General features: G+C 41.7%; 4 protein-coding genes across 7 annotated transcripts in view; 2 read left to right on the plus strand and 2 right to left on the minus strand.

Moving 5' to 3' along the window:
• Positions 1-24,450: 24,450 nt before the first annotated feature.
• SPAG1 (sperm associated antigen 1) lies at positions 24,451-84,612 on the minus strand. The gene is made up of 19 exons (XM_077809931.1): positions 84,450-84,612; positions 82,006-82,147; positions 81,230-81,389; positions 79,937-80,062; positions 77,838-77,899; positions 73,073-73,191; positions 71,039-71,144; positions 66,657-66,787; positions 65,799-65,905; positions 61,877-62,039; positions 52,751-53,170; positions 52,243-52,342; positions 49,267-49,419; positions 45,292-45,467; positions 35,130-35,271; positions 32,197-32,323; positions 27,634-27,798; positions 25,607-25,981; positions 24,451-25,445 (listed from the first exon to the last, which is right to left on the minus strand). Exons 2-19 carry the CDS (start codon positions 82,143-82,145, stop codon positions 25,314-25,316), a joined length of 2,904 nt encoding a protein of 967 aa, XP_077666057.1. The 5' UTR covers positions 82,146-82,147; positions 84,450-84,612; the 3' UTR covers positions 24,451-25,313.
• A 6,095-nt stretch (positions 84,613-90,707) lies between these two features.
• On the minus strand, positions 90,708-98,490 carry POLR2K (RNA polymerase II, I and III subunit K). Of its 4 annotated transcripts, none has more exons than XM_077808912.1 (4): positions 98,419-98,490; positions 94,767-94,830; positions 91,316-91,408; positions 90,708-90,885 (listed from the first exon to the last, which is right to left on the minus strand). In XM_077808912.1, exons 1-4 carry the CDS (start codon positions 98,488-98,490, stop codon positions 90,863-90,865), a joined length of 252 nt encoding a protein of 83 aa, XP_077665038.1. In that variant the 3' UTR covers positions 90,708-90,862. The 4 variants fall into 4 exon arrangements, with proteins under 4 accessions (XP_077665038.1, XP_077665039.1, XP_077665041.1 ...); XM_077808913.1 differs by lacking the exon at positions 98,419-98,490 and adding an exon at positions 97,061-97,192; XM_077808915.1 differs by lacking the exon at positions 98,419-98,490 and adding an exon at positions 96,635-96,822.
• A 10,065-nt stretch (positions 98,491-108,555) lies between these two features.
• FBXO43 (F-box protein 43) lies at positions 108,556-112,720 on the plus strand. The gene is made up of 4 exons (XM_077808916.1): positions 108,556-110,081; positions 111,197-111,299; positions 112,159-112,347; positions 112,472-112,720. The coding sequence occupies exons 1-4, from the start codon at positions 108,556-108,558 to the stop codon at positions 112,718-112,720; spliced, it is 2,067 nt and encodes a 688-aa protein (XP_077665042.1).
• A 19,569-nt stretch (positions 112,721-132,289) lies between these two features.
• The window catches only part of RGS22 (regulator of G protein signaling 22), a 115,516-nt gene continuing 103,626 nt past the window's right edge, over positions 132,290-144,179 (plus strand). Inside the window, exon 1 of the mRNA XM_077808670.1 lies at positions 132,290-132,433. Within this exon, the coding sequence (XP_077664796.1) occupies positions 132,290-132,433 (144 nt within the window). The remainder of the gene's footprint in view (positions 132,434-144,179) is intronic.

A 144,179-nucleotide genomic window follows, 5' to 3' on the forward strand; every position in this document is an offset into this window, starting at 1 on the left:
GCCACTTCAGTAGGCAGGAAAGTAAATTGTTGACTCAGAGGACAGAAATGTCATAATTGTTTGACAGAAACATATGCTATTTTTCCAACATATAGCAAGTGGGCTGACAGCTAGCCACTCAGTTTGCTGATCACTTACCATTTTTCCCTTAGAAAATTAAACAAAAACACATGCCCTTTCTTCCTTCACCTGAAACAAAATCCTATGAGCCACTCAGAAAGCAGTTTATCATAAGTACAGCAAACTTGAACAATGTTTATGGATAACCAGGTTTCTGATTGGCTGAAGAGCACATTCATTAGGTCTTTTCCCTTAGTCTGTCGCAGTATGTTCAATGGTGGTCAATGATATAGTGAGAAACTGTCATCCAACAAAAGGAATAAATGTGTCCATCCCATTCCCAAACTGTATGTGAGCAGTAAATTTTCTTCAAGGGATTCTGGTAATAATAACAAATCACAAGAGTTAGCGTTATAGTGATGATGTTCTCACCAGAGTAATTGGAAGTAAATTGTCTTTTATATTTGTAGATTATACTAAATAAAATGCTTAACTTTATTTTTCTATATCTGTTCTATGTTATTGTCATCGTCCCTCTTCTGTTTCTTTCATTACCGCTTCTATTTGCCTCATTTTGAGTTTGAGTTTTAAAACTAAGTACATTGGTACTGAATAATATTAACTTCTTATTTTGGTGAACATCAGGATTTACTAATTGACTGAAGTGAAGCTGTCGATGTTCATCTAAACGTGAAGTTAATATGCATATCTTGGATGTTATTTTCAGAACTATTATGAAATCTCTCCATCAAGGTCATGAATTCAGGTGCAAGAACCACATGGCTGTCTTTTTAGTCAATCTTTTTGAGGCAGGAGTTCCTTGTTGCATTTAACAAAGAATGTAAATCTGTTATTGGCTTTCATTTATTCTAAGATTAACTTTGCATCCATCATTTCCTATAGTAGCAACAAAGTAACTGCAATCTAAGATTGCTGCTGAAACTCAACCACTGCTGTTAAATTCCATATTTTTAAATTCAGGTATGTTCTCTGAGCTATTTTACAATTGGAGTTTAGCTGTGTATTGGAAGTAAACTGAATTCCTAGTAGCGTCCACTATATAGAATCATAGAATATCAGGGTTGGAAGGGACCCCAGAAGGTCATCTAGTCCAACCCCCTGCTCGAAGCAGGACCAATTCCCAGTTAAATCATCCCAGCCAGGGCTTTGTCAAGCCTGACCTTAAAAACCTCTAAGGAAGGAGATTCTACCACCTCCCTAGGTAACGCATTCCAGTGTTTCACCACCCTCTTAGTGAAAAAGTTTTTCCTAATATCCAATCTAAACCTCCCCCACTGCAACTTGAGACCATTACTCCTCGTTCTGTCATCTGCTACCATTGAGAACAGTCTAGAGCCATCCTCTTTGGAACCCCCTTTCAGAGGGGTTCCAAAAAGGATGGGATATATATATCAATACATTAATATATCTGATATATCAGAGAATTGTTGATAATTGTATCGCAAGGACATATCGGATCAATCAGCATTTTATTATTTGATGCTTAAAGTAAAAAATAATTCAGTATGGTACCTTTAGGAAACTTTAGACATGACTTGAACTCTTGTTCCAGTGACTCTCACTGAAATTTTTCCATTTTTGGAAATTGTTTCAGTGTCTCCTACAAGTAGATAAAAGTTAAGCCATTAAAATACCTGTTCTATGCACGTTTGGATATGTTTCTGAATTGGAACATTTGAAATGTTGCACAAACATTAACACCACCTCTACTTAGATCAGCTGCAAAATTTATGCTCACCTGAGAAGACTAGTTTTTTGTGACGGGTAAACATTTTTTCATTATAATCATTGATTTTGTTCCACCCTGCAGTAGCAAATTTTTCCTACATTTATGCAAAGCTGAAGTAGTTAGCTGTTTCAAGCATATAACCTTTCTTGTGAGTACTAAATAAATTAAACTAGAGTATGGATTCACTCAATGAGAGGGGGAAATATTTGGAGGCAGAAAGACGCTACTATGTACCAGCTAAGGGTTCAGAGTTCTTATTCTCTCACCCAATGCCCAACTTCTTGGTGGTTCAGGCTGCTTCAGAAAGGTCCAGACAACATCATCACGGGTCAACCCCTGTGGACAAGGAGGGTAAACGCTTAGACTTGCTGCGGGAAATGGATTTCTCATCCTCCAGTCTTTAGGAGAGCTAATTATCAAGTGGTACTGGCTAAAAATGATTTCCTGAACTATGCTAAGTTTGAGGAATTTACCAACAGTCTCCCACAGCAGGATCATTCTCGTTTCCAAGTTCTGATAGAGGAAGGAAAACTAATAACCAGGACCACTCCACTCTGCATTCGATGTGGTTGATACTTCCTCTTGAGCCATGGCTACTCCCATTGTTATGCAAAAGGACTCCTGGCTCCATGCCTCAAGGTTTTCCAAGGAAGTTCAGAATACTATCAAGAACATCCCCTTCGATGAATCTCATCTCTTCAATCAGAAGACGGATGAGTCCTACACACCCTGAAAGACTCTAGGGTTACCCTTCGATCCTTGGGTATATACACACCTGCCCCTAAGAGGAAGGTCCACAGACAATCAACCTCTTCGTGGTAGAAGGCCCCAATACATCTACCATCAGAGACCCTATGAACTGCATAAAAAGCAAAGGATTCAAAAATCCCACTTCCCTGTGCCCTCCACATCAACAATGACAGCTCAATCCCAGCCTCCAGCCTGATGGTATTTTTGTTGCAGGTTTGAATCTCATTCTTTTGGTTTTGACATGCCCCCACTTTGAACACTTAGCAACTTGCTCCATGTCCCTCGTCTCCATGAAGATTGCCTTTCTGACAGCCATCGTGCTGGCACAGTGATGGCAGACCCTCCATACGCTGTATTTCACAAAGCTAAAGTTTCTTTACATCTACACCCCAAATTTATCCCTAAAGGGATTTTGGAATTTCACCTTCACTAATCCATTCATTTGCTTGTATTCTTCCTGAAACTGCACATGTCTACAGAAGTGCATAGGCTCCACTCCCTAGATGTTCAAGCTTTGGTCTTTTACCTGCAGAAAACCATTCAGAAAGGCTCCGAGGCTGTTTGTTGCTACAGCAGAGTTGGTCAGATGGCACACCATCTCCACCCAGAGAAGTTCCGAATGGATATTGGGCTGTATTCTACTCTATCAGATCTTGAACCTCCTCCCCCTCGGTGGTACAAGTACACAGCACAAGAGTCTAAGCCATGACTGTAGCATCCCTTCAGGACATACCCCTCCTAGACAACTGTAAAGCAGCCACATGGAGCTCTAGCCACACATTTGCAAGACAACTATACTCTGGTACAAGACTAGGTGGCTGCTGCTGCGTCATTTGAGATGGTAGTTCTCTACTCAACCCTACCATTCCCATCCTCGCACCATCCTCCTACTTAGATACTGCTTGTCAATCACCCACCAAGGAATACAATAGGGACCATCTTTCAAAGAAGAGGAGGTTACTTACCTGTAACTGGAGGTTCTTTCAGATGTGTGGTCCCTATCAGTATTCCACTAACTACCCTTCTTCCCCTCTACTTTGGATCTTATCTGATTCACAATGGAGAAGGAACTGAAGAGGTGTTCAGTCCACACTGCCCTTTATCACCTCGGTCGGGAGCACAAGGCAAACTAGAGCACATGTGGGGAGTAACATGCTAGTTTCAAATTCTCCGACTCTGGGCACATGGCGCACATGCGTAACCCACAGTGGAATACATATAGGGACCCCACATCTCTAAGAACCTCCAGTTACAGGTAAGTAACCTCCTCTTCTAGATTTCCTCCTAAAGCCTATTCTGCCTCTTGTGCTAGTTTTGTTTTGTAACTGTCAGTGTAACAAATTATAAATAAACTTCTTAAAATTGTACCATGTTTAATTACCAAAGTTGTAATTAGCTTCTGCTGCCACGAGAAGTCAGTTTGCAAAGTATTTTTATTATACAATGGAGACTTTCTACAGAAACGCAAAGAACAGCAGAATCTATGAAGCTTGAGATCTATGACATAACTGAGGAAGTGATGAAATGCAACATTCAAAATGTCTCAATTCTGGCTGTGCCAACCATCCTGTGTGACCTTGTTCAGTTTCATGTATAATACACAAGATTTATTTCAGTCTTCATGAAGCACTCAATTCCAGTAGTGGCTTGTGGCCAGTGAAGGAATCATAGAAATGTAGGGCTGGAAGGGACTTTGAGATTATCTAGTCCAGGCCCCTGCAGTGAGGCAGGACCAAGTAAACCTAGACCATCCCTGACAGTTTTCTCTAAAGTTATTCTTAAAAACTTCCAATTATGGGAAGTCCTTAACTTCTCTTGGAAGCCTGTTCCAGTACTTAACTATCCTAATATCTAACTTAAATCTCCCTTGCTGCAGATAAAGCCCATGACTTCTTGTCCTATCTTCCATGGTTATCAGAATGTCATGTGAACTGTGTCAAAAGCTTTGCTAAAATCAAGATCTATCATGTCCACTGCTTCCCTGCAGCCAATAGGCTAGTAACCCAATGAAATAAAGAAATTAATTTGGTTTTGCATGATTTGCTCTTGACAAATCCTTGCTGGCTATTACTTACTACCCTATTAGCTGTTAGATGCTTACAAATTGATTAATAAGTTGTTTCAGTAGCTTTCCACATATCGAAGTTAGGCTGACTCGTCTGTATTTCCCCAGTCCTCTTTAAAGATAGGTACTATGTTTGCCCTTCTCCAGTCAGGCCCTTATCCATGAGTTCTAAAGTTCCAACATTGCTTCAGCTAGTTCCTTAAGTACCCTAGATTGAAATTTTTCACATCTTACCAACTTGAACACAACTGATGTATCTAAATATGCTTTAACCTGGTCTTCCTCTATTCTGGCTTGTGTTCCTTCCCCTTCGTTAATATTAATTGGGTTAAGCATCTGGTCACAATTAACTTTTTTAGTGAAGACCAGCAAAATAGGTGTTAGAGAGCTTATTCCTTCACTCTCCCATTTCCCTGGTCCTTCTCGCATGAACAGAGAGCAACAATACCCGAAGTCCGAAGGTGCAAACAATTCGATGTTTATTGGGGTGAACTTCCAGCAAGCTTAAATACAAGTTCCTTTTTCCTTATTTTCGAATCCCAACTTACTTCCTGTTTGCCCCTAATTTATATAGTAATATTCTTAGCTATACCTTAACCAATCATTCTACTGAAATTTAACTAACCAATCCTAACATATTGTAACATGATTAGCTAACCAATTATATCCCACCACCTTAATTAGTTTACACCCAGCAAAATTAATTATACAGCAGACAGAAACAATCACAGAACCAGACAGAGATTATACAGACAAACAATAGCAAAGTGGGAACTATAATGACAAAACAATACAGAAGTGAGGATTTCACATCCCAGCTATTGCTAAGTGAGTTCTTGCCAGACAGGATGCTATCAAACTAAGTTTCCTTTTACATTTTCTAGGCACTTCCCTTTCTCTGGAGGTGACAGGAATACAATCCTGTCCTGATAGTGCCTAACAGCCCAATAGCACCTTATTTCAATGTGACTAGTTTGGAATGTGAGGATGTGACCGGTCGCTTCCCAGCTTATGGCTGCCTCTGCTGCTTAGCCAAAGGCCTTAGCCTAAGCACAGGGCCACAAACTGTCACAGTAAGAGAAGGCCCTTACACTGGCAGACAGTGATTTTGATTCTTTTATACCTCTAGAACTAGCCAAGTGATAAGAATACCCCTAAATTCTTAAAGTACAGGCCTTTGCAGACAGGCCTGAATATCTATATCCTAACAATAGGTATTAAATATCTCAACCTCCTTGCTCGCATCTGTTGTTAGCTCTGCTTTCCTGCTAAGTGGTGAACCTACACATTCCTCAGTCTTTCTCTCACTCCTAATGTATTTCTGGAACCTCTTTTTATTGCTGTTTTATGTCCCTTCCCAAGTGTAACTCATTTTATGCCTTTCCCTTTCTGATTTTGTCCCCACATGCTTGTGCTATTCTTTTGTACTCCTCCTTAGCAATTTATCCAGGATCCTACTTTTAGTAGGATTCCTTTTTGATTTTTCAGGTCATTAAACAGTTGAATCAACAAAGCACTCTTACCTTGGTAATCGTGGCGTCTATTTAGGGTAGCTATTTTGGCATTTCCAGGGTGCTCCTCACTGTGGTATTCCGGTACCAGCACTGTAGATGTGGTTCTGATGTTCAGTGTCAGTGTAGTAGTTTTCTTTCTGCTCAGTATGTTGTGATGCACTTCTGCTATGCCATGGTCTAGGGCAGTGGTTTTCAATGCCATAGTATAACAACATGCTAAAGCAGAAGCTAGTTTTGGTTCCTCCCCCCTCAAGCAGTCATAAAGAAGTGGAGAGTGATCATGCCTTTCTTGGATCTGCTTCTGATCTGGGGTACTTGGAACAATTCATGGGTGATGTTGGGTGATCACTTAGGCCACATCTGGTGTAAGTAAGGGTATTTTAACATGCATCATTGCCAGGAGCTAGCACTTCAGCCATGTCCATCTACCATGCTTGCACTTCCTATGAGACACTGCCTAGACCTAATGTCTACCCCTATTTTAAATACAGGGAATGTCACTCAGATAGTAGAATCCACTAATGTAGAATGAACTGAGTGTATTCATCAAGTATTTCTGGAGCAAAGGATTGGGTGCATTGAGGAGAGAAGGGGAGGTTTGCAAACTAAACAACCTTCCAAATAGAGCAGTATCACATCCAGCTGATGAGTCAGGCTCTTGGGCATTAATGACTGACTTGAGTCCTGGGATGGTTCCTGTGCCAAACTGTAATGAACCACCTGTGCAAAAGCTGTAGCAGTGCTCCCAGCTGACCATACACTAGTATTACTGTAAAATGCTGTATCAACGATTAATAATTTGTATTTCTCTGTGACTGTAGGGAATAAAATCAAGCTAGGGAAGGGGAAGAAGCACCAGCTAAAGCAGAAGCCTAAATGCAGAACCAGCAGTAATGCCACTTGCGACTTCTTATCCTTGCCTGTCGAATCAGACCCCGTGAAACGTCAGTGAATGTGGAATTGCCTTGGGAGCTGCACAAGTACTGAATGGCACCATTCCTGGCTCATGTTCTCTTTCAGTCCTATTGTATGATAGGCCAGCCCCTAGCCTTATTTAATCCTGCCACAAGCCTGTGCTTGCAACATAAAATTGCTATTAATGCTGAAGTTTTCCTTCTTTGAAGTGCTATGAGTTTAAGGGGAGCAGAGCGATCACCCATTTAGCTGGGAGCCAGTGCCCTATATGAACACAGCAAGAGAAGCCACGCCACACACATAAAGCAAGGGCCCCATAGACCTTTAATCTCCCCTCCTTTATGACTACTGGACTGGAGGAAGTCTCCAGTTACCCCCTCCTGCAACTAGATTTTTATTTTGGGGGCAGGGGAGGAGTTCACTTCGGTCCTAAATTAAAGTCCTGAGTCTGAGGCTGCTGTTGTCCAAAGCCTGAAAGTGAAATGATGGCTTCGGTATTCCACATCACAGTAATGACACTGTCCAGTCTTGTTAAACTCACGCTGCTGCTTTATACACCAGAGCAATAGTGATACTAGGGATGTGCAGACCCAGCAGGAAAGCATAGCAGCATGTACACCTGGAAGGTTGTCTCTAAAGGTTTGCAAACTTTGATTATGAAAACATGGCTTGCAGTCTACACTCACTAATACATTAGGCTTCCACACACACACACTGGAGAACACTTCCCCTCCAACCTGAGGAAAAGATTTTTTTAAAGTGTGTTACTGCTTATTTTAAGAAAACAGGAAAGGCCACATAGCCATTTGTCTAGATTAGAACCAGGTTAACTTTTGGCACTATTTACATACTAAGGTTGTGGCTGTAGTGATGAAACATTGTGACCTTGTCTAGACTAGCAAGCTTACAGTGACACAGCTGTAAGATCACTGGTTTAGCCACTCCATGCGGACAGGCAAGAGTTCTCTTGTTGGCATAAATAAAACCCCTCCACAAGCGGTGGTAGCTATGGTAGTGGGAGAAGTGCTGCCACCAACATAGTGCCGTCCACACTGGCACGTCTGGTGATGTAACTATGTCACTCAGGGGTGTGGTTTTTTTCATACCCCTAAGTTATACCTACAAAAGTGATATGTAGACAAGCCCCAAGTCTTAGCAGCCAGATGTTTATTTAAAGGGTTTTTAAATATGTTTCTACATGCGCCATTTGATTGTCCAGAATCACTCCTCATTAGCAAAACACATCAAATGCTGCTTTAGTTACTTCTGAGGGAATTCTGCACTACTGCGCACCTGCATAATGAATGAGCCCTGCATTTTTAATTTTTTGTGCAGAAAAAAGCTGCTGCTGAAATGTTGCTGCAGTTCTGCTTTTAGCCCACCAGAGAATAACTTCTGCAGTTCCACCTTTTGTCCACAAGCGGTGATATAACAAAGCAGCAGCTCCCGGTCAGTGAGGGAAGAGAAAGAGCCTGCCTTCTTCGCAGCACCTGGCAGGCGAGGTCAGGAGACAGACAACATGGGGTGCTGGGGAAGGTGGTCAGACAAGGGCTCATTAGGGTTAGTGGGTGAGGACAGACGGGGGCAGGGGCTGAATGGGAGTGGAGGCGCAGGGCCACATGGTGATAAGGGCAGGGGTACAGAGCTACATAGGGATGGGGTGGCAGGGTGGGGACATGGGGAGGGTGTACAGAGCCACATGGTGGTGGGTGTCTGGGTGGGGGGGTGGAGGAACAAATGGCCAGGGGGTGCAGGGACACATGGGGACAGGGGCCAATGTGCCTGACTGAATGGGAGCGGCCAGGGGTCAGCCAGGGTCTGCATGGGGGAAGCTCCCTAACAATCCCTCCCTGCCCCCTCACCAAAAAAAACCCCATCTGTTCCATACTTTTCCCATCCATATCCAACAACCCTCCAAGTTCACACCCAGATTCCTTCCCAGCAATTTACTTCCCTCTCCCTCAGTTTCACCATTACTTCAGCTTCTAAGGAGTGTGGGAAATATGGTTCTATGTTGTAGTTTAATTACGCAGAGTGCTGTATTAATATGCCTAGTAAGGAATCTATTTGTCAAAAAAGATTTCCTGAATCTTTTTTGTTGTCTGTATTGTTACAGGCATACTTGTTGACAGGTATTCTGAAATAAATTACCAAAAGTAATTGAAACTGGTGTGGTTGTGTTGTTTTGCCAAATAATATGTGCAGAAGTTTTAATTTTTTGGCACAAAATTCCTCCAAGAGTATTAAGTGATTTAAAGGGAGGAGTAACTGCTTGGCACACAGCAGGTCAGATGCCACTGATGAACAATGATGTCAGTAAATTTTGTATTAATGCAGTGAAGTGCTGCTACAATGTGACCTTTGCAGTTGGGTCATGTTCCTGACAACAAACTTTATCTGAATGATCACTTAGCATACAGGCATCAAGTCTGGTACAGTGACTCAGATTTCAAACTTTGTAAGTTATTCACCATAGACTCATGCATCCTGCCATTTGGGTTTGGGATAAAGGAATGGAGTAGAATTTTTTTTAACAAATAATGACATAATTTCTATTATATAACTTAAAGGAACTCACACGCTTTGGGTATGTCTACACTGGAGCAATAATACCCAACTCAGACATTAGCGTACTAGCTGAGCGATCTAGTGTACTAAAGCTAGACGTGTAGCCACCACAACTGGAAATCCCATCTTAAACCCTGGACCCCTAAAACCTCAACTCCTCAATGAAGGCTTTTGTTTGGGAATCTAGTCAAGTGATCATTTTAAAACAAGCTCTTAGTAAACGAGGCTGAGGCTAGAAGGTCAGGCAAGATTCCCTTGCCTTCATTAGTGGGGAATGGCTGCAGCATCTTTAACTATGTCACATATAGTACTGCTGGAATCATTTTATACATGCTGGTCTTTTTGTCCACTGTCCTTTATTTTAATGTGTCCTCTGGAGCATGTGCAAGAATTTATATTTGACCTAATTTGAAGGGGCACGTACTGCACCCCCACAGAGGCCTGGGGCCAGGAGGTGTTCATGCCCCCTGTCCTCCACCATGGGGCTGGAGGAGTTCTGTGCCCTCGACAATTGGGGAGGGGGGGCCTGTGCCCCTACTTGTCCCACCTTGTGCACGACCCTGCTTTTCCTCCAGGCAGACTGGCAGGGGGTCTCTGTTCTGTCCCTACATGACCACCGCCTTCCCTCCACCTTGTGCCTGCAAGAATCTAGTGTCCCTGGCCCAGCAACTATGCAGGGAGCTCTCTGCAGCTCCACTATCATGGCCCCACTTGCCCTCTATCTAACACCCAATCACTGCAGTCACAAACTGGGGGCCGAGAAGAAAGAGATTATATTCACAACCACATTTAGCAATGGATTTTTCTCATCAATTTCAGTTTGTCAGTTGAAAGCCATGTTTACCGCCATCAATTCAAATTGAATCCTGACAAACCTAAGAATTATGGTACTGCCCTAAAAACTGAGGTGGGTTACCATGCATACCACCATTCTCATTTGCCCATCATTGTACTGGGCTTGTGGTACTCAGCATTATGTGGAGTGGAGGGGGAAACAATGAACACCTAGTACCTCTTTTTTTCCCTCCCTGGACATGGAACTGTTCCCCACAGAGCCACTTTAGCACCCTCTGCAAACAACAACCATGTATGATAATAGCAGGGGAGGAGAACGGAAAGAGATCATTTTGGGTGAGGGTAGAAAAATTGATAACGTGGCCCTGGGAGGAAAGAGACCACAAAGGCTTAAGAGAAACACAACAAGAATTCAGAATAGGAACAAAGAATAAGAATAAAGCCAACAGGGACATTAGGAAAGTTGGGACTCAGTTCTCCACGGGTGATACAATGATGGAAGCTGCAGTGAAGATAGGGCTCAGGCGTTTTTAACTTTGTCATGGTGTTAAAAACTTAACCTTATCTACACAACAACTTCCATTGTTACTACAGCCAATGGAGCTGACTGTTGATGAATACACAGCCAAGAGAAACTATTTCTGATGGATAGATTACAGTCAGTAACAGACAAGAATGCTGAATCAGGATGGGGCTGGAGCAAAAGGAAATCTTGACTTGGGTAACATCATCTGGTTATCACATTATGCTACATCAAAAGTTACAGTGATGTCTTAACTTTTTCTTTTAAACAAATCACATGGGTATTGCAAGATGATTAAAACAACGCCTGTCATACAAAACAAGGAAAAGGAAAAGAAAAGAGAGAAAGGAAAAAAAAGGATAGTTCCCTCTAAAAATCAGGTGTAATAAAGGCTACAATTCCTGCTCTATTAAGATTTTCTCCTCTACTGAAGGGTTTTCAAATTTATCCTTGGAAATAAGCACCTCAATCTACAGTAACATATAAAATGCTTGGCTTTCAGTAACAGCCTAATAAAGAAGAAATTACTATTCCTTGTACAGGTTGTCATTTAAAAACAGCTTAAAGCATAAAAACCTTGCTCGCTGCCTTTGGCATATTTCTTTAATGTCTGAAGAAGCTTAATATGCTATTGCAAATAGTGTTACTTTCATTTACACCAGGTAACATCAACACTTTCAATGCCAATGTCAACTCTGACTTGAACAGAATAGGGGCCAAAACACCAACATATAATTTTTTTTGCTGAAAAAGAGTTTTGCTCACCATGAAATGGATTCTTTGCTGCTGCCATTAGGATCCACACAGACCTCCCCCACAGCCAGTCCCAGCCCCCTCACCCAGCCCCCCACTGCTAAGCCCCAACCACCTTAACCTGGACCCCTGGAGTCACATTCCCCCTGCACCCAGAACCACCCCCCCCCATGAGCCCCTGTGCATCCAAATCGAGGCATCCAAACCCAGATTACCACACACAGAACCCACTCCCCACACCTGAATCCCCCCACATTAAGCCCCTCCACACTTGGATCCTGCTGGGCTGAGCCTGCCTGCCCCAAATCTAGATTAGGGGCCAGTGCTGGGAGCGTGTGCAAGAATGTCCCTCTCACTTCCTATCTTGGTGCACTTGGCATGGAGGGGCAGGGCCCTGTGGTGTTTCTGGGGCAGGCCCAGCCCTTGCGCTGTGTCAGGGGTAGGTGCATCTTCTTTGCCAAGTAGGTGTCCCGGAGGGGAGAAGTTCCCGGATGATCTCCCACCTCCATGCAGCCAGTGGCCTGTGCTCCTCATTGCCATGCTGGAGGCTCCACATTTATTTATTGACAAAATATGCAGAATTTTAAAATATTGTGCACAGAATTTTTTAGTTTTTTGGCACATGTTCTCCCGTTGTGGGGGAGCCGAAGTGCACAGAGCCAGCCATGGAGAAGTTGGTCCATGCTACTAGCAGCAGCATCCAGGGGCTGGCTGTGTTGAAATTGTGGCAGCTATAAAAAGTTGCAGTGTCTGCTAAAAACTGCGGTTCAAGCAACAAAATCATGGTCCTTGATTTTCTTACAGCCTTTGTCATTTACCAGACTACCAGAGTGGGCTGAACGAGGAGAGAAGCTTCTAACAGAAAGAAAATGATCAGGTAAGTAATTTCTCATTCTGTTGCACAGCTTCTCTCTTCATTCATTACTCACAGGAAATAGCGAGCAGCAAGTCACAGCACTGGGGACGGGGGGCCGTGGGCAGAATGAGCCGAGTTTAATACTTATTGTAGAATAACAGGCAGGAATGGAAGTTCATCCCATTTAAAGCAAGAGCTTTATAAACAAAGACGTTATGTGGGAATCAACCTAGTACCACCTTGCTACCAAAGGATACCTCTGTAAAGGAATGGAATCTTACTTGGCAAATCTTCCTCTGATGAGGCTCATACGTTCTCCCTCCACTGCCTCTAGGGCAGGGGTCGGCAACCTGCGGCACGCGCAGGGCCGTCCTTAGGATTTATGGTGCTCTAGGCGGGATTATTAAACTGGTGCCCCTATGCCTGACTTGCTCTTAGCAGCACAAACAAACTTACAGTACTGGAAAACTTGCCCTCTGCACTTTATTAAAAACAGTTTAACTTCATTGAGCACCCTGTAATGGCTGATGGACTAGCACTAAAGAAGTAGCGCTATAGAAAAAAATTTATTTATTGACAGAATGATGCAAATAATATAATTTTTTAAATTTGTCAACATTTTATTGGAAATTTCTATGAAGCGGTATTGAAACAAGGATTTGTTTTTAATTAAAAGTGATCTTTCTGGCTTTTTTGGCTGCAAAATCAGTAATAATGACATCGTATGACAAAGTGATGTCTTGTTCGACCGGAAGAATAGCAAGACCAGTCAAGCATTCCTGACTCATTGTAGAATGGAGATAGTTTTTAATGAGCTTTAGTTTTGAGAAACTCCGTTCTCTGATGCTACTGTTACAGGAATTGTCAGCAGAATACGAGTGGCAATGTACACATTAGGATATATGTCAACAAGTTTGCTGATATGAATAAACTGTACAATGTCTGTTAGGATAAAGATATTCAGGCCTGTCTGCAAAGGCCTGTACTTTAAGAATTTAGGGGTATTCTTATCACTTGGCTAGTTCTAGAGGTATAAAAGAAAGAATCAAAATCACTGTCTGCTGGTGTAAGGGCCTTCTCTTACTGTGACAGTCTGAGGCCCTGTGCTTAGGCTAAGGCCTTTGGCTAAGCAGCAGAGGCAGCCATAAGCTGGGAAGCGAACGGTCACATCCTCACATTCCAACCTAGTCACATTGAAATAAGGTGCTATTGGGCTGTTAGGCACTATCAGGACAGGATTGTATTCCTATCACCTCCAGAGAAAGGGAAGTGCCTAGAAAATGTAAAAGGAAACTTAGTTTGATAGCATCCTGTCTGGCAAGAACTCACTTATCAATAGCTGGGATGTGAAATCCTCACTTCTGTATTGTTTTGTCATTATAGTTCCCACTTTGCTATTGTTTGTCTGTATAATCTCTGTCTGGTTCTGTGATTGTTCCTGTCTGCTGTATAATTAATTTTGCTGGGTGTAAACTAATTATTGTGGTGGGATATAATTGGTTACATAATCATGTTACAATATGTTAGGATTGGTTAGTTATATTTCAGGAAAATGATTGGTTAAGATATAGCTAAGCAGAACTCAAGTTTTACTATATAATCTGTAGTCAATGAGGAAGTGGGTGGGTGTGGGTGGGAGGGGGTGGGAGGGTGAGGGTGTGGGAAATGGGAACAGGGGTAAGAAAATTGGAATCATGTTTTGCTAAAGGGGGAAATGGGAACAGGGAATGGGAGTAAGGAAGTTGGAATCATGTTTGGCTAAGGGTAGGAATGGGAACAGGGACACAGGTGTAAGGCTCTGTGGTGTCAGAGCTGGGAAGGAGGATACTAAGGAAGGAAACTGGAATCATGCTTGCTGGAAGTTCACCCCAATAAACATCAAATTGTTTGCACCTTTGGACTTTGGGTATTGTTGCTCTCTGTTCATGTGAGAAGGACCAGGGAAGTAAGTGGGTGAAGGAATAAGCCCCCTAACAATGTCCATCATCGATTTTGCATGTGGCAACACTGATGACAATGTACTCAATTCTTCGTACAGTTCAAGTCCATTTAAATCAAAACTATCACCCTGCTTCAGGAAGCTCTCTAGGTTCTTTCACTGTCATTTGCTGCTCGTGTTTTCCTATTTTGTTGAATTTAGTTATGTTATACAAAAATACAAACTGTTCATGGTGTGACCTTTCATCAATGGTAGATATTGCTTTATCCATCACAACATTAAAAAATTCAACCTCAAATTTATTTTCTGGATCGTCTATGGGCTTATCTGTGCCTTCATATTCCGCTTGCTGTTTTTTCCTTGAAACTCGTGTCACGTTTGGACATGGAAATTTTGGTTCTATACCAAGTGCCTGTCCAAGCTCCCTTGCTGTAACCTGTGCTTCTTTGAATCAATTTTCTCTGTATTTCACTCAAAAGTCTTGTGTGTTGTTTAGTAAGGTAAGTGTTGAATCAAGCTGCATCATTGGACTCTGCATTATTTTGCTTACACTTGAGATTTTAGCAAGAATGTCATACCAGATTACGACAGATGTTAGAAACTTGAAGCTGGATATTTCAGAGGCCAATGACTGTGTTTCACTTTTAACTTTTGAATCTCTGGCTTCTTCCAAAATAGCAACCAGTGCTTCGTAAACTTCCTCAGATTGATGTCTCAACGTTTTTGCACTTTCTACTCTGCTTTCCCAGCGTGTCTCAGATAGAGGCCTAACGGTAATACCATTGACATGTGCTTTGATTATCTGCCATCGTTGAGTAGAAGCTGAAAAGAGCATGTAAATGCGTTGCAGCAAACCAAAAAAAGAAACAGCTTCTACGGAAAACTTGGCCATATCACACAAAATCAAATTAAGGCTGTGGCATGCACATGGAACAAAAAAGGCTCGTGGATTTTCTGCCAGCAATCTAGCTTGCACGCCAGAAATGCATCCTCTCATGTTGGAACCATTATCATACCCTTGTCCTCTAATGTTCATTACGGACAATCCTATTCGTTTTAGATCATCAAGGAGAGCTTGAAGAAGTCCAAAACCTGTAGTGTCCTCTACTTTTAAAAATGTGATAAATGATTCCTTAACTGTAATCTGTGCTGAATCACTAATGTCGACAAATCTCACTACTAACGACGTCTGTTCTCGATGATTTACGTCCGGAGTGCAATCTAGAATTACGGCAAAATATTTTGCCAAAGTAACCAATGAAACTTTTTGTCTCTCACTTTATCACTCATTAGCATGATCAGTTCATTTTGAATTCTTGGTTCCAAACAGTGGTCATGTATTTCATTTTCAGTTACTCTTCGGAGATGTTCACTCATCACTGTGTCAAATTTTCCCAGCAGTTGTATAAGGCCCAAAAAAATTGCCATTTTTGGGCTGGAATAATTTCTCAACACTTCCTCTAACAGTAAGATTGTTTGTTGATAGATATTCAACAATAGATAACAGACGTTCAAGAACACGACGCCAATGCTGCTTCTCTAACTCCAGCAATCTTTGGTTTTGGGCATCAAGAGTTGTCTGATTTTTTAACCTTACACTCAGCTCACACCATTGGTGCATACTTTCATTGTGGTGTTGTGCCTTTTCATGTTGCGGTAATATGTGACTAAGATTTTTCCAATTATTAATACCCATGGTTGCTATCTTAAAATTGCAACTATTGAAAAGCTTGCATGGGAAACAAAATACAGCATCTTTGCATTTAGAGTACACAAGCCACCATCTGTTGACAATTTCACCATTAGAAAGTCTTTTGCAGTAATTGTTTTCTGTGAATTTCCTACCTCTAATGTCTTTAGGATATTCAAGACCTTTTATTCTCCCAGGGCCTCTCTCAAGTATAATGGCACGGAATTTGTTGTTTAAAGACCGCAGCCATGCGCCAATGTCATCTATATCCCATGCTAGTACAATTTCAACTGTTGTAATTTGTTGTTTTGTGTCTGCATCTGTTTCAAATGATTGTTCTGTGTGTTGTTGCATTTCTTGAGCTTCCTCTGCATAAAAATTTTCTTGGGCAGTTACTTGATGATCTTGATCAACTTCGTTGTTTTCATGACGTACAAACTTAAGTAGAGAACCCTTCTGTGCTTGTACAGCTAATCCTTTTTCATCTTTCCATTTGCTTTTCTGTGACCCGGAAAGTTGTTTTCAATACGACATAACTTATAAGGATGTTTTTTAAAAAAATAACTGTTTAAATTATCAGATCAGAAATATTATTTAAAATAACTAATATAGGATACCCGTGAGTCTGTGACCTTGAGCTAGTGTGAAGACACCTTACAAGGCACTCCGCCCTGACTGAGACCCAGTAGAGTTGGACACCCATGTCATTTTTACAAAGCCACTTTTTAGTTTTAAATGTATAATGGGCATCAGTCTTAATGTTAGTTACAACTCTCTATCAACCTTATACTGTAACTAGATCAATGGCATTATCCAGTTTAATAAGCTGGGTTTCCAAGCAGTGGGAAAATATAACCCTAGTTTTACTCCTAGGTAAAGCACAAAGTGACCAAAATGAAGTCAGCCCAGAATCATCTCCTCTCGATTAAGGCAGCACAGAAATGTGACAGGAGTCCTATTGTGCCTTATTATTGTTTGGAAAGACATTAGCAATAGCAGCACATTTTGGGCACGGCCAGAAATACATGACAAATCACTGCTTCTAAAGTTCCATCAAAACCTGACATTCTCACAGCTCCAGCATGATCTGCTGCACAAATTGTTCACAAGGAAGCGTCCCTGGCCTTTTTAACTCATATTAACCATGTATTTACTTTATGAAAGTTGGACAAAATATTGTGAAAACGTAAGACATTGGCTGCCCAACCTCTGGGCTGGGAAAAGCTACACTGACTCACTAGGAAAAAAAGCAAGAGACTCTGCGTACACCATATGGTCACTCTATACACTAGTAAGGAGCTGAGCATATTGCAGTTGTTAGAGGGCTCTATTTAGCAGTAACAGGGCTATAAGAAAGCCAGTCAACATTTTTTGTTTCTCTGATGAAAACTGGCCCACTCCCTGCCCCAAACCACACTTGTCACAAATAATTGTCAACAACTTAATTTTCTGGTTTTGGCTAAGATATTGATTTTTTAAAAAAAATATTGAAATTGGATTCAGGATTGTTAGCAAGCATTTTTAGCAAACAAAGTTGTTAAATTACAAGCTAAATAGCAACACAGTACAGCTTTCATGCTTGGCTCACCCCCCAGCCTGCTGGTCCAACAGCTGCAGTAGAGGAGGAGATAGGCGGAAAACTGCAGGACTCCAAAATCCACCTCTTAGGGTGCAGAGTGGCAACAGCAGCAGCAAACCCTCAGGTCCGAATACATGCTCCGTGGGGGGCGGAGAGGAAGACGAGGAAAGGGGGGTGCTCCGTGGGAGGAGAGAAGAATGTATGTTATGGGGGCAACAAAGGATACTGCCAGAGCTGCCAGCCTGCCTCACCTCAAGCGGGGGTAGAGAGTCACAATCACAGGTGAGTTCCTTCCTCCTCCCCTACCCCGCCTTTTCCCAGAGACCCCGGCAGCCAATCCCCTCCCTCACTCAAACTGCATTGCATCCGGCTCTCTCTAGGACCCAGCAGCCCTGCTCTTACATGCTCCACTGCTTCCCATCTGTCCAGGCTCCCGACAGAGTGGGGCCCTCAGCAGAGTGGTGCCCTAGGTGGCTGCCTACTCTGCCTATGGCTAAGGACGGCCCTGCACGTGGCAAAGGCGACACGCGAGCCAATTTTTACTGGCACGCTGCTGCCAGCCTGGAATACCAGCCACCGGCTCTGCTCAGCCTGCTGCCAGCCTGGGATACCAGCCACCGGCCCCGCTCACCTCGCTGCCGGTCTGGGGTTCCAGTTGCCAGGCCCCCTGCCAGCTGGGGTCCAGGCCTCCAGCCCTGCTCAGCCCTCCTGCTGGCTTGGGGTACCGGCAGCCAGCCCAGGGCTCTGCTCCTGGCCTGGGCCCAGGGCTCTGCGACCCTTATCAAAAATTACACTGCAATTAGCTTAAAAACTTGAAAACTTAAAATATTACTGTAATCGTTAAAAATGTATAATGTTAATAAATACATAGGTTTGATGAAACAAAGTAGCTGTACTTATTTGCCTGTGCTTAATTTGTGTTTTCAATGATTTACCTTCTAAAAAAATCTTGCATGTCTCGCACCCCCACGGTGTGCGTGCACCCCAGGTTAAGAACCACCGCACTGAACTGATAAGATCTGCATTTTAATTTAATTTTAAATGAAGCTTAAACATTTTTAAAACCTTACTTTACACACAATAGTTTAGTTATATCATATAGACTTAGAGAGACCTTCTAAAAACATTAAAATGTAGTACCAACATGCGAAACCTTAAATTAGAGTGAATAAATGAAGATTCAGCAAACCACTTCTGAAAGGTTGCCGACCCTTGCTCTAGGGACTTCTATGAATAGTTTCCAAGGTGCCTAGCATGTCAGCTGGTGCAGGATTTTTATATCTTGTCTGCAGCATCTTTGAGGCCCTAAGGCATTAGCATTTTGGATAGAATGAAAAGAACAGGGTACAATAAACATATCTCAAGCATATAGAGTGTATATCTTTAGAGATCTAGGAATACCCATTTATGCCACACACTTCCAAGAGTTAGAATAAAATAACGGGGGAGCTGTTTTCCAGGATTTGTGGAAAGACGACGAAGTTACTCATCTTGTGCAGTAACATTGGTTCTTTGAGATGTGTGTCCCTATGGCTGCTCCACTATAGTGTGTCTGCATCCCTGCACTGCTGATCAGAGAACTTTGGTAGCAGCGTCCATTCAGCCAGCATATGCACTGCTCCTCACCTGCCATGAAGCTAGCCAGCGTGTGTAGGTGAACCCTTGTTGGATCATATTAAAGAGGTTCTGTATTAAAATCACAAATGAGTTTCATTCCCCATAGTTTAAATTCCAGGGTATTACTAATTAAGAGGTCTCTTGGTTTTTGGTACTGTTTCTTTCCCTCTATGTGTGAAACTTGCAAACTGCTAATTGTGTTAGTACATTCTAAGACAGAGTCTGTTCTCAAAGCAATTCTTTGTAACAACCACCACTCAAACAGAGAGAGAGACTCAAAGCAATATGCTGTAACAACAGAAACAGCACCCAGAGATTCCCCGCCCTTTTGTTGTATTCATCTCACTTTGTTAACAATTGTGATTAAAATAGAGATAGAGGATGTATGTGGATGGATGCTTGGTGTGGATAATAACTGAATGATCAGGGAGGTGCCAGCCTAAGAATCCAGTGTCCATTGGCTGAAGAAGGTGTCAAGTGGAAATAACGAGAGGACCCCTGGAGGGCAGACTGGAATCCACCCAACAGCCTCAAGAATGGGAGAATCAAAGAACAAGATAACATCTGGCAGCACGGAGCCATCAGGAATGTGGCATCTGCTGATTGATTCAGCAACAGCATGATGAAGCAATTCCCATAGACTGGCATAGGAAGAAATTCCTAATAAAATGGACTCTAGAAAGTGAGAACTTTGGGGTCTGATTCTGCAAACCAACTTCCAGGAGCATCAGATGAACATCTGACAAGGCCCTGCTCCCTCCTCATGTCCAGGCCACCTGGCCAGTGGCTTGGCATGAGCAACTCTAAGGCTGGTAACTATGATAAAAACCTTGCAGAACCTATGTGTGTGTGTATGAATGAATGTGTGAATAAATATGAGATTGAATGGAACGTTATAGCTATAACTAACTGCTTACTATGATTCTTTCTGTATTCACAATAAATGTGGTATTTTGCCTTTTCCCCTTTAATAAGATCCTGCTGGTTTTTATTTTATTGGTATAACACCCTCCTCAGTTCCTTTTCTACTGTAGTCAATAACAAGAACTCTGGAGGGTGGGGAGGGTGTGTCATGGAGCACCCACAGGGGGACACATCTCAAAGAACCATTGTTACTGCACAAGGTAATTTCATCGTCTTCTTCTTTGAGTAGTGTCTCTGTGGGTGCTCCATGGTAGGTGGCTCCTGAGCAGTGCCCAGCACTGTGTCTGCAGCCGAGTGTACATACTGAGGACCTGGCATACAACTGAGGACAAACTAACAGGCTTGTAGTTTCCTGGATCACTTCCCCCGCCCCCCACCTTTCTTAAAAATAGGAACTATATTAGCAATTTTCTAGTCAGAGGGTATGACCCCCCAGATTTACAGATTCATTAAAAATCCTTGCTATTGGGCTTGCAATTTCATGTGCCAGTTCCTTTAATATTCTTAGATGGAGATTATCCAGACCCCCAAATTTAGTCCCATTAAACTGTTTGAATTTGACTTCCACCTTGGGTGTGGTAATTTCTATTTCCATATCCTCATTCCCATTAGCCACCCTGCCACTACCCCTAAGCTCTCTATTAGCCTTATTAAAAACTGAGGCAAAATATTTGTTTATGTGTTGAGCCATGCCTAGATTATCTTTAATCTCCACCCCATCCTCATTGTTTAGCAGTCCCACTTCTTTCATTGTTTTCTTTATATGGCTAAAAACCTTTTACTATTGCTTTTAATTTCCTTTGCAAGGTCCAACCCTGCTTGGCTTCTAGCAGTTCTCACTTTATCCCTACACTTTGACCTCCAAGAGGAATCTTTTCTTGCTGATCCATCCCATCTTCTTTTTCTTATAGGCTTTCCGCTTTCTCTTAAATGACTTGTTTGAGATGCTCTCTCATCCAGCTTGGTCTGCAACCCTTCCCTATAAATTTTTTCCCCTTGGTTGGGATGAAGGCTTCAGATACTTTTTGTGACTTTGACATAAAAGTAATTCCAAACCTCCTCCACATTCAGATCCTTAAGTTCTTCAATCCAGTCCACTTCCCTAAATAATTCCCTTAATTTTTTAAAGTTTGCCTTTTGAAATCAAGAACCCTGCTTGCAAATCTACAATATTTTTGTTTATCCTTTCATTTAGTTTAAACTGAATTAACTCATGATCACTCGAACAAAGGTTATCCCCTACAACCAGTTCTTCTATGAGGTCCTCACCACTCACCAATAGAAAATCTAAAATGGCATCATCTCTTATTGGTTCAGCAACTATTTGGTGAAGAAATCTGTCAGATACCACACCTAGGAAAATCTGGGCCCTACTGTTATTAGTAGCACTTGTCTTCCAATCTATATCTGGGAAGTTAAAGTCTCCCATAATCACACAAGTCCCAGAAGTATTTATTTCATTAAAAACATTAGAGGTCTCTATCCATATGCAAATCGGATTGGGTGGTCTATAAACACACCCCAAGCAATATATTAGGGGAACCTCTAGTAGCTTTCTTCCCCAAAGTGATTTTGGCCCTAACAGACGCTGTCTTATCCACTTCTAATTTCTTTACAGCCTCTCTCATCATTAATATACAATGCTACTCTACCTTTACTTTTGTCTTTCCTGAACAGCACAGACCTTCAATACCTGTACTCCACTCATGACTACTATTCCGCCATGTTTCTATTATCCCTATAATATCGGGTTTCACTTCCCGCACCAGTAATACTAGCTCATCCATTTTGTTACCCCAGCTCCTTGCACTGGTGTACAAACATCTTAGTTGTTTCTGTTTGGCTTCAACCACATTCCTCACCAAACTGGGTAAAGGAATTCTACTGCCAGTTTCACCTACTGGACTGTTAGCTTCATTGGTATCGGCACTATTTTTCCTCTGAACATCCATTCTCCTACCCACTGCTGTTCCTTTCTCCATTGCTGTATCCTTTCTTGATTTTCCCCCTGCTCAGTGTTAGAATCAGGAGTGGAGATTACACGAGCATCTCCCAACCATTTCCCCTGAATTCCTAGTTTAAAGCTTTTTTAATCAGTTGTGCCAACCTCCAACCCGGAAGTCTATTTCCCTACCTACTCGGGTGGAGCCCATCCCATAAGAAGAGTCCTCTGTTCATGGATGCCTCCCAGTGGTCAAACATCCCAAAGTGCTTCTTATAGAACTACTGCCTGAGCCATCTGTTGATCATCATAATCTTGTCTCACCTTCATTCTCCTCCTCTAGGGACAGGTAGAATCCCACTGAAGATCACCTGAACCTCAATTTCCTTAAGTGTCTTCTGCAGCCTGAAATAGTGTTCCTCGACACATTCTGGCGAGAATCTAGCTGTGCCATTTGTTCCCATGTGAAGGATAATCACTGCTGCCATTAGGATCTTCATCATCATCAGGTCCACATCACATATCTTAGCTCCTGGCAGAAAGTGCACCATTCTGTTCTCTGGATCAGCTCTGATGCCAGGCCTGTCTGTTCTTCCTAGTAGGAAGTCAACAGTCATGTAGTCCTGCCTTTTCCTAGCGATAATGTGATTCTCCAGCCTTCCTCCTGTTCTTTCTGGCTACAAGTCCTCTTTTATTCTCCCTTGCAATCTTCTGTAAGTCGTCCTGTATCCTTCTGGAGCCCTGAACTCCAGGTATCTCCCCTTGCTCTTTTCCTCTTCTTACAGGACTAGCCGCTCTTCTTCCTTGTCATCCCTCCTTCAGTTACAGCCTGCTGTACCCCTTCTTCATTTTCCAACTCAACAAACCTGTTTCCTGAGCTCTATTTCTCTTTCACTAGCCGGTCTTTTCCTATGCCCGGTTCTCAGTCACATGCTTCCACTGGCCACATTCCTCACCCACCAGTCTCCCCCTCAAAGCTCTTCAGTCCAGCTTGCATCTGTTAGTCTTGACTTTTTCCTTTAAGCCTCCTACGCCTTCCCTCCATCATCTGCTCAAATTCCCTTCAAAACTCAACCATAGTTTCTACCTGCATCTCTAAACCTTAGATCTTCTCTTCCATCATCTCTATCAGGCAGCAGTTCATACAAACGAGTCTCTTTTCAGGTACCTGTTCCAGGATCATGTACATCCCACAGCTTCCACATCTGCTCATCTTCATTGTCTCTTCCATTCCTTGGGTCACTGCCACTGCTGCCTCTGTACCTGTCATAGAATCATAGAATATCAGGGTTGGAAGGGACCTCAGAAGGTCATCTAGTCCAACCCCCTGCTCAAAGCAGGACCAAATCCCCAATTTTGCCCCACATCCCGAAATGGCCCCCTCAAGGATTGAACTCACAACCCTGGGTTTAGCAGGCCAATGCTCAAACCACTGAGCTATCCCCCCATCAGAGCCTTCCTGCCTACATACCTGTCAAGGAAGAAGAAAAAACCAAAACACCACGCCCACACGAAAACACAATTGTACCACAACACACCCCTTCTCCTAACCTCCCCTGTTTATAGCTCTGTCTGCTGGCTCCTGTGCTGCTGGCTGGCTGACTATTTGGCTGCCTTCATAGGACCCCTAATCAGGGAAGCCCCTTCCCCTAAGCAGGGTTTAGCTTCTCTTACAGCACACTGTCCCCTGCTAGCCTCTGCAAACTGAACAGGAAAAAAGAAAACACACAAACACACACACTGCCCCTAAAGGAACAGGGGCTTGCTTCCTCCCTTTTCCTCCAACAGAGCTCCCACTTGAATTCCCCTGTTTACAATTCTGTTTGCTGGCTCTGGTGCTGCTGCTTCTCTATACCTTTAGAGAAATAAATTTATTTTGTACTAATATATGCCTGAGACAAATTTACATGAAAATAACATTCCCAATCTCTCTCGATTTCATAAAGCACCTACAGATTTAATGTACACTAGGGATAGAGTGTGATCAAGTTAAAAAAAGAAACAGTTAAAGGGGAAAAACACTTTTTTTTTTTTTTTTTTAAAAAGAGAGCTTCCTCTGCTTTCAAATATGAAAATGTTGGAATAGCACAACTAAAAATAAAGCAGAACTGTTAACTTAAATTGAGCTTGTGAAACTACTATTTTTGTTTCTGTCTTCTCAAGCATGACTGACCAGCAGAGTAGCTGGTGTTTTAAACAGTTGTTATATATAAGTTTCAAAAGAGTCAGATATCTTTATTTCTAACTGCAGCCACTTTTTCTTAGGATAAATTAAGCAAAAATTTATTACAACAGAATAAAACATAAAGATAGCACATAGTATTTCAATAATAGCATATAATGGGGGGGAGGGAGGCTCTATAAATGAAAATTTGTCACTACCAATAAGTACCGCTTTCAGAAACAGTACAAAAGCATAAGCAATTCTGCCACAAAAAATTTCTACATATATAACAATAAAGTACTCTTTTTTTTCCATTTCAAAAACGTCACAATTTAACAAATTATATTGCTTCAAAGAGTTCCATCACAAACTAGTCTAGTTTGATTCATCTTTGTTGTTAACCTGTATTGCACAAACAGTATAAAAATATGGTTTTTGTACATTCCAAGAAAGATGACATTAAGCAGTTATTTAACATCAGAAAAAAATTAACAAAATCTTTTTTGTAAACACAGGGCTTGTCTATATGATATGTTAATCCGCACTAGAGGAGTGTGAATTCTAGTGCACACTAGCATGTTGCACATTAACTAGCCCACATTGACCCTGCTGGAGTGCACTCTATTATATATATAAATCAATATATTCTAATTTGATCAATATATTATCAAATAATATGACCTATGTTATTAAATACAAAGATGTGCATTATGCTATAGGTTAAAAAGGTATACAGTTACAAGATAAAGGAGCAGATTTTAAATGTGCACATACTGTTAAAAAAAATATATATATACAGCATCTTGAACAATCCAGGTAAAAGACTGACTTTATCCCATGCAAGTCTGCATAGTTCATACACCCAGCCTACCAACATCAACTATATACATGCAAAAGTTAAAATTCTGTTTAAAGTTCATAAACCCTTTTAAGACTCTCCAGGTCTTCTAAAGAAAATTGGTGATTTTGCTTTTTTGAAAGAGAATCAAACAACTTCTGAACCTGCTCTTTTTCATTCTTGCTAAGAAGCGTCAGCACTACCTGAAAAAATATATTTTGTATAATTAGTGCACATAGATATAAGTTTTCTGTTTTTCTGTTAAGTGCTAAATTTAATAAGCTTTATACTGCATTGAGATTTTTACATTTTGAGTTTCTTGACATTTTCATAGAGAAAAATTGCACTGAATATATGCTCTTACCTTAAACCTTTCAACTTTACTCAGATAAAGAAGGTGCTGATACACAAGGCCAGGATCTTTTCCAAGTAGATGATATTCCAATGCCTGCATAAAGATCAGAATGGTATCCCCCTCTAGTTTGTTACTTAGCAGCATTGGCAATTTTTTGGGATCAATAATGGTTAAAAGATCTGCACAGGCAGCTTCATCCTTCTTGGCATTCACTGCATTTATAATCTGACCAAACTCATAGGCATTAGATGGTTCTGAAATGAGCAGTTTTTCAGAGATTTTCAATGGCAGACTGTTTTCAGCTCCTCCTTTGGCAATTTGGTAATTAAGCACAGCATCCTTTGAGGTACTGGTCTGTCTCTCCTCTTCATTACCCTCATTTACCTTCACAGGAAAACAACAAATCATTTTAATTTTGACATATATAATATCTCGAGTTTCATAAACCAGATGACAGCATGTCCTGCACTGATACCACTAAATTAGAGTTTACCACTTTCCTCATCTTGTGGGAAGACTTTTTGGAACATGATGGCTATTCTCCTTTCTATGTCCCACTTTTCCCTTTACAGAAATGGTATCCTAATATTCATGCAGGTTAAAAGTTTGTTTTTCTTAGTTAGCAATGCATTATTTTACACTTGTCTTCAGTATTTTGCACCCTCTTCTTAAGGAGAGAGCTGAAAGTTTTTGGCAGAAAACTAAATATAGGACCAATCACATCATAGTTTCAAATATACATACTATCTATATGAATTATAGAGCAACAGCAGTCATACTGTATTTTAGTCATAGTGAATAACTACTAAAAATAGGCTGTCTTTCAAAACATGAAGAGTCATGAAATTGGGTTAACAGAATGAAAATTCAGGGGTCAGTATCTCTTGAAATTTATATAAAATTTTTCTAGAAAGTTTTAGGGTATAACGTCTTTGCGCCTAGTCCGCTATTCTTTTCTCTCTTCAATAATCTGATTGTGTTCTCTACTTCTTTCTATTAGGGGAGGTTTCTTGATCTTATATGTAGTACATTTTGGTTAAAATGAAAAAGCCAACTTCTAGATTATGCCAGTTACATGAAGTTCCCCAAATCCCTTTGACTTTGATGGGATTCCTGCATGGGACCACTTGCACAAATGGGTCCTGCCCTAATGGTTTATATTACCATCTGCAGTTCCAGTTTTAATAAAAGTTATACAACAGTTTTCAAAATGAGAGACCCAAATTCTAATCTCACACTCTATAGATCAGTAGCGATATTTCTTGTAATAAAACAAAGAAGAAAGACACCCATTCTTACAGGACCACAAACATTTAGTCACAGAGAAATACCACCATCAAATGATTCCATATTTAACAGTGACTCAGTATTATCTGGGCACCAGCAACTCAGCGCAGTTGTTTTAACCTAGAATATTACATCACTTGATTCTTTTACTACAATATCAAAACTAAGGGGAAAAATAGCATTCTCTGATGATTTTGTAGATTTTTCACCCACACTCTACTTCTCCAATGCATATTCAGTATTCCATTCCTCCACCAAACTGCCAAACTTAACTGAAGGTATAGCCTCTGACAGCACACACAGCCACAGGGGACTCCTGGACAGCATGGCCTCTTGCTGGTTCCCCAAAACAACATTTGAAAGAGACCTGAAATGTTGCATCATCAGATATGACAGCTATTTTGAACAGTGTTTTCTTCTGGTTTTTTTAAAAGAACATGTCCTCAACTTTAACATCTGAAAGTTTCTTGTTTAGGCATTACAGTCAGTTTATTTCTGCTGGAATTCTGGACGTACCCTGAAGCATCACAGATTTAATTATAAGAGTCTGATTGGCATCAAACACACACAACGTTTAAGATGTGAGTAAATTGGCATGTTTTTAAAACTAGCAAGTACATGAATAAACACACTATATGTACGAAGTATTAGCTCAAAATATCTGTCAACATTACAGAACAAAAGCCCTATTTTAATCTTCTTAAGTGTGTGACTTCAATATTGCCTGCTTTGCAAAAGAAGGAAAATACCTCTTGTATTTTGATTTTCTTCCTTTGCTTTTGTTGGCTACCTGCTCCAATACCATTTTTAAGGTTAAGCAACTGGGTGATCTCTTGTAGTTCCCTCTTTGCTTCAGCCACATTTGGATCTATCATAAGTACTTTGCTGAGATCATCAACACTGGCTTGGTAATTCTGAAAGGCAAAGAGGAAAAGTAAGTTGTTTTCATAAAACAATTCCAGATGCCACAGTAGGAGAATTAGCTAACTGCCACACTACTGTTCACAATTATTCGGAAAACTGCTGGGATACTGACAACAAATGAGCAGAAAGCAGCTAGATTTAGATTTAAACATGTATACTACAGAAAACAAAGCTAAGAATGGGTTCTCTGTTCTGATGTTAACACTAATGTTATGCAGCTAAATATTTACAGATGATCTCTGTAAATATCCAATTTGTAAATAAATTTGCTCTCAGAAAATCCACCCCCATTAGCAAATACATTATTAAATAAGGCTGCTTTTATGTGTATTTCCAATTTGCTGACATGATGTAACTTAATGTCATACCATCATCAAGATTGATATAATATGGTCCAGATATACTTAACATAAATTCTGCCAAGACACACAGCTTTAAACCGATATTAATTTAAAAAAACCAAAACACATGTTATCATATGCACCAGAAGATCCAAATAGGCTACAGCTCCATAATCCAGAAACAGCTAGACAGAAAGGACTAGATTCACACAGAAACTTTGGCATGGTGATGCTGAGCATTGCCATGCCTAACTTTTTGGTGTCTAGAAAAACACAAGGATTCACAAAGCTTGAGTTTGGTGCCTTGACTCCCTACACAATGAATGGGGGAGAGATATACGCCTTAGGCAACATGCGAGGCAGCTCCTTGTATAAGCTAGCCAATAGGAGATACCAAGGGGGGGGGGGAGGAGGGGCGTGCGCTAAACCGCATCCCTCTCTCAGAGATAGGCACTAAGTCCAGGCTCGAGGGAAGCACCTATGTCTTCCTAGGTTTCCCTCTGCTTAGGATTCTCAGCTGCAAACCCTCTCTTGGAGTTAGGCACCTATACTGTTTTGGTGAACGGGGGGAGGAGGACCTCCCTCATAACTTTTAGCCCAGTGGTTAGGGTACTCACCTGGGATGCAGGAGATGTCCATTTCAAGCCCCCTCTCCAGATGAAGGGGAGAAGGAATTTGAATAGGGATCTTCACCTCTCAGGGGAGTGCCTGAAGCACTGGACTATGGGCTATTCTGATCTGGGGCTCCCACACACTCTCCTATTGAAGCTATTCCACTGTGCATAAATAATACAAAAATCATTAGGGGAGGGGAGGGAAGAGAGCATGAGAATGACTCCGTCCTCCTGCTTCACTGACTTTTTTCAGTTATTTTATCCACATTGGAACAGCTTCAACAGGAGAGACAGGCAGGGGCAGGAATAGTAGCAAGGGGCTCCATCAGTTTTTCCTGGTGAAGCTATTCCACTGTGGATAAATAACTGAAAAAAAAGTCAGTGAAACAGAGGGACTGGATCCTGGCTATCCTACCTCCCAGGTGAGTGCTCTAACCACCAAGCTAGTGTAATTCAACAGGAGAAACTGAGGGAGCTTCCCTGCTACCACTGCTCAGAAATGAGTGGTGATAGGACCCGCACCAGCACAGCAGACAGGCCCCTGACACTTCCACTCCAAGTGGGGGTGGGGCTATGATGCAGGGGCAGGCCACTGTGGGCCCTGTTTTGTGGTGTTCTCAGGGCCCTGGATTACCTTGATATGGTCTTGCTTATGAGTGGGGGATATGACTTTGAGCAGAATGGCCATTGTAAGGGCTTTATACAGTCCTCAAATACGCAGCCACAAACAGCCAAGCAGCTTATATTATGTGATAAAAAACAAGTTACCGTGTGTGTTCCAGTTCGCGCGGCTATCAAAGTCACAAGATACGTAGTGGTAAATGTTCATGCACCTAAGAGACTGTTCATGCCCTAGCTGTGAATTTCCAGTATAGAATTGTTTTTCTTCCAGTCTCTATTCTCCTTCTTTACCCTTTCAGTCTAGACAACGTTCACATTTAAGAAGTTTTAAGTGTCCCATGCAAACTTTTTAGATTTAAATTGAGTTTCTTCTCTCCCTCCTCTGGAGACTTTCATTTTCACTAGCAGAAACTTTTCCTGCTACTCACGCTAACTTTTCCCTCTCAAATACATCTCAATAATTTTACTGACATCCACATGTACCACATTAAATTTCACTCCATCTTTGATATTTACTCTTCAAATATTTATTACATGATTTATATTTATCATTTGTTTTCCTTCCTCTCTTTTACATCTTTAGATATTTAATTCTTCGCTTTTAAATCAATCAAAATCTGAGATCAATTTTGTTGTTTTCTTCTGTTTTTGTTTTGTTATTTATAATTCTTGGAGATGGCAACACTGCAATGTCTTATCCAAAGAGAAGTCAGTCATATGATGTGGTGCTGACAGCTAGCCAGCTCAGGTCACAACCTCAAGAAAGTGTTAAGTGTACCAATTCACTTGTTAGAACAGAACAAAAGAGGATGTTATCACATTACATGTACATGGCATGTGCCTAGTAATTACATTTGCTTTAGATGCATGAAAGCTAGTGAAATAATAATGTTATTGTCTTGACCTATCTGTTTCCTGTGACTGCTATCTTTGTACTTAATTAATCTTAGATCAAAGATGTATTAGGATAAGAATTTACTTGATGTGCAAACTTCATAAAAACCAGTGACTGGCACCTGTACTGGTTTTCACTTATCCATCCCTATTATAAGGAATAGCAGGCAATTGCATTATGCATATCACTGTAATTGAATCACATGTGTATGCATAGGAAGTAGAATGTTAATTTCAAAGCAAGGGGTCGTCGATGTGGTGACCCAAGGTCAAAGATCAAAATGCATTCTTCATCACAGGAAGAGCCCATGCTGTGAGTGCAAGCATTTGCCTGACTGCTTTCTCAGGAAGACAGCTATAAAAGTATGCCCTGAGAACGATCCTTATCTCTGGACTGATGAATTCTGAGCAATTGGACGAAGATCCCTAGAGCCATTCTAGGAAACCCTGACAGACTATTGGAAACCAACAAATTACTACAATTTTGCTATCATACTAGACTTACAAACTTTTATTCACCTGTAATGTATTTTACCTGCTTTAACCTCTCAATAACGCATTTCTTTTTCTTAGCTAATAAATCTTTTGTTTAGTTTACTGAAGAAACTGGCTTCAGCGTTGTCTTCGGTGGGATATGAAGTATACCTTGACATGGGGTAAGTGACTAACTCTTTGTGGCTGGGAGTAACAGAATGTGTGGTGATCTTTGGTTTTAATAATCTTTCATTGTTAAGTCCAGTTTGTCTGGGTGGTCACAGAAGCTGGAGTGCCTAAGGGGACTGTCGGTGGCTCCATGGTAAGATAGTATAGTGATCCTGTAGCACATATTTGTTGCTGGTTTGGTTAAATCTAATTATAGAGTATACCACCAATCTGGATGTGTCTGCCCTGTTTTCTGACCGTCTGAGCCAACAGCTGTGACCCATTCTGGACACTGTGACAGATGACCTTGGGAAATGTATATGTGCTAGGTCCACCTGTGTTCTGTGTGTGCATATGGCAGGTCTCACACTACAAGTATACCATTTAAAGTGTATTTCTGTTTACGTCTTCAATAAAATTACAAACATTTTTCTAGAGTACACAAAAATGGGGAAGTTTCTTAGATTCTTGAATTTCTTCCTATATTATTTTAGGAAGAACAAATGCCTCACTGATCTCTGACTACCTGTTTGGCTGGTTAAATCACTCTCAAACTTCACTGTCACCTATATTAATTTCTACAGACTACAATGACACAGAGGTCATTGTCAATTGCAGCTGATCAATTACAGGTTACTTAACAGAGCTAAGGAAAACATTTAACACAAAGCAATACTTTGTCTTCTCACTGGTTTTGAAGAGAGGTGAAATTTTCCTTTTTTTTTTAAAGATGCTGTAGTTTTGCAGATTTTTTTTTTTAATAAGAAAAGGAATCTGATTTTGTATCATGCTTACTAAAGCCTACATTTGGAACTCATAGTAGAGTATGAAGGCAACTGAAGGAAAAAAAGTGTACGTTCAGTCTGCTGCATTACTTGATTTCAAGCCATTCCTTAACTGCATGCTCAGCAGTGCTCATCATTACATTGGGGAGACCTCAGCAGGGGAAGGAGATTGTATGAGTATCAGAAAAAAATTAAAAACAGTAGAATCTTGTTTAACTCAATTCCAGTTAACCAAAACTCTGAGTTACTCCCTGACATTACTGCATGCATGAATCAATTACATGAAATCGTTATTCAAATAATTCTTTTGGCCCCAAAATATTTACACAGTGCTTTACTTTTGCCAAGTACTTTACCAACATTAAAAAACAGCCAACATTCCACACCTCTCTTGTATTTACAAATCCACTGTAACTATGTAAGTGTCTTTGAACAAGATAGCTGCAAATTTAAAAATATTTAGGAATACCTGCCTTGTTCTTTTTTCTTACCTGTAGTCCTTTGTATGCTAGAGCTCTTCTATAAAAAGCTTTGACATTAGCATCTTCTATCTGAAGAACACGATCACAATCCTGTTTAGCCTCTTCATATTGATTCAATTTTAAGTAACAGAGAGCCCTAACAGAATACAATAAAACACAGTTCGGTTTAAGGGAATTGTAACATATTGCAGTGCCAACAATTTCTGACTCTCAAAGGTTAACTATGTTGCTTGTTAGAATTCAGCATCAATACATTTTTTTAAACTTTGGAGTTCTTCAAAAATATTTATAGTACAGATTATTACAGCATTAGATTTATAATATTTCCACATGGCCAATTCCTGCAAAACTCTTAGACAAAACTCAATGAGACTTTCGCAGTTACATTAAACACATGGGTAACTGTTTGCAGTATCAAGGCCTATGCCAGCATAATACACCCTAATACTGTAACGGGGCATTAGTTCAATAGTGGCTATGGAAAAAAAAGAAAGTGTCACCTAGTTCATCACTACCACTACTTTTGGCAGCACTTTGCAGCTAGGTATTACTTGGAGGTCTCACATCCAAGTACTGACCCAGTCAAATCGTTCTTAATTTGTGCGAGTTGATGGGATTACAGCAGGTTTAAGCAATTCTATAAAAATTAATGCTGCTTCATTGCCGTTTCTAACCATCCAAAATGGGTAGGGATCTCCTACTCTTCAAAGGGGACCGAGCATATTAAATACTGTGTGAAAAGTCTCTTCCACAGGCACTGCAGGAAGATTTAAAAAGGACACTACACGATCCACTAAATTGTGGAACTGCATAGCATCCTCAGAAGGCAAGTAGGTCGAAGCCACTCCCACATGTTCATCTGGGATAAAGATAATCCATTTCCAAATGCTCCTGCTCAAAGGGAAAGCTACCTCCTCATCTTCCTCTCCTCAGAAAGCATTTCTGGCATGACCATCTGTAATGTTGGCCGACCTGGAGAAGCCAGATCCGAGGATCTCAGGACTGCCGTATCCTTTGCAGAAGAAACCTTTCTTCTCCTCCATGTGGAGGGTAAATGAAAAATTCCTGAAGTGACCCCCAGGACTGCCAATCTCCCCCACAACTGGTTTTGGGGATGCAGAACATAGGGTGATACAAATCGAGCCACAGGTGTCTGCATTCTTCCACTAATTTCCTCCTGGTAAAGATCCAGGTCTGGATCAGAGGTAGAATGCAACGGGGATAACAGTGGCTCCACAGGAAAATATGAAGATCCATCTCTTTGTGGGGATCCTGTAGGGCCATAGTAGGAAGAACCAGAAGCACCTTCTGACCAAGTCTTCCTAACAGGAGACGAGGACGATGATCTTGGAATCAGGGAAACATGCCTCCTTTTGGAAACCACATATTTCATATTTGGAACCAATGAACATACCATAGCCAGAAGGTGAACGTGGGCTGCCAAGGTGACAGAGCTCCCTGGGACCAAGGATGTAGCTGGAACTGACTTAGGGACAACAATGTATCCGAAGAAGTGGACAACATCAGATCCAACATTATACACAAATCCATCTCCCTTGCTATTGAAGCTGGGGATGGAATGGGTCTTTGCTTCGTAACTGTAGAGGTCTTGTCAGAATCAGACAGATCCAAAAGTTCTGAGGAATGGGAACTGGCACTGGTAACAAACAGTTATGTCCCTATGCTGCTTTTTTCTTCAATGTCAGGACAGAGGGAACTGAAGGAGCTGTTGGCCTTGATTCTGTCACCAATTCATTCCATCTTCCTGGATCTGGAAGTGGAAGTCGGAACTGATGCTGGTCCTGCAGCCTCAGGAGTTCAGCCAGGGTCAGGTAATTGCAAGCATGAGGGGCACTAGTGTGGTCAAACTGTCTCTCAACTTCTCTTCCAGAACAGAGTTATTCAGATCTGACCGCATGGCCCTCAGTTTGGACTTGCATAGCTTTGAGGGCTTGACTGGGGGAGCTGAAGGAACATGATCTGGCCCTGACAGGGGTTGCAGCCTGTTAGAACCATTCAGTCACGGGGAACCACTGGAAGCCCCAGCAGCTGAGACTGGTCTCTTAGACCCAAGATGTGAGGACTGATTGGATCCAAAGGATCTAGCCAAGAGAGCTATCTTGAGACGTAGGAACTGCAAATGAGGTCACCCTGTCCTTGCAAGCTCTGGGAGTGAACGTTTGAGAAACTGAACATCCAGAAGGTGAATGTCCTCCTCTCAGACACTTGAGACCCCACTCCTCTCATAAAATGCCAGGAAGGCAGTTAGGCAAGAAGTGTACCTCTTGAATCTCAGGTTTCAGAGTAGCAGCCGTGTTAGTTTGTATTCGCAAAAAGAAAAGGAGTACTAGTGGCACCTTAGAGACTAACAAATTTATTTGAGCATAAGCTTTCGTGAGCTACAGCTCACTTCATCGGATGCATCTCAGCTTTTTCTGTTTCAATTCCACCATAGTTCAGAACCAGGGAAAACACTAACTATACTAACAAAGCTAACACTAACTATCTAAGAAGAGAAAGGCTCTGGCATCAAAGAGACCATAGAGGTTCACATCTGTCGAGGTATACTGTTGGAAGGAACTGAGGCGGTGAGGGGGCTCTCTGACCCCTTTATAACCTTGCCCTCAGAATATCAGTGACACTGAGGAGAAAAGCAGGGGGCATGAGAGTGCTTTAGCTGACACTGCTAGAAGAAGGTTCTACCACAAGACAGCGCAGCACCCATAAGTGGGAATATGCAGAACCACTTGAAGAAGGATAGATAAGGTTTAAAATAAAAACAATAGTTATTTGAACCACAACTCAAACATGTGGAAAATCTAATTCTCTGTTTATATAAAAAGGTGACTCAGGTGGCATAAAATTAATATCTGCAGACAAAAGAAAATCATCATAATATATTCTTATTTATTACACTTACAAAGTGTGGCAGAGCTCTTTACCTGTTAGTGTAGATAGCACATTCCTTGGAATTTAACTTTATGCACTCGTCGTATTTCATTAGAGCTTCTTTATATTTACCCTTCTTTACCAATTCATTTCCTTCATTCTTAAGGGTCCTGAAATTCTCTTCAGTTTTTTCACCTTGGTAACAAAAGGACTAAAATGTTATTTAAAAAAACACCAATTTGTTAAAAGTAGATTAATAATCCACCCAGATTAAGCAACAACACATTGCCCCTGGAGTATCTTGAGGGTCACAATTTTGATTCCTTGAGTCACAATCTCTCTCCTCGTCTCCCCACTGCTCCAAGGAGGAAACAAATTGTACCATGCATAAACCTGGCACAGTGTATGCTCTCCAAAAGTGCTGCTATACATTGGGAGAGAGGGCAGAGCCAAAGTGCCAAGTTTTAAGAAAGTCAAACCACAGAACGGGTGGAACTCAGTGGCTCAGCACCTGGAACCTGAGTTTGTTGAAGTGCTAAACTATCTTTTCACAGCAGAAGTAATCACAAATAAAAAATTAATCATATAGTAAATAGAAAATGTTGAATGATGCATTTCTTAACGTAATAAAAAAATCCAAAAATTAAGAATCTGAATAAATGTAAATTAAACTATATAATGGCTTAAATAAATGTATATAGGTGTAGTGTATCTCCCTGGTTAGCAAAAAAGCACCAAATTTAGCATAAAGGCTAGATTTAGTTGAAAATCAACATGTTTTAATGGTTACCAACCAAAGAGAATCAACTTTTCTTTAGGAAAATAACTACAAAGTACAAATGCAAAAGGCAATTAAAATTGATTTAAATCATGATTAAAATCAATGATTTAAATGACACTGATTTTAATCAATCCACCCTGGTTACACTTGTCCGCCCTCCCACATTCCCTCCTTTCTGTTTCATCCTCTTGTTGCGTCTTTTCCTGAACTAGACTGCAAGCTTTTCTGGGCAAGAACTCTTTCTTACTATGTGCTTGTAAAATGCACAACACAGTGGGGCACCAGTCCCCACAAATAACAAACAACAACAACATCATAGCCCTTCATGTGCAGTAATGAAAATCTAAATCTACTGCTGTTAAAAATCCTGCTAGGCTTAAACTTGTATAATTTCTTAGATTCAGTAAACCAAATATAAAGAGACCCACATGCTTAACAGACTGTATACACAAGGATCATTTTAGCCAATAATGAAACTGAATAAGGTCTTGGGGTAAAACATGGCAGCCATTCTGCACTAGAAACACTACAAAATAATGTACTTAGGGGAAAATAAAAAATAACCTATCCAGTTGAAATCAGAGGGGAATTAGACAGGCAGCATGTAAATAGCCTGAGTCAGAATGTGGCCAGGACACCAGGACTAATTATTCCAACTGTTGCTAACAGTGCCAGGTGACCACAGATTTTTATATCTGAAAGAAGTACTGTCCAGTAGCCCTGTGTTCAGGGGTTAGCCTACCTGTGCCAGCTAGTGTGTGTAACAATAGCAATGAAGACAGCACAGCATGGGCTTCAGAATAGGCTAGTGAGTCAAGTACATATCCAGAGTCTATGCCAGGCTTGTACTACCCTGCATTGAAGCCTACGTTGCACTGTGTTCACTGCTATTACCCGCACTAGCTGCATTCAAGCTATCTCAGACAGATTAGCCCATGCAGCTTTTCCTGTGTAGACATATCCTAAGAGAAGACTATCACCTTCTCAGTTACCCTTCACCAGGGGAAGTAATTATGCAGACTTCATTTAATCCCTTTGTAAGTAAGTAAATAAATAAGTAAATGTATGTATGTATGTTACTAACCTAAAGTGTGTTCCCACCCAGTGCACAGTTGTTGGAGATTTTCCCTCAGCGATACTCTTTGGGGTGGCATGTGCACCTCACCTGCCTCGCATCACCATACAAAAAAAGGGGGTCAGAGTTGCCCCCAACTCCCCCCCCCATTGCTTTTTACCAAAAGACTACAATAGGGAGTGGAAGGAGGGTAGGTTGTGGAATGGATACATGTAACATCTCAAAGGAAAACAGTTATTGCTAACAACAGGTTAGTAATCATTTTTCCTCTTCATATGATTGCACATATCCTTTCAACTTCAGGTGACTTTCAAGCAGTTTGATCTGGAGCAGGGGGATTGGAGTCTCCCTGAATAATGATTGGAGGACCACACATCCAAATCTGGCATCATCTCTTGATTGCTGACAGATGACATAATGTGAAGTAAAGGCATGCACTGATGAACAACCAGCCACTTTGCAGATGTTACTCCTGGGTGAAATCTGCGCCACGTGTGCAATGCAGAATTTGTGCAGAATTAATGTTCTATGAAGAAATTCTTTTCCCTGCAGAACTGGCAATGCAGAGCTGCTGGCCAACCTCTAGGGGCCACTGGACCCATGAGAGCCCAGCTCCCCAGCTTGCAAATAGACACTGCCAGGGAGAGGAGCTGGAGGGTTCCAGGCAGCTGCATTTCCCAGCACACCCTGAAAGAAGAAGGCAATGTGCAGAAAACTCCATACAAGCCTTGGACCCAGCATCAGGCTGTTTCTCACGCTGGATCTCTGGGCTATGTGGAGAAGGGGATGTGAGTGTCTGGGCCAGGGGGCCCTGTGACTGTACTCTTGGGGAAGGGGGTGCAGGTGTCTGCCCCCCTAACTGGGCTCTGAGGGGGAGATGGGAAGAGAAACAGGAACTGGGGTGTCATAGGGGTTTCTTTAATTCTCTACTCCTGGGGGAATTTTTTTGTTGTCTGTATTGTTACATACATAGCTGCTGACAGGTATTTTGAAATAAATTACCAAAATAATTGAAACTGGTGTGATTATATAGTGTTATTCTGACAAATTAAATTTGCAGAATTTTGCAATATTGTTCCAGAACATTAATTCTGCACAAATCCTGCAATCGGAGAATTTTTAATTTTTTCTGTCATAGGACTGGAGAAAAATGAGTGATTATCAATTGGCGGGTGGACAGCCAAGGTAGCTGCTAGATGCCATTAGTTCCATCAAGGTCCAAGACCTTGTTGTTACAGATATAACAAAAATAGTCCAGCACATGACGGATCGGAGTCTGGACCAGGGAAATGCCTTTTTGGTGTGACCAAATGGAGAATCTTTTCCACTTTTCCAGGTAAGTAAACCCAGTAGAAGGCTTTCTACTATTTAAAAGTACATCCTGAAGCACCTTTGAACAAACCTTCTCCTGAGGAGTTAGCTCAGAGCATCCAGGCAGTCAGGTGGAGGGGGCAACCAGGGTCCTGAGAGTTCAGGTCTGCATCCAGTGGTAGTGGCAATGCAGCTCTGGGAGACACGGTCAGTAATGTGGAAAACCAATGTTGCCAAGGCCACACTGGAACTAGGAGTATGACTTGAGCGTGGTCCTGCCTGATTTTCATCAACTCTAGACAGAACTGGAACTGGAGAAAAGGAGTGCAGGAGCTTGTCCGTCCAGCGCTACAGGGAAGCATCCATCTGAGACCTTAGACTGTGTGCCCTGCTTAAGGGCAAAAGTGATGACACTTTCTGTTGACTGTTGTAAACACGTCTGTATGGGGAGTCTCCCCCAATTTGAAAATGAATCTGGCCTTGTCTGCGCAGAGACACCATTCGTGGTGACTGGTGAAAGATCTGTTAATCAGCCTGCACGATGGTTTTGAACACCCAGAAGGTGAGAGGCCTTGAGATGGAATGGAGTTGACAATACAGGAGTCCCATAGCCACACTGCCTCCTGGCATAGCACAGTCAAATTGGCCCCTCCTTGCCTGTTCACACAGAACATGGCCACCGTATTGTCTGTGAGTATGATTTCTTCCCTTGATGTGGGGAAGGCAGGCTTGACAAGCTAGCCGGACAGCCCTCAATTCTGACATTTATATGTACAGTTAAATCCTGAGCAGACCATAAATCTTGAGTCTGCAGGGACCACAGCTGAGCCCCCAGGGTCAAAGCTGGTTGAGAAGGAGCAAACAGAACCCCACACACTCATTTGAAGGGTCTGTCCACCAATACAGAGAGGCTAAGATCTGAATGGGCACCTGAACCACCACGTCTAGAGGATAACGAATCAGAGAGTACACAGATACCAGACACCCTTGCAACTTCCAGTGACAGAGCCTGACAAGCCAAACTTTGTAAATCCATGAAGCCCTATGCCCCAGATATCTGAGACAATTCTGTACTGTCATTGTAGGATGGGCCTTCAGGTCTAACACAATGGTCAGCATCATCTGGAATCTTACCTGGGGAAGGAAGGCCTCGGCAGAGTCCAAGACCACGCCTATAAATTCTATCTTTTGTACAGGTGACAGGATTGACTTCTTGTATAGATGAGCAACTCTAGTGGAGTTAGAGTGGATGACTGACATGCCAGACAGTACCTATGCCTTGGACTGGCCTGCCACCAACTAGTCGCCTAGGGAGGGAAATATGTGAACTTCTGACTTCCTCAGGAATGCTACCACCACTGCCATGCACTTTGTGAACACCCATGAAGTTGAAGACAGGCCCAACGGCAGTACTGTAAACTGGCAGTGGCACTGATTTACCAAAAACCTGGAGGATTTCCTGTGGCTTTGATGTGTTGCCACATGGAAATATGTATCTTTTAATTCGAGAAAAGCATACTAGTCTCCAGGATGGGAAAAATGAAAGCCTGTGTAACCATGCAAAACTATTTTCTTCAGGTTTGTTGAGCTGTCACAGGTCCAGAATGGGTCAGAGACCTCCCTTTCGGGATCAAGAAATAATGGATCAGAGGAATAAAACCCCTTTGTTCTGTATAACTGAAGAACTTCCTTTATGGCTCCCAACTGGAGAAGAGGTTGCTTCTTCTCTCCTCATGAGAGTGGTCTCTGAAAAGGGATGGAAAAGGAAGGGAGAAGCACGGATAGAAAGAAACTGAAGAGTGTATCCCAATTCCACTGTGCATAAGACCCACTGGTCTGTAGAGATGTTGCACCAAGCACTTAGGTAGTGAGATAACCAGATGGCAAACTGTGAAGTAGGAGAGGTTGGCAATCCAGAAACTAGTAGGCTGACCTTGACAAAACACATCAAAATATTTGCTTAGAACTCCCAGGCAGTCTAGATGAACAAGTATCTATTGCAGAAGGAGAGAACGGTCTTCTATAACATCTGCTCTCTTTCCTGGCCAGATCTTTCTGATGAGATGTGAAAGAAGGATAACAGTGAACCTACTGAGGACAGAACAGCTTCCTCCTTAGTGCAGATGTATAAATGCCCAAAGACTGAGTGTCGCCCTGAAGTCTTTTAGGCTATGCAGTTTGTCATTTGCCTGCTTAGAGAAGAACGATGACCATTCAAAGGGCAGATCCTGTATCATCTGTGAAGACCTCTTAAGGAATATCCAATGACTGGAGCCATGGGCATCTGCATATATTGTAATGGACAATGCCATGGCTCTAGCCACAGAACCAGCAGGATCCAAACTGACCAGAAAGGAGATTCTGGCCACTAATTTACCCTTATCAACCATGGTGAGAAATTTCTGCCTCACATCCTCTGGCAATTTGTCTTTAAATTTTAATAGATTGTCCCAGAGGCTAATGTCATAGTGTCCCAGCAAAGATTGCTGGTTACCAATCCTGGGCTGCAGACCTGCTGTTGAATAAAGTTTTCTGCCAAAGAGATTCACTTTGTTTGCATCCTTTCCTTTCAGGACTGATGCCTGTTGACCCTGGCATTCTCTCTCATTGGCAGCTGAGAAGAACCACCACCCTGGAAGGGGGTGGGTGAAAAAATGTTCATTTCCCTGTGAGGGGATATATCTGCACTCAGCCCTTTTTTGCTGGGGGGGAGGGAGGGAAAGTTCGAGTCTGCCACAGCATGTTAGTGGGCTCCAAGATAGCTTCATTATTTGGGAGTGTCATTCTAGATGGTTCCACAGAAGCTAAGATGTCAACCAGCCACTGTAAATGTAGAGTTAACAGGTCCTGATGAACTCTGTAATCCTCAGGGGATGATGAGGCACATTCCAACACCACTGCCTCATCATGCGATGAAGGGGAGGAGGACAAAACCAACTGTGGTGGAGCCTCCACCAACTCCTCTAAAGGGAGATCCAACAGACCAATTTTCTCCCGCTCAGTACCAAGCCTGGAATCAGGAATGGTCTTCCATGGGACCTGGCGGGGTAAATCTTGGTGCCTACTCAAAGAAGCAGAGCAGGGAGGGTGTGGCGACAACCTGGAGGCATGCAGAAACCCCCAAAGGGTTCATAATGGCCATTGATAAGGCCACGGAGCCCAATTTCTGCCTAGGCATGGGTCTCTACTTGATAGCCAAGACAGAGCCTCCAGGGTATACCAACAATGGTAGGCAGTAGAAGGGGAACACTGATGTTTGTGGTCCAGGGGTGACATGTAGGAACCGACCTCAGAATCCGCAGATGAAGCCACCTCCTCCAACAAAGAAAGAGCTGTTCCTATGAGTGCAGAGGTTCGATGTCAGGTGCCTGGAGATGGCGGTTCTTGTGAGACAATGGCTGGCTTCCCTGTGGACGGTATCACATGAAGAGGCATGCAGGGAAATGGAGGCACTCACGGTATCATATGCTGGGATGACGACAATAAAGGTATCGTAGGTGCCAGTACTGGGCAAGAAGACTCTTGGACTGCCAGCAAAGCCTGCACAGAGAAACTCAGCAGAGTCTGCCTCCTGAGTACACAGTACCAAGACAGTCTTCTGTATGGTTCAATTAGATGCAGCCACTTCAGAGTTGGTCTCAACAGCACTGGTGCTGGCATCAGAGTTGACAGGATTAAAATCCCAGCAAATTTGACACCAATCCCTAACATGAGTCTCCTCAAGACACTTCAGGCAACTGGAGTGTGGGTCACTCACTGGCATCAAGTTTTTTTCAGGAATGTCAGGGCTTGATGCCGGTGACTGAGGTATGCCCTGGCAATGGGAACTGAAGTGTTTAAAAACACTTCAAAAGAAAACCTATTTCTATTACTAACAAACACTAAAACGAATACCAACTGTACACAAATATGAGGGAAAGATAATTGGAATACCATATTCCAACAACCATTACAGCCAGTAAAACGGAACAAGGAGGGTTCGGGGTGGGTCTGTCCTTTATACCTTTGTGTGGTGGTGTGAGGCAGCAGAGAGCTCATGTGCCACCCCAATGGGTACTGCTAAGAGAAAAATCTCTGACAACCGTGCACTGTGCGCACACACACCTGAAGTTAATGGATATCTGCAATCACTCGAAGAAGAATGCAAACAAGGCCAAATCCACACACTAGGTTCAATAGAAAATCTTATACCAGACCACCACGAATTACATTATCTTTTGATTTAGACAATTATAACTAATTGATTAATTTTCAGAACAGGTTAGATCTTATCACTACAAATCTGACCACTTCTCTCCATGATTACCTGCAAACTCTTCTTCATGGGAAGGTTATTAGAGTTATATAGCCAACGTTTTAATTCTTACAACTGGAATGATTTAAAATAAGTCAATTTTAATTCAAAACAAACAGCAAGTTCCATTCCTGAGGTTACAGAAACGTATACCATCAATACTTACCAAAATCACCTTTTCAAGCTAAAAATTTAAACATTTATTAAGCAACGTATCTAACTGAACATAAGAACTGCCATAAAAAGTCAGGCTACTGGGCGAGATGGACCATTAGTCTATCTCCAAAAGTGGCCAGTACCAGAGCTGCAGTCAGACCAGGGCAATTTTGGAGAGATCCACCGGTCTTTCCATCTCTGCTTCTGGCAGTCAGAGGTTTAGGGTCACCCGAGCATGGGGTTACACCCCTGACCATCTTGAGTAATAGCCACTGATGGACATATCCTCCATGAACTTACCTACTTCTTTTTTTAATTCAGTTACACTTTTGGCTATCACAGCATCCCATGACAATGAGTTCCACAGGCTAATTGTGAGTTGTGTCAAAAAGTACTTCCTCTTGTTTGTATCAAACCTACTGCCTATTAACTTCATCAGTTGACCCCTCGTTTTTGTATTTTGGGAAAGGGTAAATAATGCTTTTCTATTCACTTTTTCCACACCATTCATGATTTTACAGTCCTCTATCATATTCCCCACCTCCCACCCCCATCATCTCTTTTCCAGTCTGAATAGCCACAATCTTTTTAGTGTCTCCTTGTATGTAAGCAGTTCCATACCTTTGATCATTTTCGTTGTCCTTCCCTGAGCCTTTTCCATTTCCACTATATCCTTTTTTCAAATGGGGCAACCAGAACTGGACACAGTATTCAAAGTGTATGCACACCATGAATTTACATACTGGCATTACAATATTTTGTCTTATTTTCTATCACTTTCCTAATAGTTCCTAAAGTTCTGTTAGCCTTTTGACTGCTGCTGGGACTTGAGCTGAAGTTTTCAGAGAACTATTCACAATGACTCAAGATCTCTTTCTTGAGTGGTAACAACTCATTTAAAACCCACCGTTATATATGAGTAATTGGGATTATTTTTTCCAATGTGCATTTCTTTGCACTTACCAATGTTGAATTTCATCTGACATTTTGTTGACCAGTCACCCTGTTTTGTGAGATCCCCCAGTAACTCTTTGCAGTCAGCTTTGGACTTAACTATCTTGAATAATTTTGTATCTGCTACTTCATCATTACAGAAGTGAAAGGTAAAACCAATTTCTGTCATTACTGAGGACTGGGCAAATTGGCAAAGTGATGCATTTATAACTTTAAGAAAAACACTGTAGTCTGGGAAATTTAAACTCAAATTAATTGATTAAAAATGCTGTTTTATCTCTCCATTTATCTAGCTTGCGTTCCCTACATGGAAAGTGATTTTCCGTAGTTGTACTGTGGTTGAGTATGCAATACTACCCTTTCCCCATAAAATCCAAATTACTGTAAATGATTACTGCCTGATCTTATTCTTTGAGTCAAATTTCCTTCTCAGGCAAAATTCTAATGCACATTGTTGGTATTCAACAAACAAATAATACTAACATCAATTTTCAATCTTACCTAATATTGCCAACATATCTGCCTCCACCCCTTCATTTATTTTTTGCTTAGTTAATTCATCTTGTACATAGATCTGTTATAACTATAAATGTGTTTTTTGTTTGCAGTTGGTATACAAAAGGTCAAGAGTAATTCTTCAGATCACCTTTCAGACAGCAGTAATATCATTAATTCTTTAGTATCTCAGGAGTGGAGGTTGATTGAGGACATGCCTTTTTCCGGTAATAAATTATGGTTAGATCATCTAATGCCATGGAGATTAGGAGAGAAAAAAATATTTCCTGTAACTGAAACTATGTCTACATGGCCATGTAGTTCAGACTATGGGGGATGTGAACTGAAGAATGCATTGTATAACTGTTCTGTGTGGACGTTGCTAGTGCAAACTGAAAAGTATCTAGTTCACATTAACATAACCCCATTTGAAGAAGGCTGTGCTAATACGAACTAGGTATCTTTTAGTTTGCATCTGCAGCATCCACGCAGCACTTGGCACACACAATTCAGACAAGCCCTGAGTTCCCTGAAAACTGCATGCTTTAGAAACAAACGTTTGCCATTCTTATGGGTTCACCACGTTGTATACTTGTCATGGAAGATTAGGGTTGGAAGAGACCTCAGGAGGCCATCTAGTCCAACCCCCTGCTCAAAGCAGGACCAACACCAACTAAATCATCCTTGAGCTAAGAGGTAACATTACTAGTGGTGAGAGGCTATGCAGTAGTCACAGCAACCTTCTATCATGATGTAGAGCACGACTCTACTTTTAAAATAAATTGATGTAATTAAGGTTAAGTAAATAGGAAAGTCACTGGACAGTTTCAGTGGGTATCAACATATTGCTGATCAATATTCTTACCAAGTGCATTTTTATTTATTTATCTATTTTTATTTATTTATTTTTCTAAAAGAAATGCACATTGAAAACTCATCCACGGGGTGGTAAAGAAGCGTAACATTATGGATCTTTACAGGTTATTAAATCCAATTTTGACCATTATCCAACTTATCCTTTCAGAAAGATTTGCTATTAATATTATTTAAGTATATTGCTTCTTCAGATAATATTCTGAAAAGCAATGGTATGTTTAATGGTATATTTCCATTTTTCTACCTCTACATATTTGCATATGCTATACATACTCTTCATCTCTGACTGTCTGTCTCCATTGAAGTCTGCAGACTTCTTTCGCTTAGTCTCTGAAGTAAAACTTTCTTCATCCCATTTGTGTAACTGAGCAGAAAAAGGAACAACTGGAATTGGTGGTAGCTTCTCTCTCCAACTTGGACCATCTTGAGCTATTAAAGTTCTTGTTATTCTGAAGACAAAAACACACATTATTTTTCATATTTTTTTTCTTTTTACAACTTAACTTCAATTTTAAAAATATTACTGCCCTTCAATTCTTTCACTAAAATTATTTAAGCAGTTATCAGTAAAGGGACTAATTAAAAAAAAAAATCTGATAGGCCAGATCTACACTATCACTTACTTCGGTATAACTTTCGTCGGTAAGGGATGTGAATAAGCCACCTCTCGACTGATGTAAGTTACACTGACTTAGGTGTGGACAGTACTATGCCTCTTGCGGAGGTGGATTTATTTATGCTGATGGGAGAGCTCTCTCCTGTTGGCATAGAACATCTTCACCAGATGTGCTACAGCGGCGCAATTGCATCAGTGCAGCTGCACTGATGTAGTGCTTCTAGTGTCGGTTTGCTCATAGTGCCCAGTTTAAGTAGCATTGTCCTGAATTTTTTAAAAAGATCCTTAGTTTTTTTTCCTTAGAGTCTTTATGCTCTTTGTTGGTATTTATACAGGTCTTTTCAGCAAAGGAGAAACTCACATAGGCCTGGCAAGTAAAGCATTTAAGCATGTGATTGTTTGGCTGGGTCAGAGCCTCAGCTAGTGCGTATTGAGAGTTCCCAGCCTCTTGCAGGATTGAGCCCTGAGTCCTGCTTAATGTATAAACTAAAACCGAAATTTTTTTTTTTTTTGTTAATTTATCTCAGATGTGAAATTAAAGGCATTGCTTGTAACATTATATACACTAGTTTCAGACACAAATGTACTTTTTACAGCAGTTGATGCCACATTAAATACATACAACTACTTTCTGAAACACTACTGCAACTCAAAGTATGTATTACATTGTATTTTAAGACCTTCTTGCTCTGCAAGTCTCTAATTAAGCATGAATTATTATCCCCATTTAAAAAGTAAAGAAAATATATTTAAAATGGTCTCTTAACTTGATTCTTTTCTTAAAGAAGTGTACTTTCACTGCTCCCAAATTGTAGGCAACTAGTTTATTCCAACCCATAGCAGGCCCAATATAAACCCCATTAAAGTCAATGGGAGTCACCTGATTGACCACAATGGGCTCTAGATTAAGACCTAAATAAATCAATCTAACCTATAAAAAGCTTGACAACACTGCTATACATTTTATAGCATCTTTTAAAAAGAAAATATTAAATATTAATGAAAATGGATTAGAAACTTTTCTAAATTAAGAAAAAAGATCAGGAAGAGCTTAGGAACCAATTAGGTTCTTGAAGGAAAATTCTGCACTGTCCAGTAAATTATGCTACATTCAAATTTTATTTCATAATCTTGCAATCTGCAGGCGTATCAATCCCACCACTGATGCAAAAATATATTATTATATATGACAAATCCTTTTTCATTAAAAGAAACAATTGATATACATCTGAAAAGGATTTAACAATGTTGGATGCAACATTAAAAATGAGGTTGGCATGGAAGAAAGTAATCCAGATTGACATTTCCTGCCCTTGACTTTAGTCTTAAAAATTGTTACAGTGCAGTATTTATACACTGAAGGGGTTTTTAACATTATAGTATAACTACAGAAGATGAACAGTTAGGGCCCAATCCCGGTCTCCTCACTCCCACAAGACCAGAGCCATCCCATGCAATTCTGGGGCTCTACACAGCCCCCCCGTGGTGGGGGTGGGGCCCCAGGCTTCCACGGGGGGAGGGGGGGAGGGTGGGGCTGGCTTGGGGGGAAGGGGAGAACCACCCCCAGCACACACTGGTGGCGTGGCTGAGGCTGGGTCGCTGCACTCCCACTGCCGGTGAGTGCAGGCCCAGCCTGGCTGCAGAGCTCACGGGAGTGGGGGCGGGGCTGGGGCTGGGGCGGAGCAGGGGCAGGGCTTGGCCTGCACTCACCAGCAGTGGGAGTGCAGACACCCAGCCTCAGCCATGCCGCCAGTGAGTGCTGAGGGGAGGGGCTGGGGTGAGGAAGGGGCCCAGGGGAAGAGGTTGGGGGGAGCAGGGGCCTGGGGAAGAGCCGGAGCAGGGGCTGGAGCAGAAGGCAGCTGCGCAGGGCACCAGGAAATTTCCAAATTTCCTGGTGCCCTGCGCAGCTGTGTGCTTTGCATATGGGTAAGGACGGCCCTGCCCAAGACCCTCAAAGGTCTACAAAAAGACTCTATAAGAGGTTGTATGCAGTGCTGCTGTACCAGTGCTGGTCCCAGAATATCAGAGACAAGGTGAATGAGTCAATATCTTTTAATGGACTATCTTCTCTTGGTGAGAGAGACAAGCTTTTGAGATTCTACAGAGCTCTTCTTCAGATCTGAGAAATGTACTCAGTGTCACAGCTAAATCTAAATACAAGGTGGAACACATTGTTTACATAAATAGTTAACATATACTTCAAGGGACCATTCAAGGTGAATTGACCCATTAACACCTCTACAGTCATGGGGCTTTCCCTGAACAAGCGGCATCCCAAGTCTGGGAAACACTGCATTAAAGGATCTTATGATGAACACATCTGGTATGTTTCAGAGTAACAGCTGTGTTAATCTGTATTTGCAAAAAGAAAAGGAGTACTTGTGGCACCTTAGAGAGTAACCAATTTATTTGAGCATAAGCTTTCGTGCATCCGATGAAGTGAGCTGTAGCTCACGAAAGCTTATGCTCAAATAAATTGGTTAGTCTCTAAGGTGCCACAAGTACTCCTTTTCTTTTTGCAAATACAGATTAACACAGCTGTTACTCTGAAACATACCAGATGTGTTCATCATAAGATCCTTTAATGCAGTGTTTCCCAGACTTGGGATGCCGCTTGTTCAGGGAAAGCCCCATGACTGTAGAGGTGTTAATGGGTCTCTAAGGTGCCACAAGTACTCCTTTTCTTTTTGCAAATACAGATTAACACAGCTGCAGACACTGAAACAAAAGAGTTTGGCAGACCACTAGCTTAGAGACCTTTCTGTCAAGAACATCATGTGAAATTATTGTTCTGCTCCAGCCAAGATAGTATTTTGTCATCTAATACAAGAATAAAGTTATGCAGACCCAAGTATTAAGGGCAAAATTCTCAAAGACCCAATGGAAGACCTCAGCTTTAACATTTTGCCCTCCCCATATACATGCATCTCTCATTGAGGTCAGCAGAGTAGAGAGAGGAGGATATTGGGAGTTGATATCTGCCATGCAGAACTTGCAGGAGATTTCTGCCTTAGGTTATAAAATTTAAATCACATATAAAGGAGTAAAATATCCACAACAAAACATGAAATTTTGCTGACATGGATTAAAATCAAATTTTTAATATAGTCCCAGGGAAGTGGCACAAGCCACTAATAACCTATTGTTGACAAGTGGTAGCACAGTGAAAATTAATAGGATCTCTGTGCAGGCTAGAAGATGTCAAACATTGGCACTTCAGGGATCAGGAGTCCTACAAGTTTCATTTTGCTGCTGTCCTCACAGAATACAGAACACAGAATTAAAAAGAAATGAGGAAAACACAGAACAAGAGAGGAGGAACAATACAGTGTGGGTAAAGGACTAATGACAGAACAGTAGAAGAAAAAAGATGGTACATTCACAGGTGCTGAAAGCAAAAGAAAAGTGCCCCCTTCAAGTTCACATTCATGGTTTAATTGTAGAGTGAATACAACAAATGGGAAATGATGTTACTGTGAACACAATTAAGAACAAACAATTGGTGTTTCTGTATATACTTCTAACTCTGAGGCACATAGAAGAGAGGGAGTAGATAAAGGAAAACAAAATAAAAAATCCTATTTTTCCATTCAGCATCTTATAAGAACACAAAAGTCACAAATTGAGGTTACCTATTAACACTGTCATTTGCTGCCTGGATCCCACTGTCTATCTGTAGAACCATTTTATAATCAACATACGCCTGCCGATATCGCTCTATGGACTCATATGCCGTTGCCCGTCGCAGAAGAGGTTTAAGGGAAAATGGATGAAGTTCCAGAGCTCTTGAGAATACAAAAGAAAAAAAGATTACAAGCAGTGCAGGGCTCAAAACAGAATGGTCATGTAAATCTAATGAAGCCATCCAATGATATAAAGAACTATACATAGTACGTCCATTATTTCATTTTGGGGTTATCTTGACAAAATAGGAAAGCAGATCTGGAGTGGTTTATTACCAACTAAAAAGAACCTTCGAAATGGGAATGTAGCCATGTACATGCTAGTATATTTTATTACAATGTATTTAACTTAAATTTGTTAACTCCGTCTGGTAACCTACTTCCTCCACAGTGAACGCATTTAAGGCCCATGATACTTAAAAGCATCTTAATGTGGTTATTCTGCTTAATCTTAATGGGATGATTATTCTGCTTAATTGGTGCTTAGATCTGTGTGGATCTCAAACTTATGCTTGTTCTGTCTGCTTGTTCCTCTAATAGCTTTCAGTTCCTCCATAGTTGTAAAACATGAATAATACAAGCAGTACAACACTGCCTGTTGGCTGTGATCAACAGGCTAGCATACAAGGAAAAAATGGACTGTTTTGGCAGGATGTCTCCCAGATGCCACTGCTGTTGATGCAGTCAAGCACCAAGCTCAGTCTCTAGGGCAGCACAATGAGCACTACTTCTAACTACATGGACTGCTCCAGTGACATGATGGGTTCACAAAAGCACAAAATGCCCACAAAAGCATCACTATTTAAATAGTGTCTTTTGTTAATGGGACAATAGGAGTATTGCGATTTAGAAGATTCTAGGCAGCTAGATGTTAGGATATGTACTCCTGTATATATCTAAATAATGAAGACAGTTGTGTTTAAAAGCTTCCAAGATCTCTTCTACTGCTAAGTACAGTTTAGAATAGCAATTATGCATCATTCCGTAGTACTTACCAAGGCTCAACTACTGCTCTTAACTTTCTTTTAACCTTGAAAACACTAATTTTCAGGTTCATAACACCTAGAAATTTGGTGCGATCTAGAGGGTAGATACAAAGTCAGATGGAAGGGGTGCATTTCTTGGGGACTACCAGCATCTAGGAGGTGAAGCTAGCCAGTAAGCATTTCCAGGGTATAGCTGGAGGATAATGTTAGTCAGCTGACAGGTTATGCCATAGCAGTAATATGGGGAAGTGGAAGCTAGTATAAGGGAGCTACATCCTGCCTTTCACAGACAAAGGGTAAGTTACACCAAACCAAGGCCCTTATGCGGAAGAGGAGCTAAGAGGATTCCTGGCAGCCTCTCAAGAAACAAATATTAAAAGACAAATGTGTAAAACATTTTTGGGGTTTGGTTTTGTTTTTTACATCAAGAATAAAAGCACTATGCCATCCCTGACCTTGCTGAAGTCAATCATTATTAAACCTTACCCATTTCTGTTGTGCTTCGTACAGCAAATCTAATGGACATATACATATTTGTTTAATATTGTTTCTATTTCCGATTCTTCCTAACTTCTGTCTAATTTGTTGTGTCTGCTCATTATGGCAGAAACCATACCTCTCTGTCTATACAGAAAGTGTATAGCATATTATGGGTAGTACCATAAATTAGTATTATACTGATGATGATGATATAGGTTTCCATTAGAGAGAATACAAAACACAGGTCACAGTATTGTTTTCAATGGCAGAGTTATATTCAAAGAAACAGAACAAGCAATTTATTGCTATAATTTTGTAACTTTATTTGGTCAGTAAACGTCTGTCTTTTTCAACTATCTTCACTAATTACAACAAAGTTTAAAGTATGCAGAGTATTAGAAAGTATATGAAAAAAACCTGCTCACTCTTAGAAAACTCCTAAAGCAGATGGTAGACTATATACAATATGTTAGCAGCTTAATTAATAAAAATTCAAAGCTAAATCTATATTATTATATCCAGTTATTAATATTTTTATACTCTAGGGGTGTGTGTGTGTGTGTGTGTGTGTGTGTGTGTGTGTCACATTCTGGGGTGCAATCCAGACCAGTGAAGAGTTCTGTCACCTCTTATCCTGCAACCCCAAGTGCCTCACAATGCCTTGTTACTATGACTCTCTGCCTGGGACACCCACTGTAAGCAACAAACATGCACTCACATCTACATATTGAGCAGCCCAGGTCCAATGCTTTGGATCCTGGAGCCTGCCTGGTAAGGCAACTCCATGCTCTCCACAGGTCTGGTTTGCACTCCAGAACGTTACAACCTGGCATTACAAAAGTGGCTGATGAGAGCTCTGACTGTATGGTATCCTGTTTAACCCCTAAAGCCTTACACTCAATCACTGCTTATGAAATTCAACAGAAATTTTAGGAAAAACAGCAATACTTTAAAAAAAAATGTAGGGTTTTTTGCAGGGGGATTGAGGGTACCTGACCTTCAGCCAATGGTGCCCTACAACAATGCACCATAAGTAGACAGCAGAATTCTAGCTGAGTTTCTGAACACAATTGTAACACAGATTGTGAATATGTTGAGTGTACATGCAAAACAATTTCTACTGTAAACATACTTAAAAATGGTTTCAAACAAGGTAGAGCCTGTTTTCATTTAACGTTAACATTTTGTTCATTTAAGCCTTCCATGCATTTCTATGTACATTTGGGAAGATTTAATTGTCTTTAAACATCAACTTATTCAATATTCTTAAAATTACCTCTCCCCAGTAGTGAGTGATTCATAACATTTTAACAGATAAAGATTCCTGTCAATATGACAAGGAACTAGCCCTTCCTTAGAATGACTTAGTTAAAATAGTATTTTAATAACGATAAACCAATTAAAAATGTTTAATCATCAATAGGAATGTTGTTTCCCTACAAGAAAGAGTGCTGTTTACCTGTTACAATCTTGAATGCAGTCACTGCAGTTGCCTTCTTTAAGGTAACATGCTGCTCTATTTGAATACAAGATACTTAGATCATCTCGACTTTGTACTCCTAAAATTATATGCAAGTACAATGAAAGTTCATTATTTAAATATCATTGAATTAGAATAAAAAAAAGACTATAGTATGTTCTGAGTTACACTGCACTGCTGCAGTTCGCTGATGATGCAAAGCTTCAAGGAGCTTTTTATTCAGTATGTCACCTACAATGCATATAATTATCTTAGTACATAAACATATGCAAACATCCCTGTCACTAAGAATTATCAATCTTTCTATTCATTTCACTCTACTGTACTTTATGTGACTCATTTTGTAAATTGACTTTATTATTCATCACAAAGGAATTTACAGCCTGTCAGTTTCTGTCAGAAATCTGTGGATAGGCTATGAGGATTAAATTGTGGTTGTTTTAACAATAATAGCAATTTACTCTTTTCATAAGGTAACACAACTCACCTAAATTGATGACATTTTCAATTGCCTTTGAGTACCTCAGCACAGCCTCTCCAAACTGTCCATTCTTAAATAACTCATTTCCTTCACTTTTCAGTTTTGCTGCAGTAGGAGGAAGCAAATTAGAAATGCTTTTCCCAGCTGATGACGATTCTGTCCCCTGTGAACTGGAGGTTTCCTTCTTTACATCATTGCTTTCATTCTTTTTTTTACCATTTAGATAACCATTAACTTCACCTTCATGGTCTGGTAAATGTTCAATTGTCTTTTTCTCGGATATGCCTTTTTTTACTCTCTTCTCAGCGTATTCACTGTGCTTCTGCATCTCTGACTTACAGCCACCTCCTTTGCTGGAAAACTTTTTTTGTACATTCCCCATTTCACTTTTAGTTGGAATCTCGCCTCCAAGTAGTACACCAGTTTCTACAAGGAAGTTAATCAGCTAGGTCAGAGTTTGCATCATTGGAAGGAACTATTGTAAAGGCAATAGAGGGGTGTATACCAAAGTCCACAGCATAAAATACTTCAAGAGTCTTCCTTTATAAAAACTGATTTGCCACAGAAAACGCTCAGAATACAGATTAATTTCGAGTAATAAACAATTCCCAATACATAGTAAGAACATAATACTTTCTTGTCAAATCTGTTTTCTCCTTGCTGAAGAACAACTTATAGCACTCCCCTTTTCCTACATAAGGGAATGGTACAGAATTTACCTTGAATTTAACCACTTAAATACTGAATGTTAAATAAAAAGTTGACACTAATTTACATGAAAATGCAGATTTACATGGTTTCAATCAGCAAATCACAATTACTTGTCATGTTAGAATTAATACATCAGCAGCAAAATTAAATTGCTTTACTAATAGTTCATGAGAAAATATTACAGCTATCAAAAAAATTAATCGCGATTAATCGCACTGTTAAACAATAATAGAATACCATTTATTGAAATATTTTTGGATGTTTTCTACATTTTCAAATATATTGATTTCAATTACACAAAATACAAAGTGTACAGTGCTCACTTTATATTTATTTTTTATTACAAATATTTGCGCTATAAAAACAAAAACAGTATTTCAATTCACCTCATACAAGTACTGTAGTGCAATTTCTTTATCATGAAAACTGAACTTACAGTGGTAGAATTATGTACAAAAAATAACTGCATTCAAAAATAAAACAATGTAATACTTTAGAGCCGACAAGTCCACTCAGTCCTACTTCTTGTTCAGCTGATCACTCAGACAAACAAGTTTGTTTATATTTTTAGGAGATAATGCTGCCCACTTCTTCTTTACAATGTCACCTGAAAGCGAAAACAGGTGTTCGCATGGCACTGTTGTAGCTGGCGTCGCAAGATATTTACGTGCCAGATGCACTACAGAATCTTATGTCCCTTTATGCTTTGACCACCATTCCAGAGGACACGCATCCATGCTAATGATGGTTTCTGCTCAATAACAATACAAAACAGTTTTCAGAGTAGCAGCCGTGTTAGTCTGCATTCGCAAAAAGAAAAGGAGTACTTGTGGCACCTTAGAGACTAACAAATTTATTTGAGCATAAGCTTTCATGAGCTACAGCTCACTTCATTGGATGCATTCAGTGGAAAATACAGTGGGGAGATTTATATACATAAGGAACATGAAACAATGGGTGTTACCATACACACTGTAACAAGAGTGATCACTTAAGGCAAGATACTACCAGCAGGAGAGTGGGGGGGGGAGGGGTCGGAGAAACCTTTTGTAGTAATAATCAAGGTGGGCCATTTCCAGCAGTTGACAAGAACGTCTGAGGAACAGTAGGGGGTGAAATAAACACGGGAAATAGTCCACACAAGAGATCCATTTCCTGGACACTACGGTGCTAATAAGCGATGGTCACATAAATACCACCCTATACCGGAAACCTACTGAGCGCTATTCCTACCTACATGCCTCCAGCTTTCATCCAGACCACACCACACGATCCAATGTCTACAGCCAAGCTCTACAATACAACCGCATTTGCTCCAACCCCTCAGACAGAGACAAACACCTACAAGATCTCTAGCAAGCATTCTTACAACTACAGTACCCACCTGCTGAAGTGAAGAAACAGATTGACAGAGCCAGAAGAGTACCCAGAAGTCACCTACTACAGGACAGGCCCAACAAAGAAAATAACAGAACGCCACTAGCCATCACCTTCAGCCCCCAACTAAAACCTCTCCAACGCATCATCAAGGATCTACAACCTATCCTGCAGGATGACCCATCACTCTCACAGATCTTGGGAGACAGGCCAGTTCCTTGCTTACAGACAGCCCCCCCAAACTGAAGCAAATACTCACCAGCAACCACACACCACACAACAGAACCATTAACCCAGAACCATTAACCCATTAACTATCCTTGCAACAAAGCCTGTTGCCAACTGTGTCCACATATCTATTCAGGGGACACCATCATAGGGCCTAATCACATCAGCCACACTATCAGAGGCTCGTTCACCTGCACATCTACCAATGTGATATATGCCATCATGTGCCAGCAATGCCCCTCTGACATGTACATTGCTCAAAGTGGACAGTCTCTGTGTAATAGAATAAATGGACACAAATCAGACATCAAGAATTATAACATTCAAAAACCAGTTGGAGAACACTTCAATCTCTTTGGTCACTCCATTACAGACCTAAAAGTTACAATTCTTCAACAAAAAAAACTTCAAAAACAGACTCCAACGAGAGACTGCTGAATTAGAATTAATTTGCAAACTGGATACAATTAACTTAGGCTTGAATAGAGACTGGGAGTGGATGGGTCATTACACAAAGCAAAACTATTTCCCCATGTTTATTCCCCACATCCACTCCCCACTGTTCCTCAGATGTTCTTGTCAACTGCTGGAAATGGCCCACCTTGATTATCACTACAAAAGGTTTCTCCCCCCCCCCGGCCGCTCTCCTGCTCACTCTCGTTACAGTGTTACACCCATTACACCAAGTGATCACTCTCGTTACAGTGTTACACCCATTGTTTCATGTTCTCTATGTATATAAATCTCCCCACTGTATTTTCCACTGAATGCATCCGATGAAGTGACCTGTAGCTCACAAAAGCTTATGCTCAAATAAATTTGTTAGTCTGTAAGGTGCCACAAGTACTCCTTTTCTGGATACAAAACAGTGTGGACCAATGCATGTTCATTTTCATCATCAAAGTCAGATGCCATTAGCAAAAGGCTGATTTTCTTTTTTGGGGGTTTCGGTTCTGTAGTTTCCACATTGGAGTGTTGCTCTTTTAAGACTTCTGAAAGCATGTTCCACACCTCCTCCCTCTCAGATTTTGGAAGGCACTTCAGATTCTTAAAATTTGGGTCGAGTCCTTTAGCTATCTTTAGAAATCTCACATTGGCACCTTCTTAGCATTTTGTCAAATCTGCTGTGAACGTGTTCTTAAAAACAAATATGTGCTGGATCATCATCCGAGACTGCTACAACATGAAACATATGGCAGAATGCGGGTAAAACACAGAGCAGGAGACATACAATTCTCTCCCAAGGAGTTCAGTCACAAATTTAATTAACGCATTATTTTTTTAATAAGCGTCATCAGCATGGAAGCATGTCCTTTGGAATCATGGCCGAAGCACAAAGGGGCATACAAATATTTAGCATATCTAGAGTGTAAATACCTTGCAACATCAGCTACAAAAGTGCCATGCGAACACCTGTTCTCATTTTCAGGTGACATTGTAAATTAGAAGCAGGCAGCATTATCTCCTGTAAATGTAAACAAACTTGACTGTCTTAGCAATTGGCTGAACAAGAAGTAGGACTGTGTGGACTTGTAGGCGCTACAGTTTTACATTGGTTTGTTTTTGAGTGCAGTTATGTAACAAACAAAAGAAATCTACATTTGTAGGTTGCACTTGCACAATAAAGAGATTGCTCTACAGCAATCTTCCAGCAGCTCCCATTGGCCTGGAGCAGCGAACCGTGGCCAGTGGGAGCCGCGATCGGCCAAACCTGCGGACGTGGCCGATAAACAAATCGGCGCAGCTCGCCAGGGGCTTTCCCTGCACAAGCGACGGAACAAGTTTGGGAACCACTACTTTACAGTCCTTGCATGAGATTAACTGAAAAATACTCTCTCTTTTGTAATTTTTACAGTGCAAATATTTGTAATAAAAATATAAAGTGAGCATTGTACACTTTGCATTCTGTGTTGTAATTGAAATCAATATATTTGAAAATATATAGAAAAACATCTAAAGTATTTAATGAATTTCAGTTGGTATTCTATTATTGTTTAACAATGGGATTAAAACTGCGATTAATCATGATTAATTTTTTTTAATCGCAATTACTTTTTTTAAGTTAATCGCGTGAGTTAACTGCAATTGACAGCCCTAGAATATATATATCTACCCATCAGAAGTCCCTGTAAATAACATGGAAAGGAGAAATTTTTAATTCGTCTTCTTGTAATATATCAACATAGCTCAAGAAAAAGAGGTTTCATATGAAAGGTAAACATAAGGACAAAGCATAGCCTTATATGAGTTCAGATTAAAGACAAACAATAATGAAAATTAACCCTAAAATAAGCTTTAAACAATGTCCAGAAGATAAGAAAATCCACAAAATCACTGTATCAGATGTAGCCTTAGACAAATCCCTCATCTATCAGAATGGCCTATCATCATAGTATGCAGGTATTTAATTTTATTCATTAGAGGAGGTTTTGGAAAAAAATTGATAAACTAAACAGTAATGAATCACCAGGACCAGATGTTATTCACCCAAGAGTTCTGAAGGAACTCAGATATGAAATTGCAGAATTACTAACTGTACTTTGTAAACTATCATTTAAATCAGCTTCTGTACCAAATGACTGGAGGATAGCTAATGTGATGCCAATTTTTAAAAAGGACTCCAGAAGTGATCCTGGCAATTACAGGCCAGTAAGCCTGACTTCAGTACCAGGCAAACCGGCTGAAACTATAGTAAAGGACAAAATTGTCAGACACATAGATGAACATAATTTCTTTGGGAAGAGTCAACATGGTTTTTGTAAAGGGAAAATCATGACTCACCAATATACTAGAATTCTTTGAGGGGGTCAACAAGCATGTGGACAAGGGGAATCCAGTGGATATAATGTACTTAGATTTTCAGAAAGCCTTTGACAAGGTCATTCACCAAAGGTTCTTAAGCAAAGCAATCTGTCATGGGATAAGAGGGAAAGTCCTCTCATAGATTGGTAACTAGCTAAAAGATAGGAAACAAAAGGTAGGAATAAATTATCAGTTTTCAAAATGGAGAGCGGTAAATAGTGGTGTCCCCCAGGGGTCTGTACGGGGACCAGTCCTATTCAACATATTCATAAATGATCTGGAAAAAAGGGGTAAACAGTGAAGTGGCAAAATTTGCAAACGATACAAAACTATTCAAGATAGTTAAGTCCCAGGCAGACTGCAAAGAACTACAAAAGGATCTCTCAAAACTGGGTGACTGGGCAACAAAATGGCAGATGAAATTCAATGCTGACAAATACAAAGTAATGCACATCGGAAAACATAATCCCAACTATACATATAAAATGATGGGGGCTAAATTAACTGTTTAAATTAACTGATCTGGAGGATGGTGTGGATTGCACTCTCAGCAAATTTGCGGATGATACTAAACTGGGAGGAGTGGTAGATACGCTGGAGGGCAGGGATAGGATACAGAGGGACCTAGACAAATTGGAGGATTGGGCCAAAAGAAATCTGATGAGGTTCAATAACGATAAGTGCAGGGTCCTGCACTTAGGACGGAAGAACCCAATGCACAGCTACAGACTAGGGATCGAATGGCTAGGCAGCAGTTCCACGGAAAAGGAACTAGGGGTGACAGTGGATGAGAAGCTGGATATGAGTTAGCAGTGTGCCCTTGTTGCCAAGAAGGCCAATGGCATTTTGGGATGTATAAGTAGGGGCATAGCGAGCAGATCGAGGGACGTGATCGTTCCCCTCTATTCGACATTGGTGATGCCTCATCTGGAGTACTGTGTCCAGTTTTGGGCCCCACACTACAAGGAGGATGTGGATAAATTGGAGAGAGTCCAGTGAAGGGCAACAAAAATGATTAGGGGTCTGGAACACATGACTTATGAGGAGAGGCTGAGGGAACTGGGATTGTTTAGTCTGCAGAAGAGACGAATGAGGGGGGATTTGATAGCTGCTTTCAACTACCTGAGAGGTGGTTCCAGAGAGGATGGTTCTAGACTATTCTCAGTGGTAGAAGAGGACAGGACAAGGAGTAATGGTCTCAAGTTGCAGTGGGGGAGGTTTAGGCTGGATATTAGGAAAAACTTTTTCCCTAGGAGGGTGGTGAAACACTGGAATGCGTTACCTAGGGAGGTGGTAGAATCTCCTTCCTTAGAAGTTTTTAAGGTCAGGCTTGACAAAGCCCTGGCTGGGATGATTTAATTGGGGATTGGTCCTGCTTTGATCAGGGGGTTTAACTAGATGACCTCCTGAGGTCCCTTACAACCCTGATATTCTATGATTCTATGTTACCACTCAAGAAAGAGACCTTGGAGCCATTGAGGATAGTTGTCTGAAAACATCCACTAAATGTGCAGCGGCAGTCAAAAAAAAACAAAACAGAATGTTGGGAATTATTAAGAAAGGGATAGATAAGATGGAAAATATCATATTGCCTCTATATAAAACCATGGTATGCCCACATCTTGAATACTGCATGCAGATGTGGTTGCCCCAACTCAAAAAAGATGTATTGGAATTGGAAAAGGTTCAGAAAAGGGCAACAAAAATGATTAGGGGTATGGAACGGTTTCCATATGAGGAGCGAATAATAAGACTGTATCCGCAAAAACAACAGGAGTACTTGTGGCACCCTAGAGACTAACAAATTTATTTGAGTGTAAGCTTTAGTAGGCTACAGCCCACTTCACTGGATGCACAGAATGGAACATATAGTAAGAAGATATACACACACACACACACACACAGAGAGAGAGAACATGAAAAGGTGGAGTAAGAGGCTAATTAATTAAGATGAACTATTAACAGCAGGAGAAAAAAAACTTATAGTGATAATCAAGATGGCCCATTTAGACAGTTGACAAGAGGATGTGAGGATACTTAACATGGGGAAATAGATTCAGTTAGACTGGGACTTTTCAGCTTGGAAAAGAGACGACTAAGGGGAGATATGAGGTCTATAAAAATCATGAGTGATGTGGAGAAAGTAAATAAGGAAGTGTTATTTACTCCTCCTCATAAAACGAGAACTAGGGGTCACCAAATGTTCTGTTCCGTTTATTCCCCCTGGGGCACCGGGCATTGCCCACTGCTGGAAGACAGGATACTGGGCTAGACGGACCTTTGGTGTGACCTAGTATGGCTGTTCTTATGTTCCAGAAATTTTGACCCTTGAAAATATCAGTAAGGCAACTGTACCTTCTAATCATTTTTTGTGTCTTGGTACCATCAGACTAGATGCTGGGTTTTCCTTTTATCTTAACTGACATGCAGAGGTGCCACAAGAATTTTTCATGCCACCATATCTTTAAGTGTTGATTCCCGATTGTACACACTAGTAAATATTTCAGAAGATTATATGAAAACATATAATCTATAATGCCCAAATTGTTCCTGACTTAATTTTTTTTAAATTACCTAAATCAAACCAGAGAAGATTGGAGTAATCAAGATACAGAAGAGATCATTTATTTGCCATCAGCCCAAACCTAGAGCATTCTTTGTACTCTCTAATAAGAAGAGAGGAAAATACCTATTCCTAAATCTGATGCAGGAATCCAGGCAGTAGGGAACTGGGGAAGATTCTATGCAGAAGTTCTACAGTAAAGCAGAAAGAGACACAGAGTAGCCTTGGGATAATTCTTTTTTCCCTGTTCTAATAAAGTTTCTTGTTCAGCATCAGAAGAAAGTGACTCTTTCTGGGATTCTTTACCATTGTCATACAACACTTGGCAGCGGAGACAGGAACCAAGATACCAGTCTTCAAGAACTTGGTGAACACTCAAGGTGCCATATGCAAAGAAAAAGCAGGAATAACAGATGAGCTAGAATAGCAGATACTTCATATCAGTTATGTGCAGTGTTGTTTAACCATGTTGGTTCCAAGATATTAGAGAGACAAGGTGGGAAGAAATATCTTTTACTTGACCAACTTCTGTTGGTGAGCTTATCTCTCTCATCAACAGAAGTTGGTCCAATAAAAGATATTACCACATCCACCTTGTCTCTCTTTTATATTGTTATTTTCAGACTGTGGAAGACAATATTCTGAGCATGAAGAACACAGAATCATTTCTGAGGAAAGATTATAGCATTTGGGGTCACCTTGAAAAATATGATCAAATGACAGCCTGTGTCCTAGCAATGGGAATGGAGACAATTGCAGTCTTTCCTCCTAAACTGCACTAAGGAAGAGCTATTATTAACATTTATATGGTAATAGTGTTTAAAGGCCATAACCAGGTAGACCCCACTGAGCTAGGCAAGGTACAAACAAATAATAAATTACAGTCCCTGTGCCAGTTTACAATCTAAAAAAGACAAGATACATAGGTTGTTGAGATGAACAAATGCATTGGAATGGGGGAGACAAAAAAAAAAATATATACTGGATAAATGAGGGCTAAATGACCTGCTACAAGACATTACCATTTAACCCTTTTAACTCTGCCTATTATTCTTATCTCCAACAGGAAACCAACAAGTTCTCACAGTAAAATACTTGCAAGAAGGATCTCAGATTGGGCAGAGAGAGAATTCAGACATGGCATAAAGGCCTAAAAAGAGAGGGTATGGAGGTGCACCATAACATTTAACTGGAGGGCTGTGTCCTTCTCAATTATCAAGAACCAAGTAGTCCAGGGTAATGGAAAGCATTACTGGAAGGAAATGGGATAACAGTCCTAAAAACAGTGGGAAAAATAAATTAAAGTTGGTTCTGTGGCCTTTGGTGCCACTGCAAAGTTAGAAAAAAGACTCGGCTAAAGATACAGTGAGAGTTGGACATTCACACTGCTTAAAAACGTTCAAATTGCCAAGATCGGTATCCCAGGTAACAAATATATAGACAAACATTACTTTTATCTCCACTGCCACTTTCACGTTCTTCTCCATTTCCTCCTCTTTCTTCATCACCATCTGACTCCTCTGTATCTTGAATAAGTATTCTTTTTCCTTTGGTGTGCGTCTCAGATACAGGCTCTAAATCTTTCAGCTTCTGCTCAATATCGGACAGATTTTTCTGCAGTGTAGCAATAATAGCAATTTTAGAAGTTGTAAAAAAAATTAGCATTTAGATAGTGCTTTACCTTTGCAAAGCACTTTCCATTGTCTAAATAATGCCTACAATACACCTCTGAAGTAATTACTTGGTATTACCTTAAAAATAAGAAAATAGAGATAGGTTGAATGACTTCCAAGACTATATAGTGAGTCAGTTTCAGAACTGGGATTAGGACTAAATTGTTTCTGACTCCCCATTCCAATGCTATATCCAATGTCTACTGCATATACATAATTATACAAATCCATAGGTACCATTTGTTAATAAATTCTTTGGAACATAAATTGTGCCTACCTACCTCTGTGTGTAGATAGTGCAACACTGACAATGGAACCAACTGGCACAGTCTACAAGGACAGAGACTAACAAATTTAAAACCTAAAGACAAAGGATTACTACACTAGAACTTTAGACAAGGCATAAAAATAATTTAATCAAAATCCACAGTACGGAGAACCCAATGTCTGCTACAGACTTTTCTTTTCAAATAGTTAAACTAACAGCTAGGATCAACCATAGGAAATGATAATTTTTTGCAGAGTCTAGTAGAAGCACACTGCTGATTGATGAAAATTTATGCTGGTCTTACAAGAGCTACAATTCTCCCATTTATTTCGTTATCATAACCACATGAAAAATACCAGAGGAATTCTAAAGCTGCTAATTTCTGTTTGTAAAAAGCTTCTAAAAGGCCAGATTTGACATATGTCCTAGAGGTTACAGCTAATTATTAGAATTCAAGAAGAACTTTGTTCCAGTTATCAAATGAGTCACTAATTGCCTACTATCAGGCAAGCCACTTAATCAACCCAATTGTAAAACTTGCTAAAGCAAGACTTTTTTGCAAAGCAAATGCTGCATTTGAGTAGAGCTATCCTGAGCATATATTTTCTTCAACCTACCATACACATTCGGAGATTGCCAGAGGAGAATGCCCCTTTGTGGATTACACACATTTTTGACTACACACTCACACTCTACATTAAGTCTCTAACAAAGAAAAATAAGAGAAAGTGTGTTCTCAAAAGAAAAAAACATAACACCTTATTCTGCTAAAGAAATGAGTGCAATATCATACTCTTTCTAATGCTTAATGCATGTTTAACTTCTTATGTTTAAATGGTGCTGTTAAGCAAAGTAATAACAACTTTATTTGAGATGATGAACTTGTGATTTACCGGATACCTAAATGACAACTTGATGTCACCATTACCACACAAACAAAAATAAAATCTGGCAAAAAGTTTGCCAGAAAATTGCATTTTCAATCATTTGCCACATTCCTATTTAATCCTAAGAAAACATTACTGTATTACTGTGGAGATTTCTGATAGTAACTCTTCATTTAGCGTCATCCCAGTTAACGTTGTTCTGTTGTTACATCGCTGATCTATTAGAGAACGTACTCCTTTAAAGTTGTGCAATGTTCACTTATAAGATTGTTTTGCTGGTGTGGGGTTGGAACTAGGGTGGGCTGACAGCCCCCCTATTAGCTCCCCTCCACAGACCCCCAGCGCCTCCCGCCTGTGGCCCCGCGCCTCCCCCATCCTGAATGCGGCAGAACAGCTGTTTCGCTGTGTTCAGGAGGCTCAGAGAGGGAGGGAGCACTGTTCCGTGGGTCCCACCAGTGGGCAGGAGACACGTAGGTGGAGGGGAGCTGATGGGGGGCTGCCAGCCTACCCTGGTTCCAAGTCCCCACCCGCTAGCTATGACAGGCTGCTCATCCAGAGAATCCCGCAAGTAGTGGACAAAGTACCATACTAGCAGGCAATGAAAAAAGTTTCCCTGGAGCCTAACCCCCATATTTACATTAATTCTTATGGGGAAACTGGATTCGCTTAACATCGATTCCCTTAGTCGCATTTTTCAAGAACATAACTACAACGTTAAGCGAGGAGTTACTGTCATGAGATTGAAGCACAACAGAACCTTGCTAATTTGCACTGACAGTCATGGCACTCAAGCCAACAGCTTCCTGGTATACACAAGATGACTGCAGGCTGGGCATTGACAGTGAAGGAACTTCAGTTCTTGAGCAAAACTTCCTACCTTGGTCCAACAAAACCCATCGTTTGTTGACTTCAAGGGCATACTGGGAAGGACAATCTATTCTTTGGGACTTTGGAGACAGGAGTGGTTAACTGTTATGGATTTATTCTGTAAGTTTTATATGTTTTCATACTGTGCATGAATCTAGGGCCTGATCTTGTGAGGTTGCAAAGTAGCCTGGCGCACTCCACACCCATAAAAGTCAATGGGAGTTTAGGCTTCTCAACACATCTCCAGAGGTGCTCGGAACCTTACAGGACGATCAGAACATTAAAGCCTATAAAAATAACTGGAAACTCCTTATTTTGGGAAATTAATAAGTAAAATTAAACCAGGAGATATGAAATCTTAGTAACATCAGATCTAGCCACCGTTGTTTCTACCAAATCTTTGCTGAGAAGAGGAGGAAGACTGTATTTCATACACACACAATGGCAGAGAAAGCAGAACAGTAAAGTGTGAATTACTGAGGTTTAATTTTTACTGTTATTTATAATTCCTAGTAAAATGTAAATATTAATAATGGTAAAGAGACAAGATAACAAGCTTTAGTTTTTGGAAAAAACTCTCAGAAATGATTCAGCAATGCCTCCTCTACAACTGACTATATCAGAGGTTCTCAAACTGTGATCTGTGGACCATGATCCATTCAGGTGGTCCATGGATAGTTCCCTCTAAGGTGTGCACCTGGGTGGCCGCACACAAGAGAATGAAGGGCCACCCACCTAATTAGTGGAGCCGTGAAGTCGTGGCTCCACTAATTAGGTGCCTGGACCCTGGAGAAGACACACGTGTAAGGTGAGGTGGTGGCCTTGGGGGGGAATAGGGGGTAGCTGAGAGGTGGCAGTGGGGTAAGAAGAGGGGGTGAGGGGAATTTGGGACGTGAAGGGCTGCAGTGGCCAGAGAAAGAGGCGACTTTCCCCAGCCCCAGCTCAGGGGCTGCCGTGGTGGGGGAAAGAGGGAGAGACCCCCCCACTCCTTGGTTACTGTGGTGGGGGAAGAGAGGACACATCCATTACATTAGAAAGGTAAGACTACTGATATTAAAATATGAGTTGTGTGCTTTTATTTGTAAAACAAAAAAAAATTATTATTATTATTAAGTTTTCTTTTTATATAGCGCTTTTATCCAAAGCACTTTACAATAGTTAGCTAATGGTACAAACAACATTTGGAAAGATCATTAAGTGGTCTGCCGAGATGCTCAGCAATGTTCAAGTGGTTCACGGAAAAAAAAGTTTTGAGACCCACTTGGCTATATGACTAGGCACATGAATCAGTCATACATTTTTATTATAATTACCATCTCATCTGTAGTCACAAACACGATTATATTGTTTAGGATGCATTTTAAAAATAGTCATTTCAAATATGTATTATATATTAACATTTTAACAAGTACTTTAAGCTAGAATCTTTTATGGTTCATATCTCATATTTGCCACTATAAAAAAGTAGAAGCCCAGACTTCAACAAAGTAAATTCATTCAGAAAAGTGAAGTCAGTGAGCCAACCAGAACTTCAGCAGAGTTTGCCTGAATAAAAAGTGACTAGATATACATCCATTATTATACTACAGTATATCACTTTTATCTTACATCAAACACATAACACAACACAAGCAACATGCATCTTGTTCTAGAAATACACAGAGTTACTTGTCTTTACCTTAGCTATGGCATTTTCTGGTTCAACATGTAATACTTTGGCCAAATCCTGTATAGCTGCCTGGTAATTCTGTAGATGCTTGTGTACAGTGGCACGGCGCATAAGAGCTACAAATTAACAAAGAACATACTATTTATATTGTATTGTTCTAAATTATACTGCAGACTACAATTAATTCACATTTAATCAGAGAAAGTACAATGTGAAGTACAAAACAATTCTGCATTAAATTTCATAAAGCCTTGCATCCACTTCATAATGGTTATGTATTAAGTTAATTTTTTTTAATTACATCATTTGATAGGACATACCCTACATTTATATGGTGATACATGAACTAGCATTCCTCTTAATAATTTTCCAGTCTGTCTCACTCTCTCCATATAAATTTAGTTACCTATTTACAAATACTTATCTTAGTAAGAAAGCATGCACCAAGCACCTTTCACTGCTCTTTTAATGCAGCTGTTAAGCTTGTTAAAGGAGGTGCTATTCTGTGAATATTAGGACAGCGCATGTCACCAATATGATGTGGCTAACAATCATCATTTGGAAAGCATGATCTGACCACACACCACGATCCTACTGTTGCTTCAGCCCAATCTTAGAATCTTGGATCAAAGATAGGCAGGACAAACCTGCACAAATCCCCAAACTGCCACTTAAACTAGCATAGGCGGAGCTAATCTGGGACTATTTTTCCCCACATTTGAGGCCTGACAACTGAAGTCAAAGGAAAGACCTCCCATTTATTTCAATAGATGATAAACCAGGCCTGCATTCCCCTCCAATCCCCCACCCTGAAAAAAGATTTTTCTCTAGAAATAAAATTCTGAGAAATGCTAGTTGACATTTCACCTTTTAGGTTGCCAGGCTCCAAATCTAACACTTTCTCACAATCCTGAAAAGCATTATGCCAGTTTTGAAGTTTGATTTCTGCTTGAGCTCTGTTATTATATGCTGACACAGTGGGCAATACTGATATGCTCCTGCAAAAGACAAGACAAGGTGAGCTGTATGCTAGAAAGAAAAACAAGAGTATACAAAAACTTCATTAAAGTCAGTTTTAAATTGTAAAGAGTTATAATAAAATTAAAATCACTAAGCAATGCAATTTCAACTAGAAGACTGTGTAACAGTATGCAAGATCAATTTATTTTAAAATCATGGCAACATAAAACTGCACAACAAGATGCTCTGTACAAAAGTGATGCATCTCTTAAAGCAATTTAGAGAACTTTGATGCTCCTCCTCTCTTATTAAATCTTTCTTGTTAAATTATGGTGCCCAAACTGAAAATAGAAAGTAGGTTTTATTTTAGAGTGGTAGGGCTGGGTAGATGGTATACAGGAGGAAAAAAGACTGACGTGCAGTATAGAATAATCAGGTTATAGTGAACTTATTTTATATAGCTGTATACTAGATAGGACTGTAGTCACTTAAAATTGCTATCAATCCACTCAAACACATTTTATTCAAATTTTATGAATTTATAAACTTAAGTAAATAATAATTGCCATATTGAATCAGACCAGTAGTCCATTCAGCATACTATCATGTCTCTGATAGTGGCCAATGCCAGATGTTTCAGATGAAGGTGGAAAAAAATAAAAACTAAACAAAACATTGTGGTCAAATGTGGGGAAGTTTCTTCTAACCCTGCAACTCAGCAGTTGGCTCAGGCCCTGAAGAATGAAAGCTTATGATCCTTCTTAAAAAAAAAAAATATATGATTCAACTGTAGATATTCTTGATATCCATATTATACCCCAAAAAACTACATTATAAGAACATTAAGGTTGCAAAGTCAAGCACTCAAAAGATAGAAAACACCAAAATTAAGGTTGCCTGTGTGTCCTCTTCTTTGTATGCATTATAACCACTTTAATTATGTGATCACATACTATTTTTGCCTCATTCAGTGCAAAAGATGAATGATGCTCACCGAATAGGTATCTAGTCAATATTTATTTTTATCCTCCTTTATTCCGTGTGTAGCTCCGCACTTTATTTATTGCACACCATTCTACACTGAATATAGAATTAATTTCCTCATAGGCTTTTCTGTGAGATCATAGCATCTTACTGCTTTATATACATTAATGGATTTATCCTCAACACTCTTGAGGGATGAGGCAGTATTATTATCCAAATTTTACACATGGGGAACTGAGGCACAGAAATTAAGACCAAAATGTCCACAAATTGTTGATGTCCAATTTAGGAAGCCTAGGGCCTGACTTTTTTTAATTGCTTACCATTTATTAAACACTTTATATGTTCAGAGCAGAATTCCCACTGACTTCAGTTGCAGCAGTGAGTGCTCAGCACTTCCACAAATCAGACCTAAGTGTTGCAAGCTGCATACTCACAAAATGAGGAACACAGAGTGACCACCTGTGAAAATTTTGGTTTATAGACTTGCTCAGCATCACGCACGAAATCTGTGACAGAGACAAGGAGAAAATCCAATTCTCCAGAGTACCATTCAATCGCCTTCACCACAAGATTGTCCTATATCTTTCTGCAGTTCCCCACCACACAACTTCCAACTTTTGTAACAAATGAGGCAGGAGGCCCACAAACAACAACAACTTCATTCACTACACAACAGGATTCATTTCAGAGCACAGTCTATCCTGTACACTTGAGGAAGAGATCCTGTGGAAACCCAGCATTATTTTGAATCCCAATCTTAATATTTTTGCATTCTTGACCACTACAGATAACTTACAGGATGTTCTAAAGAATCCTTATTGAGGTTATAGGGACAAACCATCCCGATGTGTAGAAAGAATAGTAAATATGGCAGGCGACCGGCTTGGCTTAACAGTGAAATCCTTGCTGATCTTAAATACAAAAAACAAGCTTACAAGAAGTGGAAGATTGGACAAATGACCAGGGATGAGTATAAAAATATTGCTCGGGCATGCAGGAGTGAAATCAGGAAGGCCAAATCACACCTGGAGTTGCAGCTAGCAAGAGATGTTAAGAGTAACAAGAAGGGTTTCGTCAGGTATGTTAACAACAAGAGGAAAGTCAAGGAAAGCGTGGGCCCCTTACTGAATGAGGGAGGCAACCTAGTGACAGAGGATGTGGAAAAAGCTAATGTACTCAATGCTTTTTTTGCCTCTGTCTTCACGAACAAGGTCAGCTCCCAGACTGCTGCACTGGGCATCACAGCATGGGGAGGAGGTGACCAGCCCTCTGTGGAGAAAGAAGTGGTTCGGGATTATTTAGAAAAGCTGGACGAGCACAAGTCCATGGGGCCTGATGCGTTGCATCCGAGAGTGCTAAAGGAGTTGGCGGATGTGATTGCAGAGCCATTGGCCATTATCTTTGAAAACTCATGGCGATCGGGGGAGGTCCCAGACGACTGGAAAAAGGCTAATGTAGTGCCCATCTTTAAAAAAGGGAAGAAGGAGGATCCTGGGAACTACAGGCCAGTCAGCCTCACCTCAGTCCCTGGAAAAATCATGGAGCAGGTCCTCAAGGAATCAATTCTGAAGCACTTAGAGGAGAGGAAAGTGATCAGGAACAGTCAGCATGGATTCACCAAGGGAAAGTCATGCCTGACTAATCTAATTGCCTTCTATGATGAGATAACTGGCTCTGTGGATGAAGGGAAAGCAGTGGACGTGTTGTTCCTTGACTTTAGCAAAGCTTTTGACACGGTCTCCCACAGTATTCTTGCCAGCAAGTTAAAAAATATGGGCTGGATGAATGCACTATAAGGTGGATAGAAAGCTGGCTAGATTGTCGGGCTCAACGGGTAGTGATCAATGGCTCCATGTCTAGTTGGCAGCTGGTATCAAGTGGCGTCCCCCAAGGGTCGATCCTGGGGCCAGTTTTGTTCAATATCTTCATAAACGATCTGGAGGATGGTGTGGATTGCACCCTCAGCAAGTTTGCAGATGACACTAAACTGGGAGGAGAGGTAAATACGCTGGAGGGTTGGGATAGGATACAGAGGGACCTAGACAAATTGGAGGATTGGGCCAAAAGAAATCTGATGAGGTTCAACAAGGACAAGTGCAGAGTCCTGCACTTAGGACGGAAGAACCAAATGCACCGCTACAGACTAGGGACCGAATGGCTAGGCAGCAGTTCTGCAGAAAAGGATCTAGGGGTTACAGTGGACGAGAAGCTGGATATGGGTCAACAGTGTGCCCTTGTTGCCAAGAAGGCCAATGGCATTTTGGGATGTATAAGTAGGGGCATTGCCAGCAGATCGAGGGACGTGATCATTCCCCTCTATGCGACACTGGTGAGGCCTCATCTGGAGTACTGTGTCCAGTTTTGGGCCCCACATTACAAGAAGGATGTGGAAAAATTGGAAAGAGTCCAGCGGAGGGCAACAAAAACGATTAGGGGACTGGAACACATGAGTTGTGAGGAGAGGCTGAGGGAACTGGGGATGTTTAGTCTACGGAAGAGAGAATGAGGGGGGATTTGATAGCTGCTTTCAACTACCTGAAAGGTTCCAAAGAGGATGGCTCTAGACTGTTCTCAGTGGTAACAGATGACAGAACAAGGAGTAATGGTCTCAAGTTGCAGTGGGGGAGATTTAGGTTGGATATTAGGAAAAACTTTTTCCCTAGGAGGGTGGTGAAACACTGGAATGCGTTACCTAGGGAGGTGGTGGAATCTCCTTCCTTAGAAGTTCTTAAGGTCAGGCTTGACAAAGCCCTGGCTGGGATGATTTAATTGGGGATCGGTCCTGCTTTGAGCAGGGGGTTGGACTAGATGACCTCCTGAGGTCCCTTCCAACCCTGATATTCTATGATTCTAATGGAGCTGTCCACAACAATGTGTTGTCATTTTCCTAAGTAGTTAATACTTACATTAGAACCCAACAGTGTGTATTGCTAGTTGAAATTATTCCTACCAATACATAATAGATTGCATTTATCAACAATGAATTTCATTTGGCACCATGCAGCTCACCTGCCTAGTTTTGTGAGGTCCCTCTGGAGTCTCCTCTAGTCTTGAATAACCTAGATAGTTCTGTGTCACCTGCAAATTTTGCCACCTCACTCTTCACCCATTTTTCCTGGTCGCTTATACATCATTAATCAACATGCAGAATCTTGAGATACTCCAATGTAAAATCTTTTGCCATTTTAGAAAGTTGATCAGCTGTTGCTTCAACAAGACAGACCCTGAACTAGACTGATATATATATAATATTAATTAATACTTACAAGTTTTAAATAACGGTTCACATGGCATTAACTTACCGAGTATAATATGTCACTGCTTCTTTATAATCCCCAATGGCAAAGGCTTCATTACCTTTTTCTTTTTCACGATTAGCAATAAAATTTCTCTCTTTCTTAGTCATACCTAGAACATAATCTTTAGATATAAAAACAGCTAACTATTAACAGATGCTAAATATGACATTTTAACATAGAAGTATTTTAATTTAATTATATTGTGTACATTGGTTTAAAAAGTTATAGAGTGGACCACAAGACAACCTCTCTATTAAGACATGGTCCATGTTATAAAAAAGTGTGAAAACTCCTAAAATGAAACAAAAAAAGGAAACTTTGTCAGTATGCATATATTTCAGGATAAAAGATTTTATGTGGATTTTGTATTCAGCAACGTTCAAGTGACTAGAACACATTTTTCAAGACTCTTCTCAGTGGAAAATTTCTACTGAAATTTTCTAGGATGAACAGAGTCCAAGGGCAGACAAAATTCAGTATGCATTAGAAAGGTAATACTTGAAAAATCTGTGCCTCTTGTCAGCATTTGAAACCAGACTTAAGACCCTTGCCATCACTCCATGCCACCAATAAAATCTTAATTGCTTATACTAGAGTTTAATTAAGTAAATAAAGTGAGCATTGGGATGCCTTATAACAAGTTCTCTCTGTATATACATTATATATAACAAGCAGGAAACAATGGGCTTAGTGTCTTTGCAATTTTCTTCCATTATGAATTATTAAACACACAGTATAATTTATACAAAACATTAAACTGATTTTTAAGCTATTTCTATTTCAAATAGTCTTCTCTGTCAAAAGAGAACGTGCTTTCACTTTGATAAGCTAATTATGTAGAAAAACTTTTTCAGCTGAACAATTGATCCTTCTGCAGTTGTAGTCGTTAGCATGTTTGGAAATAACTACCACTAGCACGCCAGAAGGATAATTTGTTTGGGCTAAAACCTGTTTTCCGCTTTGCTAGGACAAACTCCTATCAGCTGGCCATCTGAGGAATGGGTGAACATATTGAAAGGTGATGGGAAGCCAAGTCATGGGAGGAAGGAAGCTGGATGGTTGAGAAGCAGAACAAAGTTTTCAGCATACTAATTCAGAGTTGATCCAAGCAAGCCTTAAGCTTCACATTAACTTGCAACCATTAATAGACAAATAGAAAAGGAGTACCTGTGGCACCTTAGAGACTAACAAATTTATTCAGAGGTCCACTGAATGCATCCGATGAAGTGAGCTGTAGCTCACGAAAGCTTATGCTCAAATAAATTGGTTAGTCTCGAAGGTGCCACAAGTACTCCTTTTCTTTTTGCGAATACAGACTAACACGGCTGCTACTCTGAAACCTGTCATTAATAGACAGTAAGCAGAATTAGACTCTCTCACTATTGCATGGTAGGCAATAAGACAGCACGTATGTACTGTCCCCAATTATTTTTATTCAGATAATTTAAAGACAACTGCGGTTTCAATACTCTTTGAAACCACCCTTAAATACCTTAATACCTTTAAACTACATACACACACACACCCCACGACATAGCATGAGCAATGCTACAACAACAAAGTAGTATCAGCATTATAGAAGAAAAATAAAAATCTATTTCAAGCTTCCACTGCTTTGTTTTTTATAAACAGTAAGAGGAAAGTGATTTTAAGCTCTGTGAGAATATCATAATTACACCCTGATACACTTTATGTTTTGTTTACAACGGGACAAATCAATCTTGATGCTGTATTTTTCTTCAGCATCCTCAGCCCCAATTTCATAAGCTTTTTCAATAAGCATTATTAGAAGGCATATCACAATTTCTGCAAAATACAATTTCTGCAAAATTTCTGCCATTTTCTGGGATTGTTAGTAAGAACATGATTTACTTTTATTTTCTGTGTTGGTTGAAAAAAAAGCAAGGAAGAGATATATAGCAAAAGCACATTTTTCCTCTATAATGTTTCTTCAGTTTGCATGAACATTGTACTAAGCAATGTTAATTCTATATATAATCAAAGAAAAGACAACTTTGATAGTAAGTCATCATTTACCTGTTGTGTCTATTTTCTTTTCAATTACAGGTAAATTTGAACCAATATTGAAGCATGCTTTTGAATTATTTTCTTCACAGACCTCATCAACTTTTGAACACTCCTTTTCCACATCAAACCTTAAAGTAAAAAAATATATATATAAATCTATATTACATACATACACACAGTAAAACAAGATTTCTTTACCCACAGAACAACATACTACATTTCAGATATAAACTGAATTGGGTACAAAGATTCTGTCAATCTGTTCAACAATCCAAAATTATTCAGGAAAAAACACACAATTTTTTAAAACTATTTCTATTTCCTTTGTGTGTGTCTTCTTCCATGCTGTCCACTCCAAATACTCTTCAAACACAGTATAGCATTCTAAGAATCAGGCAAAATTCAAGAAACTGTGTTTTAAAGGGCCAACCCTAAAAAATACTGAGCACTTGTAACTCCCACTGAAGACAACTGGAGTTGCAGGTACTTTGCACTTCTCAGTAAGACATATAAAGTGATTAAATATTGAAACTGGAAGACCAAAGGGAAAAAAAAACAGTTACCTACCTTTTCATAATTGTTGTTCTTCGAGATGTGTTGTTCATGTCTGTTCCATTTTAGGTGTGTGCGCGCCCACGTGCACAGTTGTCGGAGATTTCTGCCTTAGCAGTATCCGAAGAGCCAGCTGTGGTTTCCTCTGGAATGGCGCTCCCATGGGGAAGTATATCAGGCGCTGCCGGCCCTGCACCCTCTCAGTTCCTTCTTGCCAGTAACTCCAGCAGACGGGTACGAGGGCAGGAAATAGTACAGACATGAGCAACACATCTCGAAGCACAACAGTCACAAAAAGGTAGGTAACCATTTTTTCTTCGAGTGCTTGCTCATGTTGATTCCATTTTAGGTGACTCACAAGCAGAATCCACAGAGGTGGGCTCGGAGTTCACAGCTTAGCGGCTTGCAGTACTGCCCTACCAAAGCCAGCATTGTCCCGGGCCTGCTGGGTCAGTGCATAATGGAACAGAAAGGTATGGACAGACAACCAAGTGGCCACTTTACAGATGCCCCGGATAGGCACATGGGCCAGAAAGGCTGCTGAAGAGGCCTGCACCCTGGTAGAGTAGGCAGTGATGATCACTGGGGGTGGCACCTTCACTTGGTCATAGCAGAAACTAACGCAGGCAGCAATCCAAGAAGAAATTATTTGAGTGGATACACGGCAACCTTTCATGAATAATTGCGTCAACTTGACAGGACCAAGCCTTTCCGTAACGTAAAAGGCCAGAGCCCTCCTGACGTCCAGGACATGTAGCCTACATTCCTCCTCCTCTGAGTTATGTGGCTTCGGAAAGAAGACCAGTAAGTAAATGTCCTGGCTTGAATGAAACTGAGAGACTACCTTCGGAAGAAAAGCCGGGTGCAGTCTCAGCTGGACCTTGTCCTGGTAGAAAACAGTGTACGGTGGCTCCAAGGTGAGTGCCCAAATCTCAGATATTCGGCAGGCCAACGTCACCTCAAACCAGGAACATGACCTTCCAGGAAAGGAGAAGGAGAGAGCAGAATGCCAGAGGCTCGAAGGGAGGACCAGTGAGCTGCAACAACACCAGATTCAAGTCCCACGGTGGGACAGGGTCCCTGACTTGCGTGTAGAGGCGCTGTAGGCCCTTAAAAAATCTGGCTGTGATATCCTGAGCAAAAACCGACCTGCCCTCAAACAGCAGGTGAAATGCTGAGATAGCCACTAGATGGACATTGATTGATGAGAGGGACAAGCCCTGGATCTTAAGATGCAGGAGGTAGTCCAGAATAAGCCGCAGCGAAGCCTGCTCAGGACCAAAACCTTTGTCCGCAATCCAGCAGATGAACCATTTCCATGTGGCCAGGTATGTCGCTCTGGTGGAGGCCTTCCTACTTGCCAACGGGACGTGCTGAACCCCAGCTGAGCACTGCTATTCCTGTCAGTTTAGCCACGCAGCAGTCAGGCCATCAGATGTAACGCCACAAGGTTGTGGTGCAAAAGACTGCCATGGTTCTGGGACAACAGGTCTGACCTGAGCGGTAGCTGGAACAGGGTCGCCACCAAGAGATCCAGCAGAGTGCTGAACCAGTGTTGGCATGACCATGCCGGTGCTATGAGGATGACTCCTACTCTGTCCTGTTTGATCTTCGTAAGGACCCTGGGTAGCAACGGCACTGTAGGGAAGACATACATCAAAGCCCTCAACCACAGAAGCAGAAAGGCACCCGACAGGGATCCTCCATCCATGCCCCCAGCCAAGCAGAAGACGTAGCATTTCCTGTTCTGCTGGGACGCGAACAGGTCCACCTGGGGAGTTCCCCACCTGCAGAAGATGGAACTGACCACCCTGGAAGGTGAGTGGCTACAATATGGATGCTGTGCTGCAGACAGAAGTCCCAGAGCCAGAGGGCTTCCTGGCAGAGGGCAGACAACCTGACTCCGCCCTGTAGATATAGAAGAACGTAGCCATGTTGTCCGTCAGGACCTGAACAACCCTGTCTTGAACCTCAGGTAGAAAGGCTTGGCAGGCTAGTCGAACCACCCTGAGTTCCCTGACATTGATATGCAGGGAATGATCGCGACTGGACCAACAACCTTGAGAGCTGAGAGTGCCCAGGTGGGCTCCCAATCCCAGGTCCAAGGCATCAGAGACAATGGTCACTGATGAGGCCAGGGCCGCGAAAGGAACGCCTTCCAGCAGCAACATGAGATCCTGCCACTAGAGGAAGGATGACAGTAAGCTGTCCGGAATCCTGATCACCAGGTCCATGCTGTGCCAAGTGGGGACACAGACCGACACCAGCCACGCCTGAAGGTGTCTGAGACGGAGTCATGCGTGCTGGACCATGTAAGTACATGCTGCCAGGTGGCCCAGTAGTCTCAATAATTTAATTTGATATACCGCCGCATGGGAGCGCCACTCCAGAGGGCGCCACAGCCGGCCCTATGGATACCGCTAAGGCAGAAATCTCCAACAACTATGCTCGTGGGCGCACGCACACCTAAAATGGAATCGAGATGAGCAAGCACTCAAAGAAAAAACAACGTTTCAGCCACCACTCCACAGCTGCTTTCCAGCTGCTTTTTCCAAAGATCTTTCATTAATTAATTTCAAGTAAATGTTACAGTTGTAAAACAATCCAACCCAAAAAAAAAAAAAAAAAAGAAATGCAGTCAGAACCAAGTCATCCACTACCTACAAACAATGAAGATCATTCTAATTATAGCTGGATAGGAAACAAATTTTTCCATTTGCAAGAATTTTCAAGATTTGGGACAGGAATAAGTTTTGAACCAAAAATTTAAAAAATTCAAATCAGGTCAATCAAAATGTTTCATTTTGACTTTGACCTTTTAAAAAAGTTTTACCTTAAGTTAACTTAAAATTTCAAAATAAAATGTCCTTTCAAACTGAAAAATGGAACTTTTAAATTTAGAAAATGTCCAAAACAAGATTTTGACCATTTGAATCTATTATTTTCCAAATGTTTTCAGAATGAGAAATTAATTAAAACAGGCTCTTTCCCACAAACACTTTTGGTTTCTACAAATTGGCATTTTTCTGAGAAAAAAAAGTTTTGTTGAAAAATTTCCAATCAGCTCTAAATTTAATTACTTTCTGTACACCCAATTAAATTCAAGGATTGGAAGACAGTACAGATAAGTAAAACTGCAATAAATATAAGAGTATGCATCCGATGAAGTGAGCTGTAGCTCACGAAAGCTTATGCTCAAATAAATTGGTTAGTCTCTAATGTGCCACAAGTACTCCTTTTCTTTTTGAAGTATTGTAATACATCTTGTATTTTTCAGAGCAAGAAATATAGCAGCTCCTTTCTACTGTGTAGGTCAAGAAGAAAAACAAAAATCACCCACTCCATTTATTCTCATGCACTCCATTTATTCTTATGCAGGTTATTCTGTCCCAGGTTATTTGAAACTTAAACTGATTGACAAATCATTTTGCCACCGATAAGACAGCACATGACAAAAGAGTGAATTTCTGTCAAAATTAATCTTTTGGCAACATATTTTCTAGACCACATGTAAACATTAAGGCCCTGTTTTTGTAAACACTTATGCATATAAGTACATTTTGTAAGATTAGAGCTTCATACAATGGTCAGATACCATATAAGGCCCTGCTCCTGCAGCTGACTGTGAAGGCAAACTGTTGTGCCTGCAGCAAACCTAAGTCTATGAAATTAATGGAGCTCAGCGCAGGATCAGGAATTCACCTGCTTGTTGTCATAATGCAGAAATAGGACCTAATGCACACAAACACCACACTGAGGAACATAAAATAAATATCTACTGTTTTGTTTTTAAAGTTAAGGTAAAAAGCACATATTAATAAAACAAATAAGGAAATTTACTATCTACCTAGACTTTAAAGTATTGATGATTAAAAATGAAATTTGAAAAATTAAATTACTTATTATTTATGCTGTCTGTTTACTTTCTGGTCTACATATTTAGCTTGAACAAATAAAATAGACTTTGCAGCTTCACTTTTTGTTCTCAAGTACTGGCTCCATGCTACATTGTTTGTATTGTAAAGGGAATGTTTATATTAAAATAAAAACAAGTCTCACCTGTATTTTTATAATTTCATGCGATATATTATTAGATGCGTGAAACGCGTTTCTCTTTTTTAAAAAAATCTAAATTGGTACACATTACCTAGTAGTGTTCTATTAAAAAAAAAAAAAAGTAAAAAAGTTCAATACAAAATTAAAAGATGACGATTTAACATACTTGTCCCATTCCCTGTAATCTCGTGGTATATTTTTCTTCTTTCTTTGTTTATTTTCTTTGTTCTAAAAGGAAAAGAAAGTGGCTGAGAATTCATTGTTTAACAAATTCCCTGATTGGCAGTTTTGCTTTTTGTTCCCATAGTTATACTCATCTGGGGTCAACACTATTCATGATTAGTCTCCAGCATATAGCTGTTTTCAAAACTTCACTAGTTTTCAAGACTTTCCCAGTTTTGACTTTTGTTTTAAGGGAAATCTGCTGGGTGTTTGATATACATGATTCCAACACTATATACTCACTCATGTATCAATCATCAGGTTTTTTTTCAACCTGGAAGTCCTAAATTTAAAACTTAAGGACAAAGCACCCCAAATCACATGGTGAAACCCAAAGAAAGAAAACTCAGTGAGGTTTCATTTGTGCAGTTATCCCCATATTGTTCCAGCATGAGAAGATGGAAACAGGGTTTGCCCTCTTGTGGAATGAACCAGGGATCCAGCCCAAAAAACCCAAGAGCCCTCAACAGACAGGCCCTCGTGCTCTTGGGAACCTAACTCCCACATCCAGAATTGCTGCCTCAACAGAAACACAATATCAGGGACACCTCAGCTGCTGATACCCCAAAACCTACCCTCACATTAACTTTCTTCTGATAATTGCACTGAACATAAGGGAAACAATTCAGAATCACTGTCATGTATATACACTACTTGAACTGGGCAGGAAACAGTTTTCCTTTCCCATAAACATTTTTGAAATTTCAAAAATTTTCCCTTTCTGCACTGGGACAAATCTGAGACCTTTCAAAGTTTTTCATAGCAAAAGAGAGAGAGACCTAGCCTGAACAGAGACTTGAACCTGGCTTTCCCACATCCCAGGTGTATACCCTAACCACTGGGCTACTCTGGGGTGGAGATTAGTCACTTTGTCTGGTCAGTCTGTCTCCCATTTTGACCAGAAATTCCATCCTCAACCTGAAAAACCTTTCCTACTAATAATGCCTCAAAATTGGTTCATTTCCATTAAAAGTTTCCATTTAATGAACTGACATTTAAAGGTATATGTGATCATTATGATTGTAATCATTAACTAGTTTGTTAATGCAGATTGATTAATTGTCTGAGAATGCATCTATCTAGCAATCACTTAAAGATCCCTTATATATATAAAAGATACAAATCAGAAATTCAAATACTGTTAACATGTAAGAGTTTAGAGTCAGTTGGATCTATCAATGCTCCAAAATTCTACATGTTGGATTGGAATTAGATAGGATCATTTATGATAGCACCCCAGGATTCAAACATCTCATTGGCAACTTCGATTTTTCTCTCAATCCATTCTATAGTATTGCACTTTGTAGGGAAATATTTAAAATATTACTTATTGTGTATGTTTTGTGAATATTTGTTAAATATGTCTTATAATTATATTAGGAAGATGGTCTCTAAAAAAAGCACTGGAAATAACTCAGGGTATAAAAAGTGAAAAGGTGGGGTACTGTATTAAAGGGATAGTTTTGTTTTAATTTTGGTCACTTTCAAGCATGGGCGTTGCCTCCCCAAACTGCAAGCCTCGGGCGACACTGTGGGGGTGGTGAGGGAGGGCAGATTTTTGTCTTCCATTTGACACTGCTCCCTCCCCAAGTCCCACCACACCAGCCAGAGCCCCCTAGTGGGGCTCAGAGGAACAGCCCCTAGCTACATCCCTCCCTGCACCCTGAGCAGTTTTCAAAGTTTATGAGCTGACACCGCCCGACACACAACCTTTGAATTACAATTTTTGGTCATTCCCACCTCCAAACCAGACAGGCTGGGTGGCCTCTGCAGTGAGTCAAGGGACAGAGGTGGTGCTCCCTCCCTGAGCCCTGCCATGCAGAGCTGACCTGAGCCCCATGGGGCTCTGCCTCCCCATATACAGAAGTCAAACTACGCCTATGCTTTCTAGGGATCCTGTACTAAGCTCACTGATATACGGCTGGTTACAATAAACAGTCAAGAAAGTCAATTAACACATTATTTATGTATAAAGGCATACATATCTCAAAAATAAAAAAAATAAAATACACTTGTTACACATATTTTTAAGAAAAGAGATACCTGGCCACCATGAAGGCAGCTATTTGAACCACGAACTGCTGGCAAATTGTCTAGTCTCTCATGAAGTGTTTCTGTTACAGGAAATTGTATTTTATAATCATCTTCCTTCATTTCTGTCACCCAGCTCTGAAAAGAAACCGATAATATCACTGTACCTCAAAAGAGTAAACGCAGACCTCCTGATGGTCTAATATAATATACTGCCCTATATATACCCAACTCAAGGAATGATATTGATGGATTTCAGTGGGAGTCATGTCTAGCACTGTTGGTGCGATAGTCATTATAAGATAGGATTTGGGAGAGTAGTGGCAGGAACAAATAGGGGGTTTTTAAAATGTTTTTGACAAGAGCTTAGAGGATCCTCTTTGGGGAAAATGGCAATAATAAATAAAAAGCAGAAACAGTGTAAATGTGATTAGGACACAGACTAATATGGACAGGACCTATGATTAAAAAATCCTGTAATAAAAACAAAAAACATCAACCCATACATTGTTATTGTAAGAAATCCCTTTCCAAACCATCTCTCACAGGTTAAACCTCAAAATTTCATAAAATCTTTAACCAAAAATAGGAGAACTCAAAAGGGTCATATTATTAAATTCAAAAAATTCCACAAGTGCTTGATATCTCTCAGGATCAACCCCAATGGGACTCAATTAGTAGCATACTCAACTCCAGTCCAGAAAATCACAGGTTCATATTTCACATTAGGACTTGGACTTGCATCCAGTTGTGACTGCTGAGGAGCCAAACTATTGGAATTGCTGTCCTTAAGATGTCCTTAAAGCTAAAGGCTCTTCCACCTAAGTTCCCTCTACATTTTCAGCTAGATATGAAATTCTTCAATTCCTGTCCTAAAGTGTGATGCAGTGTTGTTGTGCCCCAACATAATCAGATGCTACATTTTTTCAGTTGAGAGTGATGCGTTTCCCTGAATATAGTTTGTAAATACTTTGTGATTCTTCTCAATCAAAGGTGGTGTATAAATGTGTCATTATTTGTTGTGGCTGTTCAGACAGAAGTTAAAGATTCAGGGGTCCTACTCAAATAAAAAGGATAATTAAGAGTGTGTTCTGGTCAATATTTCCTCACTTAATGAAACAGGTCCTAATGTGCAAGGCCATGTGAACTATTAGCAACTGCAAATTGCTGCATTGCTGATTTGTAATCAGTCTGAGAACAGAGACAATCAAATTCTAACTAGGTTTACTAAAAAAATCTGATCACTAATAATTACATTAATATATTTACATTACTATACTACATTAAATTAAAATTATACCTTACCTTCATTTCATCATTAATTTTTTCCCATTCTTCAGTTGTAAAGTCAGATGCAGAGGCTGGAGGTTTATCTTTTCGCAGGGCTCTGCTCCCTGGAGCTAAACATTCAATGCGTTTTTCACAGAATAATGTAAGATCAGGGTAATATCCTTCTTCACCAGACCTTAAAGGTAAAAAGATGTCATATTTAAAAACTAAGCAAAACAAATAAACAATATATATATATTACAGCAGTTTGATGACAACTGTAAATTGAGTTGGTGGCCTTGGTCCAGTGACTAATGGGCAAATGTTCACATTACAAAAACCACTGCAATTAGTACTAACTGTAAATATTCTTAGAGGATCAACACGGCTACAAGAACACTGGACATATAAATATTCTTGTCACTCTCATCAAAAATTGCAAGGATGAAATCAGCACAGTGTCTGAAATAACCACACCCCCTCACAGGTCCCTCCTTGCCGCAAATTAGGTACAGTGGTGGAACAATGAGAAGACTCTTCCACTGCTGTTCCTCAAGCTGTACCCGCTCTGTGGATTTAACATAGAACTTCTATTTCCAGTGCTGTCAATAAGGAATCTTTCACAAGATTTGTTACCTTTTTTATTTTAATTTAGAGATTTAACTTATGTTAAGTCACCAACACTTTTAAGATAAGTCAAGTACCGAGCCCAGTACTCTTGGGCCAAATCCTCAGAATCTTACCAATAGATAAACCATTAACCAAAAACAAAATTAAAAAAAACTGTAATGTAAATAATAATGAATGTTCACCTCAATATCCTGAGAATTTTTTCCAGGTGTTTAACATCTGAGCACTTTTCAATGAACTTGTAGTCCAGATGATTAATAGGAATTTGATATGTTTTTGTTGTTCCCTGGTCCCACAAAGATGAAACTGGCTGGTCACTCATTCCTAAAAAAATTAAAGATAAAATTAATTATTCTGCTGTCTGAAGTGGTACTCAGATATACTTTGAGGCAATTCTGATTTTAGGAAATAGTCCAGCCCTTAATTCACACTTAATCCTTAAGCATGCTTATTAGTCCCAGTGGCATGATCAAGGAGTTGCCCATTTGATGCCCTGGTCTTGCAAACTGCTCCACCTGTCCAGAGCCCCACTAACTTCACTGGGGGTCTGGGTGGGCACAAGGATCTATCAGTTTGCAGGACTGAGATCTCGGATTGTAAACTCTTTGAGGCAAAAACCACTCTTCTACTGTGACCACAAGGTGCCCGCAAACATATAGCATTGCAGAAATAATAAACAATTATAATAATGCAAGCAAAATTAGAAACTTCAGACTACATATTCAAGTTTCTCCTTTGGAAAACCTTTTGGCTTCTGTTCCTCTCATGCAAGGTAATATACCTGTTAATAAATTAGCGATATTCATTTCTGTCCCTCACAAAGAAAAGGAAATGTATTGAAGAAAAATAATCTTAAAACTACTAGCAAGTTGATGCAACTAATTTAACTTCCACAGGCACAGGTGAGGATAACTTGGAGGAGTTTTTGTGGGACTGCCATGCATTTTTAAGTGAAGTTGCTGCTGATATATGTGAAAATGTCTACAAATGTTAACTTGAGTCAGTATTGCTGTAATTCAGATATATTTCTTCTGATCTTTAAAAAAATCCATTTGGCATGCTATTTTAATAGGAAACATCTAAATTATAAAATGTGGAAATTCCCAGGGGCAGAATAAGACTCAAACAAATTAATCCTGTACAATACAAAAAAGGCATCTCACCACTCTCCTCTCCTCACTATCCCCTTTCAAATCCTACCTTAAACCTCTCCTTTGCCATGATGCCTTCAAAACTCTTGACAATGGTTATACCACTGCACACTAATACCACCACCTATCATGCTGATCAATATTGTCTCATGGTTTCCTGGTACTCCCTAACTATCTGTCTGTATCCATCTGTTGTTTCTTATCTTATTTAGACTGTAAATTCTTTAGGGCAGGGATTCTTTTTGATCTTTTGTACAGCTCCCAGCACAATGGGGTCCTGGTCCATGACAGGCTCCTAAGCACTTCAGTAACACAAATAATATGTTTCAGAGTAGCAGCCATGTTAGTCTGTATCCGCAAAAATAAAAGGAGTACTTGTGGCACCTTACATAAATTTGTTAGTCTCTAAGGTGCCACAAGTACTCCTTTTCTTTTTACAAATAATATGTTTACTCTTCTTTTGCACTGGTGGATACATACCGTATGAATATTCAAAATTCATTCTTCTCACACCCATGTATTTGTGCAACCATCTTGTGTTTTTACAATCAGATTTTTCTTAATACTATCTTTTACTGTAATAAAGAGAAAGGGCCACATTCTTCTCCTTAAGTAGGATAGGTACCACGGCTGTCAGTAGGAGTGTTACCATGTAACACCAGCAGAACTGAGCTCAAACATGTGTTTTTGGTAATCTTTGCAACTCTCACAACAAAGGGAATAATCCCAGCAAAACTCTCTCCATAGCAGAAAGAAAAGGAGTACTTGTGGCACCTTAGAGACTAATGAAGTGCGCTGTAGCTCACGAAAGTTTATGCTCAAATAAATTGGTTAGTCTCTAAGGTGCCACAAGTACTCCTTTTCTTTTTGCGAATACAGACTAACAGGGCTGCTACTCTGAAACCTCTCCATAGCAGGGGACTGTAAACCTGCAAAGCCCGCCCTACCCTAGCAACTGTTTCTATGTACAGCATGGCTTCTGGAGAGCCCAGTAGCACGGGCTACGGACCAAGGCTCACCACCCAGCCAGGTTGTGCTAGGGGAGGGAATACATTAACTCTGCAGTTTGGCCCCTTCCAAAGAGGATCGGAAGCACCAAGAGTTAACCCTCACGCTGCCCTGCCCCCCACCTGCCATCGCCCCCTTTCACACACAACGAAACAGCCAGCAGGGCACTAGCTGCCACGATGATCCAGCCCCTCGGGAGCGGGCTACTGCAGGCCGTGTAGGACGCACCCCCCAGGCAAGGGCTTTGGCCCTCGGGCCCCCAGCTCCAGCGCACGGCGAGTTGTTATCACATCACAGCCTCTCTATCCGCTACATACAGACACCCCCCCCATTCCCACACCCCACGGCCGCACTCATGCACCCCTGGCCCGGCTCCAGGGGAGAATGGCGGGCGGAGGGGTCAGAAGTCGCGCTGGGGACGGGACCCCAGCCCTGAAGGAGCGGGGCGGCAGCCCAGGCCGACCGACCTGTCCCGCTGCCCCGCACCAACTGCGGAAGACGGTCGACGACTTCGCCCTCTCCACGTCCCTCGACCCGCGTCCGGAGACAGCAGCCGGGGGCAGGACCCTCCGCCGTCCACGCAGCACATGCGCAAGGGGCCGGCCCGGCAGCGCTGCCGTTGGAGTCGCCGGGCCGCAGGCGCACCCCGCCCCCAGAGCGGGGGGCTGGGCCGGCTCCGCCTGTCTGCCCGCCCCCACGAGCCGTTGTTGGGATGGCGGCAGCTTGCCCCGCTCCCTGTGCTGCGGGGCGAGGCGTGCCTCAGCCTGCTTTCCAGGGGGCAGCCGGAGCCGGCCGCGCGGGCGGGGCTGAGTAGGGGGCCCTGTCCTCCCCTCCAGCCCGGGAGGAAAGCGGGGGAAGTGGTGCACATATGACGGGCCATCAGCTGCAGGTTGTGGGCAGATGGTGCCTGGTAGGCGAGAGACGCGTCAGGACTGCGTAGGGAGACGTTTCATTGAGAAATCCCAACATTATGGTCAAAGTCAGGGAAAAACCTGGTGTTTAATGAGGGCCCCCCACCGCAGCCCTCATTGCTCTAGGGCCCTTGTTCTCAAACTTTTTTTTTTCCCACAAAACCAGTTGAAAATTGCTGAGGGTCTCGGTAGACCACTTAATGCTCTTTCCAAATGCTGTTTGTACCATTGGCTAACTATTGTAAAGCGCTGTGGATAAAAGCGCTACATAAAAAAACCCCTTTAATAATAATGTTTTTTTTTCTACAAATAAAAGCAGGCAATGCATATTTTAAAATTAGTAGTCTTACTTTTCTAATGCAGGTTTCAATACAATGCAATCTAATGCAATGGATGTGCCCTCTCTCCCCCCGCCACAGCAACCCCCGAGCTGGGGCTGGGAAGGAAGGGGTGCATCCCTAGCAGTCACAGCCCTGGAGCTGGGGAATGTTGCCCCTTTCTCTGGCCGCTGCAGCCCTTCATGTCCCAAATTCCTCCCACCCCCTCTTCTCACCCCACTGACCCCTCCCACCTATCCCCTATTCCCCCCAAGGCCACCACCTCACCTTACATGTCTGTCTTCTCCAGGATCCAGGCACCTAATTAATGGAGCCACACCTGCACGGCTCTTACCTTTAGGCGCACACCTTAGAGGGAACTATCAGCAGACCACCTGCATGGAGTTCGCGGAACACAGGTGATCCACGGAACACAGTTTGAGAACCTCTGCTCTAGCCTATCCTTCTCAATAGAATGAATTTGGCAAGTGTGTTTTGAAAGAAACTGAGCAGGGCACAGGATACCAGCCCTGAAAGAGGGGAGTGGGGCAACAATCCTCACTCCCTTAATTTAGCAAGGTGATGAAATATACTGTCCCATTAAAAAACATTAAAATGTATCTTCATTTAGAAAAACAACAAAAGTGGAAAACAACATACCCTTCGGAAGCTGCACAAGGAGAGCTCCTAGAAATATTGTTTCCCTTCAAAACCCAATGAAAGTTGATTAGTGAAGATGCATCATTACAAAATTTGAGTTTTTAAAAGCAAGAAAATGAACGGTTAAGGACATTGGCAAAAATCCACAAAGAGACTTGTGACACTTAAGTATTAGGTGTTATGACGCTCACTTTAGGTGCCTGGAAAATCACAGGAACAACACTGGAATTCACAAAGTCTGAGTTAGGCGCTTCAGCTCCCTATACAATTAATGTGGAAGATAATTGCTTTAGACTGCAATTCCCCAATTCCTGGTACCAGCGTCCAGTTGCTCTCTTCTTATAATACTATCTGTTATAAGCACTGCCCCTTTCATGAAGATATGCATCTAAGCCTGGGGTCATAGGCAGGCACCTCTCTCTTTGCAGTCAGGCCAAGTAGGTGCCTAAGTTATTTCTTGTGAAAATGAATTAGGTGCCTGCCTCATTCCACACAAAAAAGCTCAAGGAGTTAGTGTTAACTACCTTATAACTTTTAAGCCCTGTGGTTAGAGCACTCACTGGAATGTAGGAGACCAAGGTTCAATTCCCCACTCCCTGTGAGAAGAATTTGAACAAGGGTCTCCCATACTTCCCAGAGGAAGTACTGTAAACACTCAGCTCTAGGAGATTCTGATGGCAGGGGGTGCCTTCAATCTCTCTTGTTGAAGCTGTTCCACTAAATAACTACTTAAAAATTCATTGTCACAGGGAACTAGACCTTGGGCGCCCAAACCATCAGGCTACAGAGTCAGCAGGTAGATGAATCATTCTAAGCGTTTATCCACAGTAGAGCAGTTTCAACAGGAAAGACCAGGGGAGCCACATATGAGAACATCCCACAGCTCACTGATTAGAGCACCTCTGCTAAGATGTGGGGAGACCCTTGTTCAAATCCTCCCCCCACCTGCAGGCAGAGGGGGTAAAAAAGAACCTGGGTCTCCCACATTCCAGGCAAGTACACTAACCACTGGGCTAGAAGTTGGGGAAGGTACTGCTACCTCCTCCCCACTGGAAGCCACTGAGCATGCCTACCTAAGCGGTTCTCACCTGCGAATTAAGCAGATGAACACCTGTCTTCCTCAGGTTTGCAGATTGGTCTAGGGGTTGTTTGCCAGAAGCTAGGAATGGGCAACAGGGGATGGATCACTTCATGATTACCTGTTCTGTTCATTCCCTCTGGGGCACTTGGCATTGGCCACTGTCAGAAGACAGGATACTGGGCAAGATGGGCCTTTGATCTGACCCAATATGGCAGTTCTTAAGTGAGAGATAGTCTAGGCCGCAGCTGCCTAGACTAAGCCTGCAATGGATGTGCCCAGAGGCAGAAACTTAGACATAGAGGGAACTTTTATCCTGAAATTAGACACCAAGTCAGTTTAGGCATCTACAGGGTGTGAGGGAAGTTTTGTAGATCATAGTGGAGCCCAAAATTGGGACTTAAGTGCCTAAGTAGATTTGTGGATCTGCACCATTGTAACCATATTGATGAAGTAACCAACTAAGTCGCAGATTATTCAAACTCGACTCTGAATTTCTTGACCACTGGGTACTTAATTTGAAGGTTTTTCCTCTCCATAGAGAAGTGATGTCTTCCGATGATAAAGAACTAGGGCTGTCAAGCGATTAAAAAAATTAATCACAATTAATTGCATGATTACGAAAATTATTCGCACTGTTAAATACAATATCAATTGAAATTTATTAAAATATTTTTAGATTTTTTCTACATTTTCAAATACATCGATTTCAATTCCCACACATAATACAAGGTGTACAGTGGTCACTTTATATTATTTTTGATTATTGTTTTGCAGGGAAATATTTGTAAAGAAAAGAGTATTTTTCAATTTGTTATACCAATAAAATAAAAACGAACAGGATCTTATTAAAGTGGATAAGACAAAATGTCACATTTATTGTGAATACAAAAAGAATCATAGTAGGCAGTCAGTTATAGCTATAACATTTCATTCAGTTTCACATTCATTCACACATTTGTTCATACACACACACAGGTTCTGCAGCTGCTGTATAGTTACCAGTCCTGAATGTAGCTTGAGTTCGTGGCTTGGGTTTGTAGATTGTGGCGGCTAACTGGCTAGGAAAGCCGGGCACAAGGAAGAGCTGGGTCCCGGTTGCACCCATGTTGGCAGCAGAATGTTACCCTTCAAAGTCTTCCATCTCACCCACCCTTTTTGTAGGCTTTAGTTTGAATCCAGAGTCTATAGGTCTTGCTGAGTCACGCTGCCTCTGGGTCCGGTGTGATTGATCACCCCGTCAGTTGCAGATATGACTTTCAGCCTAGGACCTGGCTTTGATGTTTCTTCAATTGTACTTTTGTTCTTTTCCTTTGAGGGTGGTCTCCTCCTACTTTGTCAGGGCTGTTGTCTGCATTTCAGCCACTGTGGTTTACGCTTTATTTCATCAGGACAGGCTGGAGCTGGAGGTTGAGTCCATCATCCATACATACCTCATTCACACATCTAAACTAAACTAATAAGATTACAGCAGGGTTTTGCAAAAATGAAGGTTGCAGCAAGCTTTTACAAAATGAAGTGAGCATTTTAAAATGGAGTTTGGGACACGTTAAAATGGAGTTTGACTTATAATATGGACAAGTGTAAGGAATGGCAAACAGTGAACAGAAGTTACAATGTTGAAACAGTGTAAGTTTCAGCGATTTAAGCAGCGATTGGATTGAAAGTGAAACTCAATTAGCCAGTTATTGGGGTAACTGGTTTTATGAATGAATGTTGTTTCATTCATAAAACTTTGCTTATGAAGTTATATTAATAAAGTGATTAAAAACAATCTCATTGATCAGTTCTACAAATTCACCTCATACAAGTACTGTAGTGCAATCTATCGTGAAAATGCAACTTACAAAAGTAGTTTTGTGTTACATAACTGCACTCAAAAACAAAGCCATGTAAAACTTTAGAGCCTATAAGTCCACTCAGTCCTCCTTCTTGTTCAGCCAATCGCAAGAGAAAGAAGTTTGTTTACATTTACAGGATGCCAGATGCACTAAATATTCATATGCTTCAGGCTTTGGCCATCATTCCACAGAACATGCTTCCATAGAGATGATGCTCATTAAAAAAAGAATGCATTAATTACATTTGTGACTGAACTCCTTGGTGGGAAGAATTGTATGTCTCAACCCAATATTCATGCTTCAACCACCATTCCAGAGGACATGCATCCATGCTGATGATGGATTGTGCTCCATAGTGATCCAAAGCAGTGCGGACCAACGCATGTTCATTTTCATCATCTGACTCAGATGCCACGAGCAAGGTTGATTTTCTTTTTTGATGGTTTGTGTTCTGCAGTTTCCGCATTGCCCTTTTAAGATTTCTGAAAGCATGGTCCACACCTTCTCCCTCTCAGATTTTGGACGGCACTTCAGATTCTTAAATCTCGGGCCAAGTGCTGTAGCTATTTTTAGAAATCTCACATTGGTACCTTCTTTGCATTTTCTCAAATCTGCTGTGAAAGTCTTCTTAAAATGAAGATGTGCTGGGTCATCATCCGAGACTGCTATAACATGAAATATATGGCAGAATGCAGGTAAAACCCAGATTAGGAGACATATAATTCACCCCTCAAGGACTTCAGTCACAAATTTAATTAATCCTTTTTTAAAAAACAAACAAAAACAAGCATCATCAGCATGGAAGCATGTCCTCTGGAATGGTGGCGGAAGCATGAAGGGGCATACGAATGTTTAGCACAGGGATTCTCAAACTGGGGGTCAGGACCCCTCAGGGGGTTGCGAGTTGTCAGCCTCCACCCCAAACCCTGCTTTGCCTCCAGCATTTATAATGGTGTTAAATATATAAGCGTTTTTAATTTTGGGGGGGGGAGGGGATTTGCACTCAGAGGCTTGCTATGTGAAAGGGGTCACCAGTACAATAGTTTGAGAACCACTGGTTTAGCATATCTGGCACATAAATACTTTGCAACGCCAGCTACAAAAGTGCCATGCGAACGCCTGTTCACACTTTCAGGTGACATTGTAAATACAAAGCAGGCAGCAGTACCTCCCGTAAACAAACTTGTTTCTCTTAGTGATTGTTTGAACAATAAGTAGGACCGAGTGGATTTGTAGGCTCCAAAGTTTCACAGTTTTGTTTTTTAGTGCAGTTATGTAACAAACAAAAAACCTATATTTGTAAGTTACACCTTCATCATAAAGAGATTGCTCTACAGTACTTGTATGAGGAGAATTGAAAAATGCTATTTCTTGTTTATCATTTTTACCGGTCAAATATGTGTAATCAAAATAATATAAACTGAGCACTGTACACTTTGTATTCTGTGTTGTAACAGAAATCAATATATTTTTGAATGTAGAAAAACCATCCAAAAATATTTAATAAAGTTCAATTTGTATTTTATTGTTTAACAAAACAATTCATTTTTTTTTGAGTTAATTGTGTGAGTTAACTATGATTAAATCAACAGCCCTATAAAGAACACAGCATACATTGACACTGCTATTTGTTGTTCTACAGCCCTTTTGCGTAGATTCAGCCCTCAAGCCTCAAGATTGAGTAGATTCAGACCTCAAGATTTATGCATGTTTGACTTTATGCAGCAAGTACTCTCTTTGAAGTTTATGGAACTACTCAGTACATAAAGTTAAAGATGTTTAAAATCTCTACAGGATTGGTGTCTTAGTGAGGTTCTGAGATGGGAACAGAAAATCAGGGAACTTGGAGATATTGGACCAAATTTAGCTCTGGTGTAAGCAAGCATAACTCCACTGAATTCAAAAGTGAAACTGAGTATTTGATATTAAAAACTTTATTTAACTACTTGAATAATTTACAACTGATATCAGAATGAAAAAGTATATATTTGTCCAGAGCAGATGTGTATACAAACCAAAGTTATCAGTATACTAAAATGAACCAGGTCAAAACAGCTACCTCTTGAATTCACATTACCGGGCATCAAAGACAACCACTGTAATAGTTAGAGTTAAAGAAAATGACAGGGAATTTAAAAAAAACAAAAACAAAACACAATCACAAGTCAGTCATGCAAAATAAGTTGAGGCTCATTTTTCAGTTACACCACAATTAGCATTTGTTTGTATGCTTTTAAAAAATGGAATATGCTTTGCATGCATGATAGTATCTTCTATCCGGTGTACTTTTTACCAGTTTGCACTGCAATACAAGATTACCAAAGTTTTTTGTATTGTGCTTTAATTAACAAGAGCATCACTGAAAATAATTAAGATGTTATATGTTCTTCCTCACATATGTACTAGTTTGTAAGACTTTTTTGCACTGGACCAATTCTTCAGTACTACCCCAATTTTTCATTTTATTTATAGCCACTATCGTCCGGGATCACTCAAACAATTTAATAGGCATGTGCAAAAGGATACATCTTTTTGTTCTTTTCTTGTACATTATTCTGTACCCACATTCTCGACACCTGATCGGATCTCTTGCTTTTATTTCATTTTCTGTATGACATTCTGGGGGGGGAGGAGCGGGGGGGGAGAGAGAGAAGAAGACAATCTTATTAGACTACTATAACAAGAAATACAAAACGTAAGATGTTATAATTTACTTTAGGAAAAGGTAACAAAATTCAAGATCTGCATTTGTGGCAAACAAAACAACTTTAGTGAATTAATATTACTGAGAAAATCAAGTTCTTTATTTCTCTTCAGGGTAAACACTTTTAGCTAACCTGTAAAGTTACAATTTATGTTCTATTACCTTTAGTAAAGACAAAGTACGTGGTATTCAAATTACCTAGAATAAATCTATTGACATATTACAAAATGCGTTCACAAATAATTGCCCATTCCGTGCTACCAGCTGAGAGGTATTAACATATTTCAATCCAAAATATTATATAACTGACCAAAGTGACAGGAGGGCGCTGTGGTGCTAACAACTCACTCTAAAACAGGGGTTCTCAAACTGAGGGTCAGGACCGCTCAGGGGGTTGTGAGGTTATTACATGGGGGTGGGGGTGGTGTCATGAGCTGTCAGCCTCCATCCCAAACCTCGCTTCACCTCCAGCATTTATAATGGTGTCAAATATATTTTTAAAAGTGTTTTTAATGTATGGGCGGGGGGGGGAGGCCCCACACGCAGAGGCTTGCTGCGTGAAAGTGGTCACCAGTACAAAAGTCTGAGAATCCCTGCTCTAAAAGGTTGGAAGCATTAAGAAATACTATGTTTTGTGGAGTACAACCCCTCTCTCGGGTTGCTGCTAAATCATCTGCAGGGATGGCTTCTCCTTGCATCAAAGATATTTCTGAAGGACAAAATTATTTTGCCTTTTGATTGCTCCAAATGGAAGGTACAGTATTTCAAAAAATGCCCCCTGAAGACAGTATCTCAGACTCAAATTGTAACAGTATTGTAATCCCGCTACAAGCTATTGCATTTGAACACTGCCCCTAACAATTTTGGCTAAAAGTAAAGTGACCACATAGGCTTTTCTCCGAGATGCAATCGTAGTTTTATTCTTATTTACATAGATAAATATGGGGAATACTGTGCAAATATACTCTACAAACACTGCACCACATTACAAACAGAGCAGCTTTTAAAGGTTCTTGGAGAGAACTGCAACGTGTTACCCTTGCCCAATGATGGAAGTTCTAAAGAACTATTTCCACATTGTCACCACTCCATGAAGCAAAAATCCATCATCTTAGTATAATTATTCTGCACCATTTGCAATCAGATGGCATGCCACCCTGAGCAAATAATGCAACTTATTACTAATAGTGATGTTAGGTTCAGCAGATATTATTTCTCTCTCTCACACACACACACACACACACACACAGCATCTACATAGCAACATTCTACAGATCCAGTTGTAGGTCCACAAGCCATTTCAAGGCCTTCTCTCTGAAGTTGTGGATATCATCAAATTCACCTTTGAATCCATATTTGGGGCACTGTGTTATAATGTGTTCAATGGTTTGCATATTCACAATAGTCACAGGAAGGGATGTCTGATTTTTGTTCGATGAGATTCAGTGTGGTCCACAGTCTGCATGGCAGGTTGAAACTGGGACAGTGGCTTATTGGGTCAGTAATAATGTGCTTGTTTGGAACTGTAGCTGAGATGCGGACACTTTGCCATTCCCTGGACAGATCCAGGGACATGGGTGGTCCACAGTGGGTTTCACGATTTCAGGCATCGCTTGGGAATGTTGCCTATAGCCTGCCAGATGGGAAGTTCTGGGTAGTCTTCGACAGGGTGGATAAAAATCAATGATTTAAAAAAAAAAAAACCACAAAAAAAACCCACCATCGGATTTTTTTGATAAAATCCTTTGAGGAAGAAAACATATCTAAAGATAGTTTTAATTAAGATACATTATAGCTCAAAGATATCCCTATTCCACAATGAGATTATAAATTCTAAATCTATAGTATGAGACAATATATTCATGTAATGTTTAAGAAAAGTTTTGTAAATGAGTTCCAATAGTTCATGGATTAGGGTCCCAATCTTATGGGGTTCCACAGGCTTCTGTATAGATTATTTAGGTTAATCTTTCTATCTACCCAATGGGACTCAGTGCTCAGTCTAGAAGATACCATCAGAGATGCTTAGTTTTGCAGTTCTCAAACTACAGATTTGTGTCTTCAGAGGTAACACGCTTGTTAACAGAAAAAAAAAAACCACCACACCAGTAAAAACAAACATATAGAAGTGAGAAACAACAGACATCAGTTCTATTGTCCCTATGGAGATAAATGTGAGAAGCGAGGGACCTATGCTTGTTTTGTTAAAATACTGTATGTTTGCTGTTGAGGAAAAAAATCCAGAATACTTAACATTGTTGTTTTAGTTAAATAAAACAATTAATACATCTGTCTGGTGATGTTCTCCTCTTAATACATCACGGCAAGAAAATCTTCCAAATATTAATGATTAACCTGTTGAATTGGAGATATTTATGAAGTCATTGGGAGGTGAACTATCTGCTTCAATTACCTTTGGCAAATGAAATAACTAAACAATCATTCATTTTCTGATATAGCTGTAAAACTGATCTGAAAAGTTTTCAAAATAAATCACTGTTTAAAAATGTATAGTGTGTACCTTCTAAAAATGAAACCTACATCTAACTCTGAGTTGTGAAGATTATGTATTAAGGTTATAACAACCAACAAGAATACACTTTTATGTAGAAAACCATGATTAAATCGAGTCTTCCTGACTAGTGATTTAAATCAAATCCACCCTGGTCTTTGGCACGTTTACGTTCTGATTTTGAAGCTATATCTTGATGGATAGCTGGAGGTTCAATGTTTGCTAAAACAGAAAGCTACTGTAGAGGTGTTGATTGTAAAGTCCCCATGATGATTTGCATGGTCTGATTCAGCTGCCTATCCACAAATGGGGTATGGCAGCTTCTTGTCCACATCAATGCACAGTACTCTGCAACTAGGTACGCCAGGGCTAAGGCCGACATTTGTAGCACCAGGGCAGCGCACTTGCAACTAAGGCCCATAGCATTAAAGAAGCTGAAGTGACCCTTGTACTCCTCCATGATCTTATAGTCAGATATTTTCAAAAGTGACAGCTGAGACCAAAATCTGTAGTCTCTACTTTTTTCCACCTTGACAATAGAATCACACAAAACACACTCACTGTCAAGTTTGGTGGTGAAACTGTGCATTATGAATCAAAGCCAATAGACCTCAGTGTAATTACTGACCATACACTCACCTTTCAGGACCACCCCCAGAAAACAGCCTCTAAAGCAAAGACTTGCATCAATATTATACAAAAGTTAGCAGGACCAAGCTAGGGATTAGCAAACATTATTAAACGTTAGGTTTTATTCTTACCTCCACAAATGTAAATCATTGGCTGTTGCTTTGGAGGCTGAACATCCTTTTGGGAATCCATGTTCTGTCAACAAGAAAAAAAAAATCCATGCTCTTGATTAGAGAGTGGGAATTGGAAGACAAAGACCTCTGAAGACAGCCCTAACAGCAACCCTATCTTCAGTCAACGTGCTAGATATCCTTCTTTGGATAAAGCTTGGGGAGCATTAGTCTCTCCCACTAATGAAAGATTTTGCTGCAACTATAAAAAAAATATATCAACCATATATCACTTAAGTCTCAATACTATTAACCTGTCATCATTTCGGGAACGGACAGCATCACTACTTGTACATACAGGATAAACCCAGCCACATTATTCCACCCACTTAAAACACTGTCTAATCCTGCACTAACTTTGATAGATATGCTGGACCGGAGTGGGCAAATTACGGCCCGTGGGCCAGATCCAGCCCCTCAAAGCTTTGGATTCAGCCTGCGGGATTGCCCCCTGTGGTGCCGCAGACCCTGCGTCGCTCTCAGAAGTGGCTGGCACCATGTGCCTAGGGCCCCAGGAGGACGGGAGAGAGGGCTTCGTGCGTTGCCCTTGCCTCCAGGCACCACCCCCCGCAGCTCCCATTGGCCAGAAACAGGGAACTGCGGCCAATGGGAGCTTTGGGGGAGGTACCTGGAGGCATAGCAAGGGCAGCGCACAGAGCCCTGTGCCCCCCTCCCCCCCCCCATGGGCCACGCAGAGACATGGTGCCAGCTGCTTCCTGGAGTGGTGCCGTGTGGGGCCAGGGCAGGCATGCAGGGAGCCTGCCCTGGAGCACGCCGCAGCCACCCCGGAGCCGCTTTAGGTAAGTGGCGCTGGGCCAGAGCCTGAAACCCTCCTGCACCCCACCGCCCAACTCCCTGCCCTAAGCCCCCTGCCTGCACCTTGCACCGCAACTCCCTGCCCTGAGCCCTGTCGTACCCTGCACCCCAACCCTCTTCCCAGAGCCCCCTCATACACCCCGCACCCCTCCTCTGCCCCAATCCCTTGCCCTGAGCCCGTTTCTGCACACTGCACCCCCTCACAACCCGCACTCCCTACCGCACCCCAACCCCCTGCCCTGGCCCTGCATACAATTTCCCCACCCAGATGTGGCCCTTGGCCCAAAAAGTTTGCCCACCCCTGTGCTGGACAGAAACCCGCAGGTCAGAATCAGGCAGAAAGTAGTAGTACTTTGCCTCAGAATCCTAGGGTAGCTGGATCGGACTGCCAAATCAACCATCAGTGAAATAGTTAACACGGCTGTTACTCTGAAACCAGGAACTTTTAAATAATCATTAACACCTAATTGTATTGAATCAGTTAGTTTAAACTCATTTTAGGACAAAATCTGCCCTCACAATGCCAGAATAAGATATTTTTGCACAGAGGATCTAGGCTCCATCTACTCCAGACTTTTAACAGAGTTTGTAACAATTCGTTTCACCATTGGCTCTAAACACAGTTGTGTCTATAACCATGGTTACTAGGATCTGGAAAGCGGACCAACGAAGTCGGTTACACAGGAGATCCTATCCATACAGCAAAATAATATACTTGGTAATGGCAGACAACCATGTGCCAACTGAATACACTAGCAAGTGCTGCCATTATTTACCAAACATTAACCACATTGTGTAGATACAAACAACATTTAAAGTCAGAGATTTCACTAATTGGTTATAGACTCCGTTAAACGTTATGCCATCGCCATGCACCTTGTCAATGCGTGTTCTGTAAGCAAACCAGCCCCGCCAGTAGCTGCCCAAGAACACACGGATATGAACGCAGCCAGGCAGGGTGATAAGCTCAGACACGCGTCATGGGGGCACGACTGTGTTGTGAAGACACTTGCCGCATGGGTGAGACTCCGGCGAAAGTACTGTACCACAAATTGGCTTGACCTCTGTGCTTCTTATGTGCCTTCGGTGTGGTGGCCTGTGTCTTCCCAGGGCCAGATCCAGGACCCTACATCACTTCCACCACGCTCCTCTGCGGAGCGCCCGCCCCGCGCAGGGCCGAGGAACCCCGGCGGCTTCCCCACGTGTTCAGAACCCGGCCTGCCAGCAGAACAGCGCCTGCCCCTGGGGCTGCGGTCTCTGCTCCGCCCCCGGCCCCGGCGGCAGGAGCGCGGCACAGGGACCACCGCCGGTTTGCTGAATAGACGCGCAGACTGTGCCCAGAGCGGGGTGGGGGCAGGATGCCGCCGCTCGCCCCTTCCGCACGCACAGAGAGCCTGGGCCTAACTGCGGGAAGAAGAGACACCCTGACCGCTCCCTACCTGTCCAGAGCGGGACCCGCTCCCCACGCTCCGCTCCGCTCGGGCCCAGGCTAGGGGCGGGACAGACCCCTCAGCCGACTGCCGAGTCGCGAGGCCTCCTCGCGAAACGCGCAGACGCAGCAAGCGCAGCCAGCTCCGCCCCAAGCTGCCCTGACGTAGGGACAAGGAGGAGTCGAGCTCGGGGTGGTCCCGGGGGCGGAGCCATTGCTCCAGCTACAGCAGGGCGGTGCTAGTCCAGCCGCAGCGCCTGCGTGCTGGGGCTGTCTGTGCTGTGCCCTACAACTTCCCGGGCCCAGTACACTCTCGCGTCTCGCCCTAGCGCCTCCTGCCCCTGGGGCTGTGACTGCTCCTGAGCAGCTCCTCTCCCGTAGGCTGTTGCCGTCTCTCAATCTACCACTCCAAAACTATTATAACAATCTGCTTGAGGTGTTGTAACAGAGAATTTGGCAACGCTTCCACAGTTAAATGCAAATATAACTATGCATTAAACCAACGCTGTGATTTTAGTTATATAAGAGTAGGAAAAGCAAAGTTAAGGATTTGACAGCAACCCTCTCAACTCTCTTGTTTTATACGTATGCATTACAATAACGTTTTGTTTTATGAGCATGCTACATATGTGCATTTAAATTTATAGAAAGTTTAGATCGTAAGAGTTAAGGAAGTTACACTGTACCTAAAAGATTCTTCGGAATATAATCAGATAAAATTTCTGAGTGGAGAGGAGAATATAGAAGAATCTGTGTGGATGAAAATCCCAAATCATAAGATTACAAATATGCGAGTGCAATTATATTACCAGTTTCCTGAACCAAAAAAAAGAATACTGTGGGGTACTGCAGCCATGAATTTCCCAGCCCCCCCCGAACGGAGGGATCTTTCAAGAAGTCACAGAGATGGCATAGCTGTTGTCACCCCTCTCTTGCAGGAGCTCCCCAGTGCACGGATCATTCTGGAGGATACTTCAGGGACTGATGGAGATAGGAGCGGGCAAACTGATACTTTGAGTAATATGCAATACTACGCAACAGCTCATAAGGGCTATTGCAGCAGGGATGCAAATTAAGGGCTGCCCTAACCTGTGCAAAGGGGCTAAGCCAGTCCCCAGCAATGGGGAACTCAAGCCACCATCACCCTTAGATCTCTGCATTATTGTCCACACCAGCATGGAGTGAATCTGGTTTACGGAGCACATCACACGGAGGGAAACTGAGGCAACCAAAGGGGGTATCACCATTTTTCATTTTGAAAACAGGAATTTTTTTATGAAATATAAACTTACATATAAATAACTGCATGGATTTCATAAGCAAATGCAAAGAGAACTACAAGTTACAATGAAGTTGGAATCTACTGACCTCAGTAGAATATATTTGACTGTACTTGAATTGGTCTATGTAGCTTGTGGAACGCAAACGGGACTCAGACATGATCACATGACTGCAGAATTTTATCTCAAGGAGGGCTGGTCTTTGCCCTAAGCTGCTTTTTTATTTCAGAAGCCTATTACTTAAGCTCCACGCAGAAAGATCTAGGTAAATGAAAATATAGCTATATATTGTGTGGGTATTACCATATACTCCCACATTAATTAATATAAACTTTCAAGCCAAAATACAGATATATTTTCAATGCAATAGAATGGGATTTTGTTATGAAATCAGTTTTCAACAATTTCAGTGCATACATCAGCAGTCACAAACTAAATTGTGAAAAAAATGCCAACTGCTCTCTTATTCACAGGCTCAACATACTTTTTAGGATAAATCCTGTGTATATGATGGTCATTGTATAGGTTTAGCCATGGTACCTCAATGCCCCAATGTCAAGGTTCCTCCCCCACTCTGAACTCTAGGGTACAGATGTGGGGACCTGCATGAAAAACCTCCTAAGCTTATCTTTACCAGCTTAGGTCAAAACTTCCCCAAGGTACAAAGTATTCCACCCGTTGTCCTTGGAATGGCCGCTACCACCACCAAACTAATACTGGTTACTGGGGAAGAGCTGTTTGGACGGGTCTTTCCCCCCAAAATACTTCCCAAAACCCTGCACCCCACTTCCTGGACAAGGTTTGGTAAAAAGCCTCACCAATTTGCATAGGTGACCACAGACCCAAACCCTTGGATCTGAGAACAATGAAAAAGCATTCAGTTTTTTACAAGAAGACTTTTAATAGAAAATAGAAGTAAATAGAAATAAAGAAATCCCCCCTGTAAAATCAGGATGGTAGATATCTTACAGGGTAATTAGATTAAAAAAACATAGAGAACCCCTCTAGGCAAAACCTTAAGTTACAAAAAAGATACACAGACAGAAATAGTGATTCTATTCAGCACAATTCTTTTCTCAGCCATTTAAAGAAATCATAATCTAACACATACCTAGCTAGATTACTTACTAAAAGTTCTAAGACTCCATTCCTGTTCTGTCCCTGGCAAAAGCAGCATACAGACAGACACAGACCCTTTGTTTCTCTCCCTCCTCCCAGCTTTTGAAAGTATCTTGTCTCCTCATTGGTCATTTTGGTCAGGTGCCAGCGAGGTTACCTTTAGCTTCTTAACCCTTTACAGGTGAGAGGAGCTTTCCCCTGGCCAGGAGGAATTTCAAAGGGGTTTACCCTTCCCCTTATATTTATGACCAAGAATTAAAATTTCCCCGACAACATAAATATTGTTAAACGTTCAGTAGTACTTGTGGCACCTTAGAGACTAACCAAATTATTTGAGCATAAGCTTTCGTGAGCTACAGTTAGTCTCTAAGGTGCCACAAGTACTCCTTTTAGCGAATACAGACTAACACGGCTGGTACTCTGAAACCTGTAAAACGTTCAGTATACATTCAGCACATCCATTAGGACCAGCATTCCTGAAAGAAACTTAGTTTGGTCTTTGTTGATTAAAACTATCAAACTTTTTGAAATGTGTGATGGTTTTATGGTTTGGATATGTTTTCCAGATACTTGTTTGATATCGCCAAAATAACCTCATATATGATTGATAGTATATACAAAATAAACTTTTTGGAGTTAAACTAGTTAATCATTTGGATTTACTTCATGTTTTCTAAGTTTGAATTTATCTTACAAATATTGTAAAAGGGGTAGAAAATGTACTGTAAAACAGAGCTAAGAAAAAACAACTCACATGTGTAATAATTTTCACATTATTATTATATTTATTTTTACCATAGCACCAAAATTCTCTCCCCACCAAAAATTCAAATCTTAAAATAATCAAGAATTTTTAATAGAGGAAAAAATTTTAAAGTGCACTGGTGCAGTCACACACTACTACTAATAAAAACTGGTGATTTACCCAGCCAATCTCTGTAAGTGTCCTTAACCAGTATCAGCAGTGTCCATTCAGCCTCTTCCAGTTAGTTAACTGAGTGATTATTTCTTTTCAGTACACTTTAAGTGCATTACACTAGAGGTTTTTTTACAAACTCATAAATTGTCCTCCTCCAGGGTCCATTCATATTGTCAAGGTAATCTATTCATAATCCAACTGTAAAAAAAGTCACTTTAACCATATAATTTGATTGAAAATAAGGTTTAATAAATTAAGCAATAAATTAATTATTTAACTTGTTCCCTTGAGAAAACTTGGGGTTTGAAAAAGACCTTAAGAGTTGACTTTGGTCACTAAACATGTTCCTGACAGACTCTGCCCTGACATGTGTAATTAACTGGGACCTTCCCTGTGGTGTAGTTTAAGTGCCAAAAGCATGTGCTTTGGATCTGTAGAAGAAGATGGAAGGGGTGTGTGAGGAGTAAGGTTAAAAATGCTCACTGCCTTAGTTATTTAAAATATTCAGCATACAAAAGTTAAAAAAAAAACTGTTCCATCCTTTTTTTGGAAAGCTGATAATTTCCCCCCTTTTATAAAAAGGGAAGATATATGGGGTATTTTTTGTTTTGAGGTGATTATGTTGTTAGTCTAAATCACCCTAATATGTCATGGACAGGTATACTGCTATATGCAGTGTTGTTGTAGGCATGCTGGGCTCTGGATATTAGAGAGACAAAGTGGGTGAGTAAAAGTTGGGGTTCAATAAAAGATATTACCTCATCCACCTTGTCTCACTTATACTGCTGTCAGTTTTCCTTCTTTGCTGCGTTTGTATGTTGATCAGGAGAGCACAAGCCCCTAAGTCCCACCACCACCATTTATTAGACCTTCTTACATTTTTTTGACTGAAGTAAAATAGTTCCACATGGGTTTGAATGTCAGAGGTGGGTTCTCCCACAACTTCTGGACAGGCTCATCTTTAAAAAGCTAAACTCTTGCCAATGATATGATACCCCCTCAAATGATTTTTATTTAGTCAAAGGATCTTCCAAATCTTATGAAACGGATATTGCTATAGTAAACATTTCCAGTCTATTTATTTTTAAAATACTCAAGTATTTTATTAATTTAGTTTCCCCCTTCTCTTTTTCTATTAGCTTTACACTCTCCAATAATAACTAAAGACTATCAAAATACTATAATAGAAAGCAATTAAAAAATTCCCTCACAGAAGGTCAAAGAATAGTACCTATCAATATGTTGTTTTTTCTTTTGCCCCAATACTTCAGTTATATTCCCCAAATGGGTCAATCTGATACATTTGCAGTTGCATTAATCTAATATAATATGTTTTACATAAAAAGTGAAATAAATTTAAGAGTGTCCCATGCTTTGGTTTTGTAACCTTTTAAATAAGATTTCCTCAGGCTCCCAAAAGTTGTGAGGTTTTGCAGTCTGTCTCCTTATTGATATCATTCTCATTACACTGGTGTCAGAACATGTTGGTGTTTTGATTTAAAAGGTAGGAAAAATGGAAGCTGGTGTGAAAAGGGGGAGAGGGTAAGCACACTTGCCAAACGTCACACCTGGGGATTTTGGCTTTACGATATTTCGGAGTCCTTCCCTCTTGTTGGGATGGATTTTGATGTTTGTTTCAATGAGACATTTAAATCCAATATTTTTTTTTTTCAAATCACTAATTCAGAGTTGGCACTGTCCTAAAGATGGGAGAAAAATGGAGGTTGAAAGGGGAAAAGAGCCAAGTAAAGACTAAAATTTTAAGGAGAACCAGGGGTGAAAGTAAGTTAGAAGACTTACCGGTATGCCAGAATCCTGAGTAGAGGGCATGGCCTCAACCAGAAGGGGCAGGGCCTTAAATCCCCAGGCCCTTAAGATTTAAAGTGCCCAGGGCTCCAGCTGCAGTAGTGGTGGCTGGGAGCCCGGGGCCCTTTAAATCACCCTTGAGCTACCAGTTGGAGCTCCAGGGCCCTTTAAATCCCTGCTAGACCCCCGCCACCGCTACCCCCGGGCTTCGGCAGCAGGGCTCAGGTGGAGATTTAAAGGGCTTGGGGCTCCGGCAGCCGCTACCACCCCGGCCCTTTAAATTCCCTCCGGAGCCCCACGGCCACTACCCTAGGGCTTTGGCAGCAGGGCTCCAGTGGGTTTTAAAGAGCTGGGGCAGTAGCAGTGGCTGGAGCTCCAGGGTCCTTTAAATCCCCGCTGAAGCCCTGCAACCACTACCCCAGGGCTTTAAATTGCTGTCTGGGAAAGCCGGTCCCGGTATGGCACACTGGCTCTTACCGGTACGCTGTACCTGGGCATACCGGCTTACTTTCACCTCTGAGGAGAACGTGGGTAGAATATGACCTCTGAAATGGGGGAGAAAGTAAATAATACCTAATATAGAAAGAGCACAACTACAATTTACATCATATTATTTGTTATTTCACATGTCCTTGCATCATAAATGTCTTCCTTCCCATTGTAGAACTAGAGTTCAAGACAACCTGTCAAGTCTTTCAACCACTGGATGCAAGGTCCCTGTCCTGCCTTGTGGTGGATTAATTTTGAGTGTGTGTGAAGTCAGTGGCAGTGGAGAAGGGATTTTTGGCAGCTCTAGAAAAGGAATGCAGGTGTTTTATTTGCTTTGTTTTAATACATGTTAGCTGACACGTTTTAACAGTGTGCTCCTTAACATGTTAGTTCCTAGGGTTTATCTGTTCCAGGTTTTTTTTTAACTTAGGTTAACTGATTGTCAGCTAGCTGGAGACAGCTACCACGTTTGTATATGCTAGTCTGGCTACTCCACAAATGTTTGTTGCAGGACTATCACCTACAACTGTGTAGGCTAATTTGAGTTAATTGGCAATCATCCAAATCAAGTTAATGTTTTTAGTATAGATATAATGGTCGTGTAGACAGGGCTTAGCTCCTTTAAAAACATTTTGTTTGGTCATGCTGGAAGCTAGGCTCCTAAAGGTTTCACATTAGGGTGAAGCCTCCTCACCTCAGACAGGCTCTCTAGCAGCAGTACCCCCTCGGGGTGACTAGATGTGCTGTGGGGGAGAAGGGAGAGACATAGCAATAGAAAAGTGCGGGAAAGAGGGAGAGAGAAGCAGTAGCCCTACACGTGTGGGGAGAAGCAGGAAAAGGCGTCTAGCCCTGGAAAGGGAGGAGGCAAAAAGCCTCCGAAGGTGCAGTGGGGAAGGGGAGGGACACAGCCCTGGAAGTATTGAGGGTGGGGGGAACAGGGGTCGGTCTCTGCAACAGAGCTCCCTCCGATGCCCCCATCACACGCACTGTATATTTTCTGGCTGACTACTGGGGGCGGGGAGGGGGATTACAGCTGTAGTCTCCTTCCCTCCCCCTTTACGGGGTTTGCTCCTGAGCCCTTCTTTGCTCTGGCCCCCAGTGCCAGGAGGCAGCTCTGAGGGGGCGGAGGAAAAGCTACAGCGGTTGATAAGGGCGGGCAGTTCAAATCCAAGCGAGGGAAACCAACAGCAGCCGCATGCGAGGAACTGGTGCTGGCTAGAGGCGGCGGCTCCTCACCAGGGCAACGCGCTGGGGTTGGGGGCTAGAGACGCTCGGCGCTGCAGCGGCAAGAGGCAGGGAGCAGCGCCCCGCAGGGCAGCAGGGTCGGTGCCCCTCACTGCTCCCAGTCCGGCCTGTAGCATGTTGTTAACTTCAGTCCCCATCGCTCAGCCCCATTGACCCCCTCGGAGAAGCCCCATTATTGTGGGGCAGAGGTTTCCCTTTGCCCAGTGAATTGCCGGAGAAGGATGCGGGGGTGAAGCTCCTGCCTTCCTGGAGCCCATCATTCAAGGTGACTGAGAGTCCTACAGGTGTTATTCCTTAGGTGGTTGGTCTAGTCAATTAGCCTCGTTGCACTAACTGCGGAGGTTACCGCTAATAAACACATAGAGTAATTGGTTAAATGAATTGTTTTGTGACTTGAACGGATTTTGCCTCCGAGCTGCCTAATACCTTTGGAATGCATTGATTTAGTTTTGCTCCTGCCTTTGCCTTACTCGGGAACGCTGTCCCCCAGTCAAGTAACGCGGCTGGTGTTCGCATCAGAGAGCGCTTCGCCAGCCCAGGATCTCACATTGCTTCACAAAGCTGGGTAAGTAGCAAACCCATTGTGCAGGAGGGATTTAGCTACAGCATCCTCCATAGTAATTAATATGGTTGGGGTGCAACGACTCATTTTGGGTCAATTAGGTTGGGATACTTGCAGGGCTTGATGAATGTTGGAGAATCTTCAGGTAAAGTTTGTTTGCTGCAAAGACCAGACTTGATTTAAATACTGGAAAAAAACTATTCATCTCTGCACCAAGAATTCTTCTCCATCCCTTTCCTCTAAATAGCAGGTGCACTGAGAAAGGAGGATAGAAATAAGTTTGGTGATGTAGGTAATGTACACCTTTTATATTACTAATCTAAAAGAAGCCGGTGGCAGAGTCAGCTCAGGACCCAGCCCTCTGGTCCTTCTTTGTTCTAGCCAATATGCTCTTTTGTTTCCTAGTAATCATTGCATCCTTGGGCCACTTCATAAGAGGGATCTTCACATGGAACACCTCCTCTCTAGACATCCTCATCCTTCCATAGCTTGGTTCTCAAAACATTTCATTCTGTAGACTGTCAGGAAACACTCTGCAGCTCATTGGTGGTCCATAGACCACCGTTTGAGAGCCACTGTGTTTGAGAGCCACTGGTGCTCCTGCCGGGGAGTGGGGGCTTGCTCCCCTCCCTTGCAAGAGGGTGGGCAGAGCAGGGTAAGCCCCAGTGCCCTAACTCCACTCCCGGCAGGAGCCCTGGGCAGGTGGAATGGGGCAGGCCCCTACACCCTGACCCAGCTCCCCGGCAGGAGCACTGAGCGGGCAGAGTGGGTTGGGGTATGGGGCCCCCAATAGGCCAGGGCCCCCCAATATGCTGGGGCCACTGAGCATGGACCGTTGTCCCAGTGGCTAATCTGCCACTGGTTCACCATGCTTCCAGTTTTCTCACATGTGAAATGGGGATAATGACACTTCCTTTTGTGAAGTACTCTGAGCTCTATGGTTGAAAAGTGCTGTGTAGCATTTAAATATCATTATGCTACTAAATTATTGGATTTAAACCTGTTTCCTTGTGTTAAAGGAGAAAACTCTTATTAAAACACCATATCTAAAACAACTTTGAAAAAGGAATTCTAAGGGAGGTTTTAAATGTTTCATTGAATTACCAAGAAAAATATTTCACTCCAGTGGGAGATATCAATCCTCAAACGAAATGAGACTTGGTTTGCATGAATTTGATGCGTAAATGTATACTAGTAAGTTTTGAAAAGGTTTTTTTTCCCTTTAATGTTGAATTTGCAACATTATGTTCTCAGTCCTGCAAAATCTTATGCACCAGCTGAACTTTACTACTGTGAGTATTCCAAGTGAAATAAAAACCAAATATGTGCATAAAAGTTTGCAAGATTGGGGTGCAGGTTAGGAAGCGTTATCAAGAATAATTACGGATCATGTTCTGTTAGTCTGCTCTATTGCAGTGCTTCTCCCCTACAATTTTAAGAATATATAGTGTTGTCAATCCAAGGAAGTGTATAATAAGCTCAGAAGTGCTCTTCTCTTTTCCCCTCCCCACTCCACACACATTTTTTTCGGTTAAGTTTGGAGTGCTTTGGGATATTATTTTAATGTGGCAAAAATAATTTTTGCCTTCTCTCTCTGCCAGTTCAGATCTCTGTTACAGTGTTACATGAGTTCTTCCCCCCCACCCTTTTTTTACCTTCTGTTCCTTTTGAGACAAAGAGAAATGATCAACTTTTACTTCTTTAAAAGTATAGCATCCTAATCACAGCTTTTGATATCCTCTACTTTCAGTTGTTTGTAATGTTAGAGCTAAAAGTAAATATCGTCATCCTCCCTACCCACCTCTCCACCTTTCCCACTGTATTTTGACTGTATTGGAAAGCAAGCCCCAGATCCTTCAAACACTTATACACATGCTTCACTTTAAGTGCATGCATAGTCTCATTAAATGCAATGGAACTATTAATGTGTTTAAAGATAAGTATGTACAGTATCTATGTTTTTGCAGCATTGGAGCCTTGAATGGCTATTTTAAAAGATATTTAAAACTATTTAGCAATTAATGCTAAAACAGCTTCGTTTCCTTCCCTTTGAGAAGGGTTTCGGCAGTCTCTTTACAGGCAGAGTGCCTTTCAGGTCATCTGGCTGATTCATATTGCTTCCCTCAGCATGTTTCTGTTACGTACTCTGTAGGGGCTCTGCTCTGAGCGCTCCCAATGTGTTTATCTAGGTCTACCATGTCCCTGTGTCCTGTTCTGATCGACTAACTGTGGAGGTATTTGGACCTCTTGCGTGTGGCCCTCCCCCTCTGTTGGTCCCAATATAAGCGTGGTCATGTATCATCTTATCTTTACCCTAGCCTACGCTTAAAAGCATTTATTATCCTACTGGCAAAACCCTACCTCCCATATTACTGATCATTCTTTTGCCTCAACACCTGCCAGTTCTCTGTGTCTACTTTATTCTTGCCCTTTACCTAAGCGTTCATTTCCCCAGACACTGTGCTGTGGTCTTTTACTACAAAGAAAAACTCTCCCCTTAACACATCCACCACTAGCAAAAAAAAAAAAAAAAAAAAAAAAAAGGGACCTTTCATCTCTGGGGTATTGGGTAATTCAACGCCCTAACTCCATCAAAGGATAATCCTACATAACAAAGGGTGGCAAAACTAGTTTTTTCCTCGTAGTGGGATGCTCCACTAGCTCAGGGTCCTTGGTACACTGAAGACATCCCACTCTGGTAAATGGCCTATGAAGACATATTTTTGTCTGGTATGAGAGACCAGTGACAATCTCTAGATATATTTCCCAAATTATTAGAGTTAGAAACTGTTATACACTGCTGCAAAGCTTGGAATCAAAAGATGTGTAACTATTTTGCTAGCTTTGGTGGCTCATGAGATCTTTGTCCGTATGGTTACATTACTCAAAATATTCTTACATGTCTGCTGTGTCCTGGACTCGCAAAATAGTAACCTGGTCTATGTCCTTGCTAGTCTGATCTGGGAAGGAGAGGGAATACTTTTTTATGTCTATATGGAAATAGCAATCAATGCCTCAGGTAATCGTATCCTTCTGAGAGAAATCACATAAGCACCTAAGAGCTTCTGTTGTTCCCTTGAAAATAATGTGTCCTTTCTGACTGTGCAAAAAGCTTATTACCATAGGGCAGAGTATCTTTTTTCTCCCCACATGCCCAGGGAGAGTGCTAATTAGTTCTCCAGTGCCCATAAATCGTATAACCACAGGGTAGGAGCTATATTACCCCAGATCACCAAGAGACTAATCAGAAATTCTTGGTGGCTTCTGTTCAGAGTTGTAAAGAAAATGTCTTGGAGCAGTGTAGTGACCAACACTAGACTGTCCCTTTTGTGCAACCAGAATGCAACGGTTTCCAGTGTTGAAGGACTGGAGGCTCTGAATACATTTGTGGAAGCTTGCTGATTCTCTAGACAATTAGTTAGGATTATCAGCCACCAGGGCTCCCTCTTTCTTTAAACAAACCAAAAGCCTTTGTGGGCAGTTTTTCTTTTCTCCCATCTTGCCATCAGCACAAATAAAATAGACTAATCCCATGAGTTTCAATCCCTTGTTGGCTCTCAAGAACCGAACTGGCGGAGAGTAGAGGGACTCTATGTACATGAAGGGTGAAATTCTGACCCTATTGAAGTCCGTGGAAGTTTTGCTATTGACCTCAGTGGGGCCAAGATTTTGCCTATTGTCTCTGATCAGACTGAACCCATTCTCCATGGATGATGATTGGTAGATCAGCTGTCTAATCAGATGTGTTTTTTCAGTTACTTCATTTCTCTTATGCCATGTTTTTTAAGTGGTTCATCCCCATTATTTTACATCAGTAAAGTATTTACCATCTATTTATCCTTTTAAATATCTATAGTGTATCCTTCATGCTAGAGCGTGAGTGCTGTTTCCACAGAGATGCAATACAAATATTTTTCACTATGGTTACTATTTTGATAGTGAAAGAACGTTACCTAAATGAAAAGAAATCATCTTAGATATTTGATATCCATTGGCAACTGTATTTAAAATAAGTTCTTTATGGCTCATTCTAGAGATAAAATGCTGTCTTCACTTTACAGAATCAGAGAAATTCCAAGTGAAAGATGTCAGAAAGTCGCTCAGTGCTGTCTATTCTTAAAAGAGGCAGGTTGACTTCTCCCAGCAACAATGTGAAATACTCCAGCTTTAGAGACTCTTGTTCCACCTCCATATTTCATGATCGTGGATACAGTGTATCATTAAAAGATCCTAGCTTTGATCGTACTGATGCAGAACATAAAGATGAACTGAGCACAAGACGTCTATCATTACTACATGATTATTCTGAACATTCATACCCTAATTTAGTAATTCCAGTGTTGTCTCCCATTGAAAATGAAAATAATCCTATCTCTTTATCTGAAAGAAAAGAGGCAAATATAGCTACAGATTTTTTGGAAACTCCTAAAGTAAGTAAAAAAGACTCATCACTGCGTAGGAGACTGCTTCTGTCTAAAACTGCTTTGGGAGGCACTGTAGGATGCTTGGAAAGGCAAGTCAATTCTTCAGATTGCAGTAGGAAAAAAACATTATCTTGTGTTCTCAGTTTTGAAGAAAGACTTTCAAAAAGTTCTTCGTATTCTCCAAGAGATAATACTTACAAACCTCTAGCTACTAGCACTTTAAAAACTGAGGAGTCTAGTCCTGCTTGCCAAAAATTGAGGCTTGCCTTTTCACAGCAAAGGACTTCTACAGTAGATGATTCCAAATGTAAAAACAACTTCTTGTCAGAACCTGAATGTTTATCTCCAATTCACCATAATACTTCTAAGGACACTATTATTGACAAGACTCCTAATGAGCTTAGTGATAGTTCCCTTACAAGCATTAATGATGAAAGCACCTCTCTGGAATTGCTTAGAACCCCTACATGTTGTATGTTGTCTGAGACGAATGAGGATAAATTTCTGACTCCAGTCAGCAACCTAACAGCAGATTTTAACTTTGATTTACTTGACATAAATACTCCCCCTACTCATGTGGTAAGTGACTTGGAGCTTTCAGTGCCTGAAGACAGTGGGTTTAATTCCCTTGGCTTAGATAAATCAGAAGATTCCTCTTCAGATCATGAGGGATCTTTCCAAGAACTCCTTCAAAAACAGAAGGAAGTTTCCAAACTTCTGGATGCTAAAAGAAAGTCAAGAAAACTAGACCGAGTGAGGAGGTTATCCACCCTTCGGGAACGGGGTTCGCAGTCTGAGACAGAGGAAGACTATGATATTACGCTAATTAATTCAGAATATAAATTAAAAATAGCAAGAGACTCTGCCAGTGAAGACAGTGGATTGGTTTTTAATGAGGAGAATAATGGAGATTTGGTTCTAAATCTTGGAGATTTATCAAGAACACCTGCTTTACAAGTAGTCCGTGAAATCTTCTTGCGAAGCAAAAGAAAAAGACCAGAGCAAAATGGACTCTTGGAGAACACTGAGAGAGCTGAAATGTCTGTATTAGAATATATTCTTGCTGGACTCATAGGCAAGAAAATGGGCCTTGAAAAATTAGATATTTTAACAGAATTAAAATACAGAGATTTAAAGCATATTCTTGCTATAGTTCTAGGTGCTTTGACTGTGGAAAGCCTATGCAGGTAAGAAATACAACTATATATTCTTTTTCAAAATTTTGAAAATTTAAGCATTTTTTCCCTGCTAATGAGTTGGGGAGTTGGAACAGTGGCCTGAACAGTATTACTCCCATGTAACAAAAATAACATTTAATTTACTACTGATGTGTTTGAAGTAAAAAAGAGAATGTCACTTGTAATTACAGGTTTCAGAGTAGCAGCCGTGTTAGTCTGTATTAGCAAAAAGAAAAGGAGTACTTGTGGCACCTTTAGAGACTAACAAATTTATTTGAGCATAAGCTGTCGTGAGCTACATGCATGCATCCGATGAAATGAGCTGTAGCTCATGAAAGCTTATGCTCAAATAAATCTGTTAGTCTCTGAGGTACTTGTAATTATGTTTTTTCATCTATCTAATAATAAAGATTTAGGGTATTCATTCCCATTTATTTTAGTAATCAGTGAAAATATTCATAAATGTTAAGCTCAGCTCAGTTCCCAGAGCATCAGTTTATGATGCTGTAATATTGTAAGTCTAAAATATTTAAGTAAAAAATATCAGTAGCATAACAAGACCCCAGAGACTTCAGGTGTAATAATACGTTAGGGGCTCCCTTCCCAGTTCCAAAATACACCTCCTTCCAGCCCCACCCCCATCACCTAGCTCCTATTCAGCTCCCTGCCTATCCAGATACCTTCTCCCCCAGCTTCTTCCTCCTTCAGTCCAGCCATAGCTCTCCCAGGCCTGATGCAGTCCTCCCACCTTGGTCCCCTCCAGTTCCACTCCAGCCCTCTCCTCCCACAACTCAGCAGCTCTGATCCAGCCCCCTAGTTCTGCTCCAACCCTCTTCCCCTCAGCTCTCAACCCACCCCACTCTCCTACCCCATGCAAAGCAGTCAATGATTTTGCAATGGTGATGCAGAAGAATATATGAGGCAATCTTATGTTTCAAGTCTATAAAGTGGAGTTTGTTACAGTATATTGCAATATTCTTCAAAATGATCAAGATAACATTTTAAGTCATGATAAAATTGGAAAGGGTTAATTTTTAGTCTTATTGGATCTTAAACTATACCACTCATAAAAACCTAAGCAAGATTTGAAAGGTGGATGATATTTTGTTTGGTTTTTGTTTCAGTATTTGGAAAGTAAGCAAGAACTGGCGTGAAATTGTTATACAAGACAAAAATGCATATCTCAGGAGAAAGCTGTACATCAAACAGCTGAAGGCGGAAGCTGGGGTAATGTATCTCCCAAAGGCAGTATTTTTCTAAATATTGGGTGTGTTGGAAAGATTTGGGTAGGGGGAAGAATATAAAGATCCTAGCGAACTGCAGAAATCTCCCAGCTGACAATGAGAGTTGTAAAATCTTTACCCAGTAGATATAACTCAGAATACACGTAGAGAACCATTCTGAGTAAAAATGTCATTTTTAGTCTTTTTGCTCTAGCCACACTTCAAGGAAAATGTTTTTAAAACATGTAGTGCTTGGAATCAATAGGACTTTCCTCAAATTATAACAAATTTAAAGTGAACCAGGTTTTGGGCTTAAAATCCTGTCCCTTCCTCTTCATCTCTCATATGTCCCATTTCAACACCATCTTTTTTTCTTCTTCCATTTTAATCACTGCTTGCAGGTCCAGTAGGACTAAAATTGTGACTCCTTTCCAATTGTTTGATTGGTTTTTCCTTTGTGGCTTAACTTACCTCTAGGGTAGGGATTCTTTGAAGTGACCTGATGTCAAGTGACTATCCTATAAGCAGTTGGAAGTGTTTACTATTCAGATTTCTGAAATAGGAAAGATATCAGAGGGAGTTGCAGGGAGAGATGAGGTCTTGTAAGTGATAAAGGAGAGTCTATTTGGTCACCCTGAAATGATCTTTATAGACCACGATATTTCCTCCAATGGATCTTGTTTTGTCCACCTGTCCATGAAATACTAAACTTTTACTTGAAGAAATTTACACATTTTGTACCTCTTTATTGTGAAAAATAAAAATAGTTCTAAAACAAAAACAAAGCTACATTAAACAAAGCCCTAGTTATCTTGGTACTCATTGAAGCTGATTTCTCTTCTTATAATCATCATCTGTAACAGGGATGTCTCTTGCATGTTGAAGATGCTGCCACAAGACTTAATATTCTAAGTAGATCTGCTCTAAGACCTGTTCAAGCTCAAGCTAAAACTGCTGTGTTACAAACACCACCTTATTGCAATGAGCTTTTAACACCTACAGGATGCAGTTCTGTTCCCCAGTCAACTAGTAAACAGGAAGAGTACCTTAAGGTAAGCAATGTAGCTCATTGTTAGCATTGAAAATAAAGATTACTTAAGACGAATCTTAGACTTCTTAAGATGTACAGTCAAGAACTGCAGGTATTAAATGTTGTTTTCTCCCCTCTTGACACAGATTGCCAAAACCCTTTTTATTGATGAAGCTTTAAAACCTTGTCCAAGATGTCAGTGCCCAGCTAAGTATCAACCCTTAAAGAAAAGGGGACTATGTAGCCGAGAAGCCTGTGCGTTTGACTTTTGTATTTTGTGTTTGTGCACCTTCCACGGGTCAAAAGAATGCAGTAGTGCATCTGCAAAGCAGCGAAATAAAAAAGATGCTCTTCCAGGAAGTGCCCAAAGCAAGAGAAATTTAAAAAGACTCTAAAGTTATAAGGAACATAGGTTTCCCTACTCTCTCTCAATTTCTGATCTTGTCTGTCTTTTTATTAATTATGCATATTTTGAAAGTAATATTGTCATTTTGCCCAGTAATTAAGCTGATGATTTCTCATGTACATATCTTAAATTAACTTAGTGTATTTTTGATAAGTTTTTGAAAAAAGGGAAAAAAATTTTAAACTTTTAATGTCTCGTTTTACCCGTCATGTAGCCAGACACTTCCAACTTCTTAATTTTTCAATAAAGTACTTTCAATATAGTCTTCAATATCTATTTTACAACATCACTTGAAAATTTAAAGTTGTGATTCTTGTTTCAATGGCAAATTAAAGAGAATGAATCATTAAAACTTTCTTTTCTATAGGTTTTGTTATGAGACAGTTTTAAAACTACAGTTTTTAAAAACATGCTATGATGAGGCATTAGAGAAGCGCTGACTCAGAGGAAATACTACCACCTCGTCATTTGACAATGCTGCTAAAATAGAATATTAGATTTTTTTTTTTTTTTAAAGCCAGCTAGGACCATTATAATTTAGTTTTATCTCCTGTATTACACAGGCTGAAGAACCCTACCCAGTAACTTCTGCATCAAGCCCATACTTTCTGGTTGAGCGCTATAGAGTGTGTGTGTGTGTGTGTGTGTGTGTGTGTGTATATATAATTTTTTTTTTTTTTAGAAAGATATCCAGTCTGGCTTTAAAGATTTCTGGTGATGGAGAATCCACCACATCCACTTATGTAGTTGTTCTGGAGGCTAAGTACCTTTATTGTTTTAAAAATATGCACCTTATTTCTAGCCTGAATTTTTCTAAAATCAGCTTCCATACATTGGACTTTGTTATGCCTTTTTCTGCTAATGAGCCATCTGTCAGAGTTTCAGGGTTAGCTGTACCTTAGCACACCCCTTGCCCCCAGTCTTCCTCAAGGGCACCCACTTAAGGTTTCAGGCTCTTAATTGTAACCTCTGTTGGGCAGAGACCTGCATCTCTCTCCCTCAGGACTGGGCATGTAGGCTTGCAGTTCTTACAGTCCCACTTCTGTACCTCACTGTGATTTCCCCAGCAGGTCTGACTAGGAACTGGCACCTGTGGTTAACCTTTCTCCAGGGATTGCAACAGTGTACTAATCAGCCTTCTTTAAATACATTGGGAGCAAGAGACAGACAAAGGAAAGCATAGATCCTCTGCTTAGCGGGGAAGGAGAGCTAATAATGAAATCAACAAGGCTGAGGTGTTTAATACCTATTTTGCTTCAGTCTTCGCTAAAAAGGTTAATGGTGACCAGATACTCAGCACAATTAATATTAACAAAAAGGAGGAAGGAATGCAAGCCAAAATAGGGGAAAACACAGGCTAAAGAATATTTAGATGAGTTAAGTGTATTCAAGTTGGCAGGGCCTGATTAAAGAACTAGCTGAGGCAATCTCGGAACCATTAGCAATTATCTTTGAGAACTCATGGAGGTTGGATAGGGTCCCAGAGGACTGGAGAAAGGCAAACATAGTACCAATCTTTTTTTCTTTTTTTTTAAAGGGTACAAAAAGGACAAAGAGAACTATAAACAAATCAATTTAACTTCACTACCTGGAAAAATACTGGAAAAAAGAAATAATCAATTTGTAAGCATCTATAGGAGAATAGGGTTATAAGGAATAGGTGCCATCTATTTGTCAAGAACAAATCATGCTAAATCAACCTATGTGGCGGTTCAATACAAGACAGAACACGACTTTAGGCAAGCAAGCAGGCTGGTCTGCTGATGGGATTGCCCCGTCAGCTTTTCCAGCTCTCCTTTTATTTCTCTTCCCCCTGCGCCATACATACCCCGACCGCAGAAGGCATCAACAAAGGAAATAAAATGACTTTGATTAATATTCTTATTTACCAGCCTCTATCTACTACAATCCTTGTTCTCAGGCCTTGAGCCCAGGCCAAGGAAGCTTCCCACGGTTCATGTCCTTTAGTTGACTTCCCATGGTCCACGTCCTTGGACGGAGCAGTGTGTGCATCGCTCCTACACAACAGTCAGGGTGTACCCTGAATGTTTCCACGTGCATGAACGCTACATGAACCCTTCATCCCCCCCTTTTTTGTTATTTGTGCTCGGCCATCTCATGGTAGCCATCAATTTGCTTTTGCAAGCGATTTAACTCCCAGACAGAGAAGGACATAACTCGGGGAGCCTGCCAGGGCGGGTCTCTACAAAGCCTTAGCAAAAAGGGAATGCACTGTATACAGCAGCAGCAAAAAATAAGCCCAACAAACACAGCATAACCGAAAAGTTGTCGCAGCCATCCTAGAGAGGGCAGCCAACCTGTAAGCCAATTCCAAAAGCCCTCAAACCCCAGATCTTGGCGTATGTGTGCTGTAAGATTGGCCAATTCGGCCAGTCTAGTTTCTATGGAACAACTATTATCAGTTAAATTAAAACAACACATATGCCAAAACGTGGAACAGCCTAGATGATGTTTCAAGAGCAGAAAATCAATGGCTGCTCTATTATCCAAAATTGCATCCCTTAATTCATGTTGCTCTGTGTTAAGTAGGGCAATTGCCTGGGATGTTGTATTAATTGCCTTTGCTGCAAAACACGCCAGGGCATTCAAAGTTCTGGCTGTATAAGTGACAAGCCTGGGGACTCCAACAATAGAGGCTGCTAAGGCGGTATACTCAGAGCGGCTGAAAAGATCGACATCTGCAACACAATCTTCTGAAAGGGGTATACTTCTTTTACTGCGCTTTTGGCCGGCAAAAGGCAAAATGAGTGTCATTCTACTGAGGCAAGAAAGGGTGCCATCACTTAAATTTGCGGGAATATAACTAAAGGTGCATGAGCCGCAGGTAAAAAACCACCCGGATGGTAGGATGATATGGCCATAATTGTACGAAACATTCACGGCGTGGGAACAATTTTAAAAGGGTTGAGAAATTTGGCGACAGCCTAAGGGCACCTTTGTACTAGTGCAGTTAACCACACACGCACAGGTGACATTGTTGGCCCCGGCCGGATACGGTGTGTGGAGGGATATGGCCGTGTGAGGCAAAGTATAGTTGGCCGGGCCCCAATTAGCCATGCCAGAGTACTGGGAAGAGAGATTCGTGTAAGCAGCGAGCATCGTCTCATTCCCTATTTCCTCAGGGTGATGACATACTGGAATGAGGCATGTACCTAACAGTTCTCTGGCTGCCACAGAATCAGATAAACGAAAGTGGGTAACATTTGCTATCGAAGCCAATCTTTCCCATAGGTTATATGTCATTCGGGCCCGTAACGGAGGAAGCGCTTCCGAGCCAACCCCTACAGGAAATATTAAGCATAAAAGGCATACAATCAATACAGAATTAGCAGTAATTTGGGCGAGAATTGCCACAAACAAGGTCTCAGGAGTCTCTGGCTGTTGGTTTGCTGCCAGTCTTCGTTAAGCTGCGGCGACCAATGCTTTTACCGCTCCCCATGTCATGGGCTGGCTTGGGACGCTACGCCTCCTCCGTTTCCGTCCCGTCGTTGTCAACCCGGGAGGCACCGCGCTCTCCTCCAGGGTCAGCTGAAACTCCGGCATGGGGTTCAATAGTCCCTGGCGCCACGCCATGCTGCTTCAGTGCCGGTCGCACACACCGGGCTGGAACCCACAACGGTCCTGCAGGGAGAGACACAGCAGTGTATCCCCAACCCCAAGTGATTAGAGGTACTGGGCCCAGCCATTGCGGGTCGGGCAGCTGACGGTAGTAGACATGCGGTCTTTCCAGTACCTCAGATTTATGAAAATGCCGATCCGCGGGGGTCTGCTGATCTGCATTCAGCGTTAAATTATTTAAAGTAAACAAAAAGATAAGCAATTGTTGCTGAATGTCTCCTAAGGTTTGGAGACGCTGCTCCCCTTGTTTTAATTGTTTATCAAGCAAGGTTTTCAGCGTGCGATTTGCACGTTCAACAATAGCTTGGCCCGTGGAATTATAAGGGATCCCATGTGTTAGACGGACGTCCCATTGGGCACAAAAAGTGGAGAGGGCTGTGGAGCAATAGACTGGGGCATTATCCGTTTTTATCTGGCTCGGGCGACCCATAACAGCAAAACAGGCTAGCAAATGGTGAATAACTTTGGGAGTGGCTTCTCCACGCTGTGGGGTCACCCAGAGGAATCCCGAATAGGTATCAATGGAAACATGTAAAAACGAATAGGGGCGGAATTGTGGCACGTGAGTGACATCCATTTGCCACAGCTGATTTGCTGCGGTACCTCTGGGGTTAACAGCACAAGAAAAGGTAGGGGCAGCAGCGGCACAGTGGGGGCAGGAACGAACAATAGAACGTGCATGATCAGCAGGAATGTGAAACTGCTGGGCCAAAACAGAGGCAGACTGATGAAAAAAGGCATGGCTTTCAATGGGGTCAGAAAAAAGGGAAATTACCTGACCACGTAACGGGCGATCAGCGTGAGCATTGCCCTCAGTGAGTAGCCCAGGCCGAGGGGTATGACTGCGAATATGAGCAACAAAATAAGGGAAATTACGAGTGGTGATGAGATACTGTAAAGACAAAAACAGGCGAAGGAGGTCTGCATCGACCTGAGGGGCAATGAGGGCTAGGGGTAAATGATCAATTACCTGATAAACATAATGGGTGTCCACACTCAAATTAAAGGGACAATCAGCAAAAAGTTGAAAGGCCAAAACAACAGCAGCCAGTTCTGAGCGCTGCGCGGAACGCTGAGGCAGCGTAAAACGAGAATGCCAACGAGGGGGGTCACCTAATTGATAGGTGACAACACCTCGACGTGGCGCGCCATCAATAAAAAGAGTGACAGCTGAAACAAGGGGTTGAGAGCGGTTAAGATGATGTACGATTAGGGGTACCTACAACACCTCGACGTGGCGCGCCATCAATAAAAAGAGTGACAGCTGAAACAAGGGGTTGAGAGCGGTTAAGATGATGTACGATTAGGGGTACCTTTTGTGTGATCACTAACCGAGGATCCTTTGGGGGATTATAAGAGATCTCTCCCACATAATCACAAAGAGCAACCTGCCAGGCCAAGGAGGTGTGGCACAAGGAATCAAATTCACTACTGGACAAGGGGAACACAATGGCAATTAAATCAGTGCCCATGAGTTGTACTGCATGGTGGCAGGCTTTACGAACAAGATCGGACAGGGCGTCTAAATAAGGATAAATGTTCCGAGGAGGAGTGGATGACAAATATATCCACTCTATGATAGAGACGGCCATGTCTGTACAAGGTACAAACAGAGCCGCAGTAGGCGTATGAGGGGTGGCAAGGAGAACCAACCGCAGGGGACGGACCTCAGTGAGTCTATCCACAAACTGCTGACTCGATACTGCATTGATCTGTCGAATGCAGGCAATGTGCTCCTCAGTGATGGCAATAATTGCGCCCTGTGCCCAAGCTCCACGTAGGAGCTCGAACAACGGCTGCAGCATTGATGTGGGAGACAGAAGTAGGGTCGAATCCGATTTAAATGACCCAAAACCTGTTGTAATTTAACAAGGGTTAGGGGTTGAGGTAGAACCAATTCCGGGCGAACAGGGGCAGCATAGGTTTGTAAAACCTTATGCCCGAGGTAGTGGTAGGGATAAGAGTGTTGAATTTTTTCTGGTGCCACCAATAGGCCATTTTGGCCAAGAATCTGGGACAAAGATTCAAGCTGTTCTGCCGTGACCTGGGGACCACTAAGCAAAATGTCATCCATATAATGGTAAACCTTTAGTGTGGGGTATCGGGCACGAAAAGGGGTGAGGGCCCAATCCACAAAAAGTTGACATAAGGTTGGACTATTTTGCATTCCCTGGGGCAAGACCTTCCACTGATACCTATGAGAGGGTTGCTGATTATTATATTGTGGCACCGTAAATGCGAATTTTTCGCGATTTTGTGGGCAAAGGGGTGCCCACAAATATTGAAAAAAGGTGCTATTGGGCTGTTAGGCACTATCAGGACAGGATTGTATGCCTATCAGCTCCAGAGAAAGGGAAGTGCCTAGAAAATGTAAAAGAAAACTTAGTTTGATAGCATCCTGTCTGGCAAGAACTCACTTATCAATACTGGGATGTGAAATCCTCACTTCTGTATTGTCTTGCCATTATAGTTCCCACTTTGCTATTGTTTGTCTGTATAATCTCTGTCTGGTTCTGTGATTGTTCCTGTCTGCTGTATAATTAATTTTGCTGGGTGTAAACTAATTAAGGTGGTGGGATATAATTGGTTACATAATCATGTTACAATCTGTTAGGATTGGTTAGTTAAATTTTAGTAGAATGATTGGTTAAGGTATAGCTAAGAATATTACTATATAAATTAGGGGCAAACAGGAAGTAAGTTGGGATTCGGAAATAAGGAAAAGGAACTTGTATTTAAGCTTGCTGGAAGTTCACCCCAATAAACATCGAATTGTTTGCACCTTCGGACTTCGGGTATTGTTGCTCTCTGTTCATGTGAGAAGGACCAGGGAAGTGGGAGAGTGAAGGAATAAGCTCTCTAACAAGGGGGATGGTGAAGAAACAATCTTTTAAATCTAACACACAAAGCTGATCGGTTTGAGGAATTAAATTTGGGTTCGGTAAGCCAAACTGTAAGGGGCCCATGGGTTGTATGCGTTTATTTATTTCCCTTAAATCATGTAACAGCCGCCATGCACCAGATTTTTTCTTAATAACGAACACCGGGGTGTTCCAAGGACTAGTGGAACGTTCCAAGCGCTGTGCATGCAAATGTTGTTGCACAAACGAATGAAGAGCTTTCAGCTTCTCTAAAGGGAGGGGCCACTGGTCAATCCATACGGGCTCTAAGGATTGCCATACCAATGGTAATGCGGAGGGCAAGGTGGGTGCGGGAGGGTTTTGGGCCATTATATATTAATATCGAGGGTGGTGTCCAGCTTTGTAAGTAAGTCACAGCCCCAAATATTGAGGTGGACAGGGAGCACAAAAGGGCGGATTGTAGCAAGGGCACGGCCTCCCGGTTTAGAGACGGTGACCCAAGACAAACTTTGGCGCCCGGGTTTACTACCCCCGATCCTTCACAACTCTTTAGAAGGAACTGTCGGCCAACTGACCGGCCACTCCGGATCATGAATCACCGTAACGTCAGCTCCAGTGTCCACCAGCCCTGTAAAAGGAACATTATTTAAGAGAAGTGTTAACTGAAGTTTCGAGGGGCGGACTGACATTGTTAGAGCCACAAGTGGAGAGGACGTGTTGTGAGATGGCGACTGAGCCAGCGTCGATCCAAAGCCGCCTCCGCCCCGGGCTCGATCCTCTGCGGCTGGCACCTGATAGGGGACTAAAAGCAATTGCGCAATTGACCGTCCACGCGGGAGCGACTGTGGAAGATGGATCCATACCTGAACCTTAATAACGCCGGTGTAGTCGGCATCAATGACCCCTGGGATGACAAAAAAACCCTGTTTCCCAGCGTGTGAGCGAGGGAGAACCAGACCCACAAATCCTGCAGGGAGAGGTCCCGTCACCTGTGTAGGTATGGCGCAAACCTCCCCCGGCAACCGAAAGTCAGCGTCCTCCTGCATAATCAAATCAAGCCCTGCACTTCCGGCAGTCACCGCCTTCATGGAGTCTATGGGTTTTAAAGCAGAGGAACAGTTGTCTGAGTGGGAAACACCCCCATTTGGCCCTGGGTTTGGGGGGGACCCGTCGTGCGGTTTCCCGACCTGCTATGACACTGATTAGCCCAGTGATGACCCTTCCGACACTTGGGGCACTTCTTTGAGGGGCGAGCGGACGCCATCGATGAGCGGCACTCCCGCTGAAAATGACCCTCCTTACCACAGCGGTAACAACGCTTCCCCTCCTTTCCGCTTTTTCTCAGGGCGGCAGCCAGAACTCCAGCTTTATGGGCTTGGGTTCCGATGTTTTGGCACGCCCGCAGCATGTCCGACAGCTCTAGAACGCCAGCGGCTTGTGCCGCCTGGAGAGCACGACGGCAATCCTCTTTCGCATTTTCAACCGCCATTTTTAACAGGATCTCCTGAGCTGCTGCAGGGCTATCCACCTGTCGGAGGATAGCCTCCTGCAATCTGTTGGTAAAATCCATAAAGGACTCTGACGCACCCTGACGGATACTGGCAAAGCTTTTGGAAGGCTTGCCCAAATCCGGGACCTTCCAGAAAGCATGCTGGGCGCACGTGGAAATAATGGGGAAGACGGCCTGAGGGAGTTGAGACTGCAGCTGAACAGTAGCAAACTGGCCCTCCCCTGCCAAGTGCTCATAAATGATACCTTGCTCTCTATATACCTGGGCTTGGCGTTCCGCCATCTGCCGATACTCACTAAGTCAAATAACATACTGACTGGGCGTCAGCATCATGCGCAACAGCACCTTCCAGTCTTCAGGGACCAGGGAATACCCAGAACCTAGCCCTTCAATGAGACCACGCACATACGTGCTGGTCAGGCCGAATTCGCGAATCTCTTTCTTTACCTCTCTGATCACCGAATAAGGCAAACTGACCCAGTTTGCAACCTGGTTGCCCTGGCCATCATCCTGCCAGGTCACTGGACAGACTGAGACCAGATCAGCCAGCTCCTCTGCTGTAATATCTGAGCGAGTATTCGCTGCGTGAACCATTTGTTGCACCAGCGAAAGCCCCTGAGCAGACGCGGACGACCCCCTGGGGGGCCCCGAAGCATGGGGCCCCACGGGGGGAGGGTGATCACACACCGGCTCCGGTGGGGAAGGCCAGGGAGGCGGTGGTAATAGAGGCACTGGGGGCGAAGCAGGGGGAGGAATGGTTGCAGGAGCGGATGGGGGTGGCGAGATCGGCAGCCCCTCTGTTGGTGCGGAAGAGGGTCTTTCCGAGGCGACACGCTGTATTGCGTCGCGGCAGAGGTGCCAGGCATGTAAAGCCTGCATGGGCGCCCGAGGCTCCTTGTGCAATGTCTGGCCCAACCGCTCCCAGTCCGCTAGCTTAAGGGTTCCAGCTTCAGGGTACCACGGGCATTGGGCACTCACCTCCTGTAGCAGGAGAGTGAGTTCTCGAGTGGGGCAGTCGTGCTGAGCCTTACGCAGCAAATACTGTAGCTCACTGCGGTGTTGCACTTGCAAAGCAGAGAGGGAGCTTCCCATACTTACCACAATGAAAAATACTCACCGGGATCCGCGAAGCGGATGAGTGACGCGTCTGAAACCCTTGCCGGGCGAGGTGAGTGCTGAGGGCCCCACGTTTGGGCGCCAGTTGTGGCGGTTCAATACAAGACAGAACACGACTTTAGGCAAGCAAGCAGGCTGGTCTGCTGACGGGATTGCCCCCGTCAGCTTTTCCAGCTCTCCTTTTATTTCTCTTCCCCCTGCGCAATACATACTCCGACCACAGAAGGCATCAACAAAGGAAATAAAATGACTTTGATTAATATTCTTATTTACCAGCCTCTATCTACTACAATCCTTGTTCTCAGGCCTTGAGCCCAGGCCAAGGAAGCTTCCCACGGTTCATGTCCTTTAGTTGACTTCCCATGGTCCATGTCCTTGGACGGAGCAGTGTGTGCATTGCTCCTACACAACAGTCAGGGTGTGCCCTGAATGTTTCCAGGTGCATGAACGCTACATGAACCCTTCAAACCTAATTTCCTTCTTTGACTGGGTTACTGATTTAGTGGATCAGTGGGAAGGGGTAGGTGTGATATATCTTGATTTTAGTAAGGCTTTTGACACAATCCCATGTGACATTCTCATAAGCAAACTGGGAAATGTGGCCTAGATGAAATTACAATCAGGTGAGTACACAACTGGTTGAAAGACTGTACTCAGAGTTCAAGGGTTCGCTGTCAAAGTGGGAGGGTGTATCTAATGGGGTCCTGCAGTGGTTGGTCCTGGGTCTGATACTAGTCAATATTTTCATTAATGACTTCAATAATGGAGTGAAGAGAGTATGCTTATAAAATTTGCAGAGTACACAAAGCTGGGAGGGGTTGCAAACACTTTGGTGGACAAGGTTGGAATTCAAGGTGATTTTGACAAATTGGAGAATTGGTCTGAATTTAACAAGATGAAATTCAATAAAGGTGAGTGCAAAGTACTTCACATAAAAGAAAAAATCAAATGCACAACTACACAAGGGGGAATAACTGGCAAGGTGGTATTACTGCTGAAAGGAATGTGGGGGTTACAGTGGATCACAAATTGAATATGAGTCCATACTGATGCAGTTGTGAAAAAAGCTAATATACTTCTGGGTCATATTAACAAGAGTTTCTCACATAAGACATGTGAGACAGTTGTTGCATTCTACTCTGCCATGGTGAGACCTCAGCTGGAGTACAGTGTGCATCCAATTCTGGGTGCCACACTTTAGGAAAGATGTGGATAAACTGGAGAGAGTCCAGAGGAGAGGAACAAAAATGATACAAAGCTTAGAAAAAGTTAAAATATTGATCATGTTTAACTTTGAGCAAACAAGACTAAGGGGGACCTGATACCAGTCTTCAAATACATTAAGGGCTTTTATAAAGAGGACAGGGATCAATTGTTCTCCATGTCCACTGGAGACAGGACAAGAAGTAATGGGCTCAATCTGCAGCAACTGAGGTTTAGGTTAGATAATAGGAGAAACTTTCTAACTGTAAAGGTTAGAACTATAAAGTTTTGGAATAGACTTCCAAGGGAGGTTGTGGAATCTCCATTAGAGGTTTTTAAGAACAGGTTGGACAAACACCTGGTCAATGATGGTCTAGGTTGACTTTGTCTTTCCTCATTGTAGGGGACTTAAATTGATGACTTCCTGAGGCCCTTCCAGCTCTATATTTCTACATGTTCTAAACAAAAAAATTTACATTTATTCTTATGGTAACTGCTTGTTTTTATATGTTTTCTCTGAAATACTAAGTTCATGTACACACACTAAAAGCTTACTAGAGGTCACGCATCAGTTTTATAGGGCCCTAGTAGACCAAAGGCCTTCCAGCCCTTCTGCAAGGGTTCGGGACCCCCTATTGGATAAAAGTTGTTGTTCATTTGCTGAATCAGAAGAAAGCCCTGTGCCCAGTTTAAACTCCGCCTTTTTATACCAAAAGCCATTTCTCTGTCAGTCTCTGGAAAATCCAGTTTGAACCACTCTATGCAAACCTCCTCAGGGCACGGTACCTCACTGGAAGTGTTCACAGCCTGCGTTATTCATCTTAATCACCCCCACACTCGCTCTTTTTATTTCCTGGAGAAGCAGTGTTAACCCTGACCCACTGGAGTTGCACACGATCCCTGGCTCACAGTGACACAGAAACCATTCATAAATTTAAAACTATATGGTCCCCAACAATACTGTGTACTGTTCAATATCTGTCACATCTATCAGAAATGTCTTCCACTGTAGGTAACTGCAGCCTGTGATCAAGCAAGTCACGACTGAACCTTCTCTTGGATAAACTAAATGGATTGAGATTGAGTCTCTTCCTATAAAACTTGCTTTCTAGACCTTAAATCACTCTTGTAGCTCTTCTCTGAACCCTTTTCAATCTTTCAAACTTTCATTTTTGAAGTGTGGGTACCAGAACTGAGTCACAATATTCCAGTAATGGTCACACTAATGTAATATATGGAGTGTAATAACACCTTCCTATTCTTATTTGATATTTTCCTGCTTCTACATCCAAGGATTGCATTTGCCCTCTTAGCTATGGCATTGCACTCGGTGCTTAGGTGCAACTGCCAACTCCAATGACCCCTAACTTGTCTTCAGTGTTGCTCCAGTCCAAGATGCAGTCCCCCATCTTGTGTGATCTACATTCCCTGTTCATAAATGTATGACTTTACATTTGGCTGTATTAAAACGCATGTTGCTGGGAAAAGGCCTATTTTATTAAGTGACCCAGCTTGGTCTGTAATACTCACTTGTTCCCATCATTTAAAATTCCCCCAATTTTTGTATCATATGCAAATTTTACTAATAATGATTTTATATTTTCTTCCAGACAACTGATAAAACTATTTAATAGAATTGGGTCAAGAACAATCCCAATGGGACCCCACGAGAAAACACCCCCTTTAGATGACAGTTTCCCATTTACAGTTTTTACGATCTATCAGTTAACTAGTTCTTAATCTATTTAATATGGGCTACATTGTATAGTGTTAATTTTTTTTACAATGTCATTTGTGACTAAGTCAAATGTCTTAAGAAGTTTAAGTACGTTATGTGAACAGTTTCCTTTATTAACCAAAGGACCTTTATTGTGATCTCATCAAAAAAGACATTGTTTGACAAGAGCTATCTTCCATAAAACCTTGTTGATTGGCATTAATTATGCTACCATCCTCTAATTCTTGACTGATTGCATCCCATATCAGCCTTTCCATGATTTTGCTCAGAATCAATGCCAGACTACAGTTACCTGGGTCATCCAGTTTGCCCTTTATTAAAAATTGGCACAACATTAGATTTTCCCCCTAGTCCTCTGGAAGTTCCCCAGTGTTCCAGGATTTGTTTAAAATCAACATTAATAGTAAGCTATTTTAATACTCTTGGGTGTGAGTTATCTGATCCTGCCGATTTAAAAATGTTTAATGTTAATAGTTGCTGTTTAACATTAGGTTACTGTGCTGTGCCGGTACCATTACTAGGTTTAAGAGAAGGTCCCAGTTAGAAAGCCCATCTCTAACCAATGACCATTTTTATGCCCCCAAATTCCTTCATTACTCTAAAATGACTGCAGCAAATAGTAATATCAGCAATGTTTGCTGTACAAGCAAATATGATACAGGGGCATAGTAGTAACTGCAACACAGAATCAAACATCATGTTAGATCATTCAGTCCACTTATTCCCAGGGAAATTCTCCAGTCTCTACTTTGTATTTCTGATCTCTATTCTGAATAAGCAAAAATCACTCCACCCTGAAATGGATGCTGCAGACCCTGGCCTGCTTAGTGAAAACCTAGGATTTCTAAAATGGTTCCCTGGCAAAAAGCCAGGTATGTGTGTACTGTATGTGGATAGGCAGAATCACAGCTCTGAGGTAAAAAGAACAGGAGTACTTGTGGCACCTTAGAGACTAACACATTTATTTGAGCATAAGCTTTCATGGGCTACAGCTCACTTCATCGGATGCATAGAATGGAACACAGAGTAAGAAGATATATACATACAGAGAATAAATGACAACAGTGAGCATGTGCAAGATTGGTGGTTATTGAGTAAGGCATGACAGAGATATCAGTTAATTTATTAGCTAGTTGGTCATAGCCCACTCATACTGCTCACAACTTGTTTTAAAGGCAAGAGCTGTCAGTCATAATTCTGAGGTAATGGTTGGTACTGTGCATGTGCGAATGGGGTAATTCTTAAGGGTATGTAAGGAAGTCCAGGAGAGTGTAAAAGGCCAGACAAAGAGCAGAGCAGTCAGTTGATGGGGAGAGAAGAAGAAGATCTGGACTGGAGAAAGAGAAAGATATTTGCTGACTTCCAGTTCCCCGTCATCTTCTGATCAAAGAGAAAGCTGCTGTAAAGAAGTCAGAAAAGCTGCTGCAGAGAAAAAGAGAAGAAAACTGGAGCAGAGCAAAGCTGACTGACCAGGAGCTGAACAACGACAATGATTAAAGATTTTAAAAGCAGTAACTGATTTTAAAGGGATACCAATGGATTTATAAAGTCAGCTTGCCAGGTTTTGGTATAAATTTTAGTATAGTATAATTTAGTATATGATTTAATGTGTATGCTTGGAATGTGTGTGTTAATTGTATTTTATTTATATAAAACAAAGTAATTTAAGAATTGCTGTCAGCAATTTGTTGCAAACTGGCCACTTGTAACAAACAAATCACTTCACTTAGAATCATTTGAATTATATGATACTGTAATTTGAATGTTCTTTAACTTGGAATAAGGGATTGGTGTCAGGGATTTTGTCTTTTTGAGGATTTTTTAGATCATATTGTAGTAGGGATTATTACTTACATTAATAAAAAATACTTTGTTTTGGAAAGAATACTGCCTGCATCAATTACTTTATCGGGGGAGAGGGGAGGGTTATATCCATGTCCTTTAGTGTTTCCTTAACCCAAGGGAAGAACAGACTAAGGCGGAGATAGGCAGGTTATTATAGCAGTGTCCCAAAATCTAAATTTCAGGGTAACACACTGGGTCCTACATTGCATTTCACCTTTTTTAAAAAGTGTGTGTTGTGAAGTCTCCTGAAAAGTGTGCATTTGGGGCTCAGTACAATTCCCTTAAAGTCAATGGAAAGACTCCCATTGATTATAATGGGACTTAGCCCTGGTCTACACTACAAGATTAGGTTGAAGTTAGCAGCGTTAGATCGATTTAACCCTGCACACATTCACATAACGAAGCCATTTTTGTCGACTTAAAGGGCTCTTAAAATCGTTTTTTGTACTCCTCCCCGACAAGGGGATTAGTGCTGAAATCGACATCGCCGGGTCAAATTTGGGGTAGTGTGGACACAATTTGAAAGCATTGGCCTCCGGGAGCTATACCAGAGTGCTCCATTGTGACCGCTCTGGACAGCACTTTCGACTCGGATGCACTGGCCAGGTACACAGGAAAAGCCCCGGGAACTTTTGAATTTAATTTCCTGTTTGGCCACCGTGGCACACTGATCAGCACAGGTGACCATAGAGTCTCAGAATCGCAAAAGAGCTCCAGCATGGGCTGAACGGGAGCTACTGGATCTGATCGCTGTATGGAGAGATGAATCCGTGCTATCAGAACTCTGTTCCAAAACACGAAATGCCAAAATATTTGAAAAATATCTCCAAGGGCATGATGGACAGAGGCTACAACAGGGACCCGCAGCAGTGCCACGTGGAACTTAAGGAGCTCAGGCAAGTCTACCAAAAAACCACAGAGGCAAACACCCACTTGGGGTCAGAGCCCCAGACATGCCGCTTCTATGATGAGCTGCATGCAATTCTAGGGGGTGCCCCTACAACTATCCCACACCTGTACGTGGACTCCTGCAAGGAAGTCTCACACAACAGGGATGAGGATTTTGGGGATGAGGAAGATGATAGCGCACACGAGACAAGCGGAGAAACCGTGCTCCCTGACAGCCAGGAACTGTTTATCACCCTGGAGCCAATACGCTCCCAAGGTTGGCTCCCAGATCATGAAGCCGGAGAAGGTGCCTCTGGTGAGTGTACCTTTTGTAAATATAATACATGGTTTAAAAGCAAGCGTGTTTAATGATTGATTTGCCCTGAAGACTTGGGGATGCATTCACAGCCAGTACAGCTACTGGAAAAGTCTGCTAACGTGTCTGGGGATGGAGAGGAAATCCTCCAGGGACATCTCAATGAAGCTGTCCTAGAGGTACTCCCGAAGCCTTTGCAAAAGGTTTCTGGGGAGGGCAGTCTTATTGCATCCTCCATGGTAGGACACTTTACCGTGCCAGGCCAGTAGCACACAGTCTGGAATCATTGCATAAGAAAGCATGGCAGCGTGTGGTCCCCGTGTTTGCTGGCATTCAAGCAACATCCGTTCTTTATCTCTCTGTGTTATCCTCAGGAGAGTGATATCATTCATGGTCACCTGGTTGAAATAGGGGAATTTTATTAAGGGGACATTCAGAGGTGGCCGTTCCTGCTGGGCTGTTTGCCTGTGGCTGAAAAGAAATCATCCCCGCTGTTAGCCATGCGGTGGGGGGAGGGGTGAAGCGATCATCCCAGAGAATTGTGTGTGTGTGGGGGCGGGTTTAGTTGGGTTTGTGCTACATGAAAACATCAGCCCCTCCTTTTAAATGGCCAATGTGTCTTTTTCAATTTTACTCTCCCTTTTTTCCCTCCCGCAGCTGCAAATGTTTCAACCCTGCCACTAGCATCTCCGTCCCAGAGGCTAGTGCAGATAAGGCAAAAAAACTGCACTCGTGATTAAATGTTCTCTGAGCTCATGCAGTCCTCCCGCACTGAAAGAGCCCAGTAGAATGCGTGGAGGCAAACAACGTCAGAGTCCAGGAAAGCACAAAATGAATGCGAGGACAGATGGCTGCAGCAACAGGAGACGTGGCGGCAACAGGATGAGAGGAGGCAGGATGCAATGTTGAGGCTACTGGAGAATCAAACTGATATGCTCCGGCATATGGTTGAGGTGCAGGAAAGGCACAGACCGCCACTGCAGCCCCTGTGTAATCAACCGCCCTCCTCCCCAAGTTCCATAGCTTCCTCACCCAGACGCCCAAGAACACGGGGCGGGGAGGGGAAATCCACTGCCACTCTGCTCTCCTGATGGTCTCGCAGGTCCTCTATATGACCGTCGTCATCTGCCTCTTCTGCTGCAACTCTGCTCGGCTGCTCTTGTCTTGCCATACCATGACAAGCGTGCAGCCTGCTCAGCTGTTGTGTCCCGGCAGCAGACGGTGAAGTAGGTTTGCAAAACTGGTCATCCAACCACCACTTCCCCTGCAACTCTGCTTTCCTGCAGACGCCATACCACGGCAAGCATGGAGCCCACTCAGATCACTTCAGCAGTTATGAGCATTGTAAACACCTCGTGCATTATCCTGCAGTATGTGCAGAACCAGAACCTGCAAAAGCAGGCAAGGAGGCGACTGCAGCGCGGTGATGAGAGTGATGAGGACATGGACACAGACTTCTCTCAAAGCATAGGCCCCAGCAATTTGGACATCCTGATGGCAATGGGGCAGGCTCATGCCGTGGAACGCCGATTCTGGGCCTGGGAAACAAGCACAGACTGGTGGGACTGCATAGTGTTGCAGGTCTGGGATGATTCCCAGTGGCTGTGAAACTTTCGCATGCGTAAGGGCACTTTCATGGAACTTTGTGACTTGCTTTCTCCTGCCCTGAAGCGCAAGAATACCAAGATTAGAGCAGCCCTCAGAGTTCACAAGCAAGTGGTGATAGCCCTCTGGAAGCTTGCAACGCCAGACAGCTACCAGTCAGTCGGGAATCAATATGGAGTGGGCAAATCTACTTGTGGGGGCTGCTGTGATCCAAGTAGCCAATACAATCACTGAGCTGCTGCTATCAAGGGTAGTGACTCTGGGAAATGTGCAGATCATAGTGGATGGCTTTGCTGCAATGGGATTCCCTAATTGTGGTGGGGCAATAGATGGAATGCATATCCCTATCTTGGGATCTGACCACCGTGGCAACCAGTATATAAACCGCAAGGGGTACTTTTCAGTGGTGCTGCAAGCACTGGTGGATCACAAGGGATGTTTCACCAACATCAATGTGGGATGGCTGGGAAAGGTTCATGGTGCTTGCATCTTCAGAAACTCTGGTCTGTTTGAACAGCTGCAGGAAGGGACTTACTCCCCAGACCAGAAAATAACTGTTGGGGATGTTGAAATGCCTATAGTTCTCCTTGGGGACCCAGTCTACCCCTTAATGTCATGGCTCATGAAGCCATACACAGGCACCCTGGACAGTAGTAAGGAGCTGTTCAACTATAGGCTGAGCAAGTGCAGAATGATGGTAGAATGTGCATTTGGACGTTTAAAAGCACGTTGGTGTAGTTAATGACTCGTTTAGACCTCAGCGAAACCAATATTCCCATTGTTATTGCTGCTTGCTGTGAGCTCCACAATATCTGTGAGAGTAAGGGGGAAATGTTTACGGTGGAGTGGGAGGTTGAGGCAAATCGCCTGGCCACTGATTACACGCAGCCAGACACCAGGGTGATTAGAAGAGCACAGCTGGGCGCGGTGTGCATCAGAGAAGCTTTGAAAACCAGTTTCATGACTGGCCAGGCTACGGTGTGACAGTTCTGTTTGTTTCTCCTTGATGAAAACCTGCCCCCTTGGTTCACTCTACTTCCGTGTAAGCCAACCGCCCTCCCCCCTTCGATCACCGCTTGCAGAGGCAATAAACTCATTGTTGTTTCAAAATCATGCATTCTTTATTAATTCATCACACGAATAGGGGGATAACTGCCAAGGTAGCCCAGGAGGGGTGGGGAAGGAGGGTTAGGAGGGTATTGGCTCCAGGGTGATAAACAGTTCCTGGCTGTTGGGGAGAATGGTTTCTCCACTTGCCTGCTGTGCACTATCCTCCTCCTCCTCCTCTTCCTCATCCCCAAAATCCTCATGCCTGTTGCATGAGACTCCCCCCTTGCAGGTGTCCACGGACAGGGATGGGGTAGTAGTAGGGGCGCTCCCTAGAATTGCATGCAGCTCATCATAGAAGCGGCATGTCTGGGGCTCTGACCCCGAGTGGCCATTTGCCTCTTTGGTTTTTGGTCAGCTTGCCTGAGCTTGTTAATTTTCACGCGGCATTGCACGGGTCCCTGTTGTAGCCTCTCCATCATGCCCTTGGAGATTTTGGCAAATATATTGGCATTTCATCTTTTGGAACGGAGTTCTGATAGCACAGATTCATCTCCCTATACAGCAATCAGATCCAGTGCCTCCTGTTTGGTCCATGCTGGAGCTCTGTTGCGATTCTGGGACTGCATGGTCACCTGTGCTGATGAGCTCGCCACGCAATCATGCATAATGAGGAAGGCAAAACTGTAAAAAAATCAGCAATTGAAGTTCAACTCTTCTCTGACACCACTTGTTATGTGTCTGTTGCTTAGGGGAGACTCATATCCCTCAAAAATGTGCTCACTGTAGTAACCTGAAAGCCAGGACATCTTTGTGCATCTGTGACAGAGATCTCTGCCTCAAGATGATTTTAGTGGAGAAGTCCCTTCAGCCTACCCCTCAGGGACCAAAACCAACACCAGCAGCTGGTTCCCCAAACAAAACCACTGCTAATGGGAGTGCTCAGTCTTCCAAAATTTCCAGGAATGAGCCACAACCTCTCCTTATAGGGACACTCCGAAACAGAAGAGGTCCCCAGCGAGGTAGCTATTCTCGGGGCTGAGCACTAGAATGAGCACCTCCGGTACCATCCCTCCATGGACCTCTGCCAAGCCCCACCACACCGACACAGAGTCAAGGCACTCCTCCTCCACGGCACTGACCACCCCAGTGCGGGAGTCGGCGCTGAGACTGATACCACTGGCAATGCTCCCAGTACTTGCACCAACTCGGTTGTCGGGACCAATGGACAGACCAAGAATGGTGCTGACTGTTTCAACAAAGGCTACCCACAAAACAGTCTCTGCAATGTCCTTATCTTCAACAGCTGCACCTGCTGGAACAGAAACAGGCGGCTCCACAACAGTTTCTTCAGCACAAGGACATAGCCGTCTCTTGTGTGTTGCAGTCAGCTCTGCTTGGCACCGAGGGACCTCCGGGCCAAATAGCAGAGCATCTACCCACTTCACCTGCTCCCCATCCCATATCCAATGATGAAGAAGAGGACATACAGGGGAGTCATTTTTTCCTGCTAACACTCCTCACCCATGAAGCATAGACCACCATGGAATGCTGTTAAGCCCAAGTCTCATCAATCTTGAGAGATGCAACAATGGTACAGATAACCCTGGATTTGTCCACTGATGCCCTTTCCTATGCAGTGGCCCCCTTGGGATCACTGGGTGGCATATAGGGCCCACTACACGAGACCCTCAACTCCACTCCACGGAGAAATTTGCTCTCCTCCTCCATCCCCAAGCAGGGATACCTCGGAGGCACCTGGGGGCATCACAGATGAGGAGGAAGACGACATGGACAATGAAGCCACTTCACCGGCCCACAACTCATCTTCTTCCCCTGACAAGGCAGTCATACCACCACCTCCAACCACAGTGGAAGACCTGAAAGAATTTCAGGAACTTTTTAAAAAAGTAGCTTCCAGCCAAGAGCACGGGGTTGGACTAGATGACCTCCTGAGGTCCCTTCCAACCCTGATATTCTATGATTCTATGATTCCCCTAGAAGAGTTGCAAGAAAATCAGCACAACCACTTCATCCAAGATTGCATTACCCATAAACAATGCCATAATGGAACCATCGGAGAATATTTGGCAGACTCCAGCCATGATACCACCTACCAGCAAATGAGCTGGCAAAGTATTTTGTCCCAGGTAAAGGGATGGACTTTCTCTTCTCTCATCCACAACCCAGTTTCCTAGTTGTGGAAGCCGCCAATCATCTCAGAAAACAACCTCAAATCCAGTCCACTCCATAAGACAAAGAACACAAATGATTAGACTTTTTCGGTAGAAAGGTATACTCATCGGCTATGCTCCAATTCCGGGTAGCCAATTACTCGGCCCTTCTAGCCAAGTACAATTTTGATAACTACAGTAAGCTGCTAGAATTCCTTGAAGCCTTACTGGAGGAAAAATGTCCCCAATTAAATGCCATCATGACAGAGGGACAATTAATTGCCCATACAACCCTACAGGCCTCAATGGACATAGCGGACACTGCTGCTAGAGTGATGGCCACAGCTGTTGTAATGCGCAGGGCCTTGTGGTTTCAGTCGTCCAGTATCCCGGTGGGTTTTTCATAGATTTACAGCCATTAAGTTTTTGTAGTTGAATACAATGGTGGTTTTTCAAATCATTAGTCTTGGTTAAAGTCCAGGCAAGAATTATGATGTATTTTATGTTTTCATTTGGGTTTTGTTTCATTTTTTGAATGGTTGGTGTATCTTGTAATCCGTCTCCTTACTATGGGGTTCTTAGTTTGGTTTTGGGGGCGGCTTCTAGGTGCGGGTTACTGGTTGTTATGGGAGGGTCTTTTGTTTCTTTGGTGGTGTTTTTAATTTATTTGAGAGGGAATGTTAGAGATTTTTGCCTGTTTGTCTGCATTAGCAGCAGGGCATTATCCTGTTGCTTGGGGTAATTGAGGAGGGGTGGTTTATGTGGCAGGTTATGTTTTGCTTATTATAGGCCTTGCGGTAATGGATTCTTGGTTGTGGGGTGTGGAAGGGTTTGGTGATATTACAGTTGATGCTGATGGGTTTTATACTGTTCTTTTGGATTTTCGTGGGGTATCATGGTTTTATTATTTTGGTAGTGTAATATTTTTGGTTGCTCGTGGGGGGTTGTTGTTGACGTTGTTTGTTGTGTTAGAATTGGTTCGTGGTTTGTCTCATGGGGTACTTCGTGAAATTAGATTATAAAGAGTAGTAATGTGATAGATAAGATAAATGAGGTTATATAGATTTTAATTAGGCCTTTTTGTAATGAGGCAGTTATAATTATGGTGATTTGTTATTTGGCTAATCCTTTTGTGCCAATATATTCATACCAAGATCGATCTGTTAGGTGGGTTGCAATGTTTTGGCTAAATATTAGATTTGTTATTGGCAGTGAACAGTGGGTTAAGGTGTTGAAAAATGGTAATGAGTTGGGGAAGTTATGGATGTTGGAAGGCTTTGGGGGTATTTTGTTCATTATTATGGTTAGTTCAAGGGCTAATAGAACACCTATGATTGTTACCAAAGACGTAGGGCTCCTCAAACTCAGTTCTCGTCTTCACAAGCATCTACCACCAAGCCACAGTTCTGAAGTCTTGGTCAAGGATCTGAATGACTTCTCCCACAATAGAGCACTGTCAGATACTCCTAGCCAACCTTTTGGCCACCACCTGCACCCATTCTATCATGCCTGGCTGGCAATAACAATGGACCAATGGGTACTGGAGATTATAAGATTGGGTTACGCCATCCCTTTCCTCTTCCTTCCCCCTACTCTAACCCCTTTCCCTTTCCCCTTCAGGGACTGTTCTCATGAGCACCTTTTACAACTGGAAGTGAACCATATTCTACAATTGGGTGCCATGGAGCAAGTTCCAACTCAATACAAGGGGAAGGGTTTTTATTCCCATTATTTTCTCACCAAAAAGAAAAACGGCGGATGGAGACCCATCTTAGACCTTTGGAAGCTCAACACAGATTCAGAATGGTCACACTGGCCCTAATTATTTCAGCACTAGACAAGTGGGACTGGTTTTCAGCCCTCGACCTCGAAGATGCTTATTTTTATATTACCATACACCCGGCTCCCAGACGATTTCTAAGATTCATTGTGGGCCTCAATCATTATCAGTACAGAGTACTACCTTTTGGCCTTTCCACTGCCCATCAAATTTTTTCCAAAGCTCTCACGGTAATGGCGGCCCACTTACGAAGAAAGGGAGTGATGATCTTCCTGTACCTGGATGACTGTTGAAAGGTACAACTCAGGAAGAAGTGACAAACATGATGCAGACCACCATCATGCTGTTCCAGTCACTGGGATTGCACATAAACATACAGAAATCTACACTGACTCCAGTGCAACAACTGGAATGCATTGGGGCTTACCTCGATTCCTCACAGGCCAGAGCACTGTTGGCCAGTCACAGGTTCAGAACAATAATCAACCTCATCTCGACAGTCACCAGCAGCCCTCAGATATCCACCAGAACCTGCATACAATCATTAGGCCATGTGGTGGCGATGACGTTTGTCATGAGACACGTTAGCCTGCATATGCATTGCCTACAGAGCTGGCTGAGGACAGTGTATACTCCCAGCAAACACAGTCTAAACAAAAGAGTGACATTACCTCCAAAGGTCATTGCGTCACTACAGTGGTGGACGAAATCAGAAAACATCTGCATAGGGATCCCTGTCAAACAGGATCCACCATCACTAATAATCACGACCAACGTGTCATTGATAGGCTGGGGCACTCACTTGGACCAGCACACCATACAAGACAAGTGGTCAGCGACAGAAACTCAGCTCTACATCAATCTCCTTGAGCTCTAAGCAGTATACAAAGCGTGCAGGCGCTTCCTCCCGATCATACAAAACAAATCAATCTGCATACTGACTGACAACATAGCATGCATGTTCTATATCAATCATCAAGGCGGAGCTTGCTCCCATTCACTCTGCACTGAGGCCATGAAATTGTGGAACTGGTGCATTCACCACAACATAACCATCTCAGCATCTTACCTCCCCAGGTGCCAAAATACGACGGCTAAGCAGCCATTTCTTCCAGGAACACGAATGGGAAATATACAACAGTGTCCTCCAATTGATAATCCAGAAATGGGGCTTTCCATCTGTAGACCTGTTTGCATCTGCAACAAACCACAGGTGCCCACTTTTTTGCTTCCGGGTGGGACTAGCACCCCAGTCCCCAGGGGATGCCTTCCTCATCACGTGGGACACAGCACTCATGTACGCATTCCCACCAATACCTCCAATCCCATAAGTCATTCACAAGATACAGATGACAGGGCCCATATCATACTGATTGTTCCAACGTGGCCCAGACAGACTTGGTTCCCTGATGCGATTAGCAGTGTGCGCTCCATGAGCTCTCCATGAGCGGGTGGATCTCCTCTCACAGAACAAAGGCCGGACTCTCCTTCCAAATTCGGAGAAACTTCAAACCTCAAAGCATGGCTCCTACATGGTTCCAACATGACAAATTAGCCTGTTCAGAAAGAGTGAAACGTGTGTAATTAAATAGCAGGAGATCTACCACTCACCATACCTACCTCCAAAAATGGAAGAGATTCTCACTATGGCGCCAACAAAAACATTAAACTTCAGTCATGGAGTCTCTACATACTTCACTACATACTGGAACTCAAAGAATCAGGCTTATCTGTAAGCTCAATACCTAGCAGCTATTACAGTCTTTCACCACGGTGGAGGGAACATCAGTCTTTGCTCATCCAACCGCTAGATGCTTCCTTATTGGTATACAGAACATGTACCCGGCAGTCCGACACCCCCACGGGATTTGAATATTGTACTCAAATGCCCACCAGAGCACCTTTTGAACCACTGGCGACTTGTTCACTCCTTCATATGTCTATGAAAGTCACGTTTTTTGTAGCGATCACCTCAGCTAGACTAGTCAGTGAAATCGGGGCACTTATGGCTAAGCCCCCTTACACTGTGTTCACTAAAGACAAGATCATGTTGTGGCTACACCCTAAATTTTTACCTAAAGTAGTGACATCTTTCCTTGTGAACCAAACAATACACCACATTTTACCCAAAGCCATATGGGAATTCACAAGAGGCCATCCTACATACATTGAATATCAGATGAGCCATAGCATTCTATTTAGACAGAACCAAACTCTTCCAGAAATCCCCAGGACTGCTTATTTCCACCACAGAATGCTCCAAAGGCTGTGCAATATCAACCCAGAGATTATCTAGATGCATCCGATGAAGTGAGCTGTAGCTCACGAAAGCTTATGCTCAAATAAATTGGTTAGTCTCTAAGGTGCCACAAGTACTCCTTTTCTTTTTGCAAATACAGACTAACACAGCTGTTACTCTGAAACCTGTAATTGAAAATATATAAATATTGTTATGGGCTCGGTGAAACCTCATTGAAGAAAGTAGCTTTAACTACTGCACTTCATTTAAGATAGGATCATCTACCCAAACACGTGTGTGTGTCATCGCCAAAACAAAGGTACATGTAACATCTCAGAAATGGAATAGTGGGAAGAGGGGTTTTGCTGGGTGTGACAGAATATACCTGTGTTCATACTCTACACACTATTGTAATAATGTTTGTACAAGATATGTCTTGTGAGGTGTTAGAAAGCTTATTCCTTCACTTTCCCACTTCCCTGGTCCTTCTTGCATGAACAAAGAGCAACAATACCCAAAGTCCGAAGGTGCAAACAATTCGATGTTTATTGGGGTGAACTTCCAGCAAGCTTAAATCCAAGTTCCTTTTTCCTTATTTTCGAATCCCAACTTACTTCCTGTTTGCCCCTAATTTATATAGTAATATTCTTAGCTATACCTTAACCAATCATTCTACTGAAATTTACCTAACCAATCCTAACATATTGTAACATGATTAGCTAACCAATTATATCCTACCACCTTAATTAGTTTACACCCAGCAAAATTAATTATACAGCAGACAGAAACAATCACAGAACCAGACAGAGACCATGCCAATAAACAATAGCAAAGTGGGAACTATAATGACAAAACAATACAGAAGTGAGGATTTCACAACTACATCTATAAAGACATAAGGGTTTCCCAGCTGTGTCTATTGATTAGTGAGTTCTTACCAGACAGAAAACTATCAACCTAAATTTCCTTTTACATCTTCTAGGCACTTCCCTTTCTCTGGAGGTGATAGGCACTCTCAGGACAGGATTGTATTCCTAACAGCCCAATAGCATCTTCTTTCAGTGTGACTAGTTTGGAATGTGAGGATGTGACCGGTAGCTTCCCAGCTTACGGCTGCCTCTGCCGCTTAGCCAAAGGCCTTAGCCTAAGCACAGGGCCTCAGACTGTCACAGTAAGAGAAGGCCCTCACACTGGCAGACAGTGATTTTGATTCTTTCTTTTATACCTCTAACTAGCCAAGTGATAAGAATACACCTAAATTCTTAAAGTACAGGCCTTTGCAGACAGTCCTGAATATCTATATCCTAACATGAGGTATCATTTAAAAACTCATAATTTGCTGATCTATAATATCTTGGCAAAATGCACATAGTAACATTATACAAAGTTACTAATATTAACTGAAATTATGACAGAAGTATGTTTCCCAGATAAATCTTGGGAGTGGCTAAACCAGTTCCTCAGAGACAAAGGACAAATTGATGCCTCAGCCAGGTGTTAATAAAGTTGATGGACCATTGCCTGCTAAGTGGCCATTCTTTGGAAAGGAAGGGGGCAGAGACACAAATCTACATTTTTAGCAAAGAAACAACATGGAGTTTCCTTTCTTCACCAGACTGCTTATCACCTTGCTTCCAGCAGGAATTGCTTCTCAAAGTGGGGAAAGGACTATAAAAAGAAGATGCACACATCCCTCTCTCTCTCCCCACCCATTGCATTCTGTGCATCGGAGAAGTCAAAAGGAAACAGCTGTTGGATTTTGGGGGAAGGGCCCTCACCTGAAACCTTGGTAAGTAATCTGCTGGAGCATGTGGTGAGAAAGTTTCTTAGTAGATACTAGCAAGCATTTTATCTTTATTACTCTTGTAACCATTCCTGACTTTTATGCCTCATTACTTGTACTCACTTAAAATCCACCTCTTTCTAGGTAATAAACTTGTTTTACTGTTTTAACTAACCCAGTTTGTTTAAACTGAAGTGTCTGGATAATTCTATTTAAAATAATAAAATGGCATATTATTCCCTTAAAGGAATAATGGACTTATTCTCTTAAAGCAATAATGGAATCTGTGACTTCCAGAGGTCTCAGTGACATTTTCTGCTTCAGCCCTGCAGCAGCAGGTCTTGGGGGGACACCCAGGAGCACCCAGATATTGGCCCCGGAGCTCCAAGCTGCAGCAGGGGGGCCCCTGCAGCTCCCAGGCACCACAGGCGGTGGGGGAATCTGCAGCTGCAGTAGCAGTGGGTGCTAGGACCCCCCCCTTCCTATTTTGTCACACTTATTTTTAGTAAAAGTCAGGGACAGCGTCTGTGAATTTTTGTTTATTGCCCGTGACCTGCCTGTGATTTTTACTAAAAGTACTTTATTGCCCATGACAAAATCTTAACCTTAAGGATAACCCAGGTTGGTGAGAGCCAGGATACTGGTGGCAGACTGCAGTTACACACAGACACTCAGGGTGTGGCTTGCATGCTGGAAGGTTGTTTGTGAATGGCCCAGGTGGGAACTACTTCACCAAGGCATTGTAAGGCACTCATGGTTACAGGGCAGGGGAGACACAGCTTCCCATTGGTCTGGATTGTGTCCTGGTATGTCGCACTGGGTACTGTTGGTGGAGGTACGTGTGAGACAGAAGCAGAAGCAACACCAGAAAAGCTGTTGGAATCAGCAGAAAGCCAAGGATACAGCCAGAACAAGTACTGGCAATCTTGCCCTGAGAAAAGCCTAGTGAGAAAGTGCTTTTGGGCTAAGTGCTGACTGGAAAGAGGCTAGGAACTATGAGCAAAGAAACTGTCTCCTGTTGTTTGATTCCTACTATATTCAGGGAAACAGTTCATGTGTGCGTTCTTTGTAAATAAACAGCCTCACATCAAATAAATACCTGATTCCATCAATTTCTGTTCCTAACCAAAACAATCAGCTGGACCCCAAATTGTGGCTAACTGGGTCAACAAAGGGTAACAATATCAGGTAATGTTAGTAATGGGAAATTGAGCCTATTATAAAAACTAATAACTTTATGTGCTTCAAATAACTTTCTAATATACTGAGCAAATGGATATAAAGACTTACTGCAGGTTATTGATATACAGTATTAATACTCATGTTCTCAGCTGGGCCTGAGCTACTGCAATTAACTCAATCAGCAGAGAAACATTTAGTTGTTTGTGCTGAATGTCTCAGTCATTAACCAGATTGTACAGACAGTCAACACAAATAAGTTTATCTAAAGTTTTAAAAGTTCACACACTGGGTCCTCTTTCCCCCATCATGAATCCCTCTTAGTAATTCCTGGTTCAATGAAGCTGTCACAGAATGTATTTTCCTTTAACATTGCAAATGCTATGAATTGCAATGAGTTTCCAGGCTCTCTGATGTTAGTCTCTCCTGGGAAGAGGATGAGAGAACAAACAAGAAGTGACAGATGTGTGGGTATGTTGATTAATGCACTATTGAAAGGCATTCAGATAGGATGGTCATGAGTGCTATATAATGATATCTATATAGAATAGAATGTATTTAAAAAGAAAAAAGCAGTGTGTCACATTCACATTCTAACTTCAGTGAATGAGAAAGTACCAACTGTATTTCACAGCCTGGTTAGTCAGAACATTCACCATAGAAATATGCGCTGAACTCAATTTTCATTTATAAAATACAGATTATAGCACTTTAGTGCATTTCCTTAAATCTAATTGTATTAACTTTCCTTAGAGGCCTCCAACACCATCTCTTATTATTATTTATGTTGGGGTAGATCCTAGAGGCCTCAACTGGGATTAGGGCCATATTGTTCTATGTGTTGGATGTACACATAGTAAAGAGATAGAACATCCCTTCCAACTAGTTTACAGTTTAACTTATTGAGAAAGACAAAGGGTGGGAAAGTAACAATATCCTCATTTTACAGATGAGAAACTACGGCCAAAGGTCACATGGAGTCTATGGAAGAAAAGGGAATTGAAATGGGATCTTCTGAGCCACAGCTCAGTGTCTTAACTACAAGACCACACTTATATTTGTCACTTGTCCCCCAAAATAAGCAATTTGTATTGAGGGCTCAATCCAACACCCATTGTAATCAAGGAGAATCTTTCCATTAATTTTAGTGGGAACTAGATCAGTCTCTACGTGAACTGAAAGAATATTTTCTAAAAATTCAATACAGAAGCAGAATAAGAATCTTTTAATCTATTATACCTGTCAGTTTAAGCCCTCTCCTTTTTGAGGTTGTATTTCACTGAAAAACTTCTATTTAATTTAATAGTTCTTCCAACTTAAAATTATGGGTATTTTTTTCAAATGTGCCTAAGTAACTAGGAATGTAAATTCCATTCTCAAAAGTGAATTAGGAGCCTAAAAGTCAGATTTTGCATGTTTAGGTGGCTAAATACCTTTAAAAATAAGTCTGTAAGTCTGACTTTCAATGAGACTTAGTCTCCTAAATCATTTAGGCACTTTTGAAAATATTTAGCCATTCTCTTTATCTCATTTTTTTCTGGATAGACTGGATTAGAATACTGGTGTATTGATTAAATTATGAGTTTTATATGAACAAGGACTATATTAATTACTTAGTTATTTGATAGCATTTACAAGTGTACTAGGAATTTCACACAGAAGACAGGTCCCTATGCTGAAGAGTTTACAGTCTGATAGGTGTAACAGATAAGTGAGGATATACCATACAACAGGGAAAGGAGGAAAGGAAGGACACAGGTCACAGAAGATTGCTCAGTTAATCAATTTAGATATCCTCACATTGTGATGTTTCAAAAGATGTTTTCTTCCCAAATTTTGCCCTTAATTTGAAATTAATTGGATGTTGCCTATTAAGCAGCAGAGAGTGTGTTTGAAATGTTTTACCACTAGGGGACACCAAAGATTTGTGAAAGAAAGAAAACTGTTTAGTACTTGTAATTATTTTCCTTACTTGCAATTAAAACTGGCAAATTAATTTAATATTAAAATGTTTTATACTGTAGCAGCTTAATGCTCTGATATGTGCTGCATTTGGGAAAAAATGGCTTATTAATATTAAAAATCTCTATATTTACCTACTACTGTGAATTTATAAGCAATGCACAAAGTTACCATAACCGAAGGAGATTAGGGGGAAATCTTTTTTTCAGTGTATACATTTCAGTGTTTTGCATATAGTTATTTCCCCTATGGTTTATGTGGGTATTCCACATAGCAACAGGGGAGAGAAAAACATTTTTTTAAGAAAGGAAAAAGTAGTTGTAAAAAAAAAAAAAAAAAGAAGTGGGAGTGGGACCTAGGGGTATTTGTAGTACTTGAAACTATCTTCTTAGTTCATTAAAAAAAAAAATGGATTAGATATCAAGATGACGTGTCCCTTTAATGTTATCTTATTAGATGGGGTTAAAATTGGGTTAGAATTTGGAAAACTAATGTGTTCATCTCCCACTTCTCCTTACTCTAAAACAAAATCATAACTAGATGTTTATGAACTCCAGCAGGGCTCTATTCGGTGAAACTCCTATGCTGCAAAATACTGGACGTATCAACACTCCACCCCACTCCACCTCTATCAGAGATTGAGGAATTCCAGGGGTGCGGATTGGTATTAAACATTTTAACAGCGACAACACAAATTCAAAAAGGTAAGTGTGTCTGGGCCCATGCACACTTAATGATTGTGAAAGGTGCTAGCCAGTCCTAGGGATTAAAGTCCTCTATCGACCCACAAGGTAGGTTCAGGACAGGCAGAAACAGTGCAAGCTTCTGTACACTGTCCCACCAACATACCTCAATTCTGACAGCAAGAGGGCAGAAAGTAAGACTACATCATAATTCATTATCTGTCTATTGTTGACCCAATCTTGTGAGGTGCTGAGTGACCTCAGTTCCCATTGAAATCAATGATACTCCAAATGCACCTTGATCTCTGACAAGAAAGTCAATATTACTGTTAAAAGAATCATCTGTACTTATATATATATATATATATATATATATATATATATACACACACACCCACACACCCCTTGCTGTAATTATTTCATTGCTGACTCATGATCTTTTTGTGTTGTACTGATTTACATTTGTAAATTTGGTAACTCCTTTCTACGCTTCAGATTTGTCTCCACAGAATTTCATTTTATTATTTTTAACTCATTTCTTCAAACCACCAAGATCTCACTGAGGTTTTATCATTTGCACCAAAGTATTAGTGATTCCTTTCAAAATTCATCTGTAAAGTTAATTACAATAGTATTCTACTCTTTAAGATACTGTACCAATAAAATATTTAATATAATTGGACCCAGAACTTAGTCCTACTGCATCTTATTGTAGGTTCTTTAGGCCTAATTCTGTTTTTATACTGGGATAAATGAGGATTAAATCCATTAAAGTCAGTGGATTTCAACTGGTGTAAAACAAGTAGGTATAACTGGGAACATAATCAAGCTTTCAGTGTTCAATGAGTTTGATTTTTAAAATAATTTGTGTATCAGTACGATTAGAGTTTTATCTAATTCACATTTTTCCCTTTTCCCCATAAGAATTTTCTATGAAATGATATCACAAGGCTTATTATAGCTGACATATATCCTATTGAGAAATAACTGTTTCCTTTTCCCTGTAAGCTTGTTATATCAAAGAGAGAAATTTATAGTTATGATTTGTTTTAGATAAATCATTATTGCCTACCACTATGTGTATGACCTTATCTCCCTCTAGGTGTTACAAATTCACTTCTTTATTAATTCTACCAATTTTCCAGATATTAAGATGTAATTTATACTTTTATAATTCCATGGATTAACCTTTTTCCCCATCTAAAAATAAGCACTGTGTTTGCCCTTTTCATTCATTTGGGAGCTGTTGTATTGATTTAGATGTAATATATGACCTAAAGGTGTTAACGTAACCCAGTCACTGTCCAACATTAAACAGTGTTAAACAAGGCCTGGGGTTTGGTATACAGAGCCCTCAGCCTGCTTAGTACCATGACAAACACACCATTAAAAATCCTTTTAACCTTTTATTAAAGATACAGAGAAGAAACAACAGTTAAAGCATTTGAAATGTAAAGTATTAAGTCAGGTTTTCATTTTAACAACAACTCTTGTTCCCTTTCTCTTTAGCTGGAGAGAGTTTTAGAAGGAACACCCCCTATTCCCTGATAGTCTGTGATGTCATCTGGATCCCTCTCTCTGGCCCAGTCAGTGCATCTCCCAGGGTCAGGATGACAAATCCCCACAGTCTGAGGAAATGATGGGGGTGGCAGCCATGATGGTGAAGCTCACACCAGTAGCCCCCATCTGTTCTTTCATTCTTTTTCCCCTTTAGCTGGAGAGAGTTTTTCTGAGGAAAAAAGAAGTTAGTTGAGATGGGCTGGAGCTATTGTTAAATCCCATTTTATCCCAGGTGGCATTTGGGATTCAGGTCAGTAGAGGCGGCAATGTTTTCTGGGTATCTCCCTCTGGTCTGGTCTGATCAGAACGTCTCGCAGGAT

This window comes from Eretmochelys imbricata, chromosome 2, assembly GCF_965152235.1.
Source record: "Eretmochelys imbricata isolate rEreImb1 chromosome 2, rEreImb1.hap1, whole genome shotgun sequence".
NCBI classification, from domain to species: domain Eukaryota; kingdom Metazoa; phylum Chordata; order Testudines; family Cheloniidae; genus Eretmochelys; species Eretmochelys imbricata.

Excerpts from the sequence above, each read along its gene's own strand:
- SPAG1 (XM_077809931.1), bottom strand. The coding sequence starts at position 82,145 with ATGAGTGACCAGCCAGTTTCATCTTTGTGGGACCAGGGAACAACAAAA. Across the intron at positions 53,171-61,876 it reads AAGTGGCAGTGGAGATAAAA|AAACTGGTGTACTACTTGGA; the intron begins GTAATGTTTGTC and ends ACTTCCTTGTAG. Across the intron at positions 52,343-52,750 it reads TGAAAATGTCATCAATTTAG|GAGTACAAAGTCGAGATGAT; the intron begins GTGAGTTGTGTT and ends ATATAATTTTAG.
- POLR2K (XM_077808912.1), bottom strand. The coding sequence starts at position 98,490 with ATGTCTGAGTCCCGTTTGCGTTCCACAAGCTACATAGACCAATTCAAG. Across the intron at positions 94,831-98,418 it reads GTCAAATATATTCTACTGAG|AACATGGATTCCCAAAAGGA; the intron begins GTCAGTAGATTC and ends TCTTGTTGACAG. Across the intron at positions 90,886-91,315 it reads CAAGAAAAGAACAAAAAGAT|TGGTTGTCTTTGATGCCCGG; the intron begins GTATCCTTTTGC and ends TAACTATTACAG.
- FBXO43 (XM_077808916.1), top strand. The coding sequence starts at position 108,556 with ATGTCAGAAAGTCGCTCAGTGCTGTCTATTCTTAAAAGAGGCAGGTTG. Across the intron at positions 111,300-112,158 it reads AGCTGAAGGCGGAAGCTGGG|GGATGTCTCTTGCATGTTGA; the intron begins GTAATGTATCTC and ends CATCTGTAACAG. Across the intron at positions 112,348-112,471 it reads AACAGGAAGAGTACCTTAAG|ATTGCCAAAACCCTTTTTAT; the intron begins GTAAGCAATGTA and ends CTCTTGACACAG.